The 144,179-nt window shown below is 35.8% G+C and overlaps 7 protein-coding genes and 4 long non-coding RNA genes across 13 annotated transcripts; 5 read left to right on the top strand and 6 right to left on the bottom strand.

Moving 5' to 3' along the window:
- The first annotated feature begins 13,461 nt into the window (after positions 1 to 13,461).
- Positions 13,462 to 18,824, top strand: LOC110867707 (embryogenesis-associated protein EMB8). Of its 2 annotated transcripts, XM_022116718.2 has the most exons (13): positions 13,462 to 13,969; positions 15,509 to 15,598; positions 15,794 to 15,855; positions 15,973 to 16,067; positions 16,230 to 16,319; positions 16,577 to 16,699; positions 17,242 to 17,313; positions 17,702 to 17,787; positions 17,873 to 17,921; positions 18,003 to 18,059; positions 18,128 to 18,258; positions 18,340 to 18,423; positions 18,574 to 18,824. In XM_022116718.2, exons 1-13 carry the CDS (start codon positions 13,668 to 13,670, stop codon positions 18,665 to 18,667), a joined length of 1,335 nt encoding a protein of 444 aa, XP_021972410.1. In that variant the 5' UTR covers positions 13,462 to 13,667; the 3' UTR covers positions 18,668 to 18,824. The 2 variants fall into 2 exon arrangements, with proteins under 2 accessions (XP_021972410.1, XP_021972411.1); XM_022116719.2 differs by lacking the exon at positions 18,574 to 18,824 and having other exon boundaries at positions 18,148 to 18,258; positions 18,340 to 18,429.
- Positions 18,825 to 21,309: 2,485 nt separating this feature from the next.
- On the bottom strand, positions 21,310 to 24,167 carry LOC110867708 (ribosome production factor 1). Its single transcript, XM_022116721.2, has 12 exons — positions 24,013 to 24,167; positions 23,617 to 23,867; positions 23,447 to 23,527; positions 22,899 to 22,994; positions 22,683 to 22,766; positions 22,532 to 22,601; positions 22,349 to 22,431; positions 22,197 to 22,276; positions 22,003 to 22,101; positions 21,820 to 21,928; positions 21,650 to 21,739; positions 21,310 to 21,562 (listed from the first exon to the last, which is right to left on the bottom strand). The coding sequence occupies exons 2-12, from the start codon at positions 23,857 to 23,859 to the stop codon at positions 21,524 to 21,526; spliced, it is 1,074 nt and encodes a 357-aa protein (XP_021972413.1). The 5' UTR covers positions 23,860 to 23,867; positions 24,013 to 24,167; the 3' UTR covers positions 21,310 to 21,523.
- A 2,662-nt stretch (positions 24,168 to 26,829) lies between these two features.
- On the bottom strand, positions 26,830 to 30,028 carry LOC110867709 (uncharacterized protein At5g49945). The gene is made up of 3 exons (XM_022116722.2): positions 28,903 to 30,028; positions 27,280 to 27,483; positions 26,830 to 27,199 (listed from the first exon to the last, which is right to left on the bottom strand). The coding sequence occupies exons 1-3, from the start codon at positions 29,959 to 29,961 to the stop codon at positions 26,969 to 26,971; spliced, it is 1,494 nt and encodes a 497-aa protein (XP_021972414.1). The 5' UTR covers positions 29,962 to 30,028; the 3' UTR covers positions 26,830 to 26,968.
- Positions 30,029 to 53,009: 22,981 nt separating this feature from the next.
- Positions 53,010 to 72,481, top strand: LOC118483751. Its single transcript, XR_004871348.1, has 3 exons — positions 53,010 to 53,075; positions 53,152 to 53,331; positions 72,420 to 72,481. It is a non-coding gene; the product is annotated as an uncharacterized LOC118483751 (long non-coding RNA).
- A 13,952-nt stretch (positions 72,482 to 86,433) lies between these two features.
- On the bottom strand, positions 86,434 to 92,860 carry LOC110867713 (ATP-dependent DNA helicase pif1-like). The gene is made up of 6 exons (XM_035979305.1): positions 91,510 to 92,860; positions 87,357 to 87,502; positions 87,140 to 87,291; positions 86,967 to 87,071; positions 86,630 to 86,753; positions 86,434 to 86,542 (listed from the first exon to the last, which is right to left on the bottom strand). Exons 1-2 carry the CDS (start codon positions 92,446 to 92,448, stop codon positions 87,482 to 87,484), a joined length of 960 nt encoding a protein of 319 aa, XP_035835198.1. The 5' UTR covers positions 92,449 to 92,860; the 3' UTR covers positions 86,434 to 86,542; positions 86,630 to 86,753; positions 86,967 to 87,071; positions 87,140 to 87,291; positions 87,357 to 87,481.
- A 689-nt stretch (positions 92,861 to 93,549) lies between these two features.
- On the bottom strand, positions 93,550 to 98,892 carry LOC110867711. The gene is made up of 4 exons (XM_022116724.2): positions 98,815 to 98,892; positions 98,594 to 98,699; positions 94,643 to 96,256; positions 93,550 to 94,562 (listed from the first exon to the last, which is right to left on the bottom strand). Exons 3-4 carry the CDS (start codon positions 96,123 to 96,125, stop codon positions 94,408 to 94,410), a joined length of 1,638 nt encoding a protein of 545 aa, XP_021972416.1. The 5' UTR covers positions 96,126 to 96,256; positions 98,594 to 98,699; positions 98,815 to 98,892; the 3' UTR covers positions 93,550 to 94,407.
- On the top strand, positions 96,468 to 96,954 carry LOC110867712. The gene is made up of 2 exons (XR_002551799.2): positions 96,468 to 96,632; positions 96,715 to 96,954. It is a non-coding gene; the product is annotated as an uncharacterized LOC110867712 (long non-coding RNA).
- Positions 98,893 to 102,012: 3,120 nt separating the features above from the next.
- Positions 102,013 to 105,936, top strand: LOC110867715. Its single transcript, XR_002551802.2, has 3 exons — positions 102,013 to 104,414; positions 105,700 to 105,752; positions 105,905 to 105,936. It is a non-coding gene; the product is annotated as an uncharacterized LOC110867715 (long non-coding RNA).
- Positions 105,937 to 115,758: 9,822 nt separating this feature from the next.
- LOC110867716 (ribosome biogenesis regulatory protein homolog) lies at positions 115,759 to 120,682 on the bottom strand. 2 transcript variants are annotated; one of them, XM_022116725.2, is made up of 9 exons: positions 120,527 to 120,682; positions 119,560 to 119,710; positions 118,298 to 118,349; positions 118,008 to 118,136; positions 117,226 to 117,343; positions 116,875 to 117,058; positions 116,669 to 116,782; positions 116,076 to 116,205; positions 115,759 to 116,002 (listed from the first exon to the last, which is right to left on the bottom strand). In XM_022116725.2, exons 1-9 carry the CDS (start codon positions 120,616 to 120,618, stop codon positions 115,977 to 115,979), a joined length of 996 nt encoding a protein of 331 aa, XP_021972417.1. In that variant the 5' UTR covers positions 120,619 to 120,682; the 3' UTR covers positions 115,759 to 115,976. The 2 variants fall into 2 exon arrangements, with proteins under 2 accessions (XP_021972417.1, XP_021972418.1); XM_022116726.2 differs by lacking the exon at positions 116,076 to 116,205.
- Positions 120,683 to 128,739: 8,057 nt separating this feature from the next.
- LOC118483750 lies at positions 128,740 to 129,361 on the bottom strand. Its single transcript, XR_004871346.1, has 2 exons — positions 129,130 to 129,361; positions 128,740 to 129,047 (listed from the first exon to the last, which is right to left on the bottom strand). It is a non-coding gene; the product is annotated as an uncharacterized LOC118483750 (long non-coding RNA).
- Positions 129,362 to 132,865: 3,504 nt separating this feature from the next.
- On the top strand, positions 132,866 to 133,652 carry LOC110867717 (WEB family protein At1g75720-like). Its single transcript, XM_022116727.2, has one exon. It carries the CDS (start codon positions 132,897 to 132,899, stop codon positions 133,482 to 133,484), a length of 588 nt encoding a protein of 195 aa, XP_021972419.1. The 5' UTR covers positions 132,866 to 132,896; the 3' UTR covers positions 133,485 to 133,652.
- The last annotated feature ends 10,527 nt before the right edge of the window (positions 133,653 to 144,179 follow it).

The following is a 144,179-nucleotide window of genomic DNA, read 5'->3' as shown; positions in this document are numbered from 1 at the left end:
TTCCTGTTTCTTTTTTTTAATTGCGGCAGGTAAGAAATGGATACAAAACAAGCTTATAGTTTATCCAAAGAGTAAAACCGATTAATACGACTTCAAGTCACAATACTCAGATAATCAGTTTCATATCACAAATCCAAGCACCCCCTAACCCAGAATAGAAATAACACTAGCAATAACCACACCACAAACAACAATAACACTAGCAATAACCATACCACAAACAACAAGAACACCACCGTCGCCGTCACGGTGGCGCTGTCGTCGCCGGCTCCGCCGCTTCCCTCTCTCTTCTTTCTCTGCTCAAACTCCCTCGATTCATCATCACCTTCATCTAACCTCATCCATCATCGGAAAAAACGAGAAAAGGGGGCTTTACCGGAGAAACTTGTCTGGAAACCTACCATCGTCGTCGCCTGCTGTTCGCCGCCGAAACCTGCCGCCGCTGCTGAAGCCGCTACTCCTCCGTTGACTTCTCTCTCACCCTCCGATTCTCCCTGTTACGGCTACCAGACGAGGTAGGGGTGTGGGTGTGGGACGAGAAAGGGAAAGAGGGGTTCTGTGGGAGCTTATTCGGACAGAGAGAATGGGCGCCGAAGGGTTTCGCCGGAAGAGCTCCGGTGATCGGAAATTAAAAGGAAGCAGGGGATGGGATGGGTGTGTGTTTGTGCAGCTGAGAGTTTTATTAGGGTTTTTGTGTTTTGAATGTGCAGGGATTTAGAGATAGAGAGGGGTGAGAGATGATGGTGAGATGAGGGATGAGAGAGGTGTGAGGAGAGATTAAATATTAATCTCTGGTATCATTAATGAAGAGAGAGGGATAGATTAGACATTTGGAGTAAATGACCAAAACACCCTTTTTGTTGGCGTAATCTTATTGGTGGAGAGTGGTTCTCGTGGTTCTTACAACTGGAGGTGGTTTCTATTTTAGCGGCTCCCTATATATATATATATATATATATATATATATATATATATATATATATATATATATATATATATATATATATATATATAGGGTAGGGTTCCAGCGTGAACAACCTCCTAAGAGTGAACTGCGTGAACAGATCTGGACCCTTGATTTCCTTTTTAGTTGTTAAGGGTAGGATTGTAATTATATAAAAAATTAGATTTAAATCATTATTTTAATAATTGAATTAAGTTACATCTTTCCTATTTTAAATTCATCATCCACATTATGTTTTATTTATTAATAAGATAATTATCAAAACAAACAACAAATCACCATATTTCAATTTTATTTTTTATTTCAGATTTCATCACCAGAATTCAAATTTTGATTTTTAAGATCCACATAACCTTCATATTTCAACGGTATACACATGTGTACTTGGATATAAATAGAAAAGTACACATGTGTACTCAGCATCGTACATATGTGTAATTAGCTACATAATACATACATACATAGAAACAATACGTGTAAAACTATTTTATATTTAACAAATTACAAGTTCCATAATGTTTTCCAAACCAAACAAAAAAACATATAATTACAAGTTCCAGTTTCGTAAAAACAATAAACCCAACATAATCGAAAAAAAACATAATCTTTTACAACTATTCGCCACATTGTATGTTGAATCATATCGACCAAGCAAACAAACATATGTGAAATCATCCTTATCGACCTCATACGTGAATCATCCTTATCGACCTTCCATCTCCACTTTTCTCGTTGACGACATCTCCTATAATAGCACAAAAAACTCAGCAACTAATACTTTGCATAATTCACAAGTGTACATCAACAACCTTTACACATTCAATACACAAAAATTTCTTAGATATCACAAAAACAGACGCAATACACATGTGTACATGGCGTTAAAATCAGAATACGCATGTGTACATCGCATTAAAAACAGAGCAAAATCAGAATACACATGTGTACATCGCATTAAAACCAGAGCAAATCAGAATACACATGTGTACATCGCATTAAAAACAGAGTAAAATCAAAAAATTGAACAAAAAAACTCAGCAACTAATACTTTGCATAATTCACAAGTGTACACCCAATCCCGTGCCAACCCAATCCCGTTGCCCATCTTCGAACATACAACGCATTCCACGTACATGTAAACAGTTAGCAACTTTATGCAGTTATATAAGTTAGAAACCAATAATCACCTGAACGTCAACCACAGTTTTGTTTGAAGAATATCTGCAATGGTTGAACTCAACTTCCCATTAACACTTGGATTAAGTCCACCAATTGAAATCAGTTCTCCATATGCAGCTGGCTCTTCTGTGCCGGCAAATGATTAATTACCTTCAACAACATTAGAACTGGACGCGTTGCTAGTATCATCAAATCGGTCACCATCTTCATTGGTATCCATTTGGGCGAAACGCCAAATTAGTGGTCCCATTACACGCTTCTTTGGGTATCTCTTCGCCCTCTTACCTTTTACCTTTACTTTTACTTTTTCATGCTTTGGTTTTTCTAAAATAAGATTATCATCAGAAGTTAGTTGCAAAATCAAGAAGGGAACACCGAAAGTGTTTAACTGTTGATATAGTTAGTTAACAGAGGTTAAAGCCCGCTTTCTTTTAACCCGAGGATGCATTTCCATTAGACAAACAGCGGCTTCTACAACTTCTATTCCATATCTTCTTACTATATGCACCTACAAAACACCGATTGTGAATACGTAATATCACATATTCACACTCAAATCACACATATATCCAAACACCTCCCATAATTACCTGTAGCTTGCAGCTTCCAACTAGATGAAAGAACAGAATATCACCCGGTAGTAACTTTTGTGCAAATGAAAACCCCTTCCAACCGCCACTTAAGCCATGCCTCGCCTTCAAATACTTTGTCTTGAACTCTGTTCCAGACTCATCCACCAAGGTAACCGTTGTACCTGATTGATTATTGTGTGTGAGTGAAAATCGATTGAGTACCAAATCGGAAGGAGAATAATCGTCGAAGGAGCGGTGATGTTTGATGTCGATAGGATGGAAGGGTGACGACGAGAGGTGGTGGTGGCGGTGGGAGGCAGACGGCGAGGATCAATTTAGGGTTCGTTTTTTGTTTAGGGATCGATGGTCTCCTCTGCTTTTCTTTATGTCGATGATATGTGAGAGAGATTTTTGTGGGATTTTGAAACCTAAATGTGGAGATAAACGAGATTTATGCAATCAAGTTAAAAAGTAAATTACACATATACCCTTATTCACTTAATTAAATAGTAACAAATAACCAAATAATTACCATCTTGCCATTCACTAAAAATCTCAAGATCATAAAAATCAAGGGCCCAGATGAGTTTACGCAGTTCACTCTTGGGATTTTGTTCACGTTTGAACCTAATCCTATATATATATATATATATATTTAAAAATCTACTTTTTCTAATTTTTTTCCGGCATTTTTCCTTATAAATACATGTAGAAACATTTTTAATTAAAAATTAAAAAACTAAAAAAAATGTTTGAAAAACAGTTAAAAAATATATCTTATAAATGTAACTTAACATGTTAAAAAATCAATTTAAAAAAAAATCAACGCTTTTGTTTATAAAAATGTGTAGAAAATATTCCAATAAAAAATCAATTTTGTAAAAAAAAAAAATTAAGCCTTTTTTTAACTGTTTTTTTTTTATAATTTTTAGTTTTTGATTTTTTTATTAAAATTGCTTCTACAAGTATTTATAAGGAACAGCGCCGAATAAAATTTTAAAAAAATGATTTTTAACATGTTAAGTTAAATTTTTAAGAGTGCTTTCCGATTACTCACTTTTTTATTGTTCCCCAATGAACCTCACACTATATATATATATATATATATATATATATATATATATATATATATATATATATATATATATAGTGGGAATCCTACGGAAAGTTTGTTTTTCCTAAAAAGTGTAAAAAGTCATAAAACACAATAATTTCAGACATAAAACACACCTAAAACTCACAAATAATAGAATGAATATTACTAAAACACCATATTCAAACTCTAATAGTCCATAAAAATTTCAAACACACCATCGTAGAACTATGAATATAAAACACACAATGCTAAACAACATAAAACACAATAATATTTGTCATTCCACAATCAGAGCCTTAACATCTAAAACACAACACAAAACCCACATACATGATGTTTTAGTAATCTTCATCATATTATTTGTGGGTTTTTGGTGTGTTTTATGGTTGACATTATGGTGTTTTATGACTTTTTACACTTTTTAGTAAATTTGGACTTTCTGACCAACTCCTATCCTATATATGTATATATATATATATATATATATATATATATATACACACACACATATACATATAGGTTTATGATCCTGTAAAAAAAGATGTAATTTGTGAGAAGGATAAGAAAGAACATGATGAGGACACGTGTCATTATTTAATTTATTAGGATAAGGGCAATTCATTAATTTAATAAAAAAACCTAATTAAAGATAAAATTCAAAAACTCACATGCAATGCACATGCAAGTTCCCCCATCTTTTTTAAAGGTCAATAAATTTTTATACGTAATTAAAAAAAACATAATAATGAGTGTTTTTTTTTTGTCTTTAATATAAGCATCATATTGCTATGCTTATATAGAGAAAAAATTAAACCATAATAACGAGTGTTTTTTTGTTTTTAATATAAGCATCATATTGCTATGCTTATATAGAGAAAAAAATTACGTTTCAATCAGATGTTTTAGTCCATGGTGTTTTCTCTATGTTGTTTTAATTATATAGTGATTCAAGGCGTTGTTTTTTTACAGTAAAACACCATGAACGTAAATAAGGCACCATAACATTGCAAATACCATTTACATTCAATATTTCAATCTTGTTTTCTATGGTGTTTTATTTTAGGAATTCAAAACAGATTATGGTGTCTTGTAAAGTAAAACACCATAGAAAACAAGATTTAAAGTAAATGGTATTTGCAATGTTATGGTGTCTTATATACGTTCATTGTGTTTTACTGTAAAACACGACTTGAATCACTATGCAGTTAAAACAACATAGACAAAACACCATTGACTAAAACATACGATCGAAACATAAATTTTTTCTCTATATAAGTATAGCAATATGGTACTCATATTAAAGATTAAAAAACACTCTTTATTATGGTGTATTTTTTTTTGAAAAAAAAAAGTTACGTATAAATAGTTATTGACGTTTAAAAAAGACTGGGGGAACTTGCATGTGCATTGCATGTGGGTTTTTGAAATTAAAAATGTTAAATTTACCTTTTATACCCTTAATATAGAAAATTAATAATTTAGTTGGTAAACACTATTTACAATTTTGCCATTATAATCTCAACTATTAGATTATAGATCAAAGGGTGTAAATTCCTTCCTACACTTCTCACAAAACACACCATTTTGACAATAACCCTACCACATATATATATAGATATATATATATATAGGGTAAATTACACCTTTCGTCCTTTATGTTTGTATCGGATTGCAATGGATACCTTTTAACTTCAATAATTACAGTCACAATCCTTTATTTATAAAACTCATTACACCCTACGTCCTTTAGTACCAACCAGGTTAAAAATTTTCAGTTAACTTTGATCCCATAAGGTAATTTAGTCTTTTAACTTAAAAATATTTTAATAAATAGAACAAAAAAATATATATAACCAGGTTTAGATATTTTACCAGACCACCCAAACCACCTTCACCACCAACACACATGACCCCTAACCACCTGCCATCACCAAGCCACACCACCACCATCAAATCAAGCCCTAAACAAACAATCAATTCATACACAAAAAAGATTACGTAATTTGGTCATGTGGTAAAGTCAATTGAACATTTCTATTTATGCCCAAATTAACATCAGGTTCATACAACTACATACCCAATGGCAAAACATTCACAAATAAATCCTAAACGAATCACCAGATCTGCACCCAAAAGGATTACTTATTTTTGTCATCCGTTGAACCGTCCCGGTCATCACCTCTCCTCCCTTCCACCACCACAGCATCACCTCTCCTCCACAACCGTCTAGCAAACCTGTGATTTTGCAGATCTGGGTTCTTGTTATCCACATCAACCATCACTCTTTTCTATCCTCTATCCTCCACCCTTTGATAAATACAACCATCACTCAACCCTCGATGGGAGGTACTTGTGGGTTAGGATGGATGAAAGAAAAGAAAGACGTAAAAGGAGAGAAAGTACGGTGGTGGTGGTGCTAGGGTGGTGGTGCACTTGAATGTAAATGGAGAAAAATGAGGGAGATAGAGTGAGTTAGGTTTTATATATATAATAGAATGGTAAAATTCTTAATAGAATGGTAAAAATACTAAGTTACCCTTAGATGACTTTACTTAACTAAAAATTTTAATTAGGTTAGTGTTAAAGGACGTAGGGTGTAACGGGTTTTTACAAATAAAGGATTGTAACTGTAATTATTAAAGGTAAAGGGGCATCCATTGCAATCCGGTACAAACATAAAGGACGAAAAGTGTAAAATACCCTATATATATGTATGTATGTATATATAAATGGGATCTAGAGAAAATGGTGGAAAGTGTGAAAACGGTGAGAACGGATCCTAGAACGACGCGTGGCGCGCACTACAATTTAGGCAGAGGGGTGTTTTTGTCTTTTTGTGGGGTTTTTATTCATTTTATCCCACACATCGCGCTCATTTGTGGCGTGGAAAATTTTTGGCGTCTAGTTAGAAACTCAATTTTATGGCGTTAACTTTTGGATCAGATAAACAAAGGATTCAATGTAAATATTATGACGTTCATGACGTTCCTACAGTCATTACAATTCATTAATACAATTTCTCAAACATTGCAACGAAAAGGAAACAAAACAAATGAAATCAATACTCTTCATTGGATAGGGGAAGTGAAATTGCACTGATTTTAACGTTAGTTTTACTAATTCGTGAAAACAACGTCAAAAGTGGGGGGCGGTTAATCATACATCGTGTGGTGGCATTGATAGTTGAAAGACAATGGGATATATACACTAATCGGTCTTTGTCCCAATTGCTTGGTGTTATGTGCTTTATGTCCAATGCTTGATGCAAAATTACTATCGAGCCGGGGGTCTTACTAGAAGCAACCTCTCTATTCCTACGGGGTAGAGGTAAGATTGTCTACATGTTACCCTCCTTAGACCCTACCTTAGCGTTGCTACTGAGTATGATGATGATGATGATGATGATGATGATGATGATGGGTTATAAAACACAAATTAAAGAAAAAAAATTTGACATCAAAATAAATCATGTATTATTTTTTGTTCAAAATCTTTCACATATGATATATTTTTATAGAGGAAGGTTATTGTACAAGAGATTGGAAATGTATGAAGTGTAGGAGAAAGTTTTGACCATTGATTTGTAGGATCAGTGGATTTAGTGGTCCACAAATTTAAAATTCATGTAACTAAAAACAAGTAAACAAGTGGGGAAAAGGACAAAATAGAAAAATCCAATATTTGTGACTTATAAACCCATTTCCCCCATGGGTTTCAAACGGCTATAACTTTTCATACGATAACATTTTTTTAAATATTACACCGTATTAATGAGCATTTATTCTTTTTAAATTCAGTAAACTATTGTTATAGTTTTCTTAATTTTTTATTTTATAAGCTATAAAGTTACGTGATTGTGTAACGTTACGTGATTATGTTCCAGATTCTCTCTCTGTCTTCTATGATATGTGTGTACATAGTATGAAAGAAACTAAAAGAAGACAGGTTTGGGGTGTTTAGGAATGGTTAAGTCAGGGACGTTTGGCACGAGAAAGAAGATTTGAGGTTTAAGTTTGGCTGAACTGATAGAGTGGGTTAAGACTCGCTTCAAGTCACTGGTTGGTGGTGGATGTGGGCGAAGGCGATGGTGACATCGTGGAGGTGGGTGGTAATTGGTGGTGGATTTGCAGAGAAAAAAAGGTAGAGAGAGGGGGGTGGGTTATATATATATATATATATATATATATATATATATATAGGCTAGGAGTTGGCCAGAAAGTCCAAATTTCCTAAAAAGTGTAAAAAGTCATAAAACACCATAATGTCAACCATAAAACACACTAAAAACCCACAAATAATATGATGAAGATTACTAAAACATCATGTATGTGGGTTTTGTGTTGTGTTTTAGATGTTAAGGCTTTGATTATGGAATGACAAATATTATTGTGTTTTATGATGTTTAGCATTTTGTGTTTTATATTCATAGTTATACGATGATGCGTTTGAAGTTTTTATGGACTATTAGAGTTTGAATATGGTGTTTTAGTAATATTCATTCTATTAATTGTGAGTTTTAGGTGTGTTTTATGGCTGAAATTATTGTGTTTTATGACTTTTTACACTTTTTAGGAAACTTGGACTTTCTAGCCGAACCTCACCCTATATATATATATATATATATAGGGTAGGGATCCTAAGAGAAGTCCACCCTATATGAGAAACTTGAGAAGCATTATGGACCACACATTTTTCTAAGCCTTTCGTAATATACACATATGTATAGTTTAAAATTGACTATATACATATATGTATATTGAGTTATACACATAGGGTAGGGTTCCAGCGTGAACCTAATCCCATGCGTGAACTGCGTGAACTAATCTGGACCATTGATTTCCTTTTTAGTTGTTAAGGGTATGATTATAATTATATAAAAAATTAGATTTAAATCATTATTTTAATAATTGAAATAAGTTACATCTTTCCTATTTTAAATTCATTATCCACATTATCTCTTATTTCATTTTTATTTTTTAGATTTCACCACCAGAATTCGGATTATGATTTTTAAGATTCGCATAACCTTCATATTTCAACGGGTATACACATGTGTACTTTGATATGAATTGAACAGTACACATGTGTACTCAGCATGGTACATATGTGTAATTAGCTACATAATACATACATATAAACAAAACTTGTAAACCTATTTTATATTAAGCAAATAACAATTTCCATAATGTTTGCCAAACCAAAAAAAACATACAATTACAAGTTCCAGTTTCGTGAAAACAATAAACGCAACATAATCGGAAAAATAAAAAAGACATAGTCTTTTACAACTATTCGCCGCGTTGTATGTTGAATCATCCTTATCGACCAAGCAAAACAAACATACATGAATCATCCTTATCGACCTCATACGTGAACCATCCTTATCGACTTTCCATCTCCACTTTCCTCGTTTACGACGTCTCCTATAATAACACAAAAAACTCGGCAATTAGTACTTTGCATAATTCACAAGTGTACATCAACAACTTTACACATTCAATACACAAAAAAAATATGAGATATCACAAAAACAGACGCTATACACATGTGTACATCGCATTAAAAACATAGCAAAACCAGAATACACATGTGTACAGCGCCTTAAAAACAGAGCAAAATCAGAATACACATGTGTACAGCGCCTTAAAACCAGAGCAAAAATCAGAATACACATGTGTACAGCGCCTTAAAACTAGGTAAATAATAACGAGTAAGCTGAGAAGCAAATCACAATAATAATTTTCAAACAAACAATAACAATAATAATTTTCAAACATCAAAAACAATAAAAAATTACAAACTTCATACCTACCTGGTCGGAAATTAGATATGGACCACCGTTTTATCGCCGGCGATAAACATCAGATTTGGCTTCAATTCCGGCGACAAACATCAGATCCGTCGAAAATTAGCCTGATTTCTTCGATTCCAGTGATAAACATCAGATCTGGCTTCGATTCTGGCGATAAAACGGCTGTGAAAAACATCAGATCTAGACCACCGTTGAAGCCTGATTCGAAGGGATTTATGCTGTTTCGTCGGACGGGATTTATGCACTCATCTGGGAGTTTTTTGGGGGTAGAGCAGGGGAAGAGAACGAGGGACGCTGTTTCGCCGGCGTTGCTCTGGTTGCCGGAGAAGAGAACGAGGGAGAGAGCAGGGGTTCTTTGACCACTATAAAAAATCCACTGGCCATTTTTGTCATGAACCCTGGAGCCGCCAGGGAGATAGCAGGCCTCGTCCTCTTCAACAATCAAAGGGTCATCGGCGTTTCTTTCGTTCTCCTCAACCTGCTCTACCCCAAAAAAGAGGGACCCTTTAACGAGAAGTTAACGCCGGCGTTGCTGTGGTTGCCGGAGAAGAGAACGAGGGAGAGTGCAGGGGTTTGAAACGATCCGGCGAAGGTGAGAGAAAATTGAATCTTCAATAAAGTTTGAATACTGATTTATAAGATTGAACGTGATTTATGGAATAATTTAAAATGGAAATTACAGTTATACCCTTTTTCCTTTAATTAAATGAAAACAATTAACCACATATTTACTATCATGCCCCTCACTCTAATCTAAAGATCATTAAAATTAAGGGTCCAGATTAGTTCACGCAGTTCACGCTGGAGAAAATGTTCACGTTTGAACCTAATCCTATACACATATGTATATAGTCAATTTTAAACTATACATATGTGTATATTACGAAAGGCTTAGAAAAATGTGTGGTCCAGAATGCTTCTCAAGTTTCTCAACTAGCATATCACTTCTCACATGATCCTTTTCCTATATATATATATATATAAAGGGTAAGGTTCATTTGAGAACCACCTTTATTGTGAGAACCGCGTGGACCAATGTGAACACAAAATAAAATCTAAAAAAAAAAGCAAAAAAAAAAAAAAAAACACTCAAAACTTTTTTTTTAATATTTTTTTTTTAAAAAAGCGCTATATTTCGTTACAAAAAAACCTTTTTTTCGAGTAACAGTTATCCATGCACATGTGCATATGTATCATTACTTCGACAAATTCTGTAACATTATCAATAATAGACAATTGCACTTTAATTTACAATACTATCCGTAATACACTACTTTTTACATTACCAATATTCAAAATGCACATATACATCATTATGTATAACCATGATATAACGTGTTTTGGTACAAAAAGTTTGTGATTTTGAATGGAGAAGTAGGCCCATATACATGTTTTTTGGTTAGTTATATCTAGTGGTTGATGGTTTGGTTATAGTTGTCACTTTATGATGTAATATGTTGATTGGATGGTATAAATGATGTTGATATACATGTAATAAAGTGAAAATATTGGTAATGGTATTGTATTATGGATGATATGAGGTAATGGTATTGTATTATGGATGGTAGGAGGTAATGGTAGTGTATTATGGATGGTATGATAGATGAAAGGGAAAGTGTATTCAAAGTAGTGTACCAAAACACCTCATTTCATGTTGATACATATAGATGCACATGTGCATTTCTAATATTGGTAATGTAAAAAGTAGTGTATTACATATGGTAGTATGAATGAAAGAGATATACAAATAACCCACATCCGCATGTTATAAACATGCGAAATCTGCATGTTAATCTGCATGTTATATTCATCACGTATGAACAAAAGCCGCATGTTGTAACCTAAATCCGCATGTTATTTTTTCATCTCATACGCATCATACGTTAAGATCAATTGTACGTTAACTAACCCCTATATATTGTTTTATTAAAAAGTAAAATTTAAAGATTAGTAAATAAAGTGAAAGATAAAAGATAGGAAAACATACATGTAAAAAGGATTAGACTAAATGGCAATTTATAAAACTTTTTTTTATTGAACGGCCAGGAATGACGTGCCAACCATTGTGACACTGGGCGTTGTGGCCAAGATTGGCTACTCGACCGCCGCCAGCCCCTTGGCTCTCCCCAGATGCGTGGAAACCCGACCTCCACCCACCCAAAGGCACGACAATTGAATAATCAGTAAAACCTCGACTCCTATCCAAGTCGAACCAGCGTCACCCGTATTCGCTCTTCACCTGGATGCCGCAGAAAATAATGAGGAGAGTGAGTCACAAGAAACACCAATTCTTTTCTCAACCACTGCCTCATTGACATAAATCTTTTTTTGTTAATGCCAAAAATACTTTGTGTTATAACCATGTCTTTTAGACAGAGGTAGACAATATAATCAAAATGACAAAAAAAAGGTCTAGACATAAAGAAGAAAAAAAAGTATTTGAACAAAAGATAATTATTATATATATATCAAATTATATCAATGGTTTGCTACAGTAGTTTTAATCTTTTATCTATTTATTTTTATTATTTTTTGTTTATTTTTCCTTTTATTATTTTTCTTTTAATTCGTTTACTTTTTGTCAACTTCCTTTTCAGTTATTTTCTTTTAGATTTTGTCTTTTTTTTACGTAAGTTTTAACTAATATTATACAGGTAATGAAGCGAACATGGTCGATACTAACCGACCGTTAATAGTAGTATCGATATTTGTTTTTTTCGATCAATATAAAACACGTTTATATATGCTTTTGCACGACTTTATTTTTATTTGTTTCTCTATCAGTTTTTATAGCAAGTGTCGGTAGTGTAACAAACCAAACTGATACTGACCGAATTTCTACCATGTGGGTTTACATATTTTTAAAGCTTTCTCTATTTTTTACTATTATATATTATCAATTTGTAATAGGTGTAGGCTTCACAATGTTGTAACATGTGTTTTATCTTTATTTCATGCATTCATTACTTGTCCAACATGCTTTTTCTCTATTAGACCCTAACTATTAAGAAATTGTTTTGTTTATATTAATAAGTTGCATGCATCCATTTATATTTATATATTATTAATTGGTAACATTGTTAGGCATTAAAACTTGTATTTTATAAGTTGCATGCATCCATGTATATTTATATAATATTAATTGGTAACATTGTTAGGCATTAAAACTTGTATTTTTAGCTTATAAAGTTGGACATTGCTTTATGATAAAACCAGGTACTATAGTATTTATTTATATACATACTATTAATTGGTAACATTGCTAGGCATTAAAACTTGTATTTTTAGCGTATAAAGTTGGATATTGCTTTATGATAAAACCATATACTATAGTATTTATTTATTTATATACCATTAATTGGTAACATTGTTAGGTAGAGATGAGCACGGTACATGTTCGGTACCGGTACTGAAAAACGAGAAAAGTGGGTACCGGTACCGAATACACCGGCTGTAACATGGAGCTCATGTATAATGTTTAGGGGTTGTTTGGTAACTTTTGAATGGTTAAGTGATGAATCAGTAAGAGGTCTGAACTATTAAATGCTTAAGCAGTATGAGGTCTGAATTATTAAGAGACAGTATAATGTTTAACCGTTCAAAGACAAGTGTCTGACCAATTCAGATTAGAGGTCTTAATCATTGAGACTCAGTATAATAATTAATCATTTAGATGCAAATGTCTGAACCATTCAGATGCAAATGTCTGAAACATTCAGACATTTACTCACGAAACAAACAGTATGAATCATTAGTGTTGAACCCAAAAGAGGTCTGAACCATTCAGACCCTCATTAAGAGGTAAATAAACAGCCCTTTAGTTATTAACTCACCCATACCAGCTGAATTTGTAAGCCCCGGCCACAACTCGACGGGTTCTTACATCTAGTTTGAATCAAAACTCAGACTAAAATGATAATTTACTCGTTAATAACTAAATTGTTTAAAAACACCGCATTTAGAGAAAAAAAAAAAAAAAAACAAAACAAACTCATCGTTGACCAGCTGCCAGTGTAGTCAACAAGTGCGGCGGTCCAATAATCCATGTCAAACTGTCAGTCAGTCAGTCAGTTAATCGCTCATCGGCGGCGATCGGAAATGGAGAGCACCGGCGGCGATGTTTCCCCTTATGAGCTGCTGTTCAAAGGCCTAACGCTCATTCCGGTTTCTCTTTACCTGCTAATCGCGTTTCTAATTTTTCTCATATTTGCTTACAATCTACTCGAATTCCATATTATCCATGACATTTTTAGCGCTTTTGGAGGTAATCACGTATCTCTTACCTGCGATTTTTCCTCTGATTTGTACCGTGAAGTTGTATCCAAGTGCCACCTGCTTCACGGAAGGTTAATCATCTTTCTTATTCCTCTTTTATTCTGTTATATACTCCAGTGTGTGATGCTGCTGATAAGTTAGGGTTGTAGTGCCAATGCGAAACCCTACAATTTCAAATGTAGCTGATTTTGCAAGTGTTTGAGATGATATATAGTTAGTTATTCTTTATCTATCTATTGTTATGTGGTTAGAATTTTGAATTTAGTTAATCATTGTCTTTATCTATTATTAATGTTGTGAGTATTTTGAGATTCAAGTATGAAAACTACTTTCAATTATTTGATAGAGTTAAATGCCATTTTAGTCCCTGTGGTTTGGGTAATTTTACCAGTTTAGTCCAAATGTTTTATTTTTCGCCTGTGGGTCCAAAAAGGTTTTACAGTTGCCATTTTAGTCCACTGTGTTAACTTCATCCATTATTTGTGTTAATGAGAAGGGCAATTCGTTCATTTTATATGGTCGAATTGCCCTTCTAGTTAACAGAATTACATATAAAATGACCGAATTGCCCTTCTCGTTAACAGAAATAACGGATGAAGTTAACCCAGTGGACTAAAATGGCAACTGTGAAACCTTTTTGGACTCATAGGCAAAAAATGAAACCTTTGGACTAAACTGGCAAAATCGTCCAAACCACAGGGACTAAAATGGCATTTAACTCTATTTGATATTTATATTATGTTTTTTCTTTACTTTCTTCATAACATCCACTTACAATGGCATCTGAATCATAGTTGTCGATAGCGATCGCTATAGCGCGCTACGTAGCGTATAGGTATAGTGTCGCTATTAGGGTTGTAGCGATGGATAGCGACACTTTACTTTTTATTTTTATTTTTTAACATAAATAGCAATTAAATATAGCTATAAAATAGCTGGATTTTAGGTTTTGTTAAATATACATGTAAAATAGCATACATGCAGGGTATTTTGATATAATATATATATAATTATAAACAAATTCTTGTGTAATGCTATTTATAAAAGAGCCACCCGCTATTTATCGTTATTTGCTATGTAGCATATAGGTACCTTATCGCTATTTGTCGCTATTCGCCATTAACAACTATGATCTGAATCATTATTAATGATTCGACAACCCGAACAATCAATGCAACAACCCGGCAAGCATCACATTGGGATGTTAGACATGTCAACAACCTGTTTCCCCATGGTGACTCATCTAAGACTGTGTATATGGTACAACCTCCTGGTTGTGTTGATTCCACTCTATCGTGTCATGTGTGCTTGTGGCAGAAGGCTATCGATGGTCTTAAGCAAGCATCATGAGCATGATTTTCCAAGCTCTAGCCTCTATGCAACTCCCTTGATACTTTGTTATTTGTTTAATGGCGTGACTCGGTCACCTGTTATGCGCTTGTTTATGTAGATGTCATCCTTGTAACTACGAGCTCCTCCAAATTTGTCTCAGATGTGATTCAGCAGTTGAACACACGCACACAAATAATACGCTCAACATTTTTTTTACCTTTGTTTCTTTAGAAAGAATATATGTGGTAGGTTACAATGCCTTGATTCTGTGTGTGCAGATACTTGTCAACTCCATGGCTTTCTAGTCCGCATCTTCAGACTATGTTGCTGCATCTTCTGGTAAAGACTCATAACTTCACCTACAAAAGGTAAAAAGTTCGCCTCAAATGCATTTCCAAAACTATTGCAACTCGTACAAACGGATTTGGTTTTAAAGGGAGTTTTGAGCCAAGACATTAAAATGGTTAAATCATGCCACAACAATTGCAATTTAAAGCGATACAAAGGTTGAAATTTCAAGCACTTCCTACATAGTTAACTTACTACAGTATTTTTATGCACAGAGAGCTATTTATCTCATCTGACGGAGGAACAATAGCTTTGGACTGGCTGATGAACTTTGATGGTAATGACGCTTCTTTGATTTTTTAATTAGTCTTCCATAGTAACGCCAAAACCCGTATATTATAACTTCTAATTAGTGTTTTATCCTAAATAGTTTTCTTTATTTGTGTTGTTTTAGAGACAAAATTTCAAGTCAATGGAGATAATTTTGTTGCAAAAGCGATTCCTCTCGTAATAGTGATTCCCGGCTTAACAAGTGATTCTGATTCTCCGGTTAGTTTTCTGCATATTGTGTGTTTATCGTATACAACCTTTAGGTTTTCTTTATTTCTGACCAAATAACAAGTCTGGTAATGCAACTGCCGAAATATTGATTGTTACGTAATTGCTTTAAATGCTATCCTTGTTCTCTAAATCGAGTGATGTCTATGCTAGTATATTAAACACGCTGCATACAAGATGGCAAAACATGGGTGGAATGTTGTCATAAGCAATCACCGTGGTCTTGGAGGCGTACCACCCACTGTAAGTATCTACTATTCCAATTTTTGGTCCGGAAGATTTACTTGGATTTGACGTAAAGAATTATTTAACAGGCTCTTTGGACATTTAGTTACGGTCAACCAGTTGATTTGTATTTAAGGTCAATCTAGTATAAGTCGATGCATGTTCAAAGCATGTTGAGCTGTTATTAACAGGACATGGACATGTTTGGACTATTAGTTTACGTTGCAAATATAGTTTTTACGCGGTTTATTTTATTGTTTGTTTGACATTGACAGTCTGATTGTATCTATACTGCTGGATGGACAGAGGATTTACGTGAAGTGGTGAATCACCTTCATTGTACACATCCTGAAGCTCCTCTTTTTGCTATTGGGACTAGCCTTGGTGCAAATATTTTGGTAACATAATTTATGTGTGTGCATGTTTTTTTTTTTTTCATCATCACCATTGATGTTCATTTTGTTTTTTCTTTTGTTTTGCAACAACAAGCATTCATCTTGTGATGTTGCAATTGTTATTTTTGCTATTGGTGTTGTTAACAAATGAAATTTTGGAAAATATATATTTCCAAATGATCCTTTAAGACTTTTTATTGGAAGATATATAATTCCAAATATATAGTTTTACAAATATTGTTTATGATGTTCGATGAAAAAATCAATGACCAAATTTACCAACAAATTAAATAGCACTTTTTTGGAAGTTAGAAGATTAAAAAACATGGATCAGCATAAACTTTCAGGATCTGAAACATGCGAAATCATTAAAAAGCAATTTTTAAAGTTTGTTATTTTCCATATTCAAAGCTAAAGCTTTGTCAACTAATCAAAACTTTATTTTCATACTTTTTATTTCAATGACAACATAAATCTTATAAAATAACGGCTAAAAGTCCTAAAGGTTGTGTGCCAAACATAACGTTAGATATTTAATCTCGCAGGTTAAATATCTCGGCGAGGATAATGCCCCGCTTGTTGGGGGTGCATCTATCTGTAATCCTTGGGATATATTGGTTAGTCTTTATTTGATTTTTTTTTATCTTCACTTATATACAAATGATCATATAAATGCGGCAATTTTAACCTGTCTACTTAAAAATTCGTAGAATTATTCTCATAAAATTTATATTTTAATAAAGGGTCAGATTTAAAAACCTTCAAAAAATGAAATGGGTCGAGCGTGTCAAATGGGTTTCGTTTGACAAACTTATTAAAACAATATTGTTTTATAACATAGTCGTTAGTTCTTACAATCATACTTAACGCATTAATCATTATAAAATTAAGAACTGGAAAACATGTTGTTGGGTCCATCCTTTCGACCTGTTACCCGCCCCGCCCGTATTGCCACTTATGCATAAAAGATTCTCTTCTAACCTCTACTAACATTCCCTGTTGCAGATGGGCGATAGATTCTTCGGCAGAGGGCTTATGCAGAGATTTTATAATATAATTTTAGCAAATGCCTTAAAAGATGTTGCCAAACTGTATGTCTTTCCTTCTATATCAGATGTAATATAACTTTAACACCTTAGTTGATTTCCATAAGTTATTTGTTGCGGGTTTATACAGGCATCGGGCCGTCTATGCTCGTATTGCAGATTGGGAAGGCATTGAAAAGGTAATGTTCTGTTATTCAATTATTCCGAGCGATGCGTTCTAGTCACGTGTTCAATTATTTATCGGATACATCTCCCTACAGGCACGTTCTGTTGGAGAGTTTAATAAATATACCGGTCGAATTACTGGAAATTTTGAGGTATTCTCATTGGTTAATTTTCTCAACAACATTTCTCAGTTACCAATGATGAGGTGTCATTCGTTCAGACCGTTGATACATTTCATAGATGGGCGAGCAGTGTCCGTGTGGTGAACAATGTAAAGATACCACTTGTCTGCATCAATGCCATAGATGACCCTGTCTGCTCCCATGAAGCCATTCCATTTGATGAGTGTCGGTATGAACAGCACTTGAGTTGAGATGCTTAATTTGAAGAACTCTTATCGTTGACTGAAATTGCGTTTCTTTTGATTTACAGTATGAACAAAAATATTGTTGTAGCAACCACACAACATGGAGGACACAATGCATTTTTTGAAGGAATGTCTGGGAAGAACTTATGGTAAACTTTCTCTTCTGATATCATGTTGAAATGAAAGGGTATTTTAGACATTTGACACACTTGCCTCTGTTTTGTATGTTGAAATGAAAGGGTATTTTAGACATTTGAATTGGCACAACATTAACATGTTAATCCTTATCTCCTACACAGGTGGGTGAGGGTCATTGAGGAATATTTCTCTGTTTTGCATTCAAGCTCATTGATGAACAAAAATACAGGTGCAACTGCATTAAGGAATAACTAACTATTAGATATGTTCTAGTATATGATGAATTAAATCTAATTAACATATGGTTCTGTTGTGCTTGTGCCTATTTATAAATAACCCATTTTTCATATTTAGCATGTAAATTATTATCTAACTTACAATAAAAGACTCCAAATAATGGCACATGCCACATGGCATTCTCTCCTTCAACGTCATAAATTTTATTTATATTTGTTTAATAAATTTCTTTTAATATTTACCCGTTATAAATTAACAACATTGTGATGCATAGAGTAGTTATTTTTTTCTATGTTTTATATTTCGGTTTAATTTCTCAGCAACGAGTTTGCGTGATTCAAAGATTTTACGTCTGCTTTTCGCTCGTCGTTATTTTTTTCCTGTTTTTATTTATTTTGTTTTTACGAGCTTTTTCGCTGTTGGTGGTCGAAGACAATGGTATAGTATTGCTACTACTTAACACAATTTTATGACAACCGCTGCAACGCAGGGGCTTAATACTAGTTATTGTAATAAAAAGAGAGTGGAGGTGTACACCATAGTTGTGAACTTGTGATAACCATAAATTTATAAATCCTGAATAACAATAACAATAGTGGTAGTAGTGGTGGTAGCTACGGCAAAACGAATTATATTTTATTTAATACAGTTAATTATCGGCATCGCAGAAATTCAATTATAAGTTAATAACTAATAATATAACATCGACAAATTTATTGTTAGGGTGAAGGGGGTGCATGCCTAACCCCTTTAGGCAAAGTTTTCCTTCACCCAATTGAATCGTGTCATATAATTTGCCTAAACCTTTTGCATATTATTCCATATATAAGTTTGCAAGTTTTTTGTGCATCATAAGTTGTACATTGAGCTTTGGGAGTTTTTCAAAAAACAAACTTGATTTTTTTACTTTAACCCAAAGGTTTTTACCCTTTTTCAATTTTAACCCTATATAATTTGTTTTTTAACTTTAACCCAAAACTTTTCATTATTTGCAATTTAACTTCGCAACTTTTGTCACTTATACTTTTCATCTTTCGCAAATTTTCGTTTTACGTATAGTTCTAATTTTTTTTCGAGTTAATACGACGCAACGTGCATGCGTGGTTCAACGTTTTTACCTCTATTTTCCATGTTTGACAGGTTCGTCTCAACATGTATACCCTAGGTCGAGTCAATGTTGGTGGTCGATGATGGTTGTGTGACATTAGTACTATTCGACAACGTTTTACACCTCGCCGCAACGCGGGGTGTGCTTTGGGGTTTTTCAAAGAAAAAATTAGTTATGCATATGGTTGGCGTAACGTTGGCTTTGGGGGTTTTCCAAAAAAATTGATTTTTTTTTACTTTTCACCCAAAAGTATTTCATAAATTACTTTTAACCCAAAACTATTTGTTTTATTACTTCTAACCCAAAACTTTTTATCTTTTGCAATCTATTCTCATAACTTTTTTTTACTTTCAACTTGGTCTTTTATAGTTTTCATTTTCCGCAAATTTTTCGCTTTATGCTTGGTTCTAAATTTTGTGACTTAACACATCGCAACGTGCGTCTTTGGTTTAACGTTTTTACGTTTCGTTCTAATTTTGCGAGTTAACACGACGCAACGTGCGTGTGTGAGTGAACGTTTTTACATCATCTATTTTTTCCCGTTTGACAAGTTTAACATAACGTGCGAGTCCTAGATCGACTTAGTTATAACTAAAGATTCCCCGCCGCATTGCGGCGGGTCGCAATCCTAGTTACCCAAAAATCACAAGTGGTGCATGCCTAATTTGAGATTAGGCAAACCAATTTTTTTTAAACTTAATAAAAGTACATTATATTAACTTAAAAAAAAACATTACACTAAATTAAAAATAAAATAAAATAAACATTACAATAATTAAATAAATTAACTACTCTTCGTCGGAATCCACCAATAGGGGTGGTAAATCCATTCTTTCGAGATGCTCAACGAGATCATGTTTTAGTCTCCAATGTGTATCTTCATCCATAAGCTCGTCTAAAACACTGTCATCGAGTGCGGGCTCGACTGGAGGATCCCGAATGTGTACCGGTGCTATCATGTTTCCTTCGTCTTTTAAAATTATGTTATGTAAAATAATACACATATACACGATGGACCTAATTTTTTTCACTCTTAGCACGCGTTGGCCGATTCATTATACCCCATTTTAACTTCAAAACACCAAAAGCCCATTCCACGTCTTTTCTTGCCCCCTCATGTTGCTTCTTGAACTTTTTTTCGTGCATTTCTTGAGGATATGGATATGATTTCTTCCACTTTTTTTTATAAAAAATAGAATAGATTTGGAGTAACGAGGATGTGGGTTGATGTGAATTTGTTTAAAATGTGTGGTTTATATAGGTTTATAAAAAAAAACTTTTTTTTATTTTCTAAACGGTAATATTACTGTTCACATGCTCCAGTGTTGCCTATCGGCAAATACTATGCCGAAGACACTTGCCTAACCCACCCCATATGCCCTTATACTTGTTTTTAGCAAAATGAGCATTTATACGGCTTCTAGCATGCTTTACATTTTAAAGTTTTCATGTACCAGTTTTCATGTAGTATGTTTAGTTGCAACTTTGTAAAGTTTTTCGTTTGTTCATTTGAGCTCGTAATACTTACTGCCAGATTATAAAGCACTGTAAATAATGATTTTCTAAGAAAACGTTGAAAGAGTTCAAATAATCGAGTCGATAACAAACCGGCACTGACACCTAATATTAAAAAGGCTCCAGCCTCTTAGTCTTACATTGACTACAAAACTTGATTCTCATAAACGAAATTATGCAATTGAAGTGATTCACAAGAAAATAAAGATATGTAGTGATAGATAGCCAAGCAATCCAATCTCCCGTTTCGATCACAAGAAAAACCTTCTTCTGCTGGTATCCATTTCAGCCTGGTACAGAACAGATCATATTAAACACAATGTGAATGACAAATTACAAATGAAGATCAAGATCAAGTGCATATACAAGTTGAATACCTTATGAGTCCACTCGTACTCCCCTCCTTTTGTATCAAAAGTTCCGTACTGCAAACTCCTTAACTTTAAGGTAAAACGAGGCCCGCATTCCTGAAAAAATATCAACTTAAGTTAATTCTTCAAGTTTTATTATAAATTAATAAGAAATAAAAACAAAAAAGAATAATAACCTGCAGTTGTGCATATATGTCCCCTTTTAAGGTCTTTGGCCAAACTCCAGCATCCTTGTTTTTGTCTTTTGTCTTATCATGTTTATCTGCTTTATTTTCAACAGTGTACCTACAAACAAGTCGTATTTGACACAACAAGTTGATAAAAATTACGTTTTATATTTTTTATAATCACTGGCTTACCGATGATGTCGGAAGAAGATAAAATCTCGCTGATTGTGAAATGTGACAACTCGTCGACCACGAAATTCAGGGTCTTGTGGAAAAAGTGACTGTATTAACCTACAAAATAAAAAAAAAGTATATAAAGTTATAAACTACTACAGTGCAAGCATATTTAAAAAAAATGAAGTAACTAACAATAAAATGATCTCAACCTTCCAACACGATGGCCCAAACGTGTAGTGAAGTTATTGAGCACGAGCTCAGGTTTATGACCGGTTGGGTTTCCATGATTCTGTAATATTATTAATATATAAGAAAAGTTGATAAATTCTAGAGTGAAAGATAAATTGATAAATTCTTCTACCTTAAGATCCTTGTGCAATACAAGATTTGACAACTTAAAATGGGCTGTAGGTCCATTCGGCAATCCAATAATCAGAAGAGCATCTATAAGTTGCCAATAAGGTTAATGAGTAAAGGTGAATAGAAAGACCGAAATCAGATATACAAGATCAGTCAATGATAAAAAAACCAAATGAGAAAGAACCTGGTTCTCTACGGCTGGTGTGGACAACAATAACAGATGTAAATTCTTTGTTGTTTGCATACTCCACAATCTAAAAGTTCAGGCCAAACGTCTTAAAACCATATATCTCCAAAGAAAATAATAAAAATAATCGTAAACCTATAGCGGATACCTTCTTCAAGTCATATGTTCCTCTCTTATAATACTCAGAATTGGGGATCACAGTGAGTAAATCCTTGATCAATGCAGGTCCCCTCTGTATTTATAAGTGTAATAATACAAATTAGCAACATTAATACCTTTCCAGATTCAAGATCACCTAGGACGCTAACAAAAGCAACCTCTCCTACAAAACCACAAACACAAAGAGCTAAAAAGGAAAACATACCGTAGAATTGAATCGACAAGTTGTCATCAAGACTTTTGGAACCCGTTCATGGTTCAAAACCTTGCTAAATTCATCCGCATCGTTACCAGCAAAAAGCTGCAAAACCATACATTAATGAATTTTAGTTCCTCTGATATTATGCTATAGTGTGAGGTTCATTTGAAAACACTAAAAAAGTGGGGAACAGTGGAGAACCGACTCAAACAAACTCCGGTTGGACTCGTTCCAGCGGCGTTGGGACCAGCTTTAGGGTTTTGCTTTAGGGTTTGATTTTAGGACTAATCATTAGTATTTAGGATTTGTAATTTAGATTTTACGGGTTAGCTTAGGTTTTAGCCTTATTGTTTAGCTTTAGGGCTTAGGTTTAGGATTTAGGATTTGGGGTTTAGGGTTAAGAGATCCTAGTTAAGGTTCGACGAGCCAGTTCCAATGCCGGAATGAGTCCAATCGGAGTTCGTTAGAGTCGGTTCCCCACTGTTCCCGACTTTTTTTGTGTTCCCCAATAAACCCTCCCCTATGTTATTATATTCACATAAAGAAAAAGGTACCTCTTCATCATCAGGCCTACATACGGTCTCATCCGCCTCTCTAGTGTTCTCAATCGTCCGCGGTACCTTCTTCGGTGGAAGCTGCACAATTAACAATAACATAATGTCAATTACAGGTGTCATCATAACCTAACAACGAAAACAACTAAAGATATAGAAAAATGAATAACCTCTTCTCCAAGCTCAAGAGCTCTGCTCTCCAAAGCCGCACGAGCCTTGGCATTCTTCTTCTTCTCCGCCTTCTTCTCGTGCTTTAGCTTAGCGTATAACGCCGACCGTTTGTCTTTGTTCTTAATCATTGACGGTAGCAACTGCGGCTTTCCACCGTCCGCCTTGTCCATCTTCTTAGTACGCGATTTGGCGGGTGCATCGTCGTCCGATTGAACCTCACGTTCTTTCCTTTTGTTCCCCATACCCTAGCCTAGCCGATACAACACAGAACTATTAATCAATCATCAATTATTAAGCAGATTTATAACGGCGGAAGATGAATACTAACTAGTGGTTTTGTGTGTGTTATTGTCCGAATTGAAAGTGAGAAAAAAGGATTTTCAGGCCTAACTTACCTCTGATGATGGAGATGACGGAGAATGAGCTAGGGTTTTTAGCCGGCGGAAATAGGTATATGAAGACGACACTGAGAAAGATGAATGAATGGCAAGGGTTTAATGGTTGGGGCTTTCTTTTCTATCTGGATACTCGGGTTAGACCCGATTTAGTTGAAATCGCCAAGAATGTCAATTTTTTTTAAGAGTTAAATGTCATTTTAGTCCATCTAACAAAATGGCCCCAAACTAGGGATTAACGTGGTACCGGTATCGAAAATACCGATATTAAAATTCGCCAAAACTGGATACCGGTACCGAAATATTCGGTACGGTATCGGGACCAGTACGGTACCGGTATTTGAAGGTAAAATTCGGTATTTTACCAGTACCGATACCGAAAGTACCGATACCGAAAGTACCGATACCGAAAATGTCAAAAAGTGGGTACCGATACCGGTATCGAAAAAATTTGGTACGGGAAATTCGGTACCGGTATGGTACCGGTAACCAGTACCAAATGCTCATCCCTAGTCCAAACAACAGGGACTAAAATGGCATTTAACTTTTTTTAATTTAGGCTACGTCCATTCATATCCCAATTCAACCCAATCTTTAATAATAAAAAAACCTAATTTATCTATTTTCAACCTACACAACCCAACCTTTCACATCCATTAACAACTCAACCCAAACCAACTTTTATAAATAAATACTTATTTTACATTGAAAATGTGTTTTTATTTGTCTTAGGGGAATTGGTCTGTAATAATACCACCTACACCTTATTGGCCATTAATAATCCTACCTTAGAATATTCCACCTACACCTTATTGGCCATTAATAATCCTACCTTAGAATATTCCCCACACCAGTCCCACCTTTCACCTATTTTTCCTACAATGGTCCCCCGTTAAAAAAACTTAACGGAGTTAAGCTTTTTTCCAAATTACAAACATATTTTTTAGGGTTTTTGATCAGAATGATGATAAGAGTCCATTGATGTAAAACTTACTTCGAAATGGTGCTCCAAGTGACTTGATTTTGGTTAATTGGAAATTTAAACACCTGAATTGAAGCGCCGTTTTCATCGTTTGGAGCACCGTTTCGAGGCAAGTTTTACATCAATGGACTCGTATCGTCGTTCTAATCAAAAGCCCTAAAAAATCTGTTTGTAATTTGGAAAAAAAACTCAACTCCGTTAAGTTTTTTTAACAGGGGACCATTGTAGGAAAAATAGGTGAAAGGTGGGACTGGTGTGGGGAATATTCTGAGGTGGGATTATTAATGGCCAATAAGATCTAGGTGAGATTATTACAGGCCAATTTTCCTTTGTCTTAAATAAAATTTATATTGGATGTTCACAAAATTATTTTACGAAATGTTGTTCATTTAGTTTTTCTTGTAAGATTAATTATAAAAAGTTATTTAAGTAATTAAATTGATGGGGAGGAATTAGTAGTTAATAAAAAATGGTGTACCAATCATGTTTGGACAAGTGGATGAAGTTGAGCATGGTTTTGGATCATGACCTAGGTTACTCTAATAATCTGGTCATTAGTTTCAATTTCTTTTTTTCATTCATTTTAATACAACAAATATTATTTTGACAAGTGACAACCAACCTAAACAAAGATCACACATTTTGATCGTCTACTCAACTCTCATCGTGTAGTTGATATCAAAGATGTTTTCAAACAACTCATATAACAATAATAATACAGGCATCCATAACCGGTTCTCAGTGAGAGAAATCAAGTTAATGTATCATGAATTTTGTTATGAATTGTGATTCACAACTTTTATCATTAGTCATATGTGTAAAAACCTATGGAACTCACCTTTATAGTTGACCTGAGCTAAGACTGATGAGTTGATCACATAGGATGCATTTGCTTGGACCTAGGTTCTAGATTATCTAAAATTTAATATCTATTTGTTTCTTGCCTTAGATTTTAAAAACAAATGTAATCAATTCTTTCAATTTTAATAATATTTTCATGAGTTATCTTTATGACTTGAGTTGCGATTCCTTTTTGTAGTGCCTTGGCATTTTCCACCTTCTGTTGGGGTGCGACGGTAGCTCATAACATGCAATCAAAGTGATGAGGTGGTTGATTCTTAGTCCAACATCCGTACATTTCTATTGGTCTAGACTCCAGACATTCGAATAGCGAACAAAAGACTAGAAGATTAGATCTAGAAAGCACTTCCAGTACAGACATTCGAATAGCGAACAAAAGACTAGAATATTGGATCTAGAAAGCACTTCCAACAGGGTTGACGACTGTGTGGCCCTCATTCAACTAGAAGTAGGAAATCAATCCCGGAACGATCAATGACTTGCCAAAGAAGAAGCGCTCAAACGCGGATGACTGACAACACCTATCAATTGCCCAAAGCGTTCAAACCAACCCTTATGATGTCACTGATCGAAAGTTTTCTTTTAGGGCAGTTATCATTAGAGGACCCGGGGTGGACACGTTATTGTCCCCCCATAACGCGTGGTGAGTTATCCCACACCGCCGCCACCTTCTTTTTAACGCGTAATATGTTTAACGCGTGAACCGGAGCACGCGTTATTTTCTGAACTTTGTGTATTGAGGAGTTGTACTCTAGTGCTGAGGAGTTGTACATTGATGTAATAAAAATAAAGAGGTTGTGAGTGATGACCATTTCCACTAAAAAAGGTTGTGAGTGATAGAAATAATGGTTGATGACATGGCAGAACCTGATTGGATGTTGTGAGTGATGGAAATGTTGGTGAGTTATCCCACCCCTACCCCCCTTAGGAAAAGAATTTGAGATCGCAGCTATAGAAGCTAAGACAAACGAGACTAAAAACAACAAAAGCACAAATGCGTGACCAAGTGACTTTATATCTGACTTCCAAAGATTATAATTAGATGCAGTTTCTATTAAACAAATAGACTGAAAACTACAGGTTAACCCGAATATAATCCAAAAATATTCAGATTTAGGCGCCACGGGACATCTTCATTTTGGGCATTGCTTTCTTAAGCTGTCGAGAACGCTCTTTTGCTTCTCTCTTACGAAGCGCCTCAGCGTTAAGTTTTGACTCCGCTTCTTCCATCAATTTCCTCCTCTCTGCCTTCTTCCTCTGCAATGCCTCTTGCCTTGCATTTTGAAGTTCCTTATACACCTCCTGTGCAACCTTTGTTCGGGCTGCTTCAGTTTTCGATCGGGCCTGTTTTCCATTGTATCATTTAAAATTAGAAGTAGCGCTTCCGATCAATTAACTTATGTGTGAGAGAATAATCAATGAACCTGTGAACTGAGTTTGTAACGACCAATTAGATCGATGTAATAGGGCACGAGAGCCACCAGACGTGTCATGTCAGCCATGTGATTAACATCAGGGAGAGCAAACTTAAAAACCAGCATCTTCCTGTGTGTACTCTGCTGCTGATCTGAGAAATGCATAGAGATGAACCACTTTCCAAATTTCTCAAAAGCTTTTTCACCAAACACCTGTAGATTTGTTTATACAAACCATAATGGTTAATCTCAAGGGTATAATATGACTGCAATTTTGTTTTTATGCAATGACTAGCCAGGGCACCCTACGTAGAGTTTTTAAATTTACATACATGCAATAAAATTTAAATTTATACACTTTAGAGTTTTTAAATTTACATACATGCAATAGATATATGATACAAATACTTATATAGCAGGATTATGATGTCAGCAAAGATGAATTGTGTTGTCTATATATATAGACCTGAATTATCCATCATTGTGATTTTTACTTATGTCAAATAAATTTATATAAAAAACATGAAGCGATAAATGTAGTAACTGGTAAACTATTTAGGTTTTAAAATAATTTACCATTTATAGTTGTTTTGCACTTGATTCATAAAGGAAGGGGTAATATACAAAAATAGATGGTAAAATAGTTTAATATATCTGTTAATTCATTATGAAGAAAGACATGATGTAAGAAATAAAAGAAAAATCAATGTTAGGTTCATTTGGTACGCATTGAGGAGATCTCTTTAGCAATGTAACTGTTAACAAAATTACATTATATCCCTTTATTATTTAAAAAAAAAACTAACGAAATTAAGAAACGACGTATTAGCAGATATTAGTGTGTGAAATGGATATTTTTACTAAATGATCCAGATTACGAGGTTTGATTGGAAAAAAGGAAGGGGTAAAAGTAAAGATATAGTCATATAGAGGAGAGATTTAAACGTTTGAAACAAAGTTTTGATTGATAACATCATCTTTCTCAATTGGAAATAGATATCGGTCCGATAAAATGCACAAGTCAGCTTGATTTTCTTTTGTTGCATATATCCAAGTTGACCAGATGTACATGTGGTGAGGAAACAAGACATATAAACAACCTGGTAACACCCTTGCATGAGGGAGCCATGCTATACAAAACAAAATGACAAACTCTTAAGATTAGGCCATCGACTATAACTGAAGACTCCACATTAAAGTTCACATGGATTTGGCCTAATGCCCTATAACAAGCACAGCATTTATGACATCAAATTATCAATAGGTTGGGACTCATCAAAATATAGTTCATTTTTTAGTTAAAAGGCTTTAATGCCCTATAACAAACACAAAATTTATGAACCTTCTAGTCACAAATCAAGATTATCTGATCTTTATGATGGTCATAGAGACCAAATTTACTAATTTTAACATAAAATTACACTATTGAGTTTTGGGTATTCAAGAAAATTGTTCTAAATCAAATGGAAACTCCAAAATAGAAACTATTGCAGTTGTTCTTAAATCCCCAAATGTAACACTTGAAACAAAACAAAACATTACCATTCTATAGCATTTATAATTATCAATCTAGACAACAATTAATAAAAGCAAATTTATAGTAAAAAGCATTTCTGAATTATAACCACTAACCTGATCAAGAACAGTCTCGGTGATCAAATCTCCAGCCACCTCTTTCGATTCAGTAATAACACCCAATTCCTCTGCAACCCATTTCCTACCATTCGGAGCAGACGTCATCAAATTCGCAAACCTCTGTAAATCCCTCACTTCCTTCTGCATAACCTTCGCCGCTTTCTTCTTCGCCAACGCAAAAACCACATGATCCATAGCCTCCTCATTCATATAAACCTCAATACTAATCTCATCCTTACACGGCACAACCACATTAAACAACCTAGCTATCAAATCATGCCGGCTCTTAAGCTCCATCGTCGCCACCAACCCCTGGCAAAACCTCCGCCCACTCGCGTAAAACTTAAACACATTCTGCCCTTCTTTCAACAACAACGGCGAATCATCCCCATCCCCATCCCCAACACCTAACAGACTAAAATTCTTATCGAAAATCGTATCTCGAGTGGCGAATTTCGCCGCCCAGGCTAAAGCTAGGGCTTCATTCTTCTTTTTTCCAGTAAAATAATTGACAGTAAACATAATCAAAAAACACGCACAAACAATTTCAATAACATACAACCTAAGCATCTTAGTCCACGAAATCGGTTCCGAAACCCTAACCGTTTCATCCGCTTCAACCGACACCGAATCAGCAACACTAGCCACAGCTTCCGCTTCATCAGTGACCTCCAGTGGAGTAATTTCAACCGGAAAACCTTCAAACTCATCCTCATCCCAATATTCGAACGACGATGTGGCTACATAGGGTTTGGAAACATGATCGGAAACAGAATCGGAAACAGGTGGGCCGTGGTGAGATTCGGGATCGGAGGAGGTGGAGAGGGTGGTAGGAGGTGGTGGAGAGCGGCGGGGGAGGGTGGAGAGCGGTGGTTGGAGGATGACGGAGTCGTCTTCTAGGTCTTCGTCGGCGTCGAAACCTTCGAAGTGGGAGTCGGCGGAGAGGTGGTGGAGGAGGAGAGAGAAGATGGAGAGGAGAGCGATGAGGTAGAGGAGAGTGTCGCCTCTTGGAGAGAGGAAAGAAGAGAGGAATGGTGGAGATCTTGGAGTCGCCATGGAGGTCTGAAGAGGTTTGATCTGAAGGAAGAAGAAGATGAGGGAGTAGTGTGATGGTGTTGTTAATTGGATCTTTGTTGGATATTTTTTTTAATTAAGAATTATTAATATAAATATTTATTACAGGTGTCCGGGTGATATGGCGAGAAAAACATACACGGTAAGGATATGCATGGTTCGATTGGTTTGGTTTGGTTTCTCAACCGAATCTGAAACGAAACTAATTGATTAGTCTATTTTATTAACCAATATGTTTTCAGTTAATCAGTTTGGTTTATTATGTTAAATTGATGGTTTTTTGTTCGTTTCGTGTAATTTAGTTAAGAGCCAAAATCAAACTTGGGCTAAAAAATTTGTTTAGAAATATATGAAATTGAGGTGTTCATACATGAAATGGATGTAATTAAATCGATAAATTGAAGTATAAATATATGAAATGGATGTATAAGATATGAAATACATGAACTGGAGAAATAAAAGCTATAAATATATAGAAGTATGAATTGTTCGGTTTGGTTCACTTAATTTTGGTTAAACGTGGGTACAAAAAACCGATAACTGGTTTTTGGTTCATTTGGTTTCCGATTAATCGGTTTTCAGTTAATTCAGTTTTTGGTTGATTTCGGTTTGGTTTCCTCTGTTTTCGGTTCAGTTTTAGTTAACAATTTAGTTATTACTCACCCATAGACAATGTTAATTACATAATATATTGTTTTAATTATAACAATACTATATTCAAATTAAAAAGAATTAAATGCTCGTTTTTATTGTGTAATATTAAAAAAAAATATTAATGTACGTAAAAGTTATGGGCATTTAAAAAACGTGAGGTAGTTTGTTTTTTTATATGGGTGATAAAGTGTAACTGGTATTTATTAATCCATAATTTGGTTAAAGATGAGCGAATTAAAGTGTAATTAAGATGGAGGATTAAGTGTTATTAGTGTTTGAAAGATTAATTTACCGTCATTTTATGCTTGTACCTTATGATGCATAGGGGAAGGTTCATTTGAGAAGAAATTTAAAGTGAGAAGAAAAAGAAGAAAAGGCATAATGGTAAAACATTAAATAGTTTATAACTCATCTCATTAATTATGTTATCTCTAATTAATAAATCAAAAAAACATTTCGTCCTACACATTTCAACATTTATCCTACATGTATCTTACACTTACCGAAATTTACCCTACGCATATCTAAATTTATCATACACATTTAAGAATTTATCCTACACATTTATACTAAAATTTATCCTATACATATTTAAAAATGTCCTTCACCCTAAATTATTTTATCCTGAAAAAGAATATTTAAAAGTGAGTTACAAGCTTGATTAGTTACTAATTAATTGCAATTAGAAATTTACCTATATGCCCTTATTAATAACATTAAATGCACATATTAAATGAAGTAAATGGAGCATTTATATTGGTTTAAAACTTATTCTTTTTATTCTTACAAAATTTTTCTTCTCATTTGAACCTTCCACATGATGCATAAAACTATAAAAATTTCTTAACTTTTTGTAATCTTAAAATACTTCTTCTCATGCATTATAATACAATATAGATTATTGTTGAATAATAACATTTCCAATGTCGAGTTTGTGAAAAATCAATGGCCGATGTGGAGGAGAGAGCAAAAGAAATTTGTGGGGGGTAAACGTTTATGGATGGAAAATTGGAAACTGTCAGGCTTTGATTATAAGGATGGTGGAGGCATCTGTGCTCGACGTTCCCACCCCTTGACGATTCTTTAATCAATTATGTTATCAAAGAGTCTGCAGCCTAGCGTTTTCAAGGTGAAAGAAAGATGGCCTTCTTATGAGGTTATGTGCTCAAATTATATGGTGGATAAATTCTCTAGTCTCTCTTCTACCATTGCAAAGGAACTACCACATGCGTAGGTAAATATTCTTACCTAGGCATATACTTATGAAATCTTTAATCTTTCTTTATGCACCAAATACTCTCTCTCTTTCTTTCTCCCATTAGAATTTAAAACCTACAATTCAAACATAAAGCAATTAAGTATGAAAATCAACGATTTCATTGGTAAGAACACCATAACTGTACGTAAATCTCTATTTAAAACATGTGGAATTTAGCATACAATAACGACCGTTGATAATCTTAACATAACTTGTTTACTCGGTGCTTGTCTTGAATTTTCATAAGTGTGTGCACTGGATATTGCATTGTAAAATGATATCTGACTTTGTTAAATTTTGAGTGTTTTTTTCGTGGTTCGATTCTAATCAGATCATGATGTAACAAATTCATAGTCAGATCGACCACTTGTCCTTTTTTTCTTATGCATTTTGGCTTCGAGGTTTGTTTTGAGTTGCCCAAACTTTTAAACATGTATGAGATTCAAATACACAATGTTGTAGAGATTGTTAGGCGCTAGTCGAGTAGTGAGGTACCGCCTAGGGTTAATTGGGATTAATAGGAACTAATCGGATTGGACTATTAGTGTATAGGTTTATGTATTTATAACATTAGTTTATGTTTTTTATGTATGAATTTATAAGTTTGGGGACTAAATATAACCTAGTAAAGATGTAAGGGGTTACACGTTAAAATATTTAAACTTAATAAACCCTAATTCTCATCCTCGTTCATTGTACATTGTACGTCACCCATTCCCTCCACCCACCAGACGCACACACCAGAAGCAAAATACAAACCCTAGGCCCAATTTTCACCGTTCATTGCTTTGATTTTGGTTCAAAATAAGTTAAGAACGCGTTCTACATGATTGATTTGGTCCGTATTTGACCTAATTTTGACCAACTAGGTCCGATTTTGGGAGATTTTAGACCAATTTTGACTTTGACCGCCTAGATTGACCGATTTGGCCAAATCCATACGGCAGACCTCTGACGAGCGACTAATCACCGCCTAGTAACAATTTCTACAACACTACAAATACATATGTATATCCATACGAATATGATATAATTAAAGATAACATTTGTATAACACATCTATGTTTTTTCGAGGTTTGTTTTGAGTTGCCCAATCTTTTAAACGCATACGATGATCCAAATACACACGAGCTAGGTTAGAACCTCGTATATTACACGGGTTAAATAAATATAATTTGATATACTAAGTAATAAAAAAGTTATATCTTTAAAAACCCATGCATTAAACCGATTTAATAAACACATGTATTACACGACTTGAATATATATAATGTAATCAGTTAACACACATAATCGTCAATTAATGTTTTTGAAAAAATGAACTTTGACGTACTATATACTTTTTATTACATATTACTTGTTTTTTTATTTATTACTAGGTTAAAGCTTGTGTATTGCATAAGTTATAATATATTTTTTAATTTATGAATAGGTTAGAAACTTGAGTGTTACGCATAGTTGAATCAATGAACTATTAAATAGTTATTCATAAGTAGAAAAACAAAAGAAATAGTTAAGAAAAGAAATATTATTAAATAATAAGAGATAGAGAAAAATAAAATAAAATAATTATATATCAATAAGCGTTGATATTTATATTAATAAATAATCCGTTATACTAAACAATATATATCGATTCTACTATATGACAAAACGATCCATTTATATTAATTATATGGATTTATTATATACCAACTAATATATATATATATATATATATATATATATATATATAGGGGAAGGATCTATGCAGAACACTAAATATTGCGAGAACACGCAGAACAAAATGAATTACTCATTTTTGCAATCCTAAAAACCTTAAAAGTAAATGAAAATGTTACAAATGTAAGATTTATTGTTTCTCACACTATAATTCAAAATAAAATATGGAAAATTTTTAGTTATTATATAACCTACACATAGATAGGTTATGTGACAACTCATATTTCAAACCTCTTGTTGTGTGCTTCAATGTAACTTGTTTGAACTATATGTGATCATGTGAACGTTGATGATTAATGAAATATGTGTTGTTATGTTATGAGATTATGTGTATGCATGTATGTACGTAAACGACTCCAAACGCACAACTCTTGGCCGATCGCACAAGCCCATTCGGGCTTTACTCTTTGTATTTGGATCAAGGGTAGCCCATGATGGGTTCGGCCCACCCCTCTTTGCACACATAACACTTAGGAGAAAGGTTACTCCTCATTAGTTACAAAACACACAACACACACAAACCCTACACTCTCTTTCCCCTCTCTTGAAGCCGACGGCAATTCCCAAAGCCGAAGTCACCTTGTGAAGCTTTCTTAACCGGATCACCCTTGTGTTACCTCTTAATTGGTTAGTGTGTTAATTGTTGATTTCATGATTGAATGATGTTATGATTCATATGTATTACATGATGGGTTAGGGTTGGTAGGTGTTTGATTGTGATGAAAAACTTATGTAGTATGATGTTCATGAAAAATCGATTCACATGTGTATGATGTTAAAGAACCGAATACATGATAATCGGCTGGGATATATTATCAATCGGATGAATGTTGTGATTGTTACGATTAGGATGCATGTTAGTAACCAATATCATGAGCCTGTTAATGTGATTAATGTTATGGATGTTGTTCTTGCCATGATTGTGATTAGGGTTCATAGGGATTTGATGTTAAAGCCCCTGTTTGATCGATGATTGCATGATTTGAAGTTGTTAATGCTGAATTAATTGAAAGGATGAGAAATAAGAAACTGTTAGAATGATTGTAACCGGTTACCATGATTTACGGCAATCACATAACCAATCGCACAAGATCAGATTCTATAGAATCTGACCTGATCGCACAAGTGCAGTCGCACAAGTTAAGTACAAGCACATAAAGCACAGTGTACAATCAGCTTTGCATGATCGCACAAGACCTTGTGGATCGCACAAGACAGTGCCGATCGCACAAGGCTTGGGCCATACACCAACTACTTAAACTGTTGATGTTGTTGGGCTGGACAGCCCAAAACCCGACCGCACAACCCAACTGGATCGCACAAGTCATCCAGGTCGCACAAGGTCGTTGATTGGGCCGTTTACGTGCTGGACTTCTTAACTGTTGGGCCGGGTTTTCATTTGGATCACACAACATGTTGTGGATCGCACAAGGCTGTGCTGAACGCACAACATGTTGGGCCGGGTACTATTGGGCTTATATTTAAATCGCTCAAGTATGAATGTGTTATGCTCGTGACTGTTAACTTGCTTACCATGATCAATACGTGTTGAAAACCTGTTAAGCTATGTGTAAACTTATGTGAAATACTTGAACCAAAACCTGACTCGTATGGTAACCATGTTAGGACGTGGTTGACCCCTCTTAGCTCAAGTAACCTTTTCGTGTATCTGCCAAGCAAACCAAGGTGAGTTCACACTCTTACCAAGGCATAGGATTCCCGGTGGGTAGGGAATGGGATTAAAGGAATGGGATTGGACAATTACTTGGACTTACACTGTTACTAGACTATCTACCATCGTCCTCGGATGCGAAGGACCCATACGTAAAACCTACGTATACTTGTACTTACCACTGTCCTCAGGTTGTGAAGGACACTTACGTAAAGCCTACGTAAACTAATACTCACTACTGCCTCGGGTTGTGACAGGCACTTACGTAAAACCTACGTAAACCCCCGCGTACCACTGTCCTCAGGTTGAGAAGGACACTTACGTAAAACCTACGTAAACCTTATACGTACTACTGTTCTCGGGATTAGAAGAACACTTATGGTTACATCCAGTCTAGTACATACACACATGGGATGCCCCCACTAAATGAACATACAATTGACTTAGTTAATAACGCATGGTGATACAACGGACCTACTATTACAAACTTACTTACTGTGAACTTGCTCAACTAGTTGTTGACTCTCTGTTACATGCCTTGCAGGACAATAGGTACTCATGGAGCTTGCACGGGAGGCACGATCGTTGTGGGAACATGGACTGTTGAGTTCCATGTTAAACATTTACACTTTATGAACTTATTGCTTATGTTGGGTTTTCACAATTATGCTTCCGCTGGATACTTTAACTATGTTTGGTTTTGATCACCTTTTATATTGATGGGTTGGACTTTATTTAATACTTGAAATGTTCAATATGATTGGTGGCTTGATCCTGGTCATGTCACGCCTCCATGCGGTGGTACTCCGCGTGTGGATTTTGGGGGTGTGACAGGTTATGTGTAGGTTAAATTACCTGCATGTATGTAAGCTATGTGTAGGTAAAAATATATGGCTTTTTATGTATATGTAATACATATATGAATGTAAGAAACATAAAATTTAAAAAAATATCAACCTTAAATCCCAAAATTTAATGATTTAGAGTTGTTCTTTTTATTCTCGCAATATTTAGTGTTCTGTAATGATCCTCATCCTATATATATATATATGTATATATATATATATATATGTATATATATATATGTGTGGGGGGGGTTAGTTAACGTACAACTGGCCTTAACGTACGATGCGTACGCGATGAGAATTTCGCACGTTATAACCTCAAAAACGAAATTCCACATGTTGAAACCCATAAATCCCGCATGTTGATACCCGTAAATCCCGCATGTACAAACATCACGCATGACCATCAAATGTTAGCCATAAAACCGCATGTTATAACCCTCACGCATGAACCAATATCCGCATGTTATAACTTAAATACGCGTGTTATATTTTCATCCCGTACGTATTGTACGTTAAGGGATATTGTATTTTACACACACACACACACTCTCTCTCTCTCTCTATATATATATATATATATATATATATATATATATATCTATTATACTAAAGCAAAATGAAGGTTGACTATTTGACCATGATGTGGCAGCTCTCTTAGGCCAGATAATTGGGAATTTGGGCGCCATTCTCCTTTTCTTCCATATTCCTTCATTTTGTTCAATGCTATTAAATAATCAGTTACCTTCACCGCTCTCTCTCTCTTCAATTCTCTTTGTTACCACCGCCTTATCTTCAACATATACTTCTTCCTTTTCAAGTTCATCATCTTCTGTTGAATCCTGAAATTTTTCTTTGATCCATTACGAAAAATTGTAAGTGTAGATTGTTTATTTCTTAGTTTAATCCTTCTTTTTTTTGTCGGTATTTTATTTTGGTTCTGGAAAAGTGTTATTCTGTACAACAAACCCTAGATCCGATTGTCATTATAGATTTGATCTTTATGATTGTTTTCTTTTTGTTTTTGTTATACATTTTTGTGTTTACTCATATCACTGAATCGGTTTATCTTTTCTGTTTTTTGATAATTTTTTTGAATAAATTTTGTATTGTTATTTGTATGAAACCCTAAGTCCAATTCTAATTCCAGATCTGTTTTTAATGTTTAGTAACATTATTATGTTGTTATTAAATTTGATGTTTATTCATATTCCAGATCTGTATGTTATTGTTAGTGAATTTGATGTTAGATTTATTAAAATCCCTAAAATGTTAAGCTGATATCACAATTTCATGGTTAAAAAATGTGATATTTTAATTGAAATTTGTTGTTTATTCATATTCCAGATCTGTATGTTATTGTTATTGAATTTGATGCTAGATTTATTCAAATCCCTAAAATGTTAACCTGAAATCACAATTTCATGGTAATAAAATGTTTAATTTTTATTGAAATTTGTTGTTTATTCATATTCCATATATCTGTTTGTTTTTTATATTGAATTTTATGTTACATTTATTCAACTTTCTAAAATGTTAACCTCATTTCACAATTTCAAGGTCAAAAAACATTTAATTTTGATTGTTTCTGTATTGTTTGCACCATAAATTCGTTGAATATATTGTTTTTAATAGAGGATCTGTTTGATTTGTTGAATTTTTGTTCTTTTATCTTTAAATTTTAGCCTGTATCTGATTTTCTATGAAGATCTGTTGCTTTTTTGATAATTAACATTACTGTTGCTTTTTGATAATTAACATTCAAACCTGTTTTTGTAGGTTTATAGTATGCCTGTCCCTTCTTCATTAAGGTATATGCTTTTTTATTAACGTATTTTATTATAATATCCCTGTGACTTATTCAGTAAGTTATATTTCGCGTTCAAACCTGTTTTGTTAAGAAGAAACGTTCAGTTGAATAAAAAAATCAGGGAAAGTGTTTTGCTTGGAACATTGAGGCGTCGTTGATGTTGCCAAGGAGTCTCAGGAAATGTTAAGTTATATAATTTTCTTACACTCCTCGGCAATGTCAACGACTCCTCAAAAAAGTTCCTTCGAATCTCTTTGACTGATTGCTTCATCGACAGATTGTTTCTTTTTCTCATCACAGATTTCCTCTATATTTCAATCAATTCCTTAACCGCCCTATTTTCATTATATATGGAAAGTTGCCTTTTGAATGAATAACCTTTAATTTTTTTAGGTAATTTTGGAACCGTTTCCATTTGTACTCCATATATACAAAAATGTTTTTAATATAATGTTTCAATTGTTCAATTGAGAAGCGTTCTCTTTTTTTTTGTTCATCATCAGACATCCAAATACAAGCATCTGTAAGTATATTGCACCTCTGTTTGACATTTGTATTTTTTATTATATATAACCACAATTATAGTTATTTGGTTTTTATGTTCTATTTAACTGTGTAATTGATATTTCATGTGGTATCGATATCATAAACCCTAATCACTATTTAGAATTTTTATTATATATAACCACAATTATAGTTATTTGGTTTTTATGTTCTATTTAACTGTGTAATTGATATTTCAAGTGGTATCGATATCATAAACCCTAATCACTATTTAGAATTTTGCTAAATACATGTGTTATACAACTCATTCTTCGACTTATTCATTAATCCTTTGTTTGTTAATTTTTTTTATTGAAATATATTAGATCTGATGTCGTTTTTTTTTTTATCCTGTTTTTTTGCAGGTATTTAGTATGGGTGAACGTTCATCAAGGTATTATGTGTATATTTTTTATAGTTTCTAACAATCCCCTTATCGTGTTATATTTTGTTAACATTCTATTATGTAATTCAGTTACAGAGGACCCTGGTTCTGTAGGGTAATGAATCGAGCGGACCAACTTATTCTGGTATAGGAAAAAATTTTACTTTAGTTATTTGTGTTATCTGTTTTTTCATATTTTTAAAAACATAATATTATTATTCTATTGTTTAAATCAATTGAAAATATTTATAATTTGTGACAACTCGAACTTTAGACTCGTTTTGTGTAACGCTATGTGCATTTGTGAACTAAATTATATGGTTGGATTTAATAAACGTTTGTTATTCTGTGCTATGTGAGCTTTGTGAATCATGCGTTGTGTTATATTGTATGTATATAAATGTTAATAACTCGAACCGCACAAGCCCACAACATCCGCACAAGGCCGGTTGGGCCTTACCTTTGTATGCGGACCATTAGGGCAACCCATTGAAGGGTTCGGCCCACCTTACCTTCACACGAACAAACACCCGTAAGGAGTTTTGTTCCCTCATTTTGTTACAACACATTATCACACACAACCCTAGTTGCTACCCCTCTCCCTCTCTCGGCTTGTTTGGGACCCGACGGCACACACACACATACTTTGAAGCTTGTGAAACGAATCAATCCTCTACCTTCATCCGGTTAGTGCTTTGATGTTGTTTGGTCATTGATTGTATGATTCGTGTATGATTCGGTTGAGTATTGCTAACGTTTAAAATAAAATCGAATTGATATGGCTATGCCTCACATGTGTATTGATGATGTGATCGTTTTTGATGTTCTTGTTACGTTGATTTCTTAACAGTCATGAATCGATTTAGTTGTGTGGAATGATGTTGGTAATTGGCCGTGATAATCGGCTGGGATGTATCGAACTAGGATAAGCATCGAATTGTTATGATTGCTAGTTGTGCCCGATGATTAGACTTGATATGAGTTTAGGGTTCATAGGAAATTGATACTAAAAACCCTTGTTTGATCTAATATTGTAAAAGGTAGTGGATGTTAATTGATAGAATGATAAGTTTGGAAACAATATTGATTGTAACTGATTGTGCATAATTCTCGGAAATTATTAAACTGATTGCACAATTGGACCACACGCACAAGCAGGCCCGATCGCACAACTGGGCTGGTCGCACATGCTGGTCCAATCACACAAGTGCAGCCCAGTCGCACAAGTTGTATGGGCCGGATAAGTGTTGGGCTGGGTAATTTACCGGGTCGCACAAGAAACCCGATCGCACAAGGGTCCCTAATCGTACAAGGACATATTGGATCACGAGTATGTCTATTGGGCCGGGAATGTCCGATCGCACAACCTGAATCGGACCGCACAAGTCCACTACGTACCATATGTTTGGGCTGCTTATGCTAGCTGAATCACACAACACAATGGGCCGTTTACAGTTGGGCCTAGGCAAATCGCACAAGACATTGCATGTTGATTAATTGGGCCGAAACCTCCATGTCTAAATTGTTATCTTTGGGCCGCTTACTGAATGGGTTTATTGTTTGGGCCGGGTATTGTTTGGGAAACATATAATGAATCGCACAAGTGTATGCTCTTGATTGTTTACGTGCATACGTGCTTGCTTTGATTGTTTACGTGCACTACTTGAACACTGAACCTAACTTGCATAATAACCATGCTAGGACGTGATTGACAAATTACTAGCTTATCTATACTCTTTGTGTATCTGCCGAGCAAACCAAGGTGAGTTCACACAGCCAAGGCATGGGATTCCCGGGTTGGGAATTGGGTTGGATATGATGAATGTGGAATGATTACTCGTACTTACGCATATACCAGACTATAGACCATCGTCCTCAGGTTAGTCAGGACACGTTACGTAAAGCCTACGTAACCCAGTATATTTGCCATATGTCTCCCGGGTCGGGAAGGACACGTTACGTAAAGCCTACGTAACCCAATACCATTCACTGGCTTCCAGGTCGGAAGGCCACGCTGCGTAAAGCCTACGTAGCCCCCACGCGTACCACTGTCCTCGGGGAAGGGCACGTCACGTAAAGCCTACGTGACCCTGTACGTTTTCCTGTTCTCGGTAAAGAAGAACACATGGTCGGAAGTTAGTCTAGTAAGTACCGTTAATGAGAAGCCCTCATTAGCCAGGATAAACATGGGAAGCCCCCACTAGTTATACTTATGCACTACGTTATGAACTTACTTTCTGTGAACTCGCTCAACTAGTTTGTTGATTATTTGCTGCATGCCTTGCAGGACCTTAGGTATACCTGGAGCTTGCACCAGAGGAGAAGCGGGTCGTTGTGGACAAGAACTCGTGAATGCTTATTTAACACTTTTACATTCACACATTGATACTTATGTTTTGGGTTTTACATTTAATGCTTCCGCTACTTAAATAGTGTTTGGTTTTGAACACCAATTATGTTTTTGACTATTATTAAATGCTATGGTTGATATAATTGGTGGCTTGATCCTGGTCAGTCACGCCTCCAAGCGGTGGTACTCCGCGTGTGGGATTTTGGGGGTGTGACAGATTGGTATCAGAGCCATTGGTTATAGAGAACCTGGTTTTAATATGGGAAAACGTTTTTATTAAAGCCGGACTATAACCAGAACAGTGCTCTCAACGATCCACAACGACGCTTCGCTCCACGTGCAAGACTCGACATCCTAGGTAATAAGGTTTACGTTTATTGCCTGTATGCTAGGATTGTTTAGAACTTTGCTCGCATTACGCTTAGATACACATGCTTTGATTTTATGAGAACACCTATATGCCTACGCTTTTCTGTCATCGCCCTACTCGCGAACTATTCTTACGTATGCTACTTGTTACTATGAAGATCATGTCTGGAAGAATCAACATGACACAAGCCCAGCTAGAGGCTCTCGTTCAAGCCCAAGTCACAGCAGCATTTGCGGCTGCTCAAGCAGGTAGGATAACCTGTAGTTATAACTTACGCTAGGATCTTTAGATCCTACACCCCTAAACTAGCTTTTGTATTTAAACTTTGCCCTACTCGTACACAATAGGTCCACACGCGCAGCAGCCTGTCTGCACGTTCAAGAACTTCATGGACTGTCGTCCAAACTCTTTCAGCGGCACAGAGGGGGCAGTTGGACTCCTCCACTGGTTCGAGAAGCTAGAATCAGTATTTGAAATGTGCGAGTGCCCTGAGGCTCGCAAGGTCAAGTTTGCTACTGGCACTTTGGAAGGGATAGCACTGACTTGGTGGAACGCCCAAGTCCAAATCTTAGGGTTGGCAGCTGCTAACGCCACCCCATGGAACGATTTCAAGGAACTCATCAAGCGTGAGTATTGCACGCGGGAAGATATTCACAAGTTGGAGGATGAGCTCTATAATTTGAAAATGGTTGGATCGGAAATCGAGGCGTATACTAAACGGTCTAATGAGCTGGCCGTTCTGTGTCCTACTATGGTGGACCCTCCGTATAAGCGCATTGAGTTGTATCTCAAGGGATTGGCGCCAGAAATTCAGAGCCACGTGACGTCGGCTAATCTCGAAAACATCCAGGAAATCCAGCGCCTTGCTCACCGTATCACTGATCAGGCAGTGGATCAGAACAAACTGCCCAAGCGTGTTAATGCTACTGCTAACGTCACCACCTCAGTTACTCCTGCTACATCGGGTGACAGTAAAAGAAAATGGGATGGGGATTCCAGCAAAGGTTCAGCATCTGTTCAGCCACAAGCTCAGCAGCAGAAGATCGATCACTATCAGAGTCCCAGTCAGCAATCCTCTAGTGGTCACAGGCAGAGGAGATATCAGGGTAGCCAACCCAGGTGCCACAACTGCAACAGGCATCACCACGGCCCGTGTAACAAGGGTCGCTGTCAAAGGTGCCTTAAGATGGGGCACGAGGCTAAAGACTGTAGGAGCCCTCGTCCTGCAAATCAGAATCAGCAGCCTCAGCAACCAGCTCCACAGAACCAGAATCAGCAGCAGCAGCCACAGCGTGGAAACCGGGGATGTTTCCAGTGTGGGGCTGAAGGTCACTTCAAACGCGATTGCCCTCAGTTGAACCAGAACCGCAACAACAATAACAATCAGGGCAACGGCAACAACAACGGTGGGAACAACAACAACAACGGCAATGAAGCTCGTGGTCGTGCTTTTGTACTAGGTCGAGGCGACGCAGTGAATGATCCCAACGTTGTCATGGGTAAGTTTCTCCTCGACAATATTTACGTTACTGTTTTGTTTGATTCGGGTGCGGATACAAGCTATATGTCTGTGAAAATGTGTCAACTGCTAAAACGTGCACCAACACTTTTACCCACCAAACACGTAATCGAGTTAGCTAACGGTAAAAGTCTAGAAGCCACGCACGTAGTTCAGGGTTGTAATCTTATCTTAGTTGGTCAAGCCTTCTCTATTGATCTCATTCCCATAGTTTTGGGTAGCTTCGACGTCGTGATTGGGATGGATTGGTTATCCCAACACCAGGCAGAAATCCTATGCAGCGAAAAGGTTATTCGCATTCCTCGTTTGGGGCAGGAACCTCTAGAAGTTCAAGGCGACAAGAGTGGTGCTGTGGTTGGCATCATCTCTTTCTTGAAGGCTCAGAAGTGCTTACGTAAAGGTCACACTGCCATTCTGGCACTCGTTACAGATGCGTCGACGAAAGAAAAGAGACTGGAGGATATACCAGTCGTACGTGATTTTCCTCAGGTGTTTCCTGAAGACTTACCTGGCTTACCGCCTCATCGTCAGGTCGAATTCCAGATCGAGCTCGCTCCAGGAGCAGCACCCATAGCTCGCGCACCATATCGTCTAGCTCCATCGGAATTGGAGGAACTGTCAAAGCAACTACAAGAGCTCTTGGAAAAGGGCTTTATTCGTCCAAGCTCTTCGCCTTGGGGAGCTCCAGTACTTTTCGTGAAGAAGAAAGACGGTACGTTCAGGATGTGCATCGACTACCGTGAACTCAACAAGGTGACGGTGAAGAACCGTTATCCTCTTCCGCGCATCGACGACTTATTCGACCAGTTGCAAGGGTCGTGCTACTATTCAAAGATAGACTTGAGGTCTGGGTACCATCAGCTGAGAGTCCGGGATGAGGACGTCTCCAAGACAGCCTTCAGAACTCGTTACGGACACTACGAGTTTCTCGTCATGCCATTTGGGTTAACGAACGCGCCTGCAGTATTTATGGATCTGATGAACAGGGTGTGCAAACCCTATCTCGACAAGTTCGTCATAGTTTTCATCGACGACATCCTGATTTACTCCAAGAGTCAGGAGGAACACGAGCAACATCTTCGCCTCATTTTGGAACTCCTTCGGAAGGAGCAGTTGTACGCCAAGCTTTCTAAATGCGACTTCTGGCTTCGTGAAGTCCACTTCTTAGGCCATGTGGTAAACAGGGATGGGATCCATGTCGATCCATCCAAGGTAGACTCGATCAGAAACTGGCCTGCACCGCGTACGCCGACAGAAATACGACAATTCTTGGGTCTGGCAGGTTACTACAGACGGTTTATCAAGGATTTCTCGAAGATTGCTCAGCCGCTTACACTACTGACACAGAAGGGTGTTACCTATCGCTGGGGAGAGCCCCAGGAGACTGCTTTTCAGCACCTAAAGGATAGACTTTGCAGTGCACCTATCCTCTCATTGCCAGAGGGCACAGATGACTTCGTGGTTTATTGTGATGCATCCATTCGGGGACTTGGATGTGTGTTGATGCAGCATGACAAGGTTATAGCTTACGCCTCTCGTCAACTCAAGGTTCATGAACGGAACTACACGACGCACGATTTAGAGCTGGGAGCTGTTGTTTTCGCGCTTAAGATATGGCGACACTACCTGTACGGTACCAGGTGCACGATTTACACCGATCACAGGAGTCTCGAGCATATTCTTAAGCAGAAGGATTTGAACATGCGTCAACGACGATGGGTCGAGTTACTAAACGATTACGAATGTGCTATCAAGTATCATCCAGGCAAAGCCAATGTTGTGGCTGATGCCCTTAGTCGAAAGGACACTTTACCAAAGCGCGTGCGAGCGCTACAGCTTACAATTCAGTCTAGCCTTCCTGCTCAGATACGAGCTGCTCAGACAGAAGCACTGAAGCCCGAAAACGTCAAAGCTGAAGCCTTACGCGGCTCACGACAGCAAATGGAACAGAAAGAAGATGGCGCTTATTATGTAACGGGCCGGATTTGGGTCCCTCTTTATGGCGGTCTACGCGAACTTGTAATGGATGAAGCTCACAAGTCTCGCTACTCGGTACATCCAGGGTCGGATAAAATGTACCACGATATCAGCACTACTTATTGGTGGCCTAGTATGAAGGCCCACATTGCTACGTATGTTGGAAAATGCTTGACCTGTGCGAGAGTCAAGGTCGAATATCAGAAACCAGCTGGCCTACTTCAGCAGCCAAAGATACCTCAATGGAAATGGGAAGAAATTTCCATGGATTTCGTTACAGGCCTACCCAGATCCCAGCGTGGAAACGATACAATATGGGTCATAGTTGATCGACTCACCAAGTCTGCACACTTCCTACCGATTAAGGAAACGGACAAGTTCTCCACCCTCGCAGACGTCTATCTTAAAGAAGTTGTCTCGAGGCACGGGGTGCCCACGTCTATCATTTCGGATCGCGATGCACGATTCACGTCAGAACTTTGGCAAGCGATGCATAAATCCTTTGGCTCACGACTAGACATGAGCACAGCATACCACCCTCAGACGGATGGGCAGTCTGAGCGTACGATCCAAACTCTCGAAGACATGCTTCGGGCATGCGTCATCGATTTCGGCAACGGCTGGGAAAAGCACCTCCCTTTGGTGGAGTTTTCTTACAATAATAGTTATCATACCAGCATACAAGCCGCTCCATTCGAGGCATTGTACGGGCGTAAATGCCGGTCACCTCTCTGTTGGGCAGAGGTGGGAGATAGTCAGATCACGGGTCCAGAGATTGTTGTGGACGCCACAGAAAAGATTGCACAGATACGACAACGCATGGCGGCAGCACGCGACCGTCAGAAAGCCTACGCGGACAAGCGTAGAAAGCCTTTGGAATTCGAGGTCGGGGACCGGGTTTTATTGAAAGTTTCGCCCTGGAAGGGTGTGGTTCGTTTTGGCAAACGGGGTAAACTGAATCCGCGATACGTCGGACCATTCGAAATTTTAGAAAAGATTGGCAAAGTAGCCTACAAGTTGAAACTACCAGCTGAACTCGGGGCAGTTCACAATGTTTTTCATGTATCGAACTTAAAGAAGTGCCTATCAGATGAAAATCTCATCGTTCCTTTTAAGGAACTCACTATCGACGAGCGGTTGCAGTTCGTCGAGGAACCAGTAGAAATCACGGACCGGGATGTGAAGGTCCTCAAACACAAGAGAATCCCTCTTGTCCGAGTTCGTTGGAACTCCAAACGTGGCCCAGAGTACACCTGGGAACGCGAAGACAGGATGACAGAAAAGTACCCCCATTTATTCGGGAACCAGGCAACCACTACTGAGGCTGAAGCTACTACTTCGGAATTTCGGGACGAAATTCCAGATCAACGGGGGGAGGATGTGACACCCCAGGAAAACCAGTGAACAGTACAGTTTACCTAGCTTCCTCAGTGAGTGCATACCAAATTTCGGGACGAAATTTCCAATTAGTTGGGGATAATGTGACAACTCGAACTTTAGACTCGTTTTGTGTAACGCTATGTGCATTTGTGAACTAAATTATATGGTTGGATTTAATAAACGTTTGTTATTCTGTGCTATGTGAGCTTTGTGAATCATGCGTTGTGTTATATTGTATGTATATAAATGTTAATAACTCGAACCGCACAAGCCCACAACATCCGCACAAGGCCGGTTGGGCCTTACCTTTGTATGCGGACCATTAGGGCAACCCATTGAAGGGTTCGGCCCACCTTACCTTCACACGAACAAACACCCGTAAGGAGTTTTGTTCCCTCATTTTGTTACAACACATTATCACACACAACCCTAGTTGCTACCCCTCTCCCTCTCTCGGCTTGTTTGGGACCCGACGGCACACACACACATACTTTGAAGCTTGTGAAACGAATCAATCCTCTACCTTCATCCGGTTAGTGCTTTGATGTTGTTTGGTCATTGATTGTATGATTCGTGTATGATTCGGTTGAGTATTGCTAACGTTTAAAATAAAATCGAATTGATATGGCTATGCCTCACATGTGTATTGATGATGTGATCGTTTTTGATGTTCTTGTTACGTTGATTTCTTAACAGTCATGAATCGATTTAGTTGTGTGGAATGATGTTGGTAATTGGCCGTGATAATCGGCTGGGATGTATCGAACTAGGATAAGCATCGAATTGTTATGATTGCTAGTTGTGCCCGATGATTAGACTTGATATGAGTTTAGGGTTCATAGGAAATTGATACTAAAAACCCTTGTTTGATCTAATATTGTAAAAGGTAGTGGATGTTAATTGATAGAATGATAAGTTTGGAAACAATATTGATTGTAACTGATTGTGCATAATTCTCGGAAATTATTAAACTGATTGCACAATTGGACCACACGCACAAGCAGGCCCGATCGCACAACTGGGCTGGTCGCACATGCTGGTCCAATCACACAAGTGCAGCCCAGTCGCACAACTTGTATGGGCCGGATAAGTGTTGGGCTGGGTAATTTACCGGGTCGCACAAGAAACCCGATCGCACAAGGGTCCCTAATCGTACAAGGACATATTGGATCACGAGTATGTCTATTGGGCCGGGAATGTCCGATCGCACAACCTGAATCGGACCGCACAAGTCCACTACGTACCATATGTTTGGGCTGCTTATGCTAGCTGAATCACACAACACAATGGGCCGTTTACAGTTGGGCCTAGGCAAATCGCACAAGACATTGCATGTTGATTAATTGGGCCGAAACCTCCATGTCTAAATTGTTATCTTTGGGCCGCTTACTGAATGGGTTTATTGTTTGGGCCGGGTATTGTTTGGGAAACATATAATGAATCGCACAAGTGTATGCTCTTGATTGTTTACGTGCATACGTGCTTGCTTTGATTGTTTACGTGCACTACTTGAACACTGAACCTAACTTGCATAATAACCATGCTAGGACGTGATTGACAAATTACTAGCTTATCTATACTCTTTGTGTATCTGCCGAGCAAACCAAGGTGAGTTCACACAGCCAAGGCATGGGATTCCCGGGTTGGGAATTGGGTTGGATATGATGAATGTGGAATGATTACTCGTACTTACGCATATACCAGACTATAGACCATCGTCCTCAGGTTAGTCAGGACACGTTACGTAAAGCCTACGTAACCCAGTATATTTGCCATATGTCTCCCGGGTCGGGAAGGACACGTTACGTAAAGCCTACGTAACCCAATACCATTCACTGGCTTCCAGGTCGGAAGGCCACGCTGCGTAAAGCCTACGTAGCCCCCACGCGTACCACTGTCCTCGGGGAAGGGCACGTCACGTAAAGCCTACGTGACCCTGTACGTTTTCCTGTTCTCGGTAAAGAAGAACACATGGTCGGAAGTTAGTCTAGTAAGTACCGTTAATGAGAAGCCCTCATTAGCCAGGATAAACATGGGAAGCCCCCACTAGTTATACTTATGCACTACGTTATGAACTTACTTTCTGTGAACTCGCTCAACTAGTTTGTTGATTATTTGCTGCATGCCTTGCAGGACCTTAGGTATACCTGGAGCTTGCACCAGAGGAGAAGCGGGTCGTTGTGGACAAGAACTCGTGAATGCTTATTTAACACTTTTACATTCACACATTGATACTTATGTTTTGGGTTTTACATTTAATGCTTCCGCTACTTAAATAGTGTTTGGTTTTGAACACCAATTATGTTTTTGACTATTATTAAATGCTATGGTTGATATAATTGGTGGCTTGATCCTGGTCAGTCACGCCTCCAAGCGGTGGTACTCCGCGTGTGGGATTTTGGGGGTGTGACATAATTCATTTTCCATTTCATTCTCTGATTAGTCCATTCCGGATGATGCGGCCTCCAAACTATGGGGTGTCGACAAAGGCCCTACTAATGTTATGATACACAGTGAAGATGGTCGTGACTTTAATGTTTTTTTAAGCGCGTCTAAAGGGAAGTTATTTTTCTTTCATGGTTGGTCCAATGTTGTTGAACACTTGGGTCTAACTCAGGGATGTTTGGTAGTATTTAATCCTTTAGATCATGCTACGTTTAAGTTAACAACTTATCAGGATGGTGTTAGTCGTGGGTCTTTCTGGACATATATGCTACCTCCATCATGCAATTTTTATGTAAGACAAATGTGATTTTATTTTTCCTAATGTATTGAATTATAATTTTTAAATTTATAGATACTAACCTTTTTATTTTTTTTTATCATCCTACAGGTCATTCCTGAAAGTATTTTGCCCAAATCATACGATTTTTCGTCAAATGATGTAACCTCTACTGTGATGATCGACAACCAAACGTTTAACGTTTCCATTGTAACTAATGACGGCAAAGTCGGTTTTTCCGCTGGTATGGATGTAATTATTAGTATGTTTCAGTTGGAGGTTGGTTGTTATCTCTTATTCACCAAAGGTTTTGGACATTTTTTCTATTTGAAAGTCTTTGGAAAAAACGGTGTTGAAATCACATATCCTAACTTAGATTTTGATGAGGTAAATTAAATATATGTACTTAATTCCATGTATTATACATATCAGAATGTAATTCATTTTTTATATATTAATTTACAGATTGAGGTTGCACCTATAGATGTTGAAAATGAAGTTGAAGAACAAATACATGGTGGTGTTACTCGGTTTGTTCGTACGGTTGGTGAAGATTATTTTGTAAGTTTTGATATCATCTTGAAAACTGATAAAACACATAAGTTTTATGTTATTTTATTTTATTTAATGAATATTAATATTTTGTATCAACTTTATTTAAATACAGAGAATTCCTGATCCTGTTTCACGCATGGCTAAGCTTCATGAAGGGTTAAAAGATTTGACCATAAAATTTTTGCATCTGGACCAGCCATTGAAGATTACTAACGGTACCAGACGTGAAAGAAGAACCAATGCTCGTGGTTATCGATACGCTTTAACCTCTTGGAAGAAGTTCATGAAAGCCGCTCAAATTAAGGTCCGTGACCAGGTTCACTTTTCTTTTGATGAAAATGAGCAGGTCTTGACTATTGAGAGGGTTGTACCTTACAATAACCGTAGTAAATAGATATATGACAATTATGGCATGTTTTTGGCCTTTCAAGTTTTTTTGGTTATAACATTGGTTTTGGACTCTAATTTCAAGTTTTTATATATCTTTCAATCTATTTCTTATTTTAATCACTGTAAGAAAATACTTAAAAGTATAATCTATCATTTTAGTAATTTATATTCCCACTATTACATCTTATCATAGATAAAACCACGATATTCAAACTACTTTTATGGAAAAAATTAATTTTATTTATGCAGTATAACATTGCTGATTATTGTTTACAACTAAATATGTAAAAAAACAATATATAAACACTTTGCATATATGAAAAAGTATTATGAACTTAGTATTATATCTTCAACATATTACACTATGTTGTTACATTATAAACATTTTATAAACCTTCCAGAATATTTTTTTTATTATATATAATAATTGCATAAAGTCAGGTACGACATAGTAGGTTGCATATTTCCCTCCGTTCCTTGCAATTTCAAATTAATAACTATTGAAATTGTTAATATGCCCCATGTGTTTTTTATCCAGTGTAATCGTTTACAAATCTATAATAAGCCAAATAAAATATACAAATTTAGTATACGTAGTTATGCCCATTATATGGATATGTTGGTCAATGTGATATATGTCATAGTTCAATGCTCAGTTTAAAACTGCTAAAGTTGTAGAATGTTCCATAGTTTCAAATTCAATTAAAGGTTAAGAAGGAATTTAATATTGACAATCCGTATACAAAGTTGTTTAGTTACATTTCATTTTCTAATTTTTTATGACATATTACCATATTTTTGGACATTTAGATTGATTGACTATATTTTTAGAAAATACCTTCATATTACATATTTCCATTTTCATCGTATATTATAATTGATTGTGTTCGATATTTTAAATTTTTATACTATACAATGTTTACTTAATTAACTTTGACTACCTATTATAAATATTCTTTAAACATTTCACATTGTAATCAGTCTTATATACTCAGCATTTTCTCTATCATTTTTCATAATCTTTGGTAAGAATACCATTGACAGTTCTATACGATATTGATTTATAATTTATTACAATGTGTTAGTATATAGTGTTTTTTTTCTAATCTTTACTTTGAATTTTATGCAGAAATGGAAGAAGGTGCAATCACATTGTTGAATAATTTGGACCTCAATGTTGATAACTATACCATAAGAATACGCATTGTTCGTTTGTGGACAAGAGCTGATTTCAATAACGCTAGAAAAGTGTATTGTTATGATATGATAGTCATGGACAGTGAGGTAAGTGTTCATATACGTATGTTATAATTTAAGTTTATATACTGTTAATTGTCAAAGTACGTATTATTTGTCTAAAATAATGTTGTTGTTTGTCAGGGAACAAAAATGCAAGCTTTTGTCTTGGCTAAAAACGCATCTGGATATCAACATCTTTTGGAAGAAAAGCGTTGTTTGACGATTAGAAATCCTTCATTGGGTGAGAATTGTCAGAAGGTCAAGTACGCTAACGGTGGTTTGAAGATTAACCTTAATAACAACACCGTTGTTGAGGAATGCCACGAGGCTATTGGTTCTAAACGGGATTTTGATTTTACTCTGTTTGATTCAGTTGTGGAGGATCCAACAGTTGACAACAAGTTTTTTAAAAGTCCAATTGGTATGATATACAATTAAAACTATATAACTAAACATATCACATTTTTTATTTTTTTGACACTATTTAATTTTTATCCACAGATGTAATTGGTTTTGTGGTCAAAAGTTTTCCCTTCGAAATAGACACGGAAACTAATAATGGACAAAACCAGAAGAAAGTCACCTTTATGCTTGAAGACTTGAAGTATTTATCTATTTTTTCTTCACTTTTATTCTTTAATATATTTTTTTTATATTATGTATTCTGAACTGCTACTTTGTTTGTATTGATTTCAATAATGTTCAGCAATAAGCAGATCTTTGTGACACTTTGGGACGGTTATGCGGATCAAATAATGGAGTATGAGAGCAGCAATCGAGGTGAAAAAAATGTCGTCGTAATCATTCAGTTTGGGAAATACAGATTCTGGGGAGGTATCGTATTACTTCAAATACATTGTGTTTTTTTCTTTATGGTTACATTTTGAATAATTGTTTACATTAATTAAAATAAATGTATACATCTGTTCAGGGCATTTGTCTGTTTCAAATTTGTATACTGTCACCCGAGTCTTAATTAACAGTGATATTCATGAGGTTGCTGAGTTTAAACAAAGGTTCACTATCCTAATAATTTTTTTTAACTATCTTATGCATTTCTGTGAGTCTAAATTATTTGATTTTATTTTTTTACTAGATTTATCGAGAAACTTTCTCCCGAAATGTCTTCCAGTTATTCTGGCCTAAGTTCTTCTGTTGTGAAGTCTGCCACTGAAGAGTTCCTTTCTGACCTCACTTTTTTTCCCGTTGGGTCGTTAAGCTCAATAGATACGGTAACACGGATAACAGATAGTTTTTATATGTTTTACACTATCCATTTTTTTATACATTATATATATCTTAAACACAGACGAGGTTTGTTGTCATTGTTGGCACTATCAAGAGTTTTGCATCAAACAATGAGTGGTTTTACAATGCGTGCACAAACTGCAACAAAAAGGTTTCAACCGTTACTGTTGTTAAAGATAAGCAGGATGGTACTGATGGTTTTGAAGAGGTTACTGTCTTGGAATGCAAGACTGATATTTGTAATACAAGGACCGTTTCATCAATTCCACGGTAAATATGATCCATGTTAAGTTTTGTTTGTCAAAATAAGTAAATCTCACTTATATTTGTTTGCAGAATTAGGCTTTATATACGTGTCCAAGATTGCACTGGTATTGTGAGTCTAACATTATTTGAGCGTGAGGTGACAAAGCTTTTGAAGGTTAATGCTAATCAGCTTTTAGACAACAACATTGAAGTATGTAGTAAATAATTCATTTTATCATATTTGTCTTTATTTAAAAAATATTAAATATTTTTTTATTTTTCAACAGTTAGCAAACGAAGGAAGCTTTCCAAAGGAGCTAAATTCATTACTCAATATGAAGTTTGCCTTCAAGATTGCTGTTTCTTCTTTTAACATCACCAAGAAGTCTGATGGATACTCAGTCTCCAAGATGACTGATAACCCGGTTGTTTTGTCCGAGCTTGATAAACATTTTGACACTATTCAGGTAAATTTATTCCAATTCACCTTTATACTATTATTACAATTTTCCAACAATGTTAACTACTAATTAATATCATATATGTTTTTAACTTAAAATGTGACAACCCGAGATTTCAAGGCCTTTCCGTTTAACTATCATTTAACTATCATTGATCTTGCGATCATGTTTCACAATTTGATTCATGTGGCGTGAAGTGTAGTTTTGTGAATGACCAACAGCTATGTGTTAACAGTTGTGTGTTATGTGTGGTGTTATATGTTTGCATAATGTATGATAAAAAGTTACATGTAAACTTGAACCTCAACACAATTTCTGGTTTAGTGTTTAACCACCTAGCCGATTCTCTACCACTGGTTCATTTGGCATAAAATCAATATATAAACAACTCGATAAACCCTATTATTAATCACATGTAGCCGTCACTTTTATTCTCATGCAACCTAGAAAGTTGAGCCACACTATATATACAAATGTGATAACTCTTTTAATCTGGATAATTTAATTGGACCTCATAAGCACTTATGTCAGACAATTACAATAGACACATGCAATCCGCTCCATAATTTTTCACGTACAGCACATGGGCCACTAGATATAATGAGCCGACAATATTGGTTCATTCTAATTGGGCCAGGGACCTTATACGCTTGACTAGAAGTCCCTCATTTAATTCACACAAGAGCTGGCCTAGTTCCTATATAATTGGCCCAAAAATCAAGCCCAGTAATGGTAGAGGACCTTATATTCGTTTAGGGAGAGCATGGCTGATGTCACGTAATTATCACATAAATTACCCTAGTTCTCTTCTACCTTTTCGTAACCGGACGGCAGCCGCATACAACCACCTTTTTTCGTTCGTGGTGATCGGCGTCAGGAAGCACCCTTCCCCTCGAAACTCGTGCACTCGAACACCACTCTTCACCCTTCGGTTAGTGCACGATGATTGACTATTGTGTTTCTTGCGATATTTGTTAGGTTTGTACATTATATTGGTGCAAGACACTAAAGTGGATTGTTTCCTTCTTGCTGATGGATAGTAATTAGGATTGTATGTACGTAAAACACTAATAGATCATAACAGATGTGAGCATGGTTTTGGTATGATGATAAGTAATTGTTAGCGGACATACATTAACCTGTGCGACAATGATGATACTAAACAAATTAACGAAACTATTGTAATTGTTTGTGATTTGCCGAATGACGGCAACTCGGGTTAGGCGACGGACTTGTGATGCACTCCGACGAAACACGTGGCTCCGACGAAACATGTGGCTCCGATGAAGTATGCGAACTCGACGAAACAGGTGGTGTTTCGTCACATACTACCCGACGCAATATAGTAGTGTTTCGTCACGTGCTTTGGTGTTTCGCCGTGGGAGTAACGGACTGAACCAGTAGACAGTTTGTGATAATTTGTGTGTGTATGCATGAAATTGCCAACTGATAATTTGTTATTACTTGAAATTAAGTATGCAAGATGATTGTTCTTTTGGAAACTGTTAATATGTGCGAGTTTAATTATTGATGTTGCAGGATCACGTTGGTTGATTTGTTGTCATGTTAGTGGATGTTGTATTAATACGATTCATGTAATGTTAACTGATTGCGTGGGGTGTTTAGAGATTCCTAGGATTCATCTTGATAGTTGACTTATTACTTGATGATAACTCTTGATTATAGGCTATATTTGTATCATGGCATATGATTTCAGTTCTCCTTTATTGTTCTCGGTCTCTATAGATTGTTATAATTGGATAAGGAAATCACTAAAGCATGGACCAATAATCTGATTATTGAAATAATGTATGCAATCGGTTAAGTTGGGATTTGGGTGTATGGATAGGCCGAAGTCATAGGGTGGTGTTGTGAAATTATTGGGGCACATGAAACTGGCAGGGAAATGCACTTGGGTCGATGTGGGGTAATGGGCCACATGCATGTATAAATTAAGCACATAAGTAATGGATTTTTATTGTAACAGTGAACTCTATGAAGTGGTAAAGGTATGAGGTGAATTAATAGGTGTGGAAATTATTAGTTAAACAATAGTTAAGTAATAGGGATTGGATCTTGTAACAGATTGACTCAAGATGGGTGATGTGGGGTAAAATACACATATTTGTCCTGTGTAAATTGTATAATTTTTGTATAGGTTTTATTTATTTTTATTTAGTTTTAGTACTTTATTATATTATATTATGGTGGGACAGGTTTGGTGCGAATGGAGCAAAAACGAGTAATATGGAAATGACCAGCCAGTTGAGAAGAGTAGAATGCCAGTGCCCGAAAGAAAATTCGCCACTATTTTCTGCCGCATAAAGTTTGGGTTGCTAAGATACCCATCAGACCATAATATTATTACCATTTTACCATAGTATTATTCTATTGAGTGAATATATGGAGGCCACAATTATTAGATTATTTGAAGATACATCTAAAAGAAAGAAAAGGAATCATAGAAAACGTGAATACATAGGCCGCCAAACATGAAATTGAAACAGTGGGTTTTGGGTTTTAAGGATATTACTTGGAACGTTGGGGGCTGGACAAAGTCAGGTACACGCACGTGAAGTGATGATTGGCTGCCATAGTTGGACTTTTGAGGGGATCACGTGAATAGAGAGAGTGTATGGGACTTTCGGATTGGGCCGACTTGGAGGAGACATCGATTGGAGAAGTGGGGCGGCAGCTCTTGTTGGATTAAAAGAGGCGGCGCATGACTTGGGCCGAAGCCCATTTGTGAACAACAGGGTCAGTCTTTACTGGTTGAGTGGGCGGCAGCCCTCATTGGGCCGCAGAGTGGAACGCAAGTTTGGGGGATTACTTTCTTGGAACGAAAACTTTGAGGCAGGAGATATTAATTTAAGGAGTTAGTTGCCGTCGGGGATTTTGGGGAATTAATTGGAGTCGTACATCAGACGCGATCAGAGGTGACTATCATATTAGCGAACTTTGGGCATCATTGGACGATCATAGAGGCTGATTAGAGGCGTTTTGAAGGTTTAAGACTGCTGGGAATCATCGGCAAGCATTAAGGAGCATACGGGACTGAAGTGAACGGGTTACACAATCTGGTTTCTTCGTTTCTTGTTTGTTTTACTTGTTTAATGATGAATTCTATTATTACTTGGATTATGAACCTGTTTTGGATTATGTTTTCTGGCTAAAACTCATAAACTACCTAGGCAATGATTATGGCATAACGAAGATTGGATTTTTATATGATTATTGATGTGGTTGTGATTTTTCTTGCATTGTAAACACTATGTTAGTTTGTCTTGGTGCGTTTGTATGCTTGTGATTTCTTATTTATCGTTTATTTGTTCCATTCAATTCTTGGTGACGGTCTTTATCACGTAATAGAGTTGAATTAGGGTTTTTGACTTAGGTGAGTGTCTATATCACATAATAGGTCATTAATTCTCTAGGGTGAAAAGTGCACTAGTAACCTTAGGAACAATATTCGGTAATTAATTAAAATCAAGTGTGCTGCTAGACTCGTCGCGGAAAGGCTCGAGGATATTGGTAGGTCTAGGAGTAGTTAAAAGGAATTAACCACCCATTGTCTATCAAGCCAAGTTTAAACCCATAGTTGCTTTAGACGTTCGCGCGGCAAAGTAGAGCGTCTTACATAAGCACTTTCAAGAAACTAGAGGACGGACAAGAAATCTAGAAAACCGGTAGTTTAACAACCTCTAGGGAATCTTAGTGTGCTCTTGAGAGGGATTAGGGGTCCTTAGATCTCCCTAGAGGTGAGAATTTCAAGATCCCGGTTTCACACCACATCATTATCATTTAGGAATCCATTCCGAGTTTAGCCTGCGTCTAGCCTAGGTAGTCTTCATTCTCACTGATCAGATCCTTTGCTTGTGTTCGTGTTTTGCTTGCTAGTATTATTTTATTATTTTATTTAGGAATTTTTAGAAACCCCCCCAAATTAATAAACAATTTAGTATGTCGTGTCAGTCCGAGTCTAGATAGAGTCGTAGCGTAGTCAGTAGAGTCTCGTGGGTTCGATACTCGGACTTACTTTAGCTTTACTACATTCGATCGGTTCACTTGCCGATTGTGTGTTTAGGGTTTAGGTCGAGTCTTAGTTTTATAAATTTAAAGCTTAGAGAGTCTAGAATTAGGGTATTTTAGTTAGTATTATTTGACCCATTTTCAGCACATCAAGTTTTTGGCGCCGTTGCCGGGGACTCTTGGCGATTGCGCTGATTACTTTGTTTGGACTTACTTGACATATTACGTGCTATTTTGTTTCTTTGTTTGAGTCGTAGGTGTCTAAGTATTTTTAGTGTCTTTTTATAGTTAGTCGAGTCGTTTAGTAGAGTCTTCTTACTTGTTTGTTTTCGGTTTTTGCAGTGGATGCCCCATACGCGCTCGCAGGGACCGCCGCCGTTGCCGCTTGCACTCAGGTCTTCCTTCTCGTCATCTACGTCTGAGGTACGTGCTTCTAGCTCTACTTCATTTTCTCAGTCCACCCCATTTTTCGATCTTACACCAAAATCTTCACCCCACAATTCCCCACCACCCACCCGCCCACCTAGTCCACCACCCGTAGCTCACATGGCCCGTAGGACAGTTTACGACCAGGCTACCACCGGCTTCGCCGGTGGTAATTCCCCCATCACCCTTCCTGAGATCCCGAACGATCGGTCTTGGCAGATACCATCCTACATTATGACCGCCATCACCAATTCCTGCCAGTTCCATGGTCGTGACGACGAGGATGCCCCCGCTCATATCAATCGCATCACTCGTCTCTGCAGCACCTTCTCCATTGAGGGTGTCAATCTTGACGCTAGGTATCTTCAGGTTTTTCCGTTCTCACTTGCTGGACGCGCAGCCGTCTGGTTCGATTCCCAGCCTGCTGGCACTTTCCGTACTTGGGCAGGCCTTCGCGATGCATTCTTAGCCAAATATTTTCCGCCAGCCAAGGCATCTCGCCTTCGTGACCAGATCCACTCATTTCGTATGGAGCCAGATGAGTCGTATCATCTGGCTTGGGAGCGTTTTCAGACCCTGATCACCCGTTGTTCTCAGCATGGTCTATCTGATTGGGCGTTAGTGGAGAAGTTCTACAATGGACTTACTCCAGAGATTAGGGCTCGTTTCGACACCTCAGCAGGAGGTCAGCTCATGGGGAAGAAGACAGTTGCAGAGTGCAACGATTTGTTTGAGAGTTTTGCCCACTCCGATATGGACTACAGCACTACCAGCAGGACTTCCATTCCTGTGCGTACCACCTCGGCCGGTCGAGGGGTAAACCAAGTTAGCTTGGATTCATCGGTAGCTGCTGCAGTCGAGAGAGCGAAAGAGGAGATTAGGCAGGAGATGAGGCAGGAGTTGAGTGAGATAAAGAAGAAAGTCGATAGGTGTGAAGTTTGTCGAGGAGGTCACGACACCATAGATTGCCCCACGCTCACTCTTGAGCAAATAGAGTATATAGCTGGTCAGCCTAGGGGTCCCACGAATCCGTTCAATAATTCTAATTCCAACTGGCGGGGTAGTGGTAATTCGAGTGGGTATCGTTCGTCTGGAAACCCTCCTGGGTTTTCTGGTCAGTATCAGAGTAGAGGGCCCGGTATTTACGCGAGTTCTGGTTCAGGGGAGTTTAGTGGGTCAGGTTCGAGTGGTCAGTTTTCGAGTGGAGGACCACCTCATGAGAGTCATGGTGGTGGGAGAGCTCCTGAGGTTAGCACGAGTAGGTTAGAGGAGATGTTTGCTCAGATGATGACGCGGAGCGAGGCATTCATGAAAAATCAGGAGCAAATTAACAAAAACAACGAGCTCCAGTTCAAGAATCAGCAGGCCGCCCTCCTCGATCTCCAGAGGACAGTAGGCGGGATTGCTAAGCAGTTACAGGAGCACCCACCGGGTCAGTTTTCGGGAAACACTTTCCCGAATCCCGCGAATCATTCTGTTAAAGCGATCTCGACCCGTAGTGGAAAGAGTTTGGGAGAGATAGTGAAAGAGAGAGAGGGTGAAGAAGTAGAGGAGGAAGTCGATGAGGAGATCGAGATGGAGACTCCAGGCAAGGTGCAACATAGGCTAGACCCAGCAAGTACCGCACACGCCGAGGAGCTTCCCGTAGAGAAGAGAGTAGGAAAGCAGCCGGTTAGGGTTAGGTCACCGCGAGAGATTGACGTTTCCCGTCTTCCATTTCCCGCCCGAGCTAGGCAGCAGGCGTATGTTAGGGAGTATGAAAAGTTTCTTGAGATGTTCACCCAACTGAAGGTGAATCTCCCGTTCATAGAGGCATTGAGGTCGATGCCGAAATACGCCAAGTTCCTTAAGGATTTTCTTAAGCGCAAGGATAGGATAGGTGAGAGTTCTAGTGCCTCATCGAGAGGAGAGTGTGCGTCAGTGACTTTAGATAAACTCCCCGAGAAACTCACCGATCCGGGCGTATTTACGATCCCTTGTTTGTTTGGTAGTGGCGTGGAAAACCATGCATTGGCAGACTTAGGCGCTAGTATAAATTTAATGCCATACTCGTTTTACGAAAAACTAGGCCTTGGTGAGTTGAAGCCATCCCGTATGACCCTTTCGTTAGCGGATAAGTCGGTTAAGTATCCTAGGGGGGTCGTAGAAAATCTGTTGGTGAAAGTGGATAGGTTTGTTTTTCCGGCCGATTTCGTAGTGCTAGATATGGAGGCCGATGAGAAGGTTCCACTTATTTTTGGGCGCCCATTCTTGAATACCGCGAAAGCGCTTATAGATGTCTTTTTAGGTACAATTACGCTTAGAGCGGGCGACGAGTCAGTGGTTTTTGAGATAAATAAGAAGAGAGGGTCGAGTGAGAGAGTTGAGGCGATAGCATCGGTAGAAGGAAGTGACACGAGTGGGGGTAGTAAGGTTTCGAGCGTTCCGACAGTTGAAAAGGTGCTAAAACCCAAGTGTGGGGACCCACCCGATAGGCGATTAGAGTGGATAGAGGAGAGATTGTTTAGGTTGGAATCCAGGTTCGAACCGTCGAGTGGAGAGTCGAGAGTTTGGGGGAGCTACGTGGAAGCTAAGGATATTACGGGTGCTTTTAACGATAGTAGTGCTACGGCCCGTAAGAGTGGGTTTGGAGGTGAGCTCCGCTTGTTTGATCCTCCGTAATTTTGTGAACAGTTGTGATTATTTGTAGAGTTTGTATACTGAGTCGTACTTTGTGTCGTGTCTTCAGTTGGGTTGGTTTAGCATCGTTTGCGTCTTTTTCGTGCAATTGTTGTTGTTGTTGTATTCTGAGTCACTGTTATTGGGTTTAATACCATCTTAAGTGTGGGGAAACGGGTGGCGAATTTTTATACGTAAAAATGTGATTTTTCACCAAACTTTCGACCCGTTTCCATTGCATCCACACTTTGGTCAGGTTGGGCACTTGGTTTGTTTGAGGAAAGTGCCGGGAGGAGGTAAGATGGTAATTTGGTTGTGTACTTTGAGTCTTTTATTTTGTACCATGCGTCTAAGTTAGTATTTTTTTGAGTCATTTTGTGTCGAGTCGGTATTGCTTCGGTATTTTGCTTGTTTTTGTTGATGCAGATTCGAATACGTACCACCCGTACTCAATCTCCATTCGGGTGAGTTTGGAGCTGTTTATTCAAATTTTGGGCATTTATCGGGCATGCTAGTTAGAGTCGAGCCGATCGCGAATGAAATGCTATACGATCGAGCTGGATTGGACAAGAGTTTTGGAGCTTAGGCGATAATTTACCAGCTAAGTCCTTTCCATTTGTACACTTATTTATTTATTTTGTTTTAGGAGTCATGTTTCCATCCTTGCATTAGGGACAATGCAACATTCAAGTGTGGGGATGGGAACTTGTAGTTAGTGAGTCTTGAGTCGGAAAATTGAGAAAAATACAAAAAAATTAAAAAAATTGAAAAATCCAAAAAAATTGAAAAAAAAAATAGAAAATGTCTTTTGAATAGAAGTTTGCAACTTAAAAACGGAAAATGATAGAAAAGTCGAGGTTTTTGTTTGGGTTCAAAAAATAATAATATGAGAATAAAACAATCGTGTTTGTGTCTAGTTTGGGATGTGCGGGTAGGCTCGGTTCGGTTTTGAGTTTCCTTTGATCTTAATATACCTAATTGTCGGTCTACTAGTGGGTTCTCATCTAGGGAAAGTGGGGAAATTGAAACCGCCAAAAATAACATAAGTGGCACCGCTATAAGTTAAAACCGGTAGAGTTTGTGATCAGAAAAAAAAAGAGAAAAAAAAAATAAAATAAAAGTGAGCTAGAAACTGAATGAAAGTAGCCACTTCTATGTAGTCTTGATTGGGGATAGCGACTCTACAATCGGATTACCGCTAGGGTGTGTGAAATCGACCGTGCAAAGCAATGAAAAGAAAAAAATAATAAAAAGTACCGAATCTAAGTAGTCTGTGGTTGGGGATAGCGACTCTACAGCCGGATTGCCTCTTGGTTTGGGAAAGCACCGTCTAGCCTCACGAGAAAAAAAAAAAGAAAAAAAAAATTTGATTGTAAACTATATTGGTTTTGATATAAGGCGGTTGGGAATTGGTTTTTAATCGTTCTCTTTGTCCTATAAGTTTGAGGTGGGATTAGATGTACTTGTGATTTCTAGTGTGAGACCCTAGGTAGATTGACCCATATTCGGACTTAAATTGCATGATAAGGGCTCGAAACCGGGTTGGGTTTAAGAGGATCGAAATATTCGCAATCGTAGCTAACACATGTCTCGATTTAATAAATGAACATACGTTTTTGGCCCGAATGACTGTCTTGACTATGATTCCGTTTGCATAATTCTTTTTCGAGGACGAAAAAAGGTTAAGTGTGGGGATATTTGATGTGGGGTAAAATACACATATTTGTCCTGTGTAAATTGTATAATTTTTGTATAGGTTTTATTTATTTTTATTTAGTTTTAGTACTTTATTATATTATATTATGGTGGGACAGGTTTGGTGCGAATGGAGCAAAAACGAGTAATATGGAAATGACCAGCCAGTTGAGAAGAGTAGAATGCCAGTGCCCGAAAGAAAATTCGCCACTATTTTCTGCCGCATAAAGTTTGGGTTGCTAAGATACCCATCAGACCATAATATTATTACCATTTTACCATAGTATTATTCTATTGAGTGAATATATGGAGGCCACAATTATTAGATTATTTGAAGATACATCTAAAAGAAAGAAAAGGAATCATAGAAAACGTGAATACATAGGCCGCCAAACATGAAATTGAAACAGTGGGTTTTGGGTTTTAAGGATATTACTTGGAACGTTGGGGGCTGGACAAAGTCAGGTACACGCACGTGAAGTGATGATTGGCTGCCATAGTTGGACTTTTGAGGGGATCACGTGAATAGAGAGAGTGTATGGGACTTTCGGATTGGGCCGACTTGGAGGAGACATCGATTGGAGAAGTGGGGCGGCAGCTCTTGTTGGATTAAAAGAGGCGGCGCATGACTTGGGCCGAAGCCCATTTGTGAACAACAGGGTCAGTCTTTACTGGTTGAGTGGGCGGCAGCCCTCATTGGGCCGCAGAGTGGAACGCAAGTTTGGGGGATTACTTTCTTGGAACGAAAACTTTGAGGCAGGAGATATTAATTTAAGGAGTTAGTTGCCGTCGGGGATTTTGGGGAATTAATTGGAGTCGTACATCAGACGCGATCAGAGGTGACTATCATATTAGCGAACTTTGGGCATCATTGGACGATCATAGAGGCTGATTAGAGGCGTTTTGAAGGTTTAAGACTGCTGGGAATCATCGGCAAGCATTAAGGAGCATACGGGACTGAAGTGAACGGGTTACACAATCTGGTTTCTTCGTTTCTTGTTTGTTTTACTTGTTTAATGATGAATTCTATTATTACTTGGATTATGAACCTGTTTTGGATTATGTTTTCTGGCTAAAACTCATAAACTACCTAGGCAATGATTATGGCATAACGAAGATTGGATTTTTATATGATTATTGATGTGGTTGTGATTTTTCTTGCATTGTAAACACTATGTTAGTTTGTCTTGGTGCGTTTGTATGCTTGTGATTTCTTATTTATCGTTTATTTGTTCCATTCAATTCTTGGTGACGGTCTTTATCACGTAATAGAGTTGAATTAGGGTTTTTGACTTAGGTGAGTGTCTATATCACATAATAGGTCATTAATTCTCTAGGGTGAAAAGTGCACTAGTAACCTTAGGAACAATATTCGGTAATTAATTAAAATCAAGTGTGCTGCTAGACTCGTCGCGGAAAGGCTCGAGGATATTGGTAGGTCTAGGAGTAGTTAAAAGGAATTAACCACCCATTGTCTATCAAGCCAAGTTTAAACCCATAGTTGCTTTAGACGTTCGCGCGGCAAAGTAGAGCGTCTTACATAAGCACTTTCAAGAAACTAGAGGACGGACAAGAAATCTAGAAAACCGGTAGTTTAACAACCTCTAGGGAATCTTAGTGTGCTCTTGAGAGGGATTAGGGGTCCTTAGATCTCCCTAGAGGTGAGAATTTCAAGATCCCGGTTTCACACCACATCATTATCATTTAGGAATCCATTCCGAGTTTAGCCTGCGTCTAGCCTAGGTAGTCTTCATTCTCACTGATCAGATCCTTTGCTTGTGTTCGTGTTTTGCTTGCTAGTATTATTTTATTATTTTATTTAGGAATTTTTAGAAACCCCCCCAAATTAATAAACAATTTAGTATGTCGTGTCAGTCCGAGTCTAGATAGAGTCGTAGCGTAGTCAGTAGAGTCTCGTGGGTTCGATACTCGGACTTACTTTAGCTTTACTACATTCGATCGGTTCACTTGCCGATTGTGTGTTTAGGGTTTAGGTCGAGTCTTAGTTTTATAAATTTAAAGCTTAGAGAGTCTAGAATTAGGGTATTTTAGTTAGTATTATTTGACCCATTTTCAGCACATCAATGGGTCGGAGATCAATGGGTGGTATGCAGTTGGTATTAAACGGGGCCGCACACAATGTAAACAATACGTTGGGCCACGCGAGTCATAGATGGGTCACTGGTTTGTACGTTGCACATTTCGAGTGTCAGCGAATTAACTGTTGCATGCGTTATATATATGAATTAATGTGACAGATTTGGGTTATAAACTATATATACACTAGAGACTAATTGATTGACTGTTATGGCTTGAACTTACATGTGTGCTACATGTATCGTGACTGTGTGATAAGTGGATAAGGAATACATGACTCGTTGTATGTGGAACATGGGGTTTATGTGTACGTAGAACTGACTTTTATTGGTAACCCTTTTAGGGCGCATTTGATTGATAAACAAGATACTTAATCTTACCGAGCAAACCAAAGGTGAGTTCACTACATTCGAGCATGCGTCCCAGTGGTTGGGGACAGTCAGTGGGTATCCCGTGGAGGGATAAGTCTTTTGGGTAAAAACGGGTATATTGGTTAATATTCTCACCTATCATCTTTTGTAAGTCCCTCATCGGGTATTAGTTAGTAGCGCTACTTAGGTTTGGCACCCTCACACCGCTCCTGTAGAGGACGGAGGTGAACTAATGACCCAGTCTGGCCCAGTACTAGATAGGAGTACGTGGGAAGGGCAGTCGTGTATTTCAGGAGCCGTCATTGTTCGGAATTGAGATATTAACAATATTACTTGCATTGGTTATTGAACTGTTCTTCATACAACTAGTAACAAACGTTTTCTTAAACTGTGAACTCGCCAGCTTTGTCTGATACACTTGTTACATGCTCGCAGGTCGTTAGGTATCTTGGAACAGGAACTTGCTGGCTGGAGGGCATGAGTGGTCATGGTTCACACCGATTGGTTTTATTTATTGAACATTGGTTCTTACATTTGTTTGGGAAAATGTTTATATTGTGATACGCTAACGCTTCCGCTAAATTTGTTGGTTACGAATAACTTATGTTTGGATTTTAATATAAAATGATGAAACTTTATTTTTAAACTTATGGATTTAATGTAATTGGTGGCTCGTTGCTAGTGGGTCACACGCCTAACAGGGACACTCCCTAAGTGGTATTTTGAGGGTGTGACAGTTTGGTATCAGAGCCACTGGTTATAGTGAACTTGGTTTTAAAAGTTTTATGAAACCAGACTATAACCGAACAAGTTCTGAATACGACCATGACACTCAGCTCCAGACTGCAAGGTTCGTCTCTCATATACTCATTGTACTGCATAACTAGTGAACACTTGCATATGATATTACATGTGATGACACGTTTAGCACAACAGTATGAATTCATGTGTGACTTGCATGTGTTATGCGACTTATAGGGTAGTATTTCCCTAAACATTCATGACTTACATTTCGTGATGCTCTTTGTTTGCTACTCGAGTTTGAGGAACCATCATGAGTTTGGAGGAGCTGAGATGAGCATGCAAATCACAATATTATTATGGGTGCACACATAATAATAATGTGGGTTGCATGTGAGTCCCAGTGAGGCTTAACGAGTGTGAGAAGGGTTCCGCTCTGTTAATTGATGTTATGTTAGAACTCAACAGTCTATAGGAGTCATAGCAGTGATTGTCTCCTACTCGAACATGATCTTTTCACCCCTTTCTGAATCCTTATGAATCTCGATGCTATCGAGTATCACCTGATCACACATCTGAACGTCTAGCGAACTGTGTAGAATGTTAGGTGCTTGTACGAACATCCTCGGGTTGGATGTTGTAGCGACAATGATTGGCTATACCTTTCTCACTTTCCTTCGTTTACTGGAACTTAACGTATTGACGTCTTAAATCCCGAAGTGCGATCACTTCTGCAACACTCTCGCGACACATCGTGTATTACTCAGTCAACTTGCAAGAATGATGGACAAGAGGGTAAACGTAGCACCTTACCGACTTCAGCCTTTGAACGACCCTAGTTACCGGCAACGAGCAACAGCGATTTGACTCCAATCGAATCCTCAACCCCAGTCAACAACTCATGGGAGCCGACTTCTACGAATTAATTGGGACATAAACGATGACAATTGACCATAATATGGAATGTGTAACTGGCAGTACAATGAGTAGCACCATGGAACATGTCACGGAATGTGAAGAGATGGACATTGTTGGTGAAAGATCGCAGGACCCCATTTCGAGCAACAGTGCTAGAAGCAACAGTCACGATGACAGCAAGGTCCTTACCGACTGGTGCAGGGGTTAGCGCCATTCCAGCTATAGTGCAAGGGTTAGCGCCATTCCAGCTATGACCCCGCTATGTTAGCAACCGTTTCTGATGATAAGTTTAAGGATAATAGGATCGAGGATCCACCAATTGTTGTGACTCGTCTCAGTGTGTTATTCGCGGAACTTTCAGGTTTACTACCACAACTGTTAGACGGAATCTCAGTTGATCCCACGCCGGAGGCAGCTCTGAACACTCGCACCCATATCGTATTGCACCAGGAGTGTTGCAAGAACTGTATAAGCCACTACGAGAACTGTTGGATAGCAGTTTTGTCGAACTTAGTTTCCACGTTGGGAAGCCCCAGTTTCATCCGTGAAGATAAGCCTTTTTGTGTGGGTACTGACTATCCAGAACTCAGCAAGGTGACAATCAAGAACTGTTTGCCTCGACCATGTATTGACAGAAGACCAAGAGGAGAATGTTCCTGAGAAGACATAACGAACGCAATACGGCCGTTGCGACTTTGTACACCATGACCATTGAGTTAATCAACACACCAACAGCTTTATGGACAACAGGAATCGACCGTAATTATGGATGACGTTCTGGATCATTTCCAAAAGGAAGGAACATCATGGGTGACATTTGTAACTTATTTTAGAGCTCCTGAGGGAGGAGCCACTCCGCGCGAAGTCTTGTTAAAGGTAACTTCTAGAGTCAAGAGATACCCTTTTTGGTCATATGATCAACGAAGTGGAAAAAAAAAAAAAAAAAAAAACAAGGATCTCGCTAAAGACCCATTTTGTTAGATATTGTTCGGCACCAAAGATCCCTTCGAGGATGCAGCAATTCCTTGGTCACACTAGACTCTATTGTAGACTCACCACAAGATTTTTGATGATCACGCAACTTAAATTCCTTAGCACAGCAAGGTGCTGTGTTCGTGGGAGACAAAACAGGAGGACGTCTTTTCAGCTTTCGAATCCCAACTCTGCAATGCTCTGAGTATCGTATGTGCCCGAAGGTGCGGGTGAACTAGTAGTATACCATAATGGTTCAAATCAAAGTTCCAGTTACACACCAACGCAACACGAGGAAGTAATGGCTTACGTAGTGGATTTACAAGAAGAGTTACACGAGTCACAACCTGCGGTGGAAACCATGGTCTTTGGATTTAAGTTGGAGGCACTACTTGGACGGTATCAAATGCACTACCTAGACCGATCACAAGGGCCTCCCATGTGAGCTAAACATGTGATGGTACCGCTGGATGAAACTTTTGAATGAATACAACCGTGAAACCTGGGCTCGCACGAGCTTTGCAGCTTGCTATTGACTCTAACTTACCTGATCGGACTCGCTATGTTCAAAGTGGATAACAGAATGAAGAGAATTTTCAAGTTAAACCCATGCGGGGCATGGAGAAGCAACTTTTGGCAGGACGAACGATATTCGCTACCAAAGGAATGAGTGTGGATCTCATTGTACGGCAACTTTAGGGAACTTGTGTTGAGCAAAGCGCGCCGACCTTGATATTCTAGTCGTCTGGGTTTTGATGAGGGATATTAGGATCTATAAACCTTGTACTGATGATCGGGCATGAAGGCCCACCTGGCAACGTATGTGGATGATGTTTGATTTGTGGGAACGTCGAGGTGGGGTATCAGAAACCAGCAACACCCATATGGAAATGGGAACAGGCTGCCATAGACTTTGGCGTTAGTCTACTCACAACTCGAAATGGAAACAATATCATCTGGGTGATCATTGATTGTCTTGCGTTACCGGCACACTTTTTTTTTTTTTTTTTGCAAGCAAGGGGACTAACGAGTCTTCACAGCTTCTAGATATTCCTTTGAAAGAGGCGGCTATCCAGCCACGAGGTGCCGACTCCTGCATCTCTGACTTTTAGGCTATACCTGATTGATGACGAGCAACACACAAATCCTGTGACTCATGTCTAGACGAGAGCGCTGTTTATCACCACAGGGCAAACGAACTGAGTAAGCAAACCATCCTGACCCTCAAAGACATGCTGTGAGCATGTGTGTGGATGAATTTAGTGAAAATTTGAAGGACACGTATCTTTGGTTGTGTTCTACCGTCGAAGTCACCATTCTAGCATTCAGACAGCTCTGTTTGAGACATTGTATGGATAGTAACACTAATCTCCTTGTTGGATTAAGATGGATGGCAACCTAATCACAGGTCCAAGACTTGTACTCGAAACTCTTGAAGATTGCTTTGATTGGAAATTGTTTGACGGCAACACGTGACTGCCAGGAAAGCTGTTAAGCTTAGGAAACACTAGGAGTTCACTATGGGCGAACGTATCATAATCAGAAAGTCTCACCCTGGAAGGGTGCGGTACGCTATGGGAAACGTGATCAGCTTAGTTTGCAGTACATTGGGATATTTGAAATTTTTTTGGAACGGATTAATGATGTGACTCACGAACTCGAGTTACCTGGCGAATTAGGTAACGTACTCGATGACATTTATGTCTCGAACCTAAAGAAGCGTCAGTTCGACGCAACACTTGCGATACCCTTCTCGAGGAAGCCACTGTTAACGCATTCAAATTTCAATCGTGAGAGTTCGTTGGAACTCATGACGTGGACTGGAACTCACACAGAAACGCGAACGTCGGATAGAGCTCTAGTATCCTCAATTGTTCCAGCGGTTGGGACAACTTTTGTTGTCATTGACGAATTTCGGGACGAAATTCCCATTCAAGTTGGGGATGATGTGGTACCCGCGGAAAATCCACAGCCATCCTGAGTTAACGTCTTACTGTTTTGGGGTACTTTTCAAATTTCGGGGCGAAATTTCTTTCAAGTTGGGGATGATGTGACAACCCGAGATTTCAAGGCCTTTCCGTTTAACTATCATTTAACTATCATTGATCTTGCGATCATGTTTCACAATTTGATTCATGTGGCGTGAAGTGTAGTTTTGTGAATGACCAACAGCTATGTGTTAACAGTTGTGTGTTATGTGTGGTGTTATATGTTTGCATAATGTATGATAAAAAGTTACATGTAAACTTGAACCTCAACACAATTTCTGGTTTAGTGTTTAACCACCTAGCCGATTCTCTACTACTGGTTCATTTGGCATAAAATCAATATATAAACAACTCGATAAACCCTATTATTAATCACATGTAGCCGTCACTTTTATTCTCATGCAACCTAGAAAGTTGAGCCACACTATATATACAAATGTGATAACTCTTTTAATCTGGATAATTTAATTGGACCTCATAAGCACTTATGTCAGACAATTACAATAGACACATGCAATCCGCTCCATAATTTTTCACGTACAGCACATGGGCCACTAGATATAATGAGCCGACAATATTGGTTCATTCTAATTGGGCCAGGGACCTTATACGCTTGACTAGAAGTCCCTCATTTAATTCACACAAGAGCTGGCCTAGTTCCTATATAATTGGCCCAAAAATCAAGCCCAGTAATGGTAGAGGACCTTATATTCGTTTAGGGAGAGCATGGCTGATGTCACGTAATTATCACATAAATTACCCTAGTTCTCTTCTACCTTTTCGTAACCGGACGGCAGCCGCATACAACCACCTTTTTTCGTTCGTGGTGATCGGCGTCAGGAAGCACCCTTCCCCTCGAAACTCGTGCACTCGAACACCACTCTTCACCCTTCGGTTAGTGCACGATGATTGACTATTGTGTTTCTTGCGATATTTGTTAGGTTTGTACATTATATTGGTGCAAGACACTAAAGTGGATTGTTTCCTTCTTGCTGATGGATAGTAATTAGGATTGTATGTACGTAAAACACTAATAGATCATAACAGATGTGAGCATGGTTTTGGTATGATGATAAGTAATTGTTAGCGGACATACATTAACCTGTGCGACAATGATGATACTAAACAAATTAACGAAACTATTGTAATTGTTTGTGATTTGCCGAATGACGGCAACTCGGGTTAGGCGACGGACTTGTGATGCACTCCGACGAAACACGTGGCTCCGACGAAACATGTGGCTCCGATGAAGTATGCGAACTCGACGAAACAGGTGGTGTTTCGTCACATACTACCCGACGCAATATAGTAGTGTTTCGTCACGTGCTTTGGTGTTTCGCCGTGGGAGTAACGGACTGAACCAGTAGACAGTTTGTGATAATTTGTGTGTGTATGCATGAAATTGCCAACTGATAATTTGTTATTACTTGAAATTAAGTATGCAAGATGATTGTTCTTTTGGAAACTGTTAATATGTGCGAGTTTAATTATTGATGTTGCAGGATCACGTTGGTTGATTTGTTGTCATGTTAGTGGATGTTGTATTAATACGATTCATGTAATGTTAACTGATTGCGTGGGGTGTTTAGAGATTCCTAGGATTCATCTTGATAGTTGACTTATTACTTGATGATAACTCTTGATTATAGGCTATATTTGTATCATGGCATATGATTTCAGTTCTCCTTTATTGTTCTCGGTCTCTATAGATTGTTATAATTGGATAAGGAAATCACTAAAGCATGGACCAATAATCTGATTATTGAAATAATGTATGCAATCGGTTAAGTTGGGATTTGGGTGTATGGATAGGCCGAAGTCATAGGGTGGTGTTGTGAAATTATTGGGGCACATGAAACTGGCAGGGAAATGCACTTGGGTCGATGTGGGGTAATGGGCCACATGCATGTATAAATTAAGCACATAAGTAATGGATTTTTATTGTAACAGTGAACTCTATGAAGTGGTAAAGGTATGAGGTGAATTAATAGGTGTGGAAATTATTAGTTAAACAATAGTTAAGTAATAGGGATTGGATCTTGTAACAGATTGACTCAAGATGGGTCGGAGATCAATGGGTGGTATGCAGTTGGTATTAAACGGGGCCGCACACAATGTAAACAATACGTTGGGCCACGCGAGTCATAGATGGGTCACTGGTTTGTACGTTGCACATTTCGAGTGTCAGCGAATTAACTGTTGCATGCGTTATATATATGAATTAATGTGACAGATTTGGGTTATAAACTATATATACACTAGAGACTAATTGATTGACTGTTATGGCTTGAACTTACATGTGTGCTACATGTATCGTGACTGTGTGATAAGTGGATAAGGAATACATGACTCGTTGTATGTGGAACATGGGGTTTATGTGTACGTAGAACTGACTTTTATTGGTAACCCTTTTAGGGCGCATTTGATTGATAAACAAGATACTTAATCTTACCGAGCAAACCAAAGGTGAGTTCACTACATTCGAGCATGCGTCCCAGTGGTTGGGGACAGTCAGTGGGTATCCCGTGGAGGGATAAGTCTTTTGGGTAAAAACGGGTATATTGGTTAATATTCTCACCTATCATCTTTTGTAAGTCCCTCATCGGGTATTAGTTAGTAGCGCTACTTAGGTTTGGCACCCTCACACCGCTCCTGTAGAGGACGGAGGTGAACTAATGACCCAGTCTGGCCCAGTACTAGATAGGAGTACGTGGGAAGGGCAGTCGTGTATTTCAGGAGCCGTCATTGTTCGGAATTGAGATATTAACAATATTACTTGCATTGGTTATTGAACTGTTCTTCATACAACTAGTAACAAACGTTTTCTTAAACTGTGAACTCGCCAGCTTTGTCTGATACACTTGTTACATGCTCGCAGGTCGTTAGGTATCTTGGAACAGGAACTTGCTGGCTGGAGGGCATGAGTGGTCATGGTTCACACCGATTGGTTTTATTTATTGAACATTGGTTCTTACATTTGTTTGGGAAAATGTTTATATTGTGATACGCTAACGCTTCCGCTGAATTTGTTGGTTACGAATAACTTATGTTTGGATTTTAATATAAAATGATGAAACTTTATTTTTAAACTTATGGATTTAATGTAATTGGTGGCTCGTTGCTAGTGGGTCACACGCCTAACAGGGACACTCCCTAAGTGGTATTTTGAGGGTGTGACATAAAAAATTTAAAAAATCAGCCTATTGATGAGGAAGCCGTCAATGTCGAACCATCCGATTCAAATCGTAATGAAGATTTGCCTATTAAGCTTTAGTATCCTTTACCTTATCTATGATTCAACTTTAACTCATTATATGTTAAATGTATGTTTATAACTCATACATATTTATTTATCTTATTTTACTAGGATTCTATATCCCAAACGGGAGACGATGTAACCCCTTGCTCAAATGTGTTTAAAGTTGGCTTTACAACATCGTTTGATCAGAAGGATGCTGACTTTGATACGAGCAGCGAGCGTGACTTGAAGCGCAATTTGGATACCGTGTATGACGTGGATGATGTATCTTCGCAGTCTTCGTCGAAGTCGCGTAAAGATGGTGGTGTGGATGCAGTTCTTCTAATTCCAAAGAAAGAAAAGTAGTCACCTATAATTCGAACATTTGATATCATCGGCTGTTTTTTCTTAAGTATTTTGCTATTTTTGTTTATTTTGACAATGGTTTGAACTGTGTGGTTGATTTTTATGAACATGATTGTCTTATTGTTTAGTTGTTTGTTTTGAATATCAATTGTTTTTTGCTAATTTATTTTTCTAATCCCACTTTTTGTTTCTTATACATATGACATCATTATTCTTTTTGGTAACTAATATTTTAATATTATATCGTTTGAGTATTGATATTTTTATTTAAAATATAAGACCTAATATCATTTTGTCTAACATAACTCATTTTAAGAACGTATCATTTAATATTTACGTATTTATTAATCAGTATTTAGAAAAAATTACACAGTAATAAGATAACAACTTTTTACGTTATTTAAATAATAAAAAAAATAATCTGTGCTTTAAATAATGAATCTTACTTAAAATTTAGTACCCAATATGATAATTCGTTAATATGGCACACATAGGTATCCATATTTTTTATTATATAAAATTTTAATATTATTTGTTACTTTATGTAAATAAAACGTAAAATATAATTATTGGTTGATATTTGAATTCAATTTAATTATACATGTAATGTAATGTATTTAAGGAATGTAGTTAATACATTATCAATTTTTAATATACAGTTACCATAAATTATTTCTAAATATATATATTAATTAGAATAAAATATATATTGTTTATACTATTATTTTTATTTTTATATACATATTTTACCAAGGAATTACCACAATTACTTAGCTGATTTCAACTGACCCTCTTCATTGTATGGTTAACAAATACATGGTAACAGTATTTTAACCCTTAGTGGAACATAAAAGGTTGTTGTGGTAATTTATGTTTAAATCCATTTTATTTTTGTCAGAAATCAAACTATAGGGGATGTATATGTAAATTTCATTATGGCGGTTCTAAATAATGACTTTGTCCTTACCATACTCTACCATCAAATCATCCTTCTTATCATTCTTATCATCCCTAGGAGAACGCAAATCGGCGACCGGATCTTATCATCGGATTATCGCCGGAAACATCCTTCATTTAGGTTTCCGGCAACCGAAACTAGGGTTTCTAATCTTCACTTAAAGGTAACAACATTTATGTTCCTGTGATCAGTCATAAACTTTACTTTTAATCGTTTATATATTTGATTTTAGACCACTACATTGATGTACTTCTAAAGTTAACCATTAATATTGTTGTTTTTTGTAAGATTTGAGTCTTTAATTGTTTGAAAAATAGTGTTGTAGTTTAGTTTTGTTATGCTATGTTCAAAAGGTGTTTATATACTGGTCCTAAATTTTTCATAAACGTTTGTTGATGAATCTGTATTTAATAGTTTACTTAAAATTTGTTAGATACTGGTATTAAAACTTTAAATTGCTGATGCATTAAATTTATTTATCATATTGTATGTATATTCATATAAAATTTTAATTTGTTAAGCATATAACTTGGGGTTTTTCATTATTTAAGTCGTCGTTTTTTGTAGTCCAATCAGTGGTATGTATATATTGTTTTTTTGTTGTATACTGTATATATTAGTGTTTGGTAAAGTATGAGAATTTGAAAATAATTTATTGTTGCAGGTTTCAAAATGTATACTTCATTTGTAAAGTATCTTCTAAACCCATCTTCATTGAGTATAGTAAGTATTCTTTATGTAATCTATAAATCCGCTTTTAGAGTAATATAATTTATAATTTTGATCTTTGAAACTTATAATACTAAATATAGTTAATATTAATATTAGTATATATACAGGATGTCCCTATCAGCTTTGTTACTCAATTCTACGGAGAGGATTGGGCCGATAGGAAGATGCGTATATATCACTCAAGTGGGAAAATTTGGGTCGTAATGTTGAAACGATTAAAACGTATGCCAGTCTTAACTGACGGCTGGGGAACAGTTGTTTCAGATCTCAAACTTCAGAAAGATTGTCTCCAGTCATTTCGTCCCATGAACCATTTTGGTCTCTATCTTTCATCTTATGTTAATGGCGTATGTGAGCAATCTTATTTCACGATTAATCGTCATCTAAGATTGGGTTTTACGGTACGTAATTTCATTTAAATTTCCTTAAAATTTATATGTAACATGTATTTCACTTTTTATAATATAACGTACATAGTCAACATTCAATTTGTTATGTTTCATATTATGTAGATGATTGAAGATTCTTTTGTCCAACAATGTTTTGGAGACGATGTAATGGCTGGCTCATATGAAGTTAATTATAAGGGTTCTCCGTGGACGGTGTCAACAAGTAAGGTTAATTCAAACTATGTATTTTCAGAAGGTTGGACTCAACTTTGCAACGATCTTGGCGTTCTAGAAGATGATTTATTGGTTTTTGAAAAACTTAATGATGTTATGTTTGGTTTAACGGTGTATCGAGACGAGGTTGAGATAAGGTTGAGCAAGAAGGTTGAATCTGATGATGATGATGGTGATGTAATTCAGATATCTAGGGCCGATTACGATAAAGCGCTTTTTAAGGTTCGAATCTATTAGGTATTATACTTTGTATCCATTTTTATTCTTCTTTTAATCTTTTTTTTAATATGATTTTTTCAGGACATAGCGGTAGATGATAACCAGCCCACATCTGTTAAAAGTCCATCAGGAACAGTCCCGACAAGTACACCGAAGAATGTTCATGTTAAAGAGACGTGAACATTGTTATATTAATTTATTTATGACAATTGCCTATTATAACTCAATTTTTTTTAATTCAACCTACAATTAACCCATACGAGCATTAGTACTGATAATAAACCAATGGTTGCATCTATATTATTACTTTTATAGTTCTTTTGTTTGTTTGTTTGTACAAACACATAGTTTAATCAATTTGCCTTATCAGTAATACCATGGAATAGTTTCAATCATCATAATAGTTGTATTCGAGTTGTTGGAACTTCATTATTTATTTCTTTGGTTTACAAGTCAAATATTAATTAAATAAACATGATAATGTACAATTAATTTAACAACTTTATTATGTCTGAAAAATAACCTCCAACTTTATTAGATCAATTAGAAGGTGAGTCTTGGATGTATTTTTTCCTTTTTTTTCTTAAAAATTAGTACATTTTGTATATGTAATTTGTTGCTGACAAATTTTTGCTTTAAATTTAAAAAACATATAAGATGTAAAATATTTCATGTGCTAACTCTTTTATTTCACAACAGCTCAAAGGAAAGGGAAAAGGTAAACTTTCTGTCGACCGATCCGTCACAGTTGATAATTTCAACAAACAATGCAAAGGCCGAGAACGTTATACAACATCTGATCAAACTGTCAAGGTATTAAATAATTTATGTATTTTATTTTAAGTGTACTAATATCCGTTTGTATTGTACATTATTTTCCTTATCAAAGGCAAAGAAATGCTTAACTGTTGTTAAAAATGGGTAGCATCCAAAGAAGGTTTCAAGGAATGCAAACAAAGTTTCCCGTATCGGCATTGATCCAGAATTTTTCGACTTTAGCCGTAAAGCTGAATATAGGCTGGTACTTTTTCTTTTATACCTGATCAACCATTAAAAATTTTACAATTGTTTATATTTGCTTATAGTTTTTTGTTATTTTCAACGCATTTAGCGGCTTCCGGTTGAGGTTGTTAATAGAGCCGGCCTGTCTGAAAGATTGCAACCTATATCTGTCCAGAACTTGAATGGTGATGTTGAAGTTTATGACACAAAGACAGAGTTAAACAGTGGTACGTTACGTTACGCTGTGGATGGATGGAGGAAATTTATGGATGATAACCAGTTGCAGTTTGGACACATGTTGCATTTCACATATGTAACTTCACAGAGGAAGATTGTGTTGAACGGTGTAACTTCAATCTAATGAAGACTGCTATTAAGTGTGTTTAAAACAGCTATGGTTTGGTTAGTTTGTTTGTTAGTCTTTTGAATAGATTAATTTTTTTGGTTGTGGTTATGAACATGAAAAATTTGCGTCCTTTCCCATGGTTGACTTTATTTAGATCTTTTGTAATGATACTAATGTGACTTATTTTGTAATAGTTTTTAGATTTTGTTAGTGTTCTATATGTCTATTATAGTTAGTAATTACAATCTTCATATTTACACAGTTCATATCTTTTATGTATTTGGAAAGATGTTATAAATCTCAATTTCCTAAAAAAAATTTTAATATAAGGTAAGCAAATTCATTTATGGAAACATATATTACAATTTAAAAACTTATAAAATTAACGTATTACATAAATATATTTCCATTTTTTGTATATTCTATCTCTATATATTGTCATAGACTTCTTCCAATTTGTAATTTCTATATCCCCCTTTCATTTCGTATTGGATGATTCAATAAGAATTGATCAAAACACTCATTTTCCCTTGATAATTTCATCCTCGGTATTCAACCAAGCAACTCGGTTAGTTTGTTCAGTTTGTATTTTTATCTATTGTTATTTAATCATTTAGCCTTTTATTTGAATCTGTATGTATTTTTGGTTTTCACAATATTTGTTTTCGCATAGTAACCAATTTGTATCTTTGTCAGTTATACATATACGATACTGAAAATGAGTTGGCAAACAGGCAATCAGTTTTTAGGTACCATTCATGAACTAATTTTATTAATAACATTTATTTTAAGTATATATTTACTTAATATTTCAATTTGATGAAACAGGTCTTCAGACAATGCTTCCTCATCATCCACTTCAGATGAAACTGATAATAAGCTGATACAACAAATCAAAGCAATGTTTGATGCCGAAAATGTGCTTGTGAAAATTTATAGGATGGTTAGAGATTGCTTCCAACAAAATCCTAATACCACTTTAAAGCTTCGCCTAATTGGCAAAAGAGAACAAGATGGTCGGATTTATAACTTACCTACTTCCTCAGAGGTTGCTGCTCTTATTGTTGGAGATATCGATAACGCACTTGAGAAAAGAGATATCGTTGTCGAGACACAAACAGGTTCATTAAAAAGAATAAGTGAATTGCATCCTTCCTATCTTGCACTTCAGTATCCTATTTTGTTCCCATATGGAGACGACGGTTACAGAATTGACATACCACATAGGGGTGTCATTGATGTTACTAACAAGAAACGTCCGAATTGTACAATGAGAGAGTTTTTTGCGTATCGTGTACAAGATCGTAGTAACCAGTTTTCATTGATTCTAAATTCTCGACGGTTATTCCAACAGTTCTTGGTTGATGCTTATACGATGATTGAGAGCGAGCGACTTAACTTTATAAGATTTCAGCAACAAGATCTCAGGTCTGATACATATGAGAATATCCGGAAACTAAGATATAACGGCCAACAAGATTTGTCTAAGGTTGGAAAACGTATTTTCCTTCCATCTTCCTTTACAGGCGGGTCACGATATATGATGCAAAACTATCTTGACGCAATGGCAATTTGTAAATGGTATGGTTATCCAGACTTTTTTATAACCATTACCTGCAATCCCAAATGGCCGGAGGTTCAAAGGTTTCTTAAGGACACAAATCTTAATCCGGAGGATAGGCCTGATATTTTATCTCGAATTTTTAAAATAAAGCTGGATGCAATTTGTAAAGATTTGAAAGACCGTGATTTGTTTGGAAAAGCTTCTGCTGGTATGTTTATAAATTTACTTTTTAAAAATAACCTTAATTATAATTACAAGGTTCTTAATTTTTTTTGTAGTTGTTTACACTATTGAGTTTCAGAAGCGAGGATTGCCTCATGCGCATATGTGCTTATTCATGGAGAATAATTACAAACTTCCAACTGTAGACCATGTTGATCAGTTTATTTCTGCAGAAATCCCTGATTTAAACCAAGACCCGGAACTATATACGCTTGTGAAAGACCATATGATTCACGGTCCATGTGGTAATGCTAGAATGAGCTCTCCATGTATGGTTGATAGAAAATGTTCAAAAGGTTTTCCCAAGAAATTTCAAGATCACTCAACCTTGGATTCTAACGGATTTCCCTTATACAGAAGAAGAGATGACGGTTCCTTCGTTTTAAAAAATAAAATTGAGTTAGACAACAGAAGTGTTGTACCTTATAACAAAAAGCTTTTGAAAAGATATCAGGCGCATATAAACGTTGAATGGTGCAACCAAGCGGCGTCAATAAAGTATTTGTTCAAGTATATTAATAAAGGTCCTGATAGAGCAACAGTTGCTGTGGTTCCGAGTAATAATGAAAACGGGCAAGCAGAAAATGATGAAATTAAAGAGTATTATGACTGTAGGTATATATCTGCGTGTGAAGCCTCTTGGAGGATTTTTTCTAATAAAGTTAATTATAGGAGTCCTTCTGTTATGCGTCTTCCTTTCCATCTTCCTGGACAACAAACAGTTTGTTTCGGTCCTGATGAAGATATTAATCAAGTGTTAAACAAATCATCGGTGAACTCATCAATGTTTTTATCTTGGATGCAACGTAATCAAGATCCTAATGACCATGTTGCACGTACACTAACATATGTACAGTTTCCGCGTTTTTATGTGTGGAAGCTTGACAAGCGTATATGGGTTCCGAGAATAAAAGGAAAAACAATTGGAAGAATTCATTCCGTTTCTCCTTCTACCAGTGAAGCATACTATTTAAGAATTCTTCTTAACAAAGTTAAAGGACCAACATCGTTTGATGATATTAAAACAGTTAATGGTCGAGTGTACGATACTTTTAGAGATGCTTGCTATGCGCTTGGTTTGTTGGATGACGACTCGGAGTACATTGAGGCCATCAAAGAAGCAAATATATCAGGTAGTGCAGCTTATATTCGCAATTTATTCGCCACCATGTTACTGTCAAGCACATTATCTAGACCTGAAGTTGTCTGGAAAAGCACATGGAAGTATATGACAGATGATTTTCTGTACAGATTTTCAAAGTATCATCGTGTTTCAGGTAAAATTATAAATTTCATATTATGTTTTTGTGACAGTTACAAAAAATTTACCATTAAATTTATATGTGGTTTTGATTTTTCACAGGTTTATCAATTCCTGATGAGCAACTAAAGAACTACGTTTTATGCGAAATCGAGAAGTTTTTAACTCGGAATAATTCATCGCTTCGGAGATTTTTATCAATGCCTTACCCGGATACTTCATCTTTAGATAACTTTCGCTGCCGATTGATTAACGAAGAGCTTGCTTATGACAGAACAGAGTTACAAAATGTTTATCAAGGTCAGGTGAATTTGTTAACGGATGAACAACGTGCAGTATATGAAGAAATTATGAACGCAGTTCATGGAGACAATGGAGGAGTATTTTTTGTTTACGGTTATGGCGGGACCGGTAAAACATTTTTATGGAAAACATTGTCTGCTGCAATTAGGTCAAAAGGTGAGATTGTATTAAACGTTGCATCTAGCGGAATTGCATCATTGCTGTTGGAGGGAGGAAGAACGGCTCATTCTAGGTTTCATATACCTTTGAATCTTAATGAGGATTCCGTTTGTCATATCAAACCAGACGATGATGTAGCTAAATTACTACAGCAGACCAAACTCATTATATGGGATGAAGCTCCTATGGTTCATAAACATGCATTTGAGGCTTTGGATAGAACTATGCATGACATTTTCAATATATCTAATCCATCCAGGTCTGATGTTTTATTTGGAGGAAAGGTAATTGTATTTGGTGGTGATTTTAGGCAAATACTACCTGTTGTTCCAAACGGTGGACGTCAAGAAATTGTGAATGCCTCATTATGTTCTTCTTATTTGTGGAGTAAGTGTAAGTTGTTGACGTTATCTAGAAACATGAGGTTAACTGTTGGAAGACCATCATCTGAAGTTGAAGAGATCAGTAATTTTGCAAAATGGTTGTTGGACGTTGGTGAGGGAAATGTTGGTGGTTCCAATGATGGAGAAGCAATAATTGAAATACCACCTGAGCTTTTAATTGATAGCATATCTGATCCAATTTCTAGCCTGATTGATTTTGTTTATCCGTCAATTTTGGAGAATTACAATGATCGTAATTACTTTAGTACCAGAGCTATACTTGCGCCTAAGAATGAGGTTGTTCACGAGATTAACGACAGACTGTTGGCAGTATTCCCTGGTGAAGAAAAAGAGTATCTTAGTTCTGACAGTCTATGCCCTACTAAAGATGGCAATGTTGATCAGCAAAAAATATACTCCCCCGACGTGCTCAATGGTCTCAAAGTGTCTGGTTTACCAAATCATAGGTTAGTGCTTAAAGTTGGTGTTCCAGTAATGTTGTTGCGAAATATTGACCAACGAAATGGTTTGTGTAACGGTACAAGGTTAAAGGTCACAAAACTTTACAGCCGTGTTATTGAAGCTGAGATAATTTCTGGTGGTAATATTGGTTCTCGGACATTCATACCTAGAATGAATTTGGTACCTTCGGACCAAAAGATTCCTTTTGCATTTCAAAGGAGGCAATTTCTAATAACTGTATGTTTTGCAATGACGATTAACAAAAGCCAGGGACAGTCGCTATCTAAGGTTGGGTTGTACCTAAGACAACCAGTTTTCACACATGGTCAATTGTACGTAGCTTTATCCAGGGTTACAAGACGAGATGGAATCAAGTTACTAATACTTGACAATGATGGCAGGCCTACAAATAAAACAACCAATGTTGTATATAAAGAGATATTCAATGGATTGTGACTTTTTTATGTTTGTCATTTTTTTTCGTACTTCATGTTATTTGTATCGTTTTTTATTATATGCGAAGAAACTTATAACGAAGTATTTACGCATTAAAGTATATTCACATTCTTATGTATTATTGAATCAATAGTTATTTCTGGTAATAATATTGGGACATGAACTTTTATTCCAAGGATCCATATTTCTCCGTCCGACAAACTAATTACTTTCAAATTATATAAAGTAACCGATTCACATATAAACAACAATAACTTATTATGTTAATATATATACATACACATATTAATCAACAACCTTTTATAGATGATACCAACATTACTTACATTCAAAATATGGTTTTTTTTTCATGATATATAACTAATTGTCCTTAAGGTTAACCACTTACTACATGTCCATAACAAAAGTAAACATAACATCATAACCACTGATTACATGTCCAAAACAAAAGTAAACATAACATAACTAGCATAATATAGTCCTGAATTCGAGTACACAAAAAACCTTCTTCATTAGCTTATACATTTACCTTTCAACCTGCATTAACTTCATCCACGTCTGATAAGATCAGCAGATTTCCTGTGCTTATGAATTTGAAATGCATTTTGTCACCCAGACGAAGCCCATTCTCTTTCATGAACATTGGCCAACCTTCGATTGCATACCTCACATCATCTCCATTCTTTTGGCGCCTAACATTCATATCGACTGTTTTTCCCTTCATGTTCCTCACTTTTAACACATGCACTTTGTTTTTTAATCCGCCAATTCTTACAACATTAGCAGGCAATCTCTGCATGAATATGATAATTAACAATTAAACCAGCCTTATGAATGTTATAGTCTTACCGTTTATCAATTAGTGTTGAAAAAACATACCACTCTGTTACCTCCCTTTTGTGTAAATTCACAGTTACCATCTTTATCAACAGATTTCTTCCTTGCAACACGTTTTGGTGCAACATCTAATATCTTCAATTTACTGCCCGATATCTTTCTAATGTCTTTTTCCTAATTATTACAGAAACACATAATGTTTATAATAAAATATGTATTATATATTTTAATCTCTTTGAGTTAATCATAAAAAAATGTTGTTATACGTACCAACCGACTGCGTGTTCTTTTTCCAACTGTTGAAACGGTTTGCATTTCCACTTCTGTTCCGCATATCAGCGCCTTACCTTCGTCTGCCTTACAATATCCCTCAATATGTTTTCCTTTTTTCTTAACCTGTTTACACAATTTCTTATTTTAGACATCAATAACCAAGAAGTAAAAAATAAATATGACTATACATATTAAAAGTACTACTCATGTATTATTATGATTAAAATTCTTACATCTTCTTTTGGCAGTTGGTTTATCTCTTCTCTCATCACACACTTTGTTTCCACGTTCGAGACTTCTTCTCCACCAACGTTCTTACTCCCCTCATCTTTGTAACCACTTTCATTCATCTATTTATCATACATTTATACTTAGTAAAATCCCAAAAGCTAATTGTAATTTATATTTATCTACATAAATGGATGCTTATTACCTCACACATAAACAGATCAACTGAATCATCGTCTTCACAGAAAGGCTGTCATACAATAACATACGTAAGTAAGTCGGATTTTTTACTAAACTCTTATAATTTAGTATAAAATACTTACAAAGTCAACTTTTTTGTAGTATGTGTCTTTAGGTATTTCCAGCACAGATTCATCATCACTTTCATCTTTGATGTTCACATCTAACTCAACTCCTCTACGATATATCTTTTTCTCAAATGTGGCGTTGTCAGTTTTCGTCAACAACAGTAAATCATCCTCTTCTATTCCAAGATCATGAAATAACTTCGGACAACCTTTTGTAAAAACATAGTTATCATTTATTTTTTCCGTCTCAACTTTCCAACTATGACCTGCAGCATTTATGTTGTAACAGTCGTTCACTGGTACGTACGAGTAACATTTTGTGACATAAGCTTCTGGAAGCACCTGAAAAGTAATGTAACAGTTTATTGATATATATTTATGTAAATCATCTATATTTCAAGTATGACAAAATAAAAAATCATTAACAAATAATAGTATACTTACTATTATCGTTAAAACGTTGTAACGATTGAATGTTACAAAAGATTCACCACTTATGTTTTCAACGAAGCAACTGATTTCCATACTTTTGTCCTCCATTATCCTTAATCGCAATATCGTCCTCTTTGTCAATTCAAGATCCCTTACTAAATTACTCCATCCGTCGGTTATAACAGATTCCCCGCTTACACTTCTTAAAGAAACTGGCCAACTTCTACGACTTTCATGATTTATCATTATTTTTTTCCTTTGCCAATATTCTCCGTATACATTCTTAACAAAATCAATTGGCAGCACCTGCGGTTAAAGTTAGTCTTTACATAATTTGTAATACAGGTTATATATATTATTTTTTAAGCTTTATACATACAAGTTTTAACGACGATGGCTCTTCTAAGATTGCAATGCATGAGGGACTCATTTTTTAAACCAGCATTATACCAACATATGGTATAAACATTTAGTGTTGAACTTCAATGGATACATATATGTTCATATCAATAAGAAAATAATTTTTTAAACAGATTTTCACACACATTTTGCTGAGACAATTAATATCTACAATATACATATAAACAAGACTAAAGCAACTTTTCCTGATCATTACATTTATATAGATTATTAGAAATAAATAAATGAGTCAATTATTTTTTACCAAAAATTATCATTTTATAGTGTTCAAGATGAGTTAAATATAATCTTACTTTGAATACAATTCAACAAAAAAAATTCTGGATCATAAATTTAAGATGATAATCATATCTATTCAATCATCCAAATCACACTATTAACTAACATTTTTTCTTCATAACAATATCATCAAAATCTATCAACCAAATCAAAGTATTAACCGAAATTATATACACTCAAAGACATGCAATACATATACTCCTTCTTAAACACAGATAACATACAGAACTTTCGAATTAATGAAAACCTAACTCTGATTTCACGTCTAATTCTTCAATAATCGATGGAAATAAACACAATTCTTTAGTTGTTTGTAATACCGTTGATAATTTTAGTTGGTAAATGAAAGTAACCATGTTCTTACAACTGATCGGAGATGAAGTCGGAACTTACCTTTACCAATTTGTAGAACCGCCGGTGAAGTTTTTCTTGAAGCATGTGAAGAAGGTAAGCTTATTTTCGAGAAGTTGATTTGATATATTTGCAATGATGATGATGATTGTTTTATTAAAAGATATTATCATATATTTTTGCCGAAAATATTTATTAAAAAAAAGTAATTGGACGGTAACTTTGGTAAGAATTTTTTACTTTTATATATTTTACTCAAAAAATTTTAATACCTATTGTTTTGTTTATTTTAGGATATAAATTTCTTATTAGATTATTAGATGTTCAATTTTTTTACAACTAATTGTAAATATATTTACAAGTTTAGTAATGTACAACTGATTGTTTTTTCAATTGGTCTAAACCGAATTTGAAGTTATTTGTTACGAAACTCCATGAACCATAAGTTTTAGAGTAACAAATTTTAAATATATATTGACATCCGAGAATCATATTTCTTACATACACATCATCTATCCACTTTTTTTACATTTGTAGTACGATGAATATGTTCTTTTTTATATTATAACTTCAAATTGATATGATAACAACGTATTCTGTTTTCAAAAAGTAAGAAACATATCATTGTTCAACACTGCAATATTCGCGGGTATTATCAATAGGCATCATTGATCATAATGTTCTGAGGTACTAACTTTACATTTATGTAGATTAAAATACATCATAATATTCGAACGAAGCTGTAATAAAGAATTTACGTTTCAAAGTATAATTTATTTGTTCTTTAGCCACCCGTGTATTACACGGGTACTTAGACTAGTATATATATATTGTAGCGTATTGGTATAATAACCATATAATCATTTATCCTGTATAATCTAATCTAATTTAATACGCATAAAAAAGATACATGATCATTAGATGTTTTGTAGCTAAAAGAACACACAAAAATATGCAAGAATAATATATGAAAATATGAAATCATGGTGAGAAGTATACATACAAACTAATTTATATAAAGTTATAGATATTTAAATTAACCATTTTGATGTATAAGAAATATCGATAATAAAATGAATTTATTTAAATAATTTGAAGATAATTTTATGTGAAGTTGATTAATTATTTTTATAGAAAGTTAATAAATTATACATTGTTTTCATCATAAAAATTAGAGTGTATGATAACTTAGACACTTGAGATGAATAATTAAAAAAAAAACATCGTGCCTTTTTATTTAAATCATCTAAGGGATAATTTTTCACTTAGATATATCTAATTACAATTTGCATTATCTTAAAGTTAGTATTATTTTTTCAGTTAACATATAATAAATGAAAATTTATTATTTAATTGTAGAAGGATAAAATGTCATTACGTTTTAAATTTGTAATATTTGTATATAATGAATATCTTTAATTATAAAAAATAAGTATTTATAATTAAATAGAAGAGAGAGACGGAAAAACAAAATAATATATAACTTCAATAAATAACACGCATCCCTCGTAGCTTTCTTTTATTATATAGTATAGATAGATATAGATATGATATAATTATAATTAACATTTGTAAAATATATCTATGTTTTTGTTCTTATTAAAAAAACGTTTACTATAACCGTGTACACACAATGTAGTTGACTACATTTAACACAACTAGCTATGCCACATAAACCCTCTTTATTCTTTGGTGACACTGTAGCTAAGTACCTATTGTTTTATATATAACTAGAATTTTACCCGCCGCCAATGCGGCGGCGTAAAAACACGACATACAGACGTAAGCAACTGAGTACGATTTTTTTTATTATACAATGACAACCAAAATTACAGTGTGTTTTCCATGCTTTGATTGATTGGCACTGTAGTTGCCGGTGTCATTTCTAGGTGTAGCATTCCTGACAATCAAAATAATCTAGTTATGTGAGAAAGTAGATTCGCGAGTAGGGTAAATGGTTTCACAAATTGCGTTCATTTAGTCATACCTTTGTATTCGGAGACGGATGTTGAAGCCACTGCAAGTATGTCTTTGGACTGAATGTTATCTCCAAACTAACATCGCCTTCTCTTCACAAAAGGTTATCACAATCTTGTTTCACGGTGAAGTTTCTACAAGCAACAGATAATTTCAAACTCAAAAAATAAAGAAATAAAAAATAAAATACATGCCACATTTGAAGTTACAGCAACTTTATTGGGGGGCACAAAGCGAACTAAGAATGTGGGGCCTAATCTACGCAGCTTTATGGGTTTCAATAGAAGCAGAGGTAAGTAGCTCATGTGCTTATTATGTTGCATGAACAATATAAGAGACTGAAGTACCATGGTAGTGTGGTACGAATTCTGGTGTGATCCTATTGAATTGAGGCGAAACGCAACCTGATTGCCGCTCATGAATTCCACTTTGTGTTTCTTTGGACGAACATACTGAGTTGATTTTCAATGTTGATGTTATCTAAAATAAATGACAACTAATATGTTGTTATGTGCCATACCTAGTTATAAAGTGTTTGGTTGGATGAGATATAAATCTGTTGCATTGATGTTGGTATACCCTATGCTGTTGTGAAAGTCTCCTGTTTTGTAGCGGTTTTTGACTTGAAAAATGTTAGTGAGCTTTATGACCCAAATACTGAATGGAAACTCCCTGTAAAAATAAGTTAAAACTTTTATATTTGCAGCAGTAGTAGCGGTTATTGATAGGTAACTTACATCACTGGTCAGAAATGAAGAGCAAGGTTCGTACGGTCTAAAGTGTGGATGCAGATTCTTAAAACTCTGACTTCTGTTCAGGTCTTCCTGTCTTCCTGGATCAGAGATTTGAAGAGGAAATGTTCTCATGCTGCATTTGTGTGCACCTGTTTGAAAGCATTGTTACATATAATATTGTGTTATCATAGAATTTGAAAATGTAGGAAAAATATGTAGAACGAATATTTTGTAAGAATGACCTCATTGTGGTTTAGTTTTTGCAAGAACTCAGAAAACACCACATTTTTTGTAGTGTTCATGTGACAACCCTCCCAAAACCAGGTATCCGTACGACTTAATTAATTATTAATTATTGCCTAATCACTGTGCTTTACTGAGTTTGCTGATAAACTGCTACTTGATTGTTGATACTTGTACATATCTGCATCATACTTTGATATTCCTGTCACTACACTACTTATTTGCTGAACCTTAGTGACAAACATGATGCACAAAAGCACAGTAGCACTAAACGGATACACAGTGAACATGCTGGTATAGCCAGCATCAGGCAAACACTGCCTCTAAAGGCCTGAATGAGCCAGAATTATTTTACTACACCCATAGTGTGTGTAGGGATACAAGGGTTGTATGATTACGTCTCTAGGAATAAGATATAGAGATTTGGATGTGCCGAAAACATACTTTAAGCACGAAACACAGCACTTTTATCAACACACTAGCTTCTAGCTAATTAATAAAGTGCCAAAATATGAGGAATTATTCCCGACACTTTGCAGAATAAATTGTGTCGCTAAAAATATTATTTATGACGCTTAACGGATATCTTAAGCACTTTAACGGATTACTATCCGACCGAACAACCGGACAATACCCGGAACATAAAAATATTGCCAAAATTAATATTGGTACTTTTCTGAGCCAGTTAGGGTCCCTGATTACCCTAACACCCGCTTTTAATGCACTAAAACAACTAACGGGGTTAGACCTTAGAGTTAACACACTTAACCAAACTGAACCGTAACTGAACGATTGGAAACGAACCGAGCACCATTACAACCTAAAGGAATCGGCCAACTAGTGGGACCCGGGGGAGTACGCCCTTTATAATATTAAATTAGATTACGCGAAGATCGAGGCACTTTTGTCTATAAAAACCCTCATCTTTCACACACTTGAACACACACACCTCACCTTCACTCTCTCTCCCTCCCTTGCTCTCCCTCTCGGCCGAACACTAGCCCCACCACCCACCCGTTTTTCGGTTCGAGTCTTGACATTCCAAGTATATTCAAGTGTTGGTGGTTACGTACAACGGAGCTCGGAACAAACGGAACGCGGAGGACCTCTACCGTTTGCTATTATCCACGCGGTTTTCGACTAGTTTCTTCCCTAGCCCCGAGCTAGAGGTATAACGTTTAAAACTCATTTTTGGTCATGTCTAAAGTGGTTAAAAGGATATTTGTCGGTTGAATGTCGGTAACCCGCTTAATGAAACTTTAAAGTCTACTAAAACGTGTATATCGTTGGATAAAAGCTCAAAACGCGTGTAAATGTCGTAGTATTTGAATATGTTGATTTTTATGGCCCGATCTATGATGTGGTGGCTCTCATCATCGTTTAACCCGACTTTGTTAGGATCACGTATCCTGACATACACTTGTTTCTTTGGTACAAGGGTTAAAAGGTGAAACTCCACCACACGGGAAACATGAACTTGTGTAAAAATGTTTTAACGTGAAAAATAGTATTTAAAACAAGCCGATCTACGTATGTACAAGTGGTATATTCGTAGGACCGGGTGTCGAGAAAATCATGTTTTTATAAAAATAGATAAAGTGTTAACAAATACGATTTCTATAAACTACAAGTATAGAAACACTTGTAGAATAAAAGATCCGACAAAATAACAATGTTTACAAAAATTGTCGGGAAGTTGTAAGAAGTGATTTGTTCCAAAAACGAGGTTTTTGCAAGACTAAGTTATGTTATGTATAGATCCACTAAAAATAACGAGATCTACACCGTAGTTTTTGTAAAAACTACAAGTTCATGAAACAACGCGGTTTTACATACTAGTCTTCTATTTGAAGTGTTGAAAATTGATTCGGTTGATTTGATAAATTGTTGAGATGATTTTGTAAAAGAAAATGATACGCTTGAAAGCGTGGCCACCTCCAGTTACAGGGGAAACTCTGGCGAAATTTTCTAAAAATCTAACACTTAGAATTATTTACAAGTGTTAGACTACTTTGACATGTTTTCAAAATATATTTCGCCACAACTTTACTTATAAATAATCGGAGGTGGGATTTTCACAAAAAAATAAACGAGATAAGTATATATTCGGTAAATATATTTTGCCACCTCACTGTTTATGATTATTTTGTGAAAATGTATAAATATTATTTTTAGAGTAAAAATAATATTTACTAACCTTGTCAAGCCCGAAATAATACAAACGCCTTCACGGCAGACATATAAGTTACAACGGTAATTATCATTACCACTTAATCACCAAAACGTAAATTACGCTTTATTCGGAAATATTCATAAGCGCATGTGTTGTCAAAATATTATTTTGGGAAAATATTATGAGAAAAGGAAATATATTATTTTTGAGAAAAATAAATATATTTTGAAGTAAGAAATAAAATATATTAAGTGGGACTTAATAAAATAATATAAGTATACATGTATTTAAATCCCCCATCCTTGGGAAGGAGAATGCGTATCAAATAAATATACGAAACGGTTGACTAACTGTTTCCCAAAAATATAAACTATGAAGCTAAAGCACGGCCATCCGTCTAATAGAATTAGCACATGTAGGTCGTTGCACAGCACTTGGATATTGGATTGCTTGATTTGGTGACGCGTTCACTGTGAGTTCATGTCCCCCTTTTCTCTTAACTGTTTTCAGTTTTATAAACTGCGGGGGTGAAATACATGTTACAATGATTATGGATATGTTATACATGGTATGGTTAGCATAAGGAGGGTTATTCTTAGATCATGTGAGTGGGTAGGCAGAAACTTGAGGCCATTAATCCTCGTTGAGGACCGAGGGACAGGAGCGGTAGATCTATCTGGGTGTAGCGAGCCCAGCCCCAGGTCCAGCTGAACGGACCTCGGGGTGACTTAGTGCCCGACGCATAAATCCGCTAGGTTTGAGTCATCCCTACTTGCACTTCACACATATCAGTGGACTTGCAACCCATTGGTGATCTCTTTTATTTCCTTATTTGCTACATACCAGGGTTTTTGATAAAGATAAAGGTTTATTTACTCATTTTCGCATGAACTCGCTCAACATTATTGTTGATTTTTCAACTTACATGTATTTCAGGGAATTAAGGATCTGGCACGGTTTAGCAGGATTTCCCGCTGCATTTAGACTCAGAGTCATCCGGGTTCAAGGCTTATGGCTCTTTCCTGGACAAGCCATAGCCCCTGAACCATGTTTATTTATGTTGCATTATGGTAGTAGTTGTACTGTTTAAGACAAGTAATGGTTGTTGGGTGTTTACCCATTTAGACAATGTTTGACAATTTTATTTTCAATGGATGACTTTGCATGATTTTAAATTCATATAGCTTGTTATGGTTAAGCTATGGTATTAAGAAGTCACACCAAATTAACCACGCTTCCGCAAAGCCAGGGTGTGACAGTTCAAAGTATTATCTTCGTGTAATTACACGTAATAAGAATTTTAAGTGAATTTGGAGATGTTGCTCGCGAGAAGGCAACGTATAATTGTCCGTGAGCAAAGACAGGTTGTGGAAGATAAACACCTATTTTTTTAAGAGATTGGCCTTGGCTTTTATTTATAGTCATAGCATAGCACACTTTTATTGGGAATTGGCATCTTGTGAAAACAAATGGTAAGTCATTATTATTATGCACAAATTTAATTCTAGGTATATACACACGTTTTCCTATTGATATGTCTGTTATTATATATGCCTCTATAACTTTTGGTAACAATTGGGATACTAACAAACGTGTGCCATTGCATAGACCTAGTGTTTGGTTTATGTTTCTGAGCAATATTACAGGAGTATTAACTTTTAAGTCTAATTTATGAGGAGGGATGCCAGAAAAACTTAGCTGATTTAAATATTCCTGTGGATACAAAGTTTCAGAATCTACCGAGTTTTGCATACGAGATATCATAGAGTCGTGACTTGTATAAGATTTGATATCTCCAGGAGTCATATTTAAAATCATGTTGTTGATCTTGTCAGCTGTATCATTTTTTGGACACACGATTGCTCTAGTTGACAAATTGTTAGCGCATGGATTTTTGAGTATTGAATCATCATAAACAAAGTTGATTAAAGATTGAAGATTGTTTGCTTCTTGTTGAATAAGAAAGTCTGGTGGGATTTCAATGGTTTTTGTGTTATGGGGATCATCTGCATCGGGTTCGCCAATCAAACCATTTCCAATATCTAACAACCATGACGCAAACATAGCAGATGTTTGAGTAGTAGATGAGCTTTGAGTATCCCCATTGAGACGCATGTTCTGGGTTAGTGTGTATACTTTGAAAGACGGCCATAGATAAGACCTTGGTAACGTTGAGTTGAGAATCTCAGACCGTGTACTTTTCGGTTTGACCGGGAGAGTTTGCCGAAAATCACCTCCTAGAAGTATAGACATACCACCAAAGAAGTCCGTATCGTTTCCCAAAACATCTTTCAATGATCTATCAAGACACTCAAAACAACGCCGATCACTCATGGGGGCTTCATCCCAAATTACTAATGATGTCTGTTTTAAAAGGTCGCCCAACTGTGTTTTTTTCTTGATATAACACGTTGATTGTTCTGTAAGATCTATAGGTATTTTGAATCGAGAATGTGCCGTTCTTCCCGATGGTAAAAGAAGGGAGGCAATTCCTGATGCAGCCACTGCTAACACAATCTTCCCAATGGATCTAAAGAAAGAAATGATCGTGTTCCACAGAAAAGTTTTCCCGGTGCCACCGTGCCCGTAAACAAACAGTAACAACTGAGTTTTATTAACATATGAATCTCTAACTGCATTGTAAACTTGAAGTTGGGCCATATTTAGTTGTGAATGCATTTGCAAATGTTGTAGACTCAGTGCTGATCTATCATAACTGACTTCCTCTAACAAAAGGTGATTTCTCAAAGTTGCAAGGATACTCTAAGAGGGTAAAGGAAGGCCGAAATCCTTAAGCGATTTAGAGGGAGTAGTGGAATTCAATATTTTTTCAAGCTCTAATAGGACTTGCTGTTGCAAATCAAAATCGTTGACAAGTGAGGTCGGATTTGACAAAGTAGAGTTAAGAGTCAAGAGTAGATCATCCGCCATCTTTTTCCACTCTGATTGCCATAAAACTAAAGGGTTACCGACCTCACAAAATAAAAGCAAATGACAGAAAAGAGACCTTAACTCTGAAGATGTGACCCACGCTGATGCTTTAGTGAACGCTTCAGCCCACTCTCTGTCATCACCTAATAGACCCAACGCCTCACATGCAGTGGCGGAGCTACACTTTGAACAACGGTGTCGTCCGACACCATTGAATTTTGTGTAGGAAACACAACGTATAATAGGAAAAATTCGAGCGACACCATTGTTTTTTACGAGCGACACCATTGTCTTTTTACAAACGACACCATTTTTTTGTTTTCTTCTAAAAGAATTACATAATAAACAAATTTATATTTCAAAAATTAAGCTAAGTTACTTGAATTTAATTAATACACTTTAAATCATAAGGTCCGTGCTTAATTTTTTTTTCTAATCCAGTAAGCATTATAGTCTCATGTCTAGTTGGTTTTGTTTCAATTGTTTAACCTAACAGGATGTTTGATGATCATTTGAATGATGCGTGCACTTGTTTGTTATAATGAAAAACAGGTTTTTTTTTGCAAGTTGCCATTGAAAACGTAATGATTCGTTTTCAAAACATGAAAACGCGTACAGAACAACTATTAAATGCATTTTTTTTTACATATTTCATATGACTTTGTAATTTTATTATGTGTTTTTATTCAATGACATTGTACTTTTACTTTGATATTTGTTTTTATTATGTGATTTGACCCGACTAGATCCGAACCGATCCAAAAGTTCGACTCCGGGTTACTATAAACCGGTGTATCCATAAAAAAAGACACCACAAGAAAAAATTTCTGACTCCGCCACTGCTCACATGCCCCTCGAAAAGTTGTGTATGTAACAGAAGACATGGTACGTACATCGGAGTAGGACTTGCAACCTTTTTTATGACAAAGTAGCATGCGCAAATAGAAAAGTTCACCAGCTGTGGGATGTACATACACAAGGCGTCCAATTGCTGCAGCAGGTCTTGCTTGGACTCTACGAATCCATACTTTAGCGGATAACTCCCAACGGTATCTTGTCCAATCCATTAGAGTCCTTGTTGTTATTAGAGAACCATTCAGTTAAAGTCGTTTTTCCAAAAGACGGGTTGTTGATGACAGATTGCAGTTTGCTTCTCTCCTTAAAAGTAACATTTTGCATATTCTCCAAATGAACAGCTAAGACTTGGACCGAAGGACTGCGTTCATGAATTGAGAAATTCAAAATTCTCCACGAAGCTTCATGTGGGCAAATAAACCGGCCGTCTAGAAAATTTTGAATTTCATCAACCACAGGAGGCGCATCAGACGATGTAGACGATGTAGATGGTGAATGAGTTTCAGACTTACGAATTGCAAACTTAATACGATCAGCTCCTTTAGAGATGTATTTAAAGAGGTACTTAATCATCATGTTCCAACCACAATACTCAACATTAATGTGCGCATTGAAACGGCTACATAGACGTTTATTCTATGGAACAACATAACCACAATCGATTTGGAGGCCATTCCTCGACACATGATAGTTGGTAGCATGTCTTTTGTAATGAACATAGCCATCCTTGTCAAACAGCGTAGCGGCTTCAAACGACTTTGGAAAATGCTTTGAACATTTACCTTCACGCATACAAGGAGCGTTAGGATTGAGCAACCCGCACGGGCCATGAATCATGCATTCAGTAATTGTCTAATACAAAAGAGGTTCAGAATTTTGATCCGGGAACTCAGCAGTAATGTAACTATCTACATTTGAAGCGTCTCGTATTCTATCGGCTGCCGTGACCCAGATTAAAGTGTGACAGTGCGGTAATCCCCTTTTTTGAAACTCAATAGTGTATAAATCTGTAAAAGAAACATATATAGGGACATTTGGTGATGATGAGAAAAGAAACTAAATTGGAATGTGAGAAATAAGAACTTACATGCTACCACTTCTCCAAATGTTTTATCTTCTTTTATAAATTTTATAAATTCTTCGACTTTCATTTCGAAAACCCGAGCTATGATGTCAGGACGATTTTGTGAATTAACGCACCCAACACGTTGCATATATCTCATAATTTCAGGCCACCTGACGTTGCATGTGAAAGTGATGAAGTACTGCGGATTGCCATGGACCCTGCAAATTGCTAAGGCGTCTTGGTAATGCTTATACATGTAACGTGGCCCACCGGTAAACGAAGATGGTAAAAAGATTCGCTTTCCTATATCACGACATTCCGTATCACCTCGTGAAAGGGCATCATACATGCCAGCGATATATTCTGAATGAAAGAGATCTTGATTTGCTTTAAAGTAATCGAGTCTATTCTGTTCTATACACGAATAAGCGTCTACTAAATACTGTTGAAAAAGTCGCCCACCATTCAAGAGGAGGGAATAAACACCTGCACGCTCATGAATCTGGTAACTATAGTACATGTTAACGGTCAATCTCTTGTCTTTAGAACCATCGACCTTACGTAATTGAAGCTTCGGAGACCAACCTTCCTCACCAAAAGGAAATAGAAGTGGATATTGTAATGGCATATAAGATTGATGAAGCTTACTAACTCTCTGAGGCATTCCGTCTTTTGAGTGAATGATGATGTCATAGTTGCTAGCATTGAAATCGTCACCGCATACTATTCCACCTAATGCGTCTGCAGATGGAGCACCATATCTTCTATCGGGTACGTTACTATAAAGACGAATGGAATAACAGCTAGCCTCTGTCGTTCTGCAGATGTCGCCGGCATTTTTAAAGAGGCGAGCATACCCATTATAGGTATTTAACATCTGGCTGAGCGTGCCAACAATACTATCTGAAAGGTTGTGGTGATCTGAGTTATTGAAGAATCGGAGTCTGTTTGAAATCTCATTCTCTGTGTCGTATATGTACATTTGTAAAAAACGTGGTTTCTCATTAGGTGGAGGGCACAAAGATCCGATCCAGTGTGAAACTTGGCCTGAGATTTTAAAAACGTAAGGACCACGACCATCATTAATAGTGTCGTCAACCTCTGCCCCAAATGAGGTCATAGAAAACATATTGTTATATGTTCTAATATTGTCCAGGAACTGAGAATCTTGGAAAAGTTGCCTAATACCAGGTGGTGGTTCAAGAGGAAAAGACAACCTCACAGAGCCCGATTTACAGCACTGATTATAGCGAGGATGATGAACATGTGGAGCATGTAAAACCTTCTCAGCAAACCAAAATAGAGCACTGCAGTGTTCACAAATATAAGTGCAATCTCCACAATCTGAATACGTTGGCAGCGGCCTCTCTATTGACCCTGAAGTTTGAGAAATGATTGAACGCAACCGTTGTGAAATCCTGCGGCGAGGTGTGGTAGAAGTTTCACCTGTTTCACAAGAGGTAGCTATACTCCGCCTTTTACCAGACGTGTCCGACGGCAACATATTTTTAAGCAAACAAAAATGTGTGTACACAAAAGCATATAAAAAGTAAGAGTGTAAAAAGAATAGTATACTAAAAATACAAATTTTACCAGACTGAAGTGAAGCTGCCAACACAATGAGCCGGTAAGAACCTGCAACAAAGAATGGACACAAAACTAATAAGCTTTTTACGGCAAAGAAGAATGAATTGTTTAATATATGTCGTTAAAAAGGTGTGTAATATTGGTGAGTTTATACCTATATTACAACAAAGATACCATTTATATATGGGGAAAGTGAATACGGTGCTGTTACGCGCCTAACCTTACACGTCAAATCTATAATCTTAAACAAAAAATAAAAACTTTTATTTCTCAAACATTTTCATCACCAACACATTCCCAGATACCTTCGTAGTTCAAACCCTAAGCCAATCGATCAATCCTTAATCTAATCGAGCAGTTTTCTGAACTATTTTATTACCATTAATTCGATCCTTAATCCAATCTACTTCCGATGCGTCTCTTGGTATGTAAAAAGTAAAGCGATGACTTAGGGGACGTGTTTTTTCTAGGGCTTGAAATTCTTTTTGGGTTTTGATGATTTGCAGTGAAAAGATGATGGGAATTTGCAGTTGAAGAAGTTTCACCATATGCAATGGATCGTAAGTTGCTCAATTGATCGATTTTTTTCTAACAACCTTCTACGCATTCAATGATTCAAATAGGTAATTTCTGAGTTGAGTTCAAACTGATGACATAAATGGAAGCTTTAATTAGTCATCACAGATGTACATATTGTAAGGATTCTTTATATGTATAATGAATGTCATGCTTGTGGTTAATTCTAATTTAGGTTATTAAGTGATTTGAGTATATATGTTCATAATGTTTATAGTTGAAACTTTGGAGGATTAATTAAAGCAAGAGAGGATTTAACTTGTTCATATTGCTGATTATATGATGATAACACTGCTAGAGACTGGTGATCAAATATTAAGCATGTAAAGAAGATTTAGGAACACAAATTTCAAGACATAAAAGTATTACAGATGATGGTTTTAGGCTACTCGGTGTGGGGAGCGTCGTAGGCCAGTCGAGCCCCGGCGCCGTCCCTGTACAGCATTTCCACAACCGCGGGGTCGTCCTGATCGTCCTCCACAAGACGTTTGTGCTGGGCCTCCCCTTTTTCACACACACATATACATACAACACACACACACACATATATAAAGGCCCATCCTCAATTTCCCTTGGGCCATCCTTGGAGGGGCATCCTCCTTGGATGGTGACGTGGAGGGGCATCCTCCAAGGACTTGCCTCCTCCTACACCGAGTAGCCTTATTAAGCTTTTGTGTTGGTCTGCAGGTTTGACAAAAGAATAATTGCTTTTTCATTGTTAATACCAATGGACAGGTTCCTTGCAGATTGACCCATTTCATTGTTAATACCACAGGTTCCTTAGCAGCCATATTGAGATGAAACTGCCACAGGTTCATTATATTTTGAGCCATTCATATTAGTTCTCATCTTTTTGACCCATTTAATTTTATTTCACCATTTTGACCCGTTTTATTTTACTTACCCGTTTTATTTTACCTCACTATATTTTGACCCGTTTAATTGTAATTCACTATATTTTGGCCCGTTTAGTTTTAATTCAATATATTTTGACCCATTTCATATTAGTTGTCAACTTTTTGACCCATTTCATTTACTTACCTGACTATATTTTGCCCCATTTCATTTACTTACCTGACTATATTTTGCCCCGTATAATTATAAGACACATCTTTTTTACCTTGTTCGGGTCGGGTTGACCCATAACACTGCTTCCAATTAGATGAGTTGACGCTAACCAGTGTGACGGCTTTGACTTCTTAAAAAATGATTTTGATTGGCGCGGTGCGGCGAGAACTCAGTCGTTAACCGGTCTTTTTTTATAGTTGGTTACCTCTAGTTGAAATTATGATGTATATGGTACTTTTAGTCATAAATCATCAGTAGCACTAAATCAATTCTAAGGTATTTTAGATAAAAACATGGTATTTTAGATAAAAACACGGAGTTCGATTAATTGAATACATGATTGATTAACTAAATACCTGATCAAGAGATTGAATGCAGAGATCGTATCAAGAGATGAAGCTATTAATGGGGAGGAATTGGCGATCTGGGATATTAACCCCAATACCCTAATAGACTACGTATTAGGGATATGATTCACATACAGATATAATTTTATTTTTTTATTAGGGATTTTAAGCAAAAGTACGTAGTTTTGATAGGTTTGACGTGTAAGGTTAGGCACGTAACAGCACCGTATTCACTTTCCCCTTTATATATATACACACGCATAACTTCGGTTTCATTATAAATATGATATGATGTATACAGAAAACAAAATAAAAAGGTATTTGTTGTGTTTTATGATTGATCTTAAATAAACAGTGGAAGTTGAAAATAGTAACCTAAATTGTCAAAGCATACCTGCTGGAGTCGTAATCGCCTAACGAAAGCCTTCGACTTGGTTGTGGTTGTGTCAAGGGCCGCAAGCTTGAGAGCGGAGTAGTGTTGAACGCTGTTGCTTGATGCCCTTTAGAGACGCCAAAGTTTGAAAACAAACAGTCGATTTGTTAAACAATTTCCCAACTATCTTCGTAACCAACAATGAAAGTTGAAAAGAGTAACCTAAATTGCGCAAATTGTACCTGGTGGAGCCCTAATTGCCTGACAAAAGCCTTGAATTTGGTGGTGGCTGTGTCGCCGGCGTTAATGGAGTCGTATGTGTGACAACCCGAACTTTCAAAGTCAGTATCTCTTCGTCGCGTGATCCTGTTTCTTGTATTCCTCTTTCATTTCCGTTCAACAATAAAAAAAAATAATAATAAATAAATAAATAATAACAATAAGAATTACACATGTGGTGATAATATTTAGTAAATGTTTAATGTGTTTGGGTATTTGTCTATAATTGGGCCATGCTTGTGACAATAATAGGATTGGGCAGCCGCCCCTTGGTCCACATAAAAATCTCGGTGTTTGTTGTTGGGCTTGAGCCCAGTATCAGCCAATTATGAGGCACCGCCAATTTAATTGTATATATGTGCACGTAACATGATTATATTATGATTCCCTACTTAAAACCAAACCCTACCCTCCCGTCAAGATTGCGAACGGCAGAATACTCCTTCCCCTATCGAAGTAACCCTGCATTCTTGAGACGTCACTTGTATATTGCAGTTGATTGGTACGTAAGTTATTATTTTGCATATGTTAGGTTGTTGTTAGATGTGTTAATGGTTGATTAGTTATGTGATGGAACATTGTTTGTTATTAAACAATTAATATGGGTAGAATTTTTAGTAAACAATTAATTGTTTGTAGGAGGTCTGCTCAATGCATAATAGAGGTGCACAAAGTCAACCTAAAACAAATAAACACATGGGACCTAATCTAGTTAAAGGATATGGATTGATGGCCGACAACTTTGATTTCCAATTATTTTCCTATTGGACCACTATTGATTAAACTATTAAATAATAAATTTACATGGAAAGATTTAGATTATAATAGTTGGTGTTATGACTGTTTTGTGTGGTGAGGGTATATTGCTAGTGGGTCGGTTGGGTCGGGAATTAAGCAAGGGGCCGAAATCTTAAAGTGCACATAGCTAACTGAGATGTTTATGGATTAGGTTGGCAATTAAACTGATGGTTCAACATGTTTAAGGCATCTTATTATATGACTTGGATTATTTGTTGCATGAAACTAGGTTACAGTTAAAGTCCAGACATAATAGTTGTAAATTAATGCTGTGATAATTTGATTTTTTGTGCAATAGTTGTGTTAGCAAATTGTGTATAAACTGGGATTGGGCCTCATATGACTACTGGGCTGCACAAACAACAAGGGTACCCAGCTACCTTGGGCCGCATTCCTTTTTTTTGGTAAATCACGTGCATGCTAGTTGAGTTATTACATGAGTTGGACCAATAGAATTAGGTGACTAATTTAAATAATGATTGGGCCACATTACCTGATTACACCAAAGAAACAAAGGGGGGCCGAGAGGTGTCATGATCATATCAGGTTTGGGTATCATGAAACCAGGGTTGCGGTCACAGTTTTGGTTTGGGTTTGATAATATTAGGCCACACACAGAATGATATTACAATATTGGGGCCACACACATATACAATGTTAATATATGTGTACTGGGTCACATATAGTTTAAGTAAAACGTCGGGCCGCGCGAGCTAAAGCTGGATCACTGGTTTGTACATTATGTATTATGGAGTATCAATGAATGTACTGTGCATGATATGTATATATAAATTAATATGACAAATTGGTTTTATGAACTAAGTATACACTAGAGACTATTGATTTACTATCATGGCTTGAACATCACGGATGTGCTACATGTATCTTGATTGTGTGATAAGTGATTAAGGAATACATGACTTGTTATACGTGAAACATGTGGTTTATGTGCGTAGTATTGACTGTTATCGGTAACCCTTTTTAGGACGTGTTTGATCAATTGCTAACGAAGTAATTAACCATACCGAGCAAACTAAGGTGAGTTCATCTCTCTTGAGCATGCGTCCCGGTGGTTGGGACAGTCCGTGGGTATCCTGGGAAGGGATAAGTCTTTTGGGTAAAAACGGGAATGTTGGATAATATACTCTTCCTATCACCTTTAAAGTCCCTCCGTGTTGTTTGGTTACCAGGAAGGTAATATGGTATTAGTTAGTAGCGCTACTTAGGTTTGGCAACCTCACCCCGTATCTGGGAGGACGGGTGTTGAACTAATGACCTAGTCATGACCAATGCTTTGATAGGAGCATTGGAGAAAGGGCAAAATAATCAGAAGCCGTCTTGTATTGGGGTATTATCAACATCGTTTTCAAAATGGTATTCAATGAACTGGATTAAACACTTGGTAACTAACGTTTTCTTAAAACTATGAACTCACCAGCGTTGTCTGATACACTTGTTGCATGCTCGCAGGTCGTTAGGTATCTTGGATTTGGGGAACTTGCTGTCTGGAGTAGCTGGAGTGGTCATGGGTCGACTGGGAGGATTTATGCGATTGATTTCATGAAACTATACTTGGGTTTTGAAACAGTTTAATTTCGTTTACAATTTGCTTCCGCTGAACTTATTGATTTTCGTTTAAACTTGTTGAAGATGTTTTTTATTAATAATGGGGATTTTATTTATAACTTGTATGGGTTCAATGTAATTGGTGGCTCGTTATTGGTATGTCACACGCCTAACAGGGACACTCCCTATGTGGTAATTTGGGGGTGTGACAGTTTGGTATCAGAGCCATTGGTTATAGTGAACTTGGTTTTAAAACGTTTTCATAAAACCAGACTATAACCGAACAGCACCGAAATCGACCATGACACTCAGCTCCAGACTGCAAGGTTCGTTTCTCATTTACGATTGCATAGCATATTTAGTGTACACTTATGTATAACATTACACGTGAATGCACACTTGGCACCACAGCATGAGCCCTTACATTACCAACCCCTGTTATGTGAACTGTTAGTGTGACACTACCCATTGCTTATTCGGATTCTTAACCCTGTAATACCTTTCGTTTGTTGTTTGAATGAGGGGAAACTTTTTGCGCAAGTTAAGAGGCACTGAGATAAGCATGCAAATTGCCTTATTATTATGGGTGCACACATAATAATAATGTGGGGTGCATGTGAGTCCCAGTGAGGCTTAACGAGTGTGAGAGGGGTTCCGCTCTGTTAATTGATGTTATATTAGCACTCAGCAGTCTATAGGAGTCATAGCAGTGATTGTCTCCTACTCGAACATGATCTTTTCACCCCTTTCTGAATCCTTACGAATCTCGATGCTATCGAGTACCACCTGATCACACATCTGAACGCCTAGCAAACTGTATAGAATGTTAGGTGCTAGTACGAACGTCCCTGAGTTGGATGGCCCAGCGTCAAATGATTGGACTATACTTTCCTCACCTATCTTTGTTTGTTGGAACTTAGTGTATTGACGCCTTAGATCCCGAAGTGCGATCACTTCTGCAGCACTCTCGCGACATAGAATGATGGACAAGAAGGTAAACGTAGTACCTTACCGACTTCAGCATTTGAACGACCCTAGTTACCGACAACGAACAACAACGATTGGACTCCGATCGAATCCTTAACCCAGCCAGCGACTCATGGGAGTCGACTCTTACGAATCAATCGGGACAAAATCGATGACGATTGACTGTAGAGCGGACTGTGTAACCGCCCGCACCACGAGTAGTGCCTTAGGACGTGGCAAGGAATGTGAAAAGAAGGACCTTGTTGGTGAAAGGACGCAGGACACCTTTACAGGCAACAATACTAGAGGCAACAGTCGCGGCAACATCAAGGTATTTGTGATCGTAGCTTACAGTATGGAAACGAAAGTGACGACAACCAAGGGAACGACGGCAGTATTGGAAATTCTCGTGACGAAAACCACACTGGAAATGAAGCTCATGGAAGGACATTTAGTATTGGCATAGGCTATACCAGACGTAATAGCACCACAATAGCTTGGATGGGTAGTTATTCGCTTCGTCTCTGTTCTGGTAACCCTGATGCTTATTGAAACCGAACCTGTTGTGGAGTCGGCTGATGCAAGTTAATTGAAGCCTTATATGTTCGCTGAGATGCAAACTCGACCTTGGGGGACAGGTGTTCGACATCGACCTTCCTTCCACAACCCTTGATGGTTGCAATATAGTAGTTAGTGTGGATTGGTTAACCAGAGATCACACAGATACACCAGTGCGGAGAAGACCTTGTGTGGAGAATCGTTATTTGCTCTAAAACGTCAGAGTGGTGCAAAGGTTAGCGCCATTTCAGCTATGAAGGCCAGAAGTGTCTACGGAGGGGCTACTCTGCTATACTAGCTCTGACGTGACTTCTGAAGAGTTACCTGGTTTACTTTCACATCGTTAGGTGGAATTTCAGAATTGACCTTATGCAAATCCTGATTTCCTTCTGGGATACAGCAATCCCTTGGATTCGCTGGATACTATCACAGATTCATCACGGGATTTTTGAAGATTGCGTAGCCTTAACCTCGTTAGCACTGCGGGGAGCGGTGAACTCTTGGGAATCAAATTAGGAGGACGTCTTCTCAGCTCTCTCAGCTTAGGGAAATGGTGTAGGCAAAGCTCATGGGCCTCGATATCCTATTCACCTGAGTTTTGATAGGATGCATTGAAACCTGAAGACCATATGTGGGTGACCGGGCCTGAAGGCCCACATAGCAACGCATGAGAGCGATGATTGACTTGTGGGAAAGTCAAGGTGGGATGCTTGGGAAGCATGGCGAGCTTAACTGACGTCACGATGGACCATTCAACAGCCTGGGAGGAATCGGTAATTTAACCTACAAACTCGAGTTACCCTACGGATCGGATAACATACGCGATGTCACTTATGTTTCGGATCTAAGGTAGTGGTTGTCTAGTGAAACACGTGCGATACCTCTACTGGGGGAATTTACCGAACATATGGACCAGGAAGTCGAGGGTCGTTAACATAGTCGTAATCTCGAGGGTGAGAGTTCGTAAGAACTCAAGACGTGGACCGGAGTTCACATGGGTACGCGAGAAGCAGATGAAGCTCAAGTATCCTCAACTCTTTCCAAATGACCAATCTAATACTGGTAAAACTGGTGAATTTCGGGACGAAATTCCTTTTCAAGTTGGGGATGATGTGGCACCTGAGCAAAACGTGCAACAATCTTGATCTATCACTTCATTTCTCTGTGCTTACTTGTCAAATTTCGGGACGAAATTTCTTTCAAGTTGGGGATGATGTGACAACCCGAACTTTCAAAGTCAGTATCTCTTCGTCGCGTGATCCTGTTTCTTGTATTCCTCTTTCATTTCCGTTCAACAATAAAAAAAATAATAATAAATAAATAAATAATAACAATAAGAATTACACATGTGGTGATAATATTTAGTAAATGTTTAATGTGTTTGGGTATTTGTCTATAATTGGGCCATGCTTGTGACAATAATAGGATTGGGCAGCCGCCCCTTGGTCCACATAAAAATCTCGGTGTTTGTTGTTGGGCTTGAGCCCAGTATCAGCCAATTATGAGGCACCGCCAATTTAATTATATATATGTGCACGTAACATGATTATATTATGATTCCCTACTTAAAACCAAACCCTACCCTCCCGTCAAGATTGCGAACGGCAGAATACTCCTTCCCCCATCGAAGTAACCCTGCATTCTTGAGACGTCACTTGTATATTGCAGTTGATTGGTACGTAAGTTATTATTTTGCATATGTTAGGTTGTTGTTAGATGTGTTAATGGTTGATTAGTTATGTGATGGAACATTGTTTGTTATTAAACAATTAATATGGGTAGAATTTTTAGTAAACAATTAATTGTTTGTAGGAGGTCTGCTCAATGCATAATAGAGGTGCACAAAGTCAACCTAAAACAAATAAACACATGGGACCTAATCTAGTTAAAGGATATGGATTGATGGCCGACAACTTTGATTTCCAATTATTTTCCTATTGGACCACTATTGATTAAACTATTAAATAATAAATTTACATGGAAAGATTTAGATTATAATAGTTGGTGTTATGACTGTTTTGTGTGGTGAGGGTATATTGCTAGTGGGTCGGTTGGGTCGGGAATTAAGCAAGGGGCCGAAATCTTAAAGTGCATGGTCATAGCTAACTGAGATGTTTATGGATTAGGTTGGCAATTAAACTGATGGTTCAACATGTTTAAGGCATCTTATTATATGACTTGGATTATTTGTTGCATGAAACTAGGTTACAGTTAAAGTCCAGACATAATAGTTGTAAATTAATGCTGTGATAATTTGATTTTTTGTGCAATAGTTGTGTTAGCAAATTGTGTATAAACTGGGATTGGGCCTCATATGACTACTGGGCTGCACAAACAACAAGGGTACCCAGCTACCTTGGGCCGCATTCCTTTTTTTTGGTAAATCACGTGCATGCTAGTTGAGTTATTACATGAGTTGGACCAATAGAATTAGGTGACTAATTTAAATAATGATTGGGCCACATTACCTGATTACACCAAAGAAACAAAGGGGGGCCGAGAGGTGTCATGATCATATCAGGTTTGGGTATCATGAAACCGGGGTTGCGGTCACAGTTTTGGTTTGGGTTTGATAATATTGGGCCACACACAGAATGATATTACAATATTGGGGCCACACACATATACAATGTTAATATATGTGTACTGGGTCACATATAGTTTAAGTAAAACGTCGGGCCGCGCGAGCTAAAGCTGGATCACTGGTTTGTACATTATGTATTATGGAATATCAATGAATGTACTGTGCATGATATGTATATATAAATTAATATGACAAATTGGTTTTATGAACTAAGTATACACTAGAGACTATTGATTTACTATCATGGCTTGAACATCACGGATGTGCTACATGTATCTTGATTGTGTGATAAGTGATTAAGGAATACATGACTTGTTATACGTGAAACATGTGGTTTATGTGCGTAGTATTGACTGTTATCGGTAACCCTTTTTAGGACGTGTTTGATCAATTGCTAACGAAGTAATTAACCATACCGAGCAAACTAAGGTGAGTTCATCTCTCTTGAGCATGCGTCCCGGTGGTTGGGACAGTCCGTGGGTATCCTGGGAAGGGATAAGTCTTTTGGGTAAAAACGGGAATGTTGGATAATATACTCTTCCTATCACCTTTAAAGTCCCTCCGTGTTGTTTGGTTACCAGGAAGGTAACATGGTATTAGTTAGTAGCGCTACTTAGGTTTGGCAACCTCACCCCGTATCTGGGAGGACGGGTGTTGAACTAATGACCTAGTCATGACCAATGCTTTGATAGGAGCATTGGAGAAAGGGCAAAATAATCAGAAGCCGTCTTGTATTGGGGTATTATCAACATCGTTTTCAAAATGGTATTCAATGAACTGGATTAAACACTTGGTAACTAACGTTTTCTTAAAACTATGAACTCACCAGCGTTGTTTGATACACTTGTTGCATGCTCGCAGGTCGTTAGGTATCTTGGATTTGGGGAACTTGTTGTCTGGAGTAGCTGGAGTGGTCATGGGTCGACTGGGAGGATTTATGCGATTGATTTCATGAAACTATACTTGGGTTTTGAAACAGTTTAATTTCGTTTACAATTTGCTTCCGCTGAACTTATTGATTTTCGTTTAAACTTGTTGAAGATGTTTTTTTATTAATAATGGGGATTTTATTTATAACTTGAATGGGTTCAATGTAATTGGTGGCTCGTTATTGGTATGTCACACGCCTAACAGGGACACTCTCTATGTGGTAATTTGGGGGTGTGACAGTATGTAACCTGGAAACGTACACTGTTCTTAAGGGCCTTCATCATTTGTATATATATAAATAATCACAAAATATCATCACAATTTTGCTCCTTCGTGCATAAACATAATATTCCTTTAATAGGCATTTTAATTTGGTTGACAGTAGGTCAACAACAATATGAACAATAGAAAGCAAATGGGTGAACTTTAATTTTTTCTTCAATATTACCCCAACTAAACCCAAATCCATCAAAAAAGAAAACAAAAAGACAGAACGTTAGCAGCAAATTGAGCCAGAAATGAAGAATCATATTCTTCCTCCACATTACGTGACCCACTGAAATGATATATCCAAAGAAAAGAGCTCTCCATTCATTCAAAAAAAATTCATACAATACCTTTTGATACTACAAATCCAGATTCTTCCCAGTGAACTGACTGTTGGAGCCCTAATCGTCAGATGGAAACCGTCGCTTAGGTTGTGGTTGACGAAGTAGGTAAAGCTGCAAGCTTTCGATTTGGTAGGCGTTGTGTCTCCGGCGCCAATTTGGGGCAGAGAGGCGTTGTTCGGAGAAGAGCGTGAGCAGAGAGGTGTAGATCGGCGGTGTTAGGTGGCTTTGTTCGGAGAAGAGCGGTGGTGAGTAATAGATGTATGATGTGTACACGTGGATGTCATTTGATAGCTGGATGACGTGTAGACAACTGTTCATAAGACATTACCTAAATTGTATATATATAATATAATATAATAATAATAGTAATAATAATAAAAATAATAATCTATACTATATAATAAAAGAAACCTATTTTGGAACACTTGTCATTCTCTCATTTAATTGATTAAAATTATTAATAATACTAATAATAATATTTAATCTAAATTTATAAAATTTAAGATAAAAACCTAAACTTGTAGGCATCAATTTTTGTGTTGTATATCTGTATCGAATTTTGTTAAAAAAAATTAGAAACGTCACTTATTATTTGATAAATTGATAAACATTACAACTAGCAGAAAGATTTGTAGTTGGTCAAACTGAGTTTTAACCGATTTTAGTTCTAAAGTAAATAACCTAATAATTATTTAGTTAATATTTTTTTTGTAACTTCTTTTTTTTTAATTTCCCTATTGGTTGTTTTTTTCGAACGGCTAATTTCTTTAATCCCATGTAAACGAGCCGAGTCGAGCCGAGCTAGACACAGCTCGAGCTCGGCTAGAACTCGATTCGAGCTGGCTTGGCTCGAGCTCGAATTTCAAATCAAGTTGAGATTTGAGGCTCGAGCTCGACTCGATTAGAATTCGAGCTAGCTTGGCTCGGCTCGATCTAGCTCGAACTAACAAAAAACCGCAAAATTTACTACTTAAAAAAGCCATTAAAAATTTTTATTATCAATAATATTTAATCAAATCTAAAATATATTGTGATTTGAATGATGTATTATCAATTTGTTATATATTCAATATGCATTTTAGCACCTATAAATTATAATACGCAATCGAGCGTAGACATATAACCGAAAATTTACATGTCAAATGACTAGAGGTAAAGGTTTATTTTAACATGAATATATGGTACTAGATTAGAACCCCGTGTATTACACGGGTTGAATAAATGTAATTTTATATATTAAATAATAAAAAGTTATATCTTTATGAACTCGTATATTGTACGGGTTAAATAAATGTAATTTTATATATCAAATAATAAAAAATAGTTATATCTCGTGTTGAATAGATCTAAAAAAGAGTTATATCTTTAAAAATGATGTGTATTACACATATTAAATAAATGTAATGTTGTATGTTAAATACTAAAACGTCGTATCTTTAAAAAACCTGTGTATAGTCGGGTTGAAAAATCTACCAAATAATAAAAAATTTGTATCCTTAAAAACCCCGTGTATTACACGTGTTGAATAAATCTAATTTTACATAGCAAATGATAAAAAGTTATATCTTTAAAAACTTCATGTATTACACGTAGTATATAAATGTAACTTTGTATAGTAAATAATAAAAAAAGTTATATTTTAAAAACCCTGCGTTTTACACGAGTTGAATAAATATAATTTTGTATACCAATTAATAACAAAAGTTATATTTTTAATAAATTAAGATAACATTTAATATTAATTTATTAAACCCCGTGTATTACTCGTGTTGAATAAATCTAATTTTACATAGCAAATGATAAAAAGTTATATCTTTAAAAACTTCATGTATTACACGTGTTATATAAATGTAACTTTGTATAGTAAATAATAAAAAAAGTTATATTTTTAAAAAACTTGTGTTTTACACGAGTTGAATAAATATAATTTTGTATACCAATTAATAAAAAAAGTTATATTTTTTAGGATGACATTTAATATTAATTTATTATTTATATATTTAATATAAGATAAGTAGGAAAGAGGGGTACTTGTTTTAAAAATATATTAAATTAACAATTTAGATTTGAGAATAATATTTTATTAAAGTATGATAAGATTTAATATTAATTTATTATTTATTTATTTAGTTAATATAAGATAAGTATATATTTGAGGATACCTTCTATGAATGACACGTGTCCAAAACTTGGTTTCTTTTATTATAGTAGATAAGAAACTAGAGGAAAAATCTATTCTTATGATTTTCTTACAAATGCATAATAATTATTAGCTTGACAATGGGTATAGGGATCGTCTAATTAGGTCAGAAAAAAAGTACCCAAAGTTATCTTTCGAATTAATTCTTAATGTTTTAATTTAAGATGAAATCTATCTATATACTATATAATAAAAGAAACATGGTTTTGTCATTCTCTCATTTAATTGATTAAATTATTAATAATACTAATAATAATAATATTTAATCTAAATTAATACAAATTTTTATTATTAATAGTATTTAATCAAATCTAGAATCTAATCTAATACAAATTTTTATTATCAATAATATTTAATCAAATCTAATAAGAATTCATAGGAATTCCAAAGTTGATATTAACTTTCAAATAATTAAAAAAAAATCCACCTAACATCACAATGGTTTTAAAGATATAATTTTTTTTATTATTTGGTATATAATATTACATTTATTCAACACGTACAATACATATGGTTCTTATAGATATAACTTATTTTATTATTTAATATATAAAGATACATTTCTTCAACCCGTGCAATAAAGGAGGCTTTTAAAAAGATAATGTTTTATTATTTGGTATATAAAATTCATTTATTCAACCCGTGTAATACACGGGTTATAACCTAGTAATAATAATAAAATAATAGTTTATAAAGTTATAACATTCGTAAAATCATAAATCATAAGAGATGATGTGAGCAAAAATAGCTGAAGCCTGTGCACCTAACATGACTCCCAAGTCTCTAACCATGCTTTTATGATATTAATTCTAGCATGTGCGCAACAATGACATCTCATATGTAATAACTTCCAGACGAACATGAATATAGGCATGTTCATTTTCATTTTTGTTCATTTAACTTGAACTTAACACGAATGTATAATCGAACACATTTTTTTGTTCATGTTCGTTTACTAAGAAAATGGACATGTTCGCAGTGGCGAAGCTTGAGATTTCCGATCGAGGGGGCGGAAGTAACCGGACCTAAAATTTTCTATAAAACCGGGGGGTTGAAAACGTATATACCCAAAAATTTCTATACTAAAACTACACTCTCCACTACTGAGCGAAAAGTTCGGGGGGTCGGCCGCCCCCTCCCGCCCCTTAAAAGCTTCGCCCATGCATGTTCGTGTCCGTTCATTTAAAACCTAAATGAATGTTCACGAACATAAACAAACTTAAACGAACATAATTTAACAAACAATAAACAACAAAAACTAAAATAACTGAAGAAACATAAATGAACACAAATTAATGTAGTTTACTAATAAACAAACATAAAGTAATTTTTTATATAAATGAAACACCAGAATTTAGGCCGTGGGGTATGGTGGGGCTTGGGTTGGGCATTGGTTGACATGTGGCATGGGGTGGCAGACATGGCCAAACCCACATTGAACACGGTATGACCGGGGCGGGGGTTTGGGGCATGGGTTTGGTGGGCTTGTGGGCTGGCCGGCTGGGCTGACCCGCTGGGCGGGCAGACCCAATATTTTTAAAACACAAATTTGATTTTTTTTAATATTTTTAAATAAAGAAAATTACAAAAAAAAAAAAATCCTAACTTTTATATTTGCGTTTTATCTCTTCTCTCAACGCCAAGACTATTTCTAACTCGTCACCCTGTAGGTGATTAATCGGCTGGGATAGAATTTTCAAATCATTCCGTCTTTGTTTCAGGGCATCTCTAGCGGCATCTCTAGCTTCTTTGCTCCTTCGTATTTCGGCCCTTTGTTGTTGGAATACATTGAATGTATCCAACTTGCATGAAATGTCATCCAACTGGTCGCTGTATATTACCCTACGCGAGCCAGAACTCCCAGCTGAAGGCGATGCCGTTTGTTTTTGAGCACGCCTTCTTGAGCCATTTCTTCCATGCTCGGGCCGGTTTGGGCTTGGCCAATCATCCAAAAGGTCCTCAAACTCTTGATCTCGTGCATCAGATTGGGCTTGGGACGAGGCCCTTGACCTTTTGGAAGACGAGTTAGTTTCGCTACCAATGGGGATATTCGACCACTTTGATGAAATTTACAAATCTCCCAACAATGCATGAAACGGAAATCGGTCTTCATATTTGATTTGAATGCGACCACTGCATTTGTCAAAACGTCGGCTTCGGTTTCACCACTTTTAGGGTTTTGCTTTGCTTTATTTAAAAACTCACTAAATTTTGTAAGTTGGGAGCTTATCTCACTCCACTTTGATGATAAGCTATCGTTTTCACGATAAGTCTCCTTACCAATTTCTTCATGGAATTTCCTACTAACCGATTCCCACAGGGCGGTTCGATGTTGCGAATTTCCTATTTTAATAAAAAAAATATTAATATATTACAAACTCATATAAAAAATAACCATTCCATTAATATAAACTAAGGTTAAGAATACCTATATTTGAATGTTGAGATTGTTCACACCAAACCCTCGCCAATGCAACTTCTTCAGCATAGACCCATTTTTGTTGTTTTCGTTTGGCGGTTTCAACTACTTTATCTTCCTCGGTTTTTATCTTATGACTTCTTTTTTTGATGGGTTTCGATGCGGAAGGACCCTCTTTGGGTGGTTGAGTTTCGGGAACGGATTCGATTTGTGAAAGGTCGATGGAGGTTGGTGAAAGGTTGATGGGCGATTGGGAAAACGGGGTAGATATTGAATCTTCGGTGTTTGGGAAGTTAGTAAATAAACGATTCCCGATATACGATGCATAACCCGCAATGTCGGGCATAGGAGAGTATGAAAAATGGACGAGCTATTGGACAAGTGGGTGGTGGGCTAAGATTATTTTCTTGGAATCCATACGGGTTGCTCGGGTCAAAAGGACGGTTGTAAGGATGCATTTTTTCGTTTTGTAATAGAAGAATTGAAGATGTATAGAAGATGTGGTTGAATGTGGTAAGAAATGAAAGTAAAATGTGAGTTTTATAGTGAAAAAATGGAAAAAAAAATAAATTTTTTTTTTAAATATAGCCGTTGGCCAACGGCTAGCCCAACGGATCTTTTCTTTTTGGCCATTCACAAACCGCCTTGTCACCTTGGTCCCCCGCCCCACGCCCGGTTTGAAACCCAAGCCCCAAGGGGCCACGCCCCAACCCAAGCCCCATACCCCACGGTCTTATAACTTTAGATACGGATTAAACTGGACCTCGAATTTTACAAGTTACGAGTTGCCTTGAGTCGCAAGTCGAGATATGAATCGTGCATTTACAAGTTAACGAACTGTGTATTTAAACTCGACATGTATGAGTCAACTAGTGACCTATACATTTAGTACCGAACTAGTATTAAGCCCCCGCTTTGCAGCGGTTATTGTAAAACTGTGTCAAGTCGTACCAATATTATACCACTATCAACGATCACCAACATCGGAAAAGCTTATAAAACAAAATAAATAAAAACGAAAAAATAAAGTCGAGCGAAAAAGCATACGTAAAATATTTGAATCACACACGCTCGTTGCAGAGAAATTAAACTGAAACGTAAAACATAGAAGAAATAACTAAGTCAATCCAGGACTCGCACGTTGCGAAGAACTTCTCAAATGGAGAAATATTGATGTGTTGCGACGAGACAAACGGGAAAAAATACACGAAGAAATGTTGAACCCTACACGCATGTTGCGGTGCGTTAACTCACTAAATTTAGAACGAAACGAAAAAATTGAGAATGATGAAAAGTATGGTGGACCAAAATTGAAAACTAAAAAGAGTTGGGGTTAAATTACAAAAGATGAAAAACTTTAGGTTAAAAGTAAAAAACAAAGGGTCTAAATTGCAAAAGAGTAAAAGTTTTGTGTTAAAATAAAAAAAAAAGAAAAAAAACCCTATACATGAGGTACAACACCATAAATTACAAAAAAGTTAAAAAATGTGTTTTTATAAAAGTTGAATAAACTATTATATTAATAAAGTAAACTCTAGTTAATGGTTAAATACTTATTTATTATCTGCATAATACACGATATGATTTCAAATTATTTATCATTTTGATTAGTTTAATATTTATGAATTAATTATTTTTATATTATTTAAAGAGATATTAATAATTTATTAGATATTAGATTTAGATATTTATAATATTATTAATTGAATTTATTAATATTAAAATAAAGATAAGGATAAAGATAAAGATAAGTGATATCTATATATTGGTTATTAATATTAAAAGAAATATATTTAACAAATATAAATAAAATCTATGAAATTGAAGGAGAAAATGCCATGTGGCATTATTTGTAGTCTTTTATTAATATTTAGATAAGTCATATAAATATGAGGATGCGCATTGAAATAGTGAAAATTATAGATCATATATAAATCATTCACTACAAGTAGGGATGAGATCGGTACGATACCGATACCGTACCGGTACCGATACCGTAAATACCGTTACCGAAATTGAGGAAATGTGGATACCGATTACCGTACCGTATTTATAGATTCGGTACCGGTACGGTACCGGTATCGGTACCGGTATTTCGGTATTTTACCATATTGGTACCGCTTTAGTGTCATCCACTGTGTTACCTAAAAAAAATTTATGTGCAACCCATTCATCCATTATTAATTGAACTAGAGTAATATATAGAGAAATGTAAACAAAGGGTAAACATATTAAGTAGTCAAAAAAATCAAAAGATAAACATCCATGAGTTCGACGTTTAACATTCAAATTCCAACATGTCTAAAAATCATCATAATTGATTAAAAATAACCAAACAAAAGAAATTTGATATTGGTTTTTGTAAAACAATGTTCAAGAAAATATAACTTCATAGTGGAATCTAAAATAATAGCAAAATACATAAAGTCATTATTAAATTCGGTATTAATACCGGTATTTACCGAAAAATACCGGTACCGATACCGTTTTTTACCGATACCGAATTTCAAAAAATCTATTACCGATACCGGTACCGTTTATGATCGGTACGGTACGGCATCGGTACGGTACCGGTATGGTACCGGTACGGTACCGGTATTTCGGTAAAAAATCTCATCCCTAACTACAAGTACTAGATAACAGGGTTGAGATCCTGTACAAACAATGCTAACCGTAAGAACCGTAAGAACAGATCTGAGCCATTGATAGTTTAAATTAAGGGTTGATATTGATTACAAATAAAACCCCAATAATTAATAATTAATATTATCAAGTTAGGGTATTTTAGTCATTTAGTCATTTCCTAAAAAATACTAATTCCACCAAGTTTTTTAAACTAAAATAACTTTTATATATTTCATTAATTTTGGAAAAAAAGTATACCATAAAATCAAGTATTTTTTTATCTTTAATATGAGTACCATATTGATATACTTTTTTTATTTATAAAAATGACTTTTTAAAAAGTTACAAAAAGGTGTTTTATAATTGTGCTAGTTACGTAGTTGGAATGTGCTAATATGAAAATGTATTGTGCTAATTTTAAATCTATACGTATGTTCTTATTTTATTATGTAATTCTTATGTGTTGTTATTTTTTTTTTCCTTTTGTGTTGTTATTGGGAGCATATTTATAAATAAATTTGTTTTCTACTAGTTACGTAATAGTATGTGTTATTTACAAAATTAAAACAAAAATATGAAATTGTGCTAGTATGTAACAGTATGTGTTGTTTATAAAATTGAAAAAAATGAAATTGTGCTAATTATGTAATAATTATGAAATTGTGCTAGTATGTGTTTATAAAATTAAAAATAAAAAAATGTGCTAGTATGTAACAGTATGTGTTGTTTATAAAATAAAAAAATGAAATTGTGCTAGTATAGAACAATATGTGTTGTTTATAAAATAAAAAAAAATGAAATTGTGCTAGTTATAGTATCTGTTGTTATTTTTTTCCTTTTATGTTGTTATTGGGAGCCTATTTAGAAATAAATTCGTTGGAATGTCGTATTTTTATTGTGCTAATGTTGTTTTGTTGGTGTTACAGTCGGATGCCCAGACGGTGGTGTTAAGAGAGTGCTAATGTCGTTATTTGATTGTGCTAATGTCGTTTTTGATTGTGCTAATATTGTTATTTGATTGTGCTAATGTCGTTTTTTGATTGTGCTAATGTCGTTATTTGATTGTGCTAGTGTCGTTTTTTGATTGTGCTAATGTCGTTGATAATGGAAGTTCCTTTTTTGATTGAAACGAGAATGATGATAATGTGGATGGTCTTACGTTATGCTAATGTCGTTTTTTGATTGTGCTAAAGTCGTTGATAATGGAAGTTCCTTTTTTTTATTGAAACGGGAGTGCTAATAATGGAAGTTCCTTTTTTGATTGTTTTAATGTCGTTTATGTGGATGTGCTTATGTTTTTTGTATTGGTGATTCCTGAAGGTTTGTTTATCTGAATATGTTACAAAATTTCAAATTTTGGTTTGAATTAATATGCATGGATTTAGGGATATTTTGATAATTAATTTTAATTAATTATAAATAAATAGGGTCAAAATGTCTAAATTACCCCTAAACTAATTTTTAATTGAATAACACTTGTCATTTATGTATTGGTTCTTAGGGGACTAGGGGTGGAATCACTAGTGATGGATTCCATCACTCCCACTATCCAATCAGGGAATGCCATGTCATCAATCCAATTTCCATCACTAGTGATTGAAATGTAGGAGGGGTGGAATCACTAGTGATGGGGATTCCAATATACAAGTATTAATGCACAATGTACAAGTCATACCCTATAAAACTTAAAAGTTTAACGCGTGCTCAGGTTAACGCGTTTAAATGTTCACGCGTTATCAAATGAGTGGCGGCGGTGTTACGGACATGTTCAACGCGTGATAGATGAGTATCACGCACCCGCCCCGTCTTCTCTTATGGTTCTTACAAAAACAAGAGTTTGTATTTGATCCCATGCCCTAGATAACAAACTAAATGATTTCTTCCAGAGATATACCTGATACAAAAAAAAAATATCTTTAGATTAATTCCAAAATTGTAATAACGTTTTCATTTTGATTTTCCTATACTCGAAGATTTCTTCGTCGATTTGTTTTTATACGGGCTCTTCTTCACTTTTAATTTACTCGAAGTTGATGAGGATTTCCCCTGCTGGTTTCTCCGCTTTTTGTCGCTTTTCGCATTGTACATATCAACAGCCTATTTCCAGGTAGCAGTTTAGGAAAATAAAATATATATATTATACACTAAAAATCCAAAAATTTCCTATTTTTATGTAATTGCAACATAAAGTACAAATTATTTTCACAACATAGCAAATGTCTGAAATACCCTTCAAATGGAAACAAATAAATTGAATCTAGGGTTTATTGTTAAAACACCTTCCAGAGAAAAAATATAGCAGTTTACTTGAGAAATAGTAAAAAAATAAGTGTTTTAAATATGATTAAAAACATTAGTATTAGTATTACGATGAAAATCTATTTATATAAAATTAAACAATTCTATTGGTTTATGCAATTTAAAGACACTTTAGGTGACTTTCGACCCGACCCGTTTGGCCCACTCAAAAGTACGACCAGTTAAGACACGCTTGCTGGTGTAAAAATTGCACCTCTAAAAGGTGAAGAAAAATATGATACACTTAAAAAAATCGTATTACCTTTCCGACATTAAAAATTTCATGGGAATTTTTAGCCATTAACTTGTTAAGAATCTTGTCAGATTGTTGCTTCTCTAGGGAACCCATTCCTGATCCTTCGACAACAGGTAGGAACTGAAAAGATGAAGAATGTGACCATGAAGATTAAACGTAAACTTTTGAAGAAATTGCAATTAAACAAAAGATTAGGGGCCTGTTTTACACACCTTCCTGTATTTCTTATCATGTTTTGGGGGCTTTTCGCCAGCCAACTTTTTGTCAAATTTACCACCACTGGCAGTTGAAGTTGCTGCCATTCCCGCTACATTCTGTAGTTCATCCTTGCTAACCTTTCTTGGTGCGGCTTGGGTCCCGGTTATAGGCAATGCTGTTGCAGCAAGTTGAACATGGCTGCCACACAGATAGAAAGGATATTTTGGTCATTTGCCAAATAAACTGTGATAGTTCGTTTAGTGTAAAATTACGATTGGTGAGATGTATGCAGCATGCAGAATTGTTTACATACTGTGGTTATATTATGATTACGTAATGATATGAGTTATTGAAAAAGGTAAAACCTTGGCAAAGCACCAACTTTAGCAGCCGCTTTTAAATTATGCAAACGGTTCTTCTCTTGTTTTTCAACTCGTTGTCTCTTTTCTGACCGTCTTTTGGCAAAAGGATCCACTCCTGGCTCTGTCCAAAAAAAAACACAAATTGAATAACTTAAATCCAATATTATATTATACTCATCCATAAATGAGAAAACAACTTCCATTTCAATTTTTAATAATTCAAACATCCAAGATTAATGTTTGTAGCGTTTTGATTTCAAATCACTGAGTTGCATACTTTGAAAAAGACTTGATCTTTCTTATTGACTTTTAAATCAAAACTCGTACATTTCTCCCACGGCGTCGAAACTTAAAGTAATTCGAATTTATACCGTCTAAGGAATACGTATTACATTTGAGCGCACTTGTTTCCGAATAAAATTACGTCAAAACGTACACCAACTCAAAACGCACATAAAAATAAGCACGAAAACATTTTATATTTGACCCAGTAGTAGTTACGTCGAAGTGTAAACCAACTTGAGTTTATACCAACACGTACATATACAAAGATAAGCACTTAAAACTCGAGGGGGGTCAAAATGAGATTTCATAAGGTTTTTAGAAAGTTAAGGGGTCTAAGTGTAAAAACTGAAAGTGAAAGGGCTAAAGTAAAAAAGACAAAAAAAAATAAGAAAAGTTACTGTAGCACGATGTGATGGATGCTAGAGTGACCCCAAGTTGTTCTTTAATATTATTATTGATAATGATAAAAAGAAAAAGATCCAAGCATAAAAAAATCTTACCATCCGTCATCTTTGCCTCGATAATTGGAAGGTCATTGTCATCATTTACCCGATCATAACCATAGCGACGCTTCCAAGAATCCGTTTGTTCATCAAAGACACGTTTGTCTCTCTTTCGATTTTGGATGCCTGTATAGGGACGGGGTCAACAGATCAGCAAAATCAATGGTCCTTAAACAGTGAGGTTTCGTTTTCAATGATGTGATTGCCACTTCAAACTTCATATGGTTTTTCAGATGTTTGTCTACCCAAAGATTGAAGAAACAAAGTTGAGGTTGTTATGTACTAACCTTTCTTTATAGCAAATTCCGCCCAACTTGTTAGAGGTTTAGGCTTTGGCAGCTGCATGTTAAAATGGACTCACATGAGTTGCAAACAAACGAGATAAAAAGAAATGGAAGAATTTAAAAGGTAGAAATTAGTGATGCATAAAAGCTTTTAACTTTCAAGTTGAGTCTCCTAAATATTTGTTATTTAGAGATATCTGACTACAAAGAAGAAGCAAATCTCAAAGACGATAACATTTTTCTATGAAACTATCTTACAAAGATCATGTTTAAAGTTTTTTCCTATTTGATACACAATGTTCTTAAGAAAAATGATTTAAAAACAAAACTTATATCAAACAATACCTAGTTTTCTTTATTAGACAACAACCACATACACCTTTATAACAAGTACTATGAAGTAGAATGCATTTAAGTAAATAAATAACCATTATAAAACAATTAAACTGGATGACTAAAAATTTCTAGATTTCACATTTAATATAAAAGCCTCAACATTCTTCAATAAAATGCTTATATAAAACTAAGGGTCTATTTGGTATGGGGTAATAGAATGGATGAGAGAATGGAATGGACGAGGGAATGCAATGGATCATTACCATTTCATGTTTTGTTTGGTTACCATGTGGGAATGGAATGAATTATTATTGTGTATTGTTTGGTAGGCAAGAAAAACGAAGGAATAAAATCAACGGTGAGTGGTGGTGGTAGTAATTGTGGGTGGTGGCGATGGGTGGTGGTGGCGGCAGCAAGTGGCGACGGGGGTGGCGGCCGTCAGTAGTGGTTGGTGGTGGTGGTGGTTGGTGGTGGTGGCGATGGTTATGGCGTCGACGGTGGCGGTGGGTGGCGATGGTGAGTGGTGGTGGCGGCGGTGGTGGCTGTCGGTGATGGCGTCGATGGAGGTGGGTGGTGGCGAAGGTGGTGGGTTGTGGTGTTGTTGATGAATGGTGCAAGAGGGGATGGAATGAAAAGAAAACGTGGGGGTGGATGGAATGATTTTGAAGGAATGGAATGCCTTATGGAATGGGTGATTTCATTCCATTAACCAACCAAACACCCTTTTCTTCATTCCCTCGTAATGATCCATTCCATTGCGCCTCTCATTCCTGCATACCAAACACTACCTAAGAAGAAAATAACAAACAAGTGATGTGGTTGATAAGCCCAAAAAGACAACCACTTATTGATGGAAAAAGGTTGTTTATGCAAATTTTTGATGTAATAATGACATAAAACAGAGAATAAGAAGAGAAGAAAAAACATACGGGCTTTTCTCGTGGGAATTTTGTGGATGGCGGTGGTAGAGAGACAACTGGGCCAGATGCATCTTCAGTAGAAGGCAGGTTAAAAAGAGCATCAGCAACTGCCTGAATTAGTTTGGTACCATGTGATATGCACTCCTTCAAGAGATCCTCCCTATGAAATTAGCACAACATAGACTGTATTAATTAATACATATAACAAAAGACTTATAGGAACCAGATAATAGTTAATAACTGTCTTGCATCGACATGAAAGTGGATTCCACCGAGATATTCCAAACTTTGAAAAAAATGATGTTTTCTTGTTAACAACTTTTATACTAATTCAAGAAATGTATCTTACAATTTCACTATTAACTGTTTCCTGTAAGTAGGATCTTGAGTCTCACAGTAGTCTTTTTTTTAAGTGCTGTCTAAGCAGCCCCATTAAAAACACCCCATATATATATATATATATATATACACATATATATTAATATATATATATATATATTATTTCCACCATGACAGATTGACATCCCTCTAACCTATGTTGTCAAAAGCCCAAGGCGCATAGACCTAGCCCAAAGCCTAAGCACCAAGTGCTTAAAAGCGAGGGTTTTTGTAATCTAGGCGCATAGTATAAAATACAATTTTTATAAATTTTAAACATGTTTTAGGATTGTTTAGGGCTAGTATAGACTGTTTTAGGTTGATTCCAGGCTTGTTTAAAGATTTCAGACGGTTGTTGGCCATGGAAAACAGCCTGAACTTGTGCCTGGTGGCCTGAAATAGCGCCTTTCAGGGTGCAACGCTAACCCGCAAAACCAGAACAATAGTAGTAGAAATTCAGCATGAAAACACCAAACGGAGTATAACCTCAAGCACAATATATAACAACGATTGAAACATCACTTATATATCATTTTGCAACTGTTTTGTATGGCGATTTCTACACAAGGAATAGCAGAAAGAGATTAAGAAGAGTAACCTGTTATCAAGAACAGATGCAAATTGGTGGTGAGGACCGAATGCCGCAAGATTCCCGAGGTCGATTTGGTATCCACCCTGTTCGTCCCCCATCTCTTCTCTTCTGTGTGTGTTTTTAGGGTTTTCAGTTTGGGTTTGCGAAGGGTTTTAGACTTTTTATATCAAAATCTTGAGGGAATTGCAAGTTTTCTTCTTTATGTTTATGGCTCTTTGCAGGCGATGTCCTTTATGTTTAAAATTGATGAGTTTTATCCTTTATGTTTAAAAATCTTGCATGTTATGTCCTTTGTCCCTAACCCAGTTAGATTTCTCTGTTAAATCAAACAACACAAGAGCAATTTAGTCTTTTTACCTTTATCCTTAAAATGATTTTAATAAAAAATAAAAAATAAACTCTTTTATAATATTTATATTACATATTTATCTTTTCATCCTTCATCCTCTCTCCCTACCCATCTCTCTCATTCTACACTAAACCACCAGCCAACACCGCCTCCACAGCCATGAGCCACCACCGACTTCCATTACAATCATTAAAAAGATGACGATTCTCACACCAAAAGCCCTAATCCCTCGTCCACATACAGAACCCTAACTTCTCCATTCTTTTCACATGAAAAGACATATATTGAATCAAACAGATTTGGGGGTTTTAGATCTACAAGCGATGGTGGTCGTCGTGGTGAAGACCGTTTATGCGTTTGATCGAGCAGGGAAGTCGGGTTCTGGCCAATGATAACATATATGATTCTTCAAACATAGGAGAAGTAGTTTGTATCTTTGTTGCAACTGTACTTGGAATACCTCACACCCTTGTCCCTATAAGCTGCTTTCAATGGAATCTTAATTTATCCATTCCAAATCTAGCCAAATTATAGTATGATTTTTGTGAGATCTTGTACAATATGTAACTTGAATTTTGCTTATTATTATTTTTTAGTATGATTCTATTCGTTGCTTGGTTGGTATACTTTTAATTTTTTGGGTGATTTTTTAACTTTGTAAATTGGGTTATTTGGTGTTCAATATAGTGTGAGAAAGACATAAAGAAGAAACCATAGGCTGGTGGGTTACGACCATGAGAGAAATGGGTGGGTCGGGCTGGGTTGGAGACTTGGAGGTGGTGGAAGCAGGTGGTGGTAAGTGGTGACGGTTTTCAACATTCACAGTTCTGAAGAGTTTAGAGAGGGGGGGGGGAGTTTGGAGAGAGAGAGAGTAAAGTTTTTTTTTGTGTGTATACATATAATTTTTTTTTCTAAACCTTTTTTAAGTTATTTACACTGTTAGTCCCTGCTTCGTTAAAATGACAAAATTGCCCTCATGTGCAAGGCACATGACAAGATTTAACAAAAAAAAATAACTGGGTTAGGCCCAAAGGGTAAAACGTGCTTGATTTTTAAACATAAAGGACAAAACTCGTCAATTTTAAACATAAAGGACACCGCCTGTCCGCCTGCAAAGAGCCATAAAGATAAAGGACAACTATTAAGGACCTCGAGTTTAGTTATAAATGTTGATTGAACCTTATAGAATGGAATTTGTACTAATTGCGCCAAAAGGTTATATCCTTCGATGTGATTTATTTAAATGTTCATCAAGAGGGTAACGTCCGGACTAGGGGTGCACAAGCCGCACCTAACCTCCGACCACACGAATTATAGATAAAGAAATGGTCCAAGAAAACCGAACTAGAAACATGCATCCAGACCGTTAGATTTGGGGACCGCTAAACAAACGTGAGATTCGAGTGTGGACCAAACAAGGGGTACCCGTACAGTGGCGGAACTAGAGAACAATTTTAGGGGTATCCCAAATTATTTTTTTATCGTACATTTATATAATGTAATTTTTTATTATACATTCATACAATAAATTACATAAGAGTTAAATGTCATTTTAGTCCCTGTGGTTTGGGACATTTTGTCAGTTTAGTCCAAAGGTTTGAAACTTTGCCATTTTAGTCCAAATAGTTTCAAGCATTGTCATTTTAGTCCACTGTGTTAACTCCGTCCATTTTTTATGTTAGCTAGAAGGGTAATTCGATCATTTTATATGGACGAATTGTCCCTCTAGTTAACAGAATTACATATAAAATGACCGAAATGTCCTTCTAGTTAACATAATAAAGGGATGAAGTTAACCAGTGGACTAAAATGGCAACATTTTAAACTATTTGGACTAACATGACAACGTTTCAAACCTTTGAATAAACTGCAAAAATGACCCAAACCAAAAGGACTAAAATGACATTTAACTCATTACATAATAACAACTACAATTAGTAACTAGACCCTAACCTAAAATCCTATTTCGTTCCTTCTGTGCTAAAATACCTTTGCTCAGGCAATGAAAGAACCATGAACTTTTAAGTATGATTCCTAATATAACTTTAGCTTAATAATCATTAGTTAGTTACAATACTAAATTTTATTTTCAAAGTATCGTCATAAAAACAAATTATAAAATACATATATACTAAAAAAATATTACATAAAAAACATAAACGATAATACTATTACAATCTATAGATAACCTATACTAAAGTAAGCAACAAAAACTTTATTAGTTTATTAGACCACCCGTAGTGGGGCGTTATTTTAAAAAAAATTGAAAAAAAACGCCCCAAAACGCCCCCTCCCCCACTACACTAGGCGTTTTGGGGTGTTATATTTGAAAAAAAATTGGTTGGGCGTTTCAATTAAAACGCTGTGCACATGTTTGTTGAACCAATCAATGGTGAGCATTTGTATGACAACTTTGACTAGCCAATCACCATCCATCCATGTGTTTGCTTTTTTTTTTTTTTTTTTTTTTTGTTTAATAATTGGAAGGGGCATTATTTGGCCATTATCCCCACTACACCACTTTATGCTATAATGCCCCATGCTGACTGGGTTGCCACGTGTCGGATAATGCCCCATGGTGAGGGCATTATAACAAGTTACCACTACACATGGTCTTATGGTGTAAAATTAACACAAACATTCATTATAAAAAAATTAATAAACAATAAATAAACTATAAAGTACATAAAGCAATGCGTGCTCTCAGAAACTTTCTTCTGTACTGCCTTTTTCCAAAACATTAATATATAATTAAAATTTAAAATAATAGGTCATCTTCTCAATGCTTACCCTGTTAACAGTTCCTTGCCGGAAAACACAAAATCCACCATAATGCTATCCATCTTTGATCTCTTATCTTTCAGTTTTACTATTCTTCCACGGTTTCGTGGATATGCTCAAAAGTATCCATTACATAAAGCAACGGAGAAGAGAAAATCATACACTTCGTCGGGAAAGTTGAGGGGTATCCCGGGCTACCCCTGGGATACCCATAGGTCCGCCCCTGTACCCGTATTTATTTTGAAATGTTAGAGCTTATGATCTTAAATCATTAATGCATTTTCTCTCTCTAAAAAGTTATTCTCTCAAAACAAATCATTAATTCTCACGCTAAATGTGGTCACAGAGAAACATCTTCTCTATGACGAGTCTCACGTTCTGTTTTGTTAGACTCTGTGTTTCTCAAACTATCCATACACTTAGGAGCTGTTTGGTAGCCTCTGAATGGTCATTAAGAGGCTACCTCTTAATGGAACCATTAAGAATTTTACCAATGAGAAGGTAGAAGAATGTGACGTGATGATTTACCATTCAGAGGTTACCTCTTAACCATTCAGACTTGAGGTTACCTCTTATTCATTCAGAGGTTTTAAACCATTAAGAGGTAGCATCTGAATGATCATTAAGAGGCTACCAAACAGCCCCTTAATCTGTAGACCAAGGGCACCAGATCAATTCTAAGCTTGTCATTCTTTGTAGCTTCATTCACCAAATAGGATTTTTTATGGAAAAATGATGTAACATTTTTATCGTGTTTTTTTTTTCTAATTAAGAAGCATTTAAAACTATATAGAACTATTGGTGTTTCTTTTCAACAATGAACGTGCGTTTTATTGCTTCTAAAGTTTTTTTACATACGTATCTTCTTATGACTTCATACATCTTTTAGAATAATTTCCTTTATAGCATGTGTGTATGAGAGGTATTACTATATATTATTATTATTACTAGTATGTATTACTATATATTAATAAACGAATTATCTATACATATAATAAAGTAAATCACATGGGGACACATGTCGCTTTATGAGGTGATCTCAATAGTTTTTTCCCGCCTAAATAAATAGATATAGATAATATTTGTTAATAAGATTTAAAAATATATATTTTATTTTAATCCATAAATTTTATCTTTTTATCTTTTACCCTAAACAAATTGATATAAATAATATTTTTTTAATAAGATTCAAATAAAGAATATATTATTTTAATATATGAATTTTATATTTTACTATTTTTGTTCCATTTATAATAAAATAAGCATAGGTAACTAATGGCATCTACTGATGTTTTAGATTTTTAATGTAAAAATATAAGTGAAAATACATGTAATAATTTTATCTTTTTATCTTTTAGTGTTTTGTTTTCCATTTAAATTTATCAATTTTATTATTTGGTATTTAAAATTAAATTTATTCAATACGTGCAATACACGGGGTTTTTTTAAATATATTTTTTTTAGTATTTAGTATATGAAATTACGTTTATTCAAACTGTGCAAGACACAGGTTTTTAAAGATGTAACTTTTTTTATTTTTTGATATATAAGATTTCGTTTATTCAACCCGTACAACACACGTGATTCTTAAAGATATAAATTTTTTACTATTTAATATATAAAATTACATTTATTCAATCCGTGTAATACATGGGACTTTTTAAAGATATACAAACTTACACTTATTATTTGCTATACAAAATTACATTTATTCAGTCCCTGCAATACACGTTGTTTTTAAAGATATATCATTTTTATTATTTGATATATAAAATTAGATTTATTCAACATGTACAATACACGAGTGATTTTTCTAATGATATAACTTTTTATTATTTAATATACAAAATTACATTTATTCAACCTGTATAATACATAGAGTTTTTAAAGATAAAACTTTTTTATTATTTGGTATATAAAATTATAATTATTCAACCCGTACAATACACGAGATTATATAATAAAAGAAATTAAAATGGGTTGGGTTTAGATGCATGTATTGATACCAAGACTTTTCTTTTCAATAAGTAACGCACACAATTGTAGTAAAACTGAGTAAAAAAAGAATAAAAATAGTTGCATATCTCTTTAGGGTATATTGGATTTCAATAATAAAAACTATTCGTCGTTGGTCGCCAATAGTCTCAACTTAAAAAATAACCATTGGCAGTCCCAACTATTAACATATTGGCCTCCAATGGAACCTGACTAATAGAACCCTAACGTCGTTAGTCTCTGGTCACCGGAATAGCGTTTTTGGCCGGAAAATTCAATTTTTTGTCCTAAACCTCTTTGTAACCTTATTACTTATTTTAGGAACTTTTTTGTACTAAAAGCCCCAATTATTGGGTCGCCACTCAACATTTTCGTTCAAAACCTTTTTGTAACCTTAGGTCGGACCTTTAGAAACTTTTTTCCGGCGACCGGAGACTAACAACATTAGGGTTCTGTTAGTCAGAGTCTATTGGAAGGCAATATGTTAATAGTTGAGACAACCAGTAGTTATTTTTGAAATTGGAATTGTTAGCGGCCAACGGCGAATAGTTGAGATTGTTAAAATCCAATATTCCTTTCTATAGTTCAATTTTTTCCAAGTTTTTTTGGTGCGAATCAAGATGACTTTGTTTTTTATTTTATAGTTTTAGGAGGTTTATCCCATGAAATTCAATGTTATTAGAGGTTTGTCCCATGAAATTCAATGTTATTAATGACAACTGATGAATTTATCAATGTTCATTCAAAACTATCAAGAGTAGATTAAAATTAATAAGTATTTACAAATAATAAATTATATCGTTTTCATTAATCAACCCGTGTAACACACGGGGCCATAACCTAGTTACTATATATTACTAAACGAATTTAAATAAATAGTGAATTTTAATATTATAATAATATATAGTTTTTAATAATTTTATTATTTTAATATTATAATAATAGTTATTTTCTTTACTTTTTATCTTTAATCCTTTTTTTAATATCAGGGGTTGGGATAAGTTTGGCGTCAACCGGTATCGAACCAATACTTATATAAAAAATACCGGTACGGTCCTATTCGGTATCAGTACATGAAGGTAAAAATCGGCACTAATACAGAAAACACCAAAAGTTGGTGCCGAATTGATATTGGAAATCTTTTGGTTCGTGAAATTCAGTGCGGCTACCCGGTACCATTTGCTCATCCCTGATCACGGTTACCGTACGAACAACGGTATCGTATAACTTTTTTTGTTGATTTTCTTCAACTTTTATTTTTTTTTTTCTTTTTTAGTTTCAGGGGTAGGGACTAGCTCGGTGCCAACCGATACAGAATCGATACTGATACCGAAAATACCGGTTACGGTACCAGTATATGAAGGTAAAACGGTAGTGAACCGGTACAAGCAACGTCAAAAGTGGGTACCGAATTGGTACTTAAGATCTTTCGGTTCTGCAAATTTGGTACCAGTACCCATAACAATTTGTTCATCTCTGACCACATGTTTCACACGAACAACATCGTTACCATACAACTTTTTTGGTTGATTTTCTTTCGGTTATCTTTTAGTGTTTTTTTCTACATTTTCTTATCATTTTTGTCAGCAGTTCTGTTCGCAACACGCTTGTAGTGATTTCAAAACACATATAAACACAGACTAAATGACAAAAGAAATTCGGTTATTTAAACCTAGTTTCTTTTATTAAAGTTGTATAGTTTGATTAAAGTAAATATTTATACAATCCAAAATTCTTAATGTTTTTAGAAAAAAAAAACATATACATAAAATAGATATTACTAAAATCCAGTTAATAATGAAACCCATTTACCACATATACAATTTCAAGTGGAGGGAATAGTGTCAGACAGCTTGCCTGGCACTTTACTATTGGACCAACATATTTTTAATTTAATTTTATTCTCAGTTTAAAATTACGGTTTTGGCCTTTATTTAAAACTAGTAATACACCCCGCGCTTCGCGGCGGATCTCACATATAATCTTATCCGATTTTTATTTGCAACATTAAGTTAGGCAGGTATTATATTACATCATTTTACAACACCTTAAATACCAAAAATTACAGCACCTATAATAACAAGCTACAAATGTGTGTTTTTATGTGACTTTTTGGTTCAGATTATACTATCCAAATATATGCGGCAAACATGGAAGGACAGGCCAGTCAAGAGTTGAGCAAATGTATGTCCAAGCCTGTGAAAGAATTCTAAACTTCTTAATAACACTTAATCAAAAGAGTTTTAAACTTATTATTATAATCCAAGTGATTAAGAAAAAAATGATTTAATCCATTTCTGATGGTAAATCAAATTTGAACTTACATTGAATTGAGTAGAGTTCGATTCTACATCTAATTGTTGGTGTTACAGTTACTATTCTATGAGCATTGGTTATTGCCAAAATGTATTTTTCACCATGCCAGCCACACCTTCGGTTACGTTGGCTGCACCGGTTTCCGCACCTTGTAACACACCACTTACTGCTCCGCCAGCCATGTCCACTGCCCATGTGCCATCGTATTCGCTGAATTCTCACTCTTCATACATGATACATCAAATATATAACCTTTCAATCTACTACTTTTTGCTATTAAAACTTCCAAATCCACAATTGTACTCAAGCAACTTGTAACTTAATATTTTAATTGATTGTTATAATTAAGAAATTCAACATTGAAGCGGACATATCCATTTCCGAATATAATTTAGATGACAACATTGAATCTAAGACCAATTTTGAAACAACTTATGATATGCTATTTGTTGGAATTAAGTAAGATAAGGAATGTAAACGAACAGAAGCCACACGCCTGTTCGAAACCCTAGTCGGCACTACTACTTGCCCCTAGAAACCACTCCGACGCTCGCAGAGATGGCAACGAGGGTTTGTGCCGTTATAAGTGTGTTAACCATTGTCGCTCACATTATGTTTCCAATCCAAAATGATGACTACAAACTGATTTCTTACAGCAAAAGGTTCTTATATGCAACTCAAGTCTCAATATATTAATGTATCACTATCACTACAAACAATAATGTTAATTTCAAAGTCAAATGTTGAACTAATCAATGGTGAATGGAGCTACCACTACTTTTAATTATAAAATTTGAGATGATGAATTCAAACAAAAAATCAAATACAGTTACAGCTTATAACAATAGTATTATAGCTATTTTTATTAGTATCATTACATAACCTAATTACATAAAGAACTATAAGGTCCTGCGAGAGAAGCTCCCCGTCGATCAAAGTATTATCGGATGGTGGCCTACCCCGCCCTGTTCCGGCACGCTTCTTATTCTTCTTCTTCGAATTGTGCCACATGTTTCCTTTGTTTTGATTTCTGATTCACTCGCAGTAAACGACGAATTATGCTGATCGAAACAAATCAGGAATAACCTGACAGATGAATAAAAAGATTTCAAATTGATCTGTGCTTATTCTGTATCAGGTAAGGATCGAGCAAACAGTTAACACCAACCTAAAAGCGCTTGGAACTAAGGACGCACCGGAACAGTGGGCTGTAGCGTTCCTTCTCTCTCTAAAATCTAGTGACAATTTAGGTTTACTCTGTTTCTCTCACCAACACTTTATCAATTTGTATTGGGGAAAAAGAAATAACTCACCGACATATGTGCTGGTTGTGAGAAAGAATAAAACTTATGTGCTCAAAACTTAAAAGTTGGAAAATCTACTGGCGCAATCATACGATAGTAATTGATATATATAATAACTAGTCATAAACCCTTGCGTTGCAGGGCGGGGGCGTAAAAACATGCTACAAGTGTTGTGGGGCGGGAGGCGTAAAGCCGTGCTAAGTAGCAATTAAACGAAGACCAAAATCGAGAAAAACCATAAAAAAATCACAAATTTTGAACACCTAGTGACTCACGTGACGTAAACCATAGACGAATGTGAATGTATACCGACACGTATTAAAAAATTAAGGGGGTAAAAACCAGACCAAATGTAACCAACAAACATCATGCTAAGTAGCAATCAAATAACAATCAAATATGAGAAAAAACGTAAAACAAAACTATTATAAAAACAAAACTAATTTAAATGTTGTCACAAAATTATAACAAAGCCAAAGTTTTATTACATAGAAATAACGTTAAAGTTTAATATATACGGGAAAATAATGTTAAAGTTAGATATACAGAAAAAGAAGCATAAAAAGAAAACTATAAGAAAAATGGGTTGCTATTTGTTACCAAGTGTCACAAAAGTAAATGTTAGTGTGGTCGAAACCAAAATCTGAAAACTATACTTGCACAAATTGATGTTGACTAAAAGTTAACTGTTGTTTGACCTTTTATGTTTTAGTATATATAGAAATCCTTCACCGCTTCAGGAATAAGGGCGACAGGGCCCCCTACCACTTTAAATGTTGACAACATCCTTCTTTGTTTCGGGCCGACGACTATAGCTTCCGGCAATCTAGCTTAAAAATTTGCATATATTATAATAGACCTTCTTTTCTCTTTCCACGGTGTTTTAAAAGAATCTATCCTTCCAACACACCACCACCACCAAACCGCCACTGCCACCGGCAAAGTCACCACAACACAACCACATTGATGCAAACGCCACCATCTGCCCCATTGTTCTTCCAGCCATGTGGCTGCCGCTTCGATCTCCTCTCCCCCTTTGATTTATGGTTTGGGGTGTTCAATAATCGCCGATTCGATATTCATTAACCATCACCGATTTATGGTTTCCATAGTAAATCTATGATGATAATGCACGAATCGCACGATGGTGGTACAGGTTGGTGGTTGATGTTTTTCCACCATGGGAATCAAATCCGAAGTCCTTCAGATGTAGTGGATAGAAAGTGGAAGAATGACGGTGAGAACGTCTGCGTCATTGACTTCTGGGTGATGCCATGAAACCAGAATGAAAAAAAGGAAAGTGTATAAAAGAAACAAAATCTTGTGGCTAATATGAAAGACATAAACTTGTGGTCAACATATCAAATACCCAAAACATCACTGGCGCAAACCAGTGATGTTATTTGATATATATAATAATTACGTTTTTGCCCATAATTTAAAATAAAATTATTTTTTTGCCCCTGACTCAAAATTACGATTTTGCCCTCAGTTTAAAAACTCATTTTAAATTTTATTCTCAGTTTAAAATTGCGGTTTTGCCCTCCGTTTAAAATTACGTTTTTGCCCCCATCTCAAAATTAAAATAATTTTTCTCCTAGCTCAAAATTACGATTTTGCCCTCAGCTCAAAATTACGATTTTGCCCTCAGCTCAAAATTACGTTTTTGCCGACAGTTCAAAATAAAATTATGTTTTCCCCAATAGCTCAAAATTATGGTTTTGCGCTTAGTTTAAAATTATGATTTCCCACCCAGTTCAAAATATAATTACTATTTTGCCCTCTGTTCAAAATTATGCTTTTATTCCCATTTCAAAAATTACGATTTTGTTCCCACAGCTGCCTGGAACTTCCCCATTGGTCCAGCCAATTTACGATTTTGCCCCGTTTATATTTACAGTTTTGCCATTGGTTTTGTTTTTTTCTCTCCATCCTAATTACGATTTTGCCATCCGTTTCAAATTTACAGGTTTGCCATTGTTTTTGTTTTTTTTCTGTCAAATTACGAATTTGCTCCCAGTGTAAAATTACAGTCATGCTTTCGTTTTAGTTTTTTTAACAAATCTATGGTTTTTGTTTTAAGTATTGACTCGGTGTAATTTTTATTCGTGTCAGGTGGTTGCGTGGCACATGCTCATTTGTCCTGAAAAGTTACAATTTTTCCCAGTTAAAATTATAGTCTTTCCATCATTTTAGTTTTTTTTTTTTTTTTTTTTTTTTTTTTTTTTTGCAAAAGTATTGATTGTGTTTTATTTTAATTGGTTTTCTCGATGTAATGTTTTTTAAGATCGTGTTATGAGTAGTATGTACAAGTAAACGAAACAAAGACGTATATGAAAGAGAAATATTTGGCTTAGTGCCCCGCAACGCGAGCGGGGCAACACCTAGTTATAAACAAATAATATTAAAGAACAACTTGGTTTTACTGTAGCATTGTAGGTCTGTAGCAGTGCTACAATAACTTTTTCTTTCTTTTTTGGTTTTCTTTTTTTACTTTTAACTTTTAGCATTGACTCTTCTTACGATCCCTTAGCTTTCTAAATACTTTATTTTTTTTTTTTCAATTTTTAGTTTTTTTTTTCTTTTTACTTTTAACCTTTAGCTTTCAGTATTGACTCTTACGACCCCTTAATTTTCTAAATACTTTTTAACCGAGTTTTACGTCTACAGTGCTATAATACTTTTTCTTTTGTTTTCTTTCTTTTTACTTTTAACCTCTAACTTTCAGTATTGAATCTTACGACCCCTTAACTTTTTAAATACTTTAATTTTTTTTTTTGTGTTTTTTTTGGTTTTCTTTCTTTTTACTTTTAACTTTCAGTATTGACTCTTACGACCCCTTAACTTTCTAAATACTTTTTAACCGAGTTTTACGTCTTTATTTTTATTTACGTGTCGATATAAACTTAAGTTGATTTGCGTTTCGACGTAATTTTTTTTTACTTTTAACCTTTAATTTTCAGCATTGACTATTACAAGCCTTAACTTTCTAAATACTTTTTAATCGAGTTTTACGTCTTTATTTTTATTTACGTGCAGATATAAACTTAAGTTGATTTACATTTCGATATATTTTTTTTTGTGTTTTCTCAACTTTCGGCATTGACACTGACAAGCATTTAACTTTCTAAATACTTTTGTCATCGAGTTTTATGTGTTTAGCTTTAGTTACAAGTGGTATAAATTTAAGTTATGTTACGTTTTGACGTACGCACAACTTTAAAAAAACGTTATCCTGCCGCGAAGCGTGGGTATAAATTCTAGTTATTTTAAAACCATGAAGGAAAAAGAGAAAAAGAAAACAAAAACAAAAACTAGAATTAATATCCTCTTTGAATTGACCAAGCAACCATACAAATATCATGGATTTGGTGGTCATAAGTGGATTATCATTACCTAGTACCATAATCATATGTAGTAACTAACAAACATGTGATAATGTAGCAAATCCAACTTGATTAGTTGACTATTTACAAGTCAAAGTAGTTGACTAGTCAATTTCTTTACCACTTTAAGCCTTGAAACAGGAGCAAACCCTACCTAGCTTCCAGCATTTGAAGTGAAAGCAAAGAAAACTCACCATAACCCTTATCATAAACCAACACTCACCCGCACCCTCACTCCCACCACCATGGAAACCGAACCCCTACCTGAAAACCGACCGCCCGTCGTGGACTACAGCGCCAATGTAGACACCACCCGCGCTTTCCGCTCGGTCAAAGAAGCCGTAGAGGTCTTCGGGGAGCGGTTTCTCACCGGCGAAATCTTCTTACCGACACGTAAACCCCCTTTCACCTTACCAAAACAAGAAACTCCATCATGGAAATCCACGCAAAGCTCTCAAACATCATGGAGATCATGCTCACCACCGCGGGAACCTGAAGAACCGCCAATGTTGCTTGTTAACTCCCTTAAAAAGCTAGAGTCCGAGCTCGAGGAAACGAAGAAAGAGCTGAAGTTGCTGAAGGAGAGAGAGTCTGAGACGGAGGTGGCTTTGGCGTCGTTAAACGCGGAGGTACAGAAGAATATGTCGAAGATTGCGGAAGCTGAGGCGGCGGAGAAACCGGGGGCTATGGTGGTGAGTGGTGGTGGAGGGAGGAAGATGGTGGATAAGAAGAAGAAGCCCATCATTCCACTTCTGGGAGAATTGTTTTCGAAGAGAAAAGGAAAATCGAAAACTTTAATGATCATGCATGGCTGCATGCAGATACATGAGTGATTAATTTGGTTACAATCATATTTTATGTTTGATTTACGTGTGAGTTAATTAGCTCGGTTTAAAGCTTTTGAGTGAATTAATTTTGCTGGTAAAAGAGTAAAAAATATGAACTGGGTGATGGTTTTTTATCTAACAAATGTAACTTACTTTTTTTTTTAAACAATAATCATGAGTTTTTAATGTTTATTTAGTTTTATATATTGAATTAATTAATGTTTATTTGCGAAAACAAGGTACGGATCGAAACAGTTATATATACTGATCAATCGTGTTAAATTCTACTAACGGTTCAGTGTGATTTTTTCATAGTTATTTATTTGTCGCCATTCAAAAAAAAAAATTATATACCGATCAATCGTGTCAAATCCTTAAACTATGATGTAACAACGTGATTTACCATTCAATTAAATGTTGCTTGAATAATTAAGGGTGTAAGGGTGCATATCCAAAGAGATTAGGCAAATTTTCCTCTCACTCAATTATATTGTGTTATGTATTTCTTCCATTCTTGTCTAAGGCTAGAGGGTATGGGGTTCGTCCCCACCCCGTCGAGGACCGGCGACGCCGGCACACCATGCCGCCCACTCCCGTCAGCGTCCTCATCGGTCCTCCTCCCGAAGTTGGCGACGGTCGCTAAAAGACAAAAACCCAATTTGACCGTTTGTGATTTGGACCATTTGAAAAGAAAAAAAAATAATTCCAACCCCCAACCGCCGGAGCAAAACTCACCGCCGCAACAAAAACCTCAACTCCGGCGAAGTGTGTCAAAGAACATGGATCAACTCTAAAAAACTTTACTAACTGAACAAAAAAAGAAACTCTTACAAAGAATCAAAGAAGAACAGATAACAACTCTCACAAAGTCTCATATGCAGATCATCAACACGATGATCTGCGACTCACAAAGATAGATCGGACTAACGTAAACAAGATCTCAACAGGAGATCTAACTGATCTAATCAAAACAGTGAGCAAACCCTAGGAGAGAGAGAGAGATGAACAGTTGGTTGGAATCGTCTGGAACCTTTTTTGAGATAATGATATGCGTAAATCAAGAGATCTATACACCACATGCTTCATTTATATAGGTTGGACAAAAACCCCAAGGCCTTCAAGATGTGCGCAGCTACAAGCCCAATAACCTCACAACAGCAGCCCATTATTATCATATGTTCAGCCCATTCCCGTAACGAACAAATAAAACATAAAAGTAAAAATATACAAAACTACAAAAATGTAAAAATAATGAAATTGAGATGTATATTTTTAATAAAGTGGAGTGTTAGTTTATTTGTTAAATATTAAAAAAAGTAGAAGATTAAAAAAATAAAAAATATAAAAGTGGTGGGGTATGATCATCTAGGACCATCCTCCATACCCTCTAGTTTTGTGGATGGACCATCCTTGGGAGAACTATGATGTGGCGCCTACATGGCGGATCATCCTCCAAGGGAGGACCATCACCATACCCTCTAGCCTAATGCCTAAAAACCATACGAGGTACATGCCTAAATTAAGATTAGGCAAACTAATTTAAAAGAAAAAATGATTGGTTGAGAAGATATGAGCCCACCACTTACCTCATCTCCCTCATGTGGCATACTCTCACAGAATTGGCTTGTTCCCGCACGGCAAACACCCATGGCGGTAGTGTTGCCGATCGGCAAAGGTCTTGCCGATTGCCGAGACCACCCCGCACGCCCTAATAACATATGTACACTAAAACATCTATATAATAATAATGTTAGGAATGTTATGAATGAGTTATAATATTGTGACTTTCCACATGCTTAACTCCCACCCCCTTAATGTATTTGTATTAATGTCAAGCCCTATAAATAATAGTTATTGTATTTGTATGATATATCAATAAGATTTTACATTCCCTCATTCTTTTATTCTTCTCCTTATATTGCTATTAGGTTTAGTTGTTCTACAACACGTTATCAGCACGAGTTGTTTATGGAGTTGAATCGCATTATGTAAGTTTCTAGAGCAACCATTGTTACAAGCCATCGTTGGACGCTTCACCATGCCACTGTTTGCTTTCAATCTAACCATTATGCAAAAGGTACTGATATTGAATCGCAAAACAAGTATCCTTCGATCCTATGTGTGTTTAAAGTGGTAATGCATATATTTAAATAATATGTTTTTCCAACAACCATATCCTTATTCTGCAAAATATAGATTTGATTTTGTATTCGAAAACAAATGATTTTGATGCGGTGAGAACTATCGGTAACTGGAACAAGTTGTCTAAAAGTCGGTTACATAACTTTCTAATTCTTTATATTGCTATGTTTATTTGTTTACTCAGATATTTATTTAACTTTTATTTTCAATATTACATAATGTTTTCCATAATAAATTTTGTCTCAACATTTAATTTAATATAACGGTGGGTTCGTCAACCATCAACAAGCTTTAAATATATTTCATACTTATCATATTTTAGTGACCATTCGTTATCTAGGTTAATTGTCATCCATTGAATATAATAAATTGTCATTCATCAAATTTATGATCATGAATTAATTTTATGGTAGTTGTCATACATCAAATTTCATACAGTTGATTTTCATGTTATGTGATTTATTGCTATCTTACTTTGATTACTGAATGCAATTGATGAATGAATATGGTTTATAAAATAAACTAATTTTGGAATGCTGATTTTAAGATACTAAAACTTGATACCTTGTTTCAATATTTGGTTCTTGTATTTAATTCAAGCTATGGGATTCGACTACACAAATTTAGTTAAAAAAGTATTTTCTTTTGAATTTTTATAGATAAGTCGCAGAGATGTATAAATGGCTTAAAATAGATACACAAAATAGGTTCCCTTATATATTCCCTTCTTTAAATCTTGAGTAACACATAAACGTTTTGATAAATCGATCGAAACAACGTGAGCCTATGAAATTAATTTGTGTGAATTTATTGATTTTATTTAAATTTAGTTGATTGGTGGCCTTCCATTTAGCCGTATTCAATTGACCACTTGACTTTCATATTCATAATTTTAGCATTGTAAAGTATTTAATATTATATACTATGAATTAATGATATCTTAATATCACATTTATGTTTTATCTACTTTTAATATATCTATTTTAATATGCTTAAATATGCAGTTATATAAATGGTGAATACATTTATAAATTTTAATATATGATTAATTAGATCATAATTGGATTTAAGTTTAAAAACTTTGTGGTTTCTTATGACTGTACCTACTTTAGAAATATATAATAAATCTTGCATGTATCATTATCATATTAAGTTTTAACCACCTTTATTATTATTATCACAATATTATCACCATTACCTTATTAAATTAGACATTATATAACTTGTTTTAAGTGTGGTATGTTTTTACTCATCTCAACTTGTTGCTTTAGTAGTCATGCTAGCGTATAGAAGGCATGCCAAAATACCTTTACACAGTTAAGATGTTAAAGAGATCTAGTGCGTAGTACACATTCGACATTCATTTCTACGATTTTAAACATTGATTGATTTCGGTATTACATACACTATACAAGCCTTTAGTGCAATACATTATTACAATAACATATTGCTACAGTATTAAAAAAAACTTTGATATTTATGCATGGGTTGTACCAGGATTTATAAAAAAAAATGTATCAATAATATTCAAGTAATGGTTTACTGTTGTTCATTTCCTTTATTTTTACAAGAGGAACTCATGCGTTATTTTATAGTGATAACGGTATCTCATACATCTAATAGGGGATTGGTCATAATACTTAACAATAGTATTGGATATTAACTATAGTGTATTGATTATATATTTTAGTATAAGTGATAAAAATCGTATTTTATAAGGTTGTATTATAACTTGTTTTACTTGGTTACATGTCATAAAGTCATGCATTGTATAATCTAACTTTATGTATACATTGTGTTCATATGATGAGCATTAAAGTGACCAAAGTTGTGGTATATGATCACACGTTATAAACACGATTGAATTGTGATCCATGTTGGTTTATAATATGACATCCGAATGATCAAACTCCCTAAAGCTTATTATAAATATATTGAAGCATGTTTGGAGCGATAAATATTAATGATTCGGTCATATAATTGATGTTATATGATGAAAGATTATTTATACATGTGGAATAAAATAATTTCCATTGCCAAACCTCAAATATGCTTTTGAAGTAGCAAGATTTTTAAAGTTTATGTAAGGTTGATTGTGATGATACAATGATTGACATAAAGTGTCACACCCCAACCGATGGCGGAAACATCGGGATGAGACGAACAAATCGCTCAAAAGCATCATAACACTAATTGTGACAATATAGATTAAATCAAATTTCATAAATGACTAAATTCAAATACATTGTTTCAAATAAGGACAAATTGCAACAAACAAGGTTTATTATTAAAATGGGTATCTAGTCCATCCTAACTTGATTCCTTCATCATCTTGACTATCAACCTGCAACATGTATTAAAATAAAATCAACAAAAATGTTGGCGAGTATACAAGTTTGATACATAGCATAGTAGAATAAAATGTTTAAAAGTGCTCATATCCAACATGAATAAGATGATACAAGTTACTACTTTGCCATTCAACATCGTTCAATATCGTTCAAATATCGTTCAATATCGTTCAAATATCGTTCAAATATCGTTTAACTTCACAATACCCCAAGACTCAAGGGCATTGAGATTAACACGTTCAACTTGCATAGCATATGAGATAAACAAGCATCAAATTGTCTCATGTTTAAATGTGGATAAAGTGTGATAAAAACAAGATTCGTGCGTTGCGTGTTTTTGTATAGAATACATGTTGTAGCCAAAAGTGTTGAAATAAAAATGGGATCGAGTATACTCACGTTGGTTGCGTTGCGATTTCTTCTAAGAACGTACGAGCAAAGATGGAGAATAATCCAAGTGAACGAACAAGATATGTTTATCCGAACAATGTCGTAACGAGTTCCGACGTAGATTCCGGTTCCGGCGAACATGCGGTTGAGCTCCGATGGCTTGGGGATCTCTCCGTCGTCTTGTTAACGAAACCGAGGGAGTGTTAGGGGATGTGTGGGTGTCGTAAATAGGTTTTTGTGAATTTACGGGTTGTTCGATGTTGTGGTGGTGTCGAGATGTGCTCAAAACAGTGCAAGTATATATATATATATATATGTCATTCTGTTCAAGTTTATTTTAGAAAGATTGAATCTTTCGTAAACGAGAAATGGTAATAGTTGATGCTCAACGATGAATGAGGACGTGATTCGTGACGAGTTCGTAATTAGCGTATAAACGGAAACGCGGTAATGATTGACAAATCATGTTCTTGATTGAACTAAAAAAAGAAACCGTGTAACTCTAAAAAAATTTAAGGAGATAATTGAAAGGAATTTATGGTTGTTAAAAAGGAAATCACGAAAAAGGAAACGTCAAACAGAGAAAGAAAAGGAATGGTTGTTATTCCAGCAATTCAGCGAAGAAGAAAGGAAAGGATTTCGTGATTTGGCGGTAAGTGTTTAAAAAATGGAATCCGCGTAATTCGCGTATAACAAATAATAAGCTGGGATTATTCACAGCGATGATGGTAGCCCATCCGGTTAAAGCGTGTGTATTTGGTTTGAGGGGCGGTGGTTCGGTCCCGGGCGTAAGCCCTTTTTGATGTTTTATTTCCTTTTTAAGTTTCATAAATTGCAGTTAGGCCCCTGTAGTTTGTTTAATTGAACTAACTGAGTTTCTAACTTTAATAACTAACTTAGCTTTAAACTAAAAAAAAATTATTAATTTAAATCTAACTAGTTTATATTAAAAGTTTCTAATATGTTACAACCTAGCCCCTTAACTTATGTTAACGGGACTAACTAGGTTTACCTAACTAGGTTACCTACATAACCTCGATCGAGACTTATTATTTTTACGAAAAGAATAATATTGACTAGTTTAATTAGTTAAATAAAATAAATGAACGATATCCTTCAACGATTATTTATTTCGCGAAAATTTCCGAGGTTTAAAGGATTAGGATCCAAAATTCAAAACGGGTCGGATTTTGGAATGGGTCGATTTTGACGGGGATTACATAAAGGTGGTGATCATGTACATAACTAAGAAAATTATAATGATGTCACCATGATAGTTGTTTGGTTATAATCCATTCCGTGAACTGAATATGATGATATAATAATTGGTGTAAAGTTCGTAATCATGGTAATTGAGGAAATTGTTATGATGCTCATGTAATGAGATAAACCATGTTAATAATGTGATGACCATACAATGATCGTTATAAAGGTCGTAAGATATAAGATTGATAAATTTTATATGACTCAACTACTTCTCAGTTGATAGTAAGCAAAGAGAACATTATTTACAAGGAAAATCGATTAAATTCTTTTCGTTTGTCACACTTAAGACATATGTTCCTAAAGTAGCAATATCATTATAAGAGTTATGAAAAATGAAATGATTTTATACTCACGTGACAAAGTAAATAATGAAAAGCTATGGAGCTTGTTTTGGTTCTACTCCATTCTCCAAAGTGAATGTGATTATATATTAATCATTATAAATGTAATGATGGACCTAATTGAGTCCTTTGTAATGATGAGATTGACTATAAGAATTGTAATGATGGCCATTTTAATAATGAGATGGACCACCAAAAGTGGCAAACTAAGGAGTGATTGCATAGCGCGATGGTTTTAACTTTGAAGTTATAATATATTCTCTCGCGTTATACGTTTTGTATTACATACGAGCAAGTAATACACATACGATCATAAACCAGAAGTTTATGGATCATAATTATTTAATTAGTTGGCATGATCGGTTAGACCACACCGAGTCAATAATGATGTGAAACATAATGAAGAACTAGAATATTCTCCAAGATAATAATTAGCATGTAATGTTTTCTCTCAAGGGAAATTGTATATTTACAAAATAAACGAGGGTGTGTATACCTAAATATTCTGGAAGCGATTAAAGGATATGCATATACCAACATGATACCATTTAGTGTTTAAATCGATGCATCGTCTAAATGGTTATCAAATCCACAACCTGAAGCTTGTGTGATTGTGACTTAGCTAATGTGATAGCAAGCATATTAATCCAGATTAGTATATTATTTGTTAATAGTGAATTTGATTCCGAAATTATTAATGATCATTGGAATAAATGTTATTGTGATAACTGAACATCTATTATTGGTTACAAAGCCAATAATCATGAGAGGAGCAAAAGTTCATTTAGGTACATGTAATTTTATATATAGTACCATCAATTCACATCAAACCAATAAGTTATAGTTCTCCCCATACAGTTGGTTTTTGGTCAGGAACCAAAGATGTCATCAAAGATTTTGGTTGTGCGACATATATTGAAACTCATCCACCACACCGCACAAAAATGGGACTTCTAAAAAGTTTGAGAATATGTTGGGTATACATAATCGTATATGATTGAATACTTAAAGCCATTAATGAGAAATTTGTTTATGGCTCATTGGTTTTTCACTTTATTGAATAAATGTTCCCAACATTAGGGGGAGATAACAAGCAGTTGGAAAGTGAAAAGTGAAATGAATTATCATGTCATCTTGATCCTCAAACTATAAACTATGAACTAGAAGTTTAAAGTATAATTCATTTACCAATATTAAAGAACAAATTACCCGACAAGTTCACTGACCTAATAGAGTGACTAAGTAAGTCACATAATCAACTGCTTATGCTCCAGTTATATTTGTGTCCCAAGAGGACAACCACATATTTTGTAATGAGTCCATTGCACGCCTAAAGCGTGGTAGACTAGTTGATTCCAATAATAAAATTCCTCGAAAATTGGAGCAAGTAATTAAGATGGTCAAGTCGAGGTTATAGTAATAAGATCTCCTGAAGAGACATTAGACATGATGGTTCAAGAAGAACCTCATGTACCTGAAAATAAAGAGATCTCGATAAGTTGTATCATGTCTAACATATGTATGGAATCGAAATAAAAATCAACGTCATTATACTTTTGTATATAATGTAGCGCTTAAAATGATTAAATGATAAGGATCAAGATTTAAGATCTGCCTATAAATGAATATTAAGAAATGATTGGCCAAAATAGAAAGACACAAATAAGGCAGAGTTTAGTTCTCTAATGAAATGGAAAGTTTCTGGACCAACAGTCCATATAACTGAAGTTGTAAAATATGCTGGATACAAAAGTGTCTTTTATGCGAATCATGTGAAAATCAAATTAAGTGATATAAGTCAAAATTGATGGCACAATAATTTTCACAAAGACCTATGATTGATTATGAGAAAACGTATTCTCTAGTGGTGGATGCATTGACTTTCCAATATCTTATTAGTCTGGTAATATATAAAAGAGAATTGACATGCGTCTTAGGAAAGTTATGTATCACTTGATACTAAGTCATATGAAATAAGTTCTCGAGAATATTATGATTATTATATAAATTCAGATCTGAATACATATACATGTTGTATATGTTATTGAATTGAATATAATTGGAACTCCCCATGAGTATCCTAAAGCATTTGAGTGCTTAAGATGTTAATTGAAACACCGTATGGATGTAATCACCAATACTCCAATAAACATACATAGAAAATGTGTACCTGGTTATTATGGAATCTCAATGTACACAATGTACAAACATGGTACAATATGGATTTTGGAGGTAAAAGCAAGTATTCTTGATATTTTTGCATATGATACAGATATCTATGTGTTAAAAGGGCAAGTTTATATAGCAAAACTTCTAAGAGTGAAAGCACATGCATATTTGGATAAGATGGAAAGAATTCCCTCATGGATTGATAATCCTAGTAGAATTAATTATGTCAAAACCACAAGAACGTATTATATGAAGTTGACAAAATACGTATGGACTAAAATAGTTGGGTCGAGTGTTGTACAACTCAAGATATTCGCACAAAGAGGGATATAAGTCTGATTAAATTAGCCATGTTCTATGAACATTATACTTTTAAAAGTTCACTATAATCGCAATTTACAGTAATGATGTCTAGGCATCATTGAGAGAAATTGTCGAGCTTTTAGAGGGAAAATTTTTGAATGACCTTGGCACGGTCTAATTATTACTTGAACTGCAGTTCGAGTATATATGTAATTATATTTTACTAATCCCTCAAGTACATCTAGAAGATGATGTTTGCATATTTTAGTATGGACATAGTTGAACCTTAAAGTATGTTAAAGGTTGTTAAGTCATTTGTTATAAGAAATGCATATTATCATCTCCTACCAAAGTAGAGAATCTCATTCTAGAAGTACCGTCGTTAAATGCATAAGTGCATTAATATGTTTTGCTAGCTATGTATGGTTATAATATCTTTCGTTTGACCATATTGTCATGATATAACCTTTGTCAAGCAAAGAGACATTGAAATGAGTTCAAAGAAATATTTTAGGTATAAACGATATTTGATTATATTTTACTAACCCATCAAAACAAGTTTGGTTAGCCTTGTAGATGCAGGAATGTAACAAAACACAACATTGCTCAACATAAAGGATTGCACATTAAGGAATCAAGCGACAAATCATTGGCTACAAAAGCTTTGTTCGACTTTCAAGGAAGATGGACACATGTAACTTAAAGGCTACATGTTAAAATGAGGGGGAGACTTATTCAAGTTGCACTCTTTTTCCCTTAACTAAGTTTTGTCTTATTGGGTTTTCTTAGTAAGGTTTTTAATGAGGCAACACACTTGATACAAAAGTATCAGCGGGAGAAAATACGCACTGCACTCTTTTTCCCTTGGCTAAGGTTTTATCCCAATGGGTTTTCTAGCAAGGTTTTTAACGAGGCAGCATATATCACCAAGCGTATTAAAAGAATAATATGTTAGGGTGTCCGGGGCGCTTCCCACGTGGGGAGTATTCCCCACTTAGCCACAACCAATCAGGTTATTCCATGTCAACTCCCTTCTTAAGTCCCCATTTTGCACTCAAACGTTGGCATCACTCCACTCACACAATTATTTTTTTATAAAAAAAAGAAAAAAAATATGATTGGTGGAAAAAGGGTGGACCCACATTGACAACCAATCACCCATTCTTTCTCTCCTCTCTCTCAATCGGTAACCACCCACCGAGCCAAGCCATCACCGCGCGGTAAAGTTTTGATGGTGGCGGTGTACCCGCACGACAAATGAAGTCCCCGCATGGGGTCACCGAAGGTGCCCCGTGCACCCTTATTTTACATAATCATGTGGATAGTCAAGGGGGAGTGTTATGAATGAGTTATAATATTGTGACTTTCCACATGCTTAACTCCTACCCCTTTAATGTATTTGTATTAATGTCAAGCCCTATAAATACTAGCTATTGTATTTGTATGATATATCAATAAGATTTTGCATTCCCTCATTCTTTTATTCTTCTCCTTATATTGCTATTAGGTTTAGTTGTTTTACAACAAGGAACATAATATTTTATTAATTTAGCGAGATATTATTATATCGATAAAATAATAATTATAAATTTAAAGAGTTGGATTATATTCGTGAGCAACTCTTAAATCAATGCATCGACTTTCAAAATTTTCATGTCCATTCACTTTACCTATTTGAATAAAAGAGAAACAAGGACCTTCAAAATTCCCATGTACATTTACATATTAATGAACTTGTC

This window comes from Helianthus annuus, chromosome 11 (genome assembly GCF_002127325.2).
Source record: "Helianthus annuus cultivar XRQ/B chromosome 11, HanXRQr2.0-SUNRISE, whole genome shotgun sequence".
Taxonomy (NCBI): domain Eukaryota; kingdom Viridiplantae; phylum Streptophyta; class Magnoliopsida; order Asterales; family Asteraceae; genus Helianthus; species Helianthus annuus.
The sequence above is the reverse complement of the archived record's forward strand: the minus strand, read 5'-3'. Positions and strand labels throughout refer to the sequence as shown.

What these genes read in the sequence shown, in the direction of transcription:
- LOC110867713 (XM_035979305.1), bottom strand. Translation starts at nt 92,448, where the DNA reads ATGCATTCACAACTAAATATGGCCCAACTTCAAGTTTACAATGCAGTT. An exon ending in TATCTCGTATGCAAAACTCG is followed by an intron (nt 87,503 to 91,509) that starts GTAGATTCTGAA and finishes GCTTTCAAACAG; the next exon opens with GTGCACACAAATGCAGCATG.
- LOC110867711 (XM_022116724.2), bottom strand. Translation starts at nt 96,125, where the DNA reads ATGTTGCCGTCGGACACGTCTGGTAAAAGGCGGAGTATAGCTACCTCT. An exon ending in ATTTGGAGAAGTGGTAGCAT is followed by an intron (nt 94,563 to 94,642) that starts GTAAGTTCTTAT and finishes TTTCTTTTACAG; the next exon opens with ATTTATACACTATTGAGTTT.
- LOC110867709 (XM_022116722.2), bottom strand. Translation starts at nt 29,961, where the DNA reads ATGGCGACTCCAAGATCTCCACCATTCCTCTCTTCTTTCCTCTCTCCA. An exon ending in CCGAGACTGTTCTTGATCAG is followed by an intron (nt 27,484 to 28,902) that starts GTTAGTGGTTAT and finishes ACAAATCTACAG; the next exon opens with GTGTTTGGTGAAAAAGCTTT. An exon ending in GTTACAAACTCAGTTCACAG is followed by an intron (nt 27,200 to 27,279) that starts GTTCATTGATTA and finishes AATGGAAAACAG; the next exon opens with GCCCGATCGAAAACTGAAGC.
- LOC110867707 (XM_022116718.2), top strand. Translation starts at nt 13,668, where the DNA reads ATGTCAAACTGTCAGTCAGTCAGTCAGTTAATCGCTCATCGGCGGCGA. An exon ending in CTGGCTGATGAACTTTGATG is followed by an intron (nt 15,856 to 15,972) that starts GTAATGACGCTT and finishes GTGTTGTTTTAG; the next exon opens with AGACAAAATTTCAAGTCAAT. An exon ending in GAATTACTGGAAATTTTGAG is followed by an intron (nt 18,060 to 18,127) that starts GTATTCTCATTG and finishes TCATTCGTTCAG; the next exon opens with ACCGTTGATACATTTCATAG.
- LOC110867717 (XM_022116727.2), top strand. Translation starts at nt 132,897, where the DNA reads ATGGAAACCGAACCCCTACCTGAAAACCGACCGCCCGTCGTGGACTAC.
- LOC110867708 (XM_022116721.2), bottom strand. Translation starts at nt 23,859, where the DNA reads ATGGGGAACAAAAGGAAAGAACGTGAGGTTCAATCGGACGACGATGCA. An exon ending in GAACATATGACTTGAAGAAG is followed by an intron (nt 22,602 to 22,682) that starts GTATCCGCTATA and finishes CTGAACTTTTAG; the next exon opens with ATTGTGGAGTATGCAAACAA. An exon ending in ACATATATGCACAACTGCAG is followed by an intron (nt 21,740 to 21,819) that starts GTTATTATTCTT and finishes ATATTTTTTCAG; the next exon opens with GAATGCGGGCCTCGTTTTAC.
- LOC110867716 (XM_022116725.2), bottom strand. Translation starts at nt 120,618, where the DNA reads ATGGGGGACGAACAGGGTGGATACCAAATCGACCTCGGGAATCTTGCG. An exon ending in CGAGGCAAAGATGACGGATG is followed by an intron (nt 117,344 to 118,007) that starts GTAAGATTTTTT and finishes TTTTTTGGACAG; the next exon opens with AGCCAGGAGTGGATCCTTTT. An exon ending in AAATTTTTAATGTCGGAAAG is followed by an intron (nt 116,206 to 116,668) that starts GTAATACGATTT and finishes ACCTGGAAATAG; the next exon opens with GCTGTTGATATGTACAATGC.